The 144,179-nt window shown below is 42.7% G+C and overlaps 1 protein-coding gene across 3 annotated transcripts; it reads right to left on the bottom strand.

Annotated features, from left to right (window-relative positions):
* Positions 1-380: 380 nt before the first annotated feature.
* kdr (kinase insert domain receptor) lies at positions 381-86,188 on the bottom strand. 3 transcript variants are annotated; one of them, XM_033028888.1, is made up of 30 exons: positions 85,872-86,188; positions 76,364-76,445; positions 74,368-74,573; positions 72,765-72,886; positions 71,687-71,855; positions 67,157-67,296; positions 62,929-63,100; positions 62,294-62,411; positions 60,661-60,830; positions 59,558-59,714; positions 56,335-56,467; positions 52,612-52,720; positions 48,732-49,076; positions 48,276-48,422; positions 34,956-35,087; positions 29,994-30,100; positions 29,432-29,567; positions 27,958-28,062; positions 24,885-24,998; positions 23,574-23,662; positions 19,438-19,594; positions 19,071-19,168; positions 18,510-18,632; positions 16,682-16,793; positions 16,457-16,556; positions 14,931-15,036; positions 11,607-11,752; positions 10,183-10,276; positions 7,889-7,974; positions 381-2,894 (listed from the first exon to the last, which is right to left on the bottom strand). In XM_033028888.1, the coding sequence occupies exons 1-30, from the start codon at positions 85,930-85,932 to the stop codon at positions 2,696-2,698; spliced, it is 4,035 nt and encodes a 1,344-aa protein (XP_032884779.1). In that variant the 5' UTR covers positions 85,933-86,188; the 3' UTR covers positions 381-2,695. The 3 variants fall into 3 exon arrangements, with proteins under 3 accessions (XP_032884779.1, XP_032884792.1, XP_032884785.1); XM_033028901.1 differs by lacking the exon at positions 48,732-49,076; XM_033028894.1 differs by lacking the exon at positions 7,889-7,974 and having other exon boundaries at positions 2,734-2,894.
* Between the last annotated feature and the right edge of the window lie 57,991 nt (positions 86,189-144,179).

Here is a 144,179-nt window from a genome sequence, read left to right on the forward strand (position 1 = left end):
GAGTCCAGAATCAGGGGCCACAGTTTAAGAATAAGGGGTAAGCCATTTAGAACAGAGATGAGGAAAAACTTTTTCACACAGGGAGTTGTGAGTCTGTGGAATTCTCTGCCTCAGAGGGCAGTGGAGGCCAGTTCTCTGGGTGCTTTCAAGAGAGAGTTAGATAGAGCTCTTAAAGATAGTGGAGTCGGGGGATATGGGGAGAAGGCAGGAACGGGGTACTGATTGTGGATGATCAGCCATGATCACATTGAATGGCGGTGCTGGCACGAAGGGCCAAATGGCCTACTCCTGCACCTATTGTCTATTGTGTATCGTTGCTTATTTTTTTAATGGGAAACGCAAAAGCCAAAATCCATGAAGAAGACCATAACCACAGATAGCTCCATCAAAATTTTTTATTAAAAATGAAATCAACCTTTAATACATGGTCATTTCAAAGAACTCTAAAATGAATCAGATATAATATTTTTTTTACATTCAACATACATTCATTTTTTGGGATTTGAGCTGTATTCAATTTGAAAACATTAATCAGCCACAATAAGGTTATTTTTCCAGGATGAGTTCCAAATCATCATGGACAAGAAAAAGCAGGTAATAAATGTGGCAATTAAAATTGGCGAGAGCGGATCAGCTGCTCACTATGTACCTGCCAGAGATTGTTTTCCACTGAAGTCAACATGCACTGTCTAATATGGGGACATGAGACTCATTACTTCAGCTAAAAAAAACTGAAAACTTTATGTGTTATGTGAGTCATGGCATATGCAAGGAATGGAGTGATATGGACAGCACAGGGATTAAATTAATTGTCGAGCTTGGCACAGGCCCGCGAGCCTTTTTCTGCTTTGTCCTGTGCTTTGTTCTGTTATGTGTCCAATGATTTGATGTCTAAACGTTTAAGGAGATGTTCATTTGTGGGTTTATTCCATATGTCGTCGCAGCTTAGTGTTAAATTTAGTTCTTATTCTCAGGCAAAATTCTTCAAGGATGTGCAGCCTCTAAACTAAAGATGCTTCTTCAAATATGGTTGGCATAATCCAAATTTGTGGATTCATTCAAATCACATAGACATGCACAACAAACTAGGTTTGTTGTAGAAAAATGAACCTGTGAACAAATTTTGGTTAATAAATGATGTCTGCATATTCCACTTTAAAAGATGTATGCTTCGTTTTTGCATCTGTTTAACAATAGAACCATCATCCTACATCATTGTGCGAGGACATGCAAGAATTACAAATATGAATGTTAAATGATGGCAAGATTGTCAGTGCATTTATATCAATAACTGACTGATTAAAAATGGAGCAATTGTGTTCTTGCAAACAACTATATTGTCAACCTGAAAGTGTGCTGTCCAGTAGTCTGGCTGATAGGGCAGCACAGATGGCGATCTGAATAATTGGTCTTCTGAATTTAAAGGCCTGGCCAGCAAGCAAGTTTTCTTTAACAATGGCGACTTTCTCCATGACAAACTATCGATTTTCTATAAAATTATGTTTGACAAACTGATGAAAGTACCAAACATATATTTCTCATATATACAATGGGAGTTGCCTTGGGAAGATGTTACCATTTGAAACAATTCATTTTTGGAAGACAACAGACAGAGAATTAGAGCATTCTCTCAAAATAATGTAACTTTGCGATAAAATACTGTATTTTTCATTCTTGCAGTGGTACATTGATCATCTTGAGGTCTTTTCTATGTGATTGTATAAACCATAACAAAGGTCAATAGATTCACATTCAAAAATAGTAAATGAGATGCATTAGATCAATATATATTATGTACAGCACAATACAATCTTTATAAACTTCCAGTTAGATGCTTACATATGTTTATTTAAAAGTGTTTAATGAGAAGAGAGCATGCACCAGCTGATTAACCTTTCAATTCAACATTCCTCAAACTGTGGCAGTAAAATTTGTGCATTGTTTACAGGAATGCTCATTCAATGTAAATCTTTATATCTGTGTTCAATATATTACATTTATTTGTGAATCTGCAGCCATTCAACACTCAGGTGCTACAAATAGGTGCCTGCCTATACATTCTTCCTCACATTCTCTCTGCATACACTCAGATGCCCAACTAGAGAGATATCCATCAAATGGGGATGAAATGTGTTTTGCAATATGGGATATATACATGCAGATGATTTTGTCTTCTGTTTGGAAACCCAGTCTTAGTTGCCAAGTAATTTAATTTGCGCAGTATTTCATTCCGCATTTCCTCAGCGTAGAGGTGCTTGAAGTCGGCAACTTGATGGAATGTATTAATGTGAAGAAATGCTGGCTACCTACATTATAGCCATTTTCAGCCACTGTTCTTCCACACAGTAGTATTGACAACTTTGTTTCTTCCTTGTATGCCACATGATACAGCTTATGAGTATCAAGGCCACTGGAGGTGAACTCACACGAGTAGAGGGTCAGGAATCAGTTCATGCCTGGCAATTTGCTCCTCAGTAAATTGAAGAGGCAGATAAGGTATTGACTGAATTATTCCAGGACCATCATCAGCTATGTAAAGATACCCAATGTCGATATTAATAACAATTCTATGAGCTAGAACAATCAAAGTTCATATTTTGATGATATTTTAGAAATTATATGCGGTGACTTTATACAATAGTGGCATAGGTGAATTTGCTACAAGGTGGCATCTTCTGAGTTCTGTTTGAAAATCTTAGACAGGTGGTGCACTGTATCGACTCACATGGTTGTATTCAGCTGGTGAGGTGCAGAAATTTTCCTTTGGCAGTTTTTCTTCATTGGAGTAAGGAATTGTGTCAGTGTCATCGGAATGGTATCCTGACTGGTAGCCGCTTGTCTGGTTAGAAACTTCAGATGTCACAGACTCTTTACTCTTGCTCGGAATTAAAGCACTGTTGATAATAAGAACATAAATGCTTCATCACTTAGAAATATCGTGGGCAGGAAATTTCAATTAAGCTTAACAAAACAGTGTCACCTTTCACAGTATATATATGTACACACACGCACACACACATATATATACATATACATATATACATATATATATATACATATACAGTTTTTTTTGTCTAACTGTAATCTTGTAGGTCTGTGTCCAAGATGGCTGCCGTGAAGGGAGAGTGGACGCTGGCACGAATTGGTTGCCGCTGCTCTCTCTTCACACTGTGTTTTTGATTTTCTGTTTTTGGATTGAATTCTGTTTTTAATTTGTGTCTCTGTGATGTCTTTATTATTTGTTATATTCCGATTATATGTTATTCCGATTAAATGTCTATTATTGTTATGTCTGTATTCTTTCTTTATGTCCTGCACGGAGAGGACGCTGGCGCTGTTTGTTCGCCGCTTCTCCGTTTGCTATTGTCTGTTACTATTGTAAAGCGACTTTGAGTCTTAGAAAAGCGCTATAAAAATAAAATTTATTATTATTATTATTATATATATATATACATATATATACATATATATACATATACATATACATATACATATACATATACATATACATATATATATATATATACATATATATATATATATATATATATATACTTGGATGTGTGTGTGTGTGTTTATATATACTGCTGGTGCCTTTCAGCAAATATGTTGGGTGCACCCAAACTCCTATTGGCTTCAGGTTATATAAAGATACTTCCAATGTGAATTGTATTATTTATCAGATATATGTCAAACACTTACAGGTATGGAAGATCATCTCCTTTTATTCAAAGAGCCCTGATGGCCATAACAAAGGTAATGGTACCAAAATGACTCAGATACACATCTACCATCCTTGATAAAGCATAAAGTGCTGGAGGAACTCAGCACTTTCTGTCCATTCCCTCCACATGCCTGTCCCGTTGAGTTCATCCAACACTTTGTGTTTTCTCAAGATTCCACCATGCCCGATAGACTGAATTTGTGTTGCCTGGGGTGGAGGTGGCTGAATAGATGCAGTTTATGTTGATCCGTCTACAGTCCAGCAGCATCTACCTCTGGATTTCTTCACTGAACTTCTCACAAAGGCAAAGGAGTTCCCTTTCCAACTATGGGCTGTCTTAAATGATTACAAGGTGAAACTTAAACATAAACTATACAAAAAGCAGAGCAAGGAGGACTTTTGAGTGTAAAGTTTTTTTGTGTGAAATACGCACCACAACTGGTCAAGAGGAGGTGGCCTAGACTCTTGTTGCAGGCCCAACACTGGAATCTACCAATTCACCACGTTTGGCACTAGCATCCTTGCAAAAATCACCAAGAGCGCACAAACAGATGGTTCAGTAGAACAGATAAAATACATCACTTTTGCAAACACTGCAAATCAACGTCCATTTTTCTCTTCATTTTTATAGAAAAGCAGGGGCTCCACATATAGGGGGAACTGCTCTAATAACCATTGCAAGCTCTGATGGCACAGACAGAATTTGTCCTTTACACGTTAGTGATACAGCGTGGAAATAGGTCAGCCCACCGAGTCCACGTCGACCAGTGATCACCCCGTACACTAGCACCATCCTACACACTGAGGACAACTTACAATTTTTACCGAAGCTGATTAACCTACAAACCTGGATGTCTTGGAATGTGGGAGCAAATTGGAGCACCCAGAGAAAATCTATGCAGTCACAGTATGAACAAACTCTGTACAGACAGCACCCGTAGTCAGGATCTGCCCCGGGTGTCTGGCGCTATAAAGCAGCAGCTCTACCGCTGCACCACTTTGCTGCCCCAGTCCATTGACTGATTTAGGAGATAGTGGAAATAATTCGACCTCTCCAACCACTTGCTAAGATACATAATACAAGTTCAATGCAGAAAATCTTTCAAACAGCCTCTTCCTATCTAGGTTCTGGCAGCAACATGTTGGAATAGATACTGAATATTTTTCCCCAAATAGCTTTATAGCTTTCTTAGAGATTTTGGAATAAGGCTTTATTACCTTATGATGACATTGACATGTTAATTATGACATTAATAAGATTTTATGCCTATTCATGTAAGAAACTAGTAGAACACAAGAAGTGACATTTGTCTTTTGCAAAACCACAAAAAACAGCAGTCTATTTTACACTCCATGAAAAAGTAAACTGGACAGCTAAAAATCAATGATTTGTCTGCATTGTTGCTAAAGAGCAATTTCAGCTCATTTGATGTCAAACTGATTACTTCATTGTAATTGTACTTCATCTTCATTGTAAATTTTACCCAATTACTTGGGAAGAGTTTCTGAAATGGCAATCAAATGGAAATTTACAACATTTCTTAATTCTTTTATAAGTTATAACTAAGATTCAAGACAAATTTTAACTCCCTTTCCCGTTCCTATACTGATCTTTCTGTTCTGGGTCTCCTCCATGGCAGAAGCTATACTCCCAGCACCACCCGTTCTGCTTGGGTAACTTATAACCCAACAATATTTACATTCAATTATCCAATTTGATGCAATGATACAATGATACAATTTATTTGTTGAGGTTCATTGAGGCTCATTGAGGTTCAAACAAAATTTGGTTTCTGCAGTAAAGAAACAAGTAGAAGAACCAAGACACAACACAATTTACACAAACATCCATCACAGCGAATCTCCTCCTCACTGTGATGGAAGGCAACGTCTTATCTCTCCACTGCACTCCTCGTTCTCCTCCCGATGTCAGATTTCAAGTGGTGCTTCCCCTCCCACTCAAACAGGTGCACACACATTTCTCCCACCACCCCTAATACCCTGCTCCTTCCCCCTACTCCATACACTTATCTCCCATCCCCGAGTGGCATATTTCTCTCCCCCTCACCCTTATTCCTTTCAACCATATCTCTCCCTCCGGCTTTTCATTTTAATCCTCTGCTTTCTTCATCTGAGGCCCTTTTGTCCTCCTTTCACCGGCCTTGGTCACATATTCCACCCATCTTCCAATAACTCCCATCCCACCTGCATCCACCTATTAGCTGCCAAGCTTTGCCCTAATCCCACTTCCCTTTCCCAGCTTACTCCTTCCATCCTGTCTGAAGAAACGTCTTGACCTGAAACATTGTCTCCCCGTTCCCTCCCCAGATGTTGCCTAATCCATTAATTTCCTCCAGCACATTGCTGTCTGCGCAAACATCACTGACTCCAAACCCAGTCCTTTTTAAGTCCTTTGTAGGTATATTAGATACTAAAGATTGTTAACTACACATTTGACATTTTCCTGAATATATGAAACGAAAGCTACCAAAACAAATCCATATATTGCAGCTTTTGTGCAGCTTCTGAACTCCATTCTAATAGTTGTTTAAAAATAACATTATTAAATATCATCAAGAGCATACAGCAAATTCTGTTTGTTGCATAGATGATTGAAGGAAGATGCCTCAAGAATGAAATTACCAAATATATTCTTGTTAGGGTATAGGTGTCTCAAGAAGTTCTCAAGGATAGAGAAGGAAAATCTGTCAATCCCCCCTATCATCAATGACAGCCACTAATGCAATACAGCGGGAACTTAATGTCCAGCCTGTGAAAAATGTAGTGCTCTGCTGTACAAAATATGATGCATAATTATAGGTTTGACCCAACAAAACTGATCTAGGATAGAAAGATTTGGGTTTATAATCTATTCTCAAATTGCCAGGTCAACTTTGTTGTTATGATTGGCTCATCTGCGGGTAGTGGTTAGTAAGTGATATCAGATGGACATGCTGACGACATCTAGCATTTGATAAATACAAACTATCCCATTCTGCTTTGACCAAGTAAACTAAATCACAAGTTGTAACAAGAAGATACCAGGCAAATGCAAGCTCCACCCCAAGTTGGAAATATTACAACCCAAGAACGTGAGCATGATATAAGCAGAAGTCATTGAGGATCAATATTAAACAGTCTAGCGCGACCAAACGGTAGCGGAGTTCGCGATAAGTTCGCGGTAAGGTTCACTTGCACCTCCTCCAACCTCATCTACTGTAACTGCTGTCCCAGGTGTCAACTTCTGTTCACCGGCATGACCAAACGCAGGGTCGGCGATCTTTTTGCTGAACACTTCAGCTCAGGGTGTCTTATCCTATCTGATCTCCCGGTGGCCCAGCACTTCAACTCCCACTCCCATTCCAAATCTGACCTTTCTGTCCTGGGCCTCCTCCATTGTCAGAGTGAGGCCCAGCACAAATTGGAGGAACAGCACCTCATATTTCGCTTGGGTAGTTTACACCCCAGCGGTATGAACATTGACTTCTCTAACTTCAGATAGCCGTTGCTTTCTCTCTCCTTCCCCTTCCCAGTTCTCCCACTAGTCTAAAGGGGCTGTCCCACGGTACAAGCTAATTCAAGAGCTCTCCCGAGTTTAAAAAAAAATCAAACTCGTGGTAAGCACGTAAAATGTACGTAGCGGGTACGTCGGAGCTCGGGACGTCCCTTAGCGGCTCGTAATGCTAACGGTAGGTACTCAGGAAACGCGGTAAGCTCGTGAAGACTCGTGAAGATTTTTCAACATGTTGAAAAATGTTCACGAGAGCCCTGAGTACTTACGAGCAGCTATTACCGTAATTCTCCGAGTTCGAATCAGGGGAAACTCGGGAGAACTCTTGAATTAGCTCATACATTGGGACACGCCCTTTACTGTCTACATTCTATCTTTATCCCATCCTCTCCCCTGACATCAGTCTGAAGAAGGGTCTCGACCTGAAACGTCGCCCATTCCTCCTCTCCATAGATGCTGCCTCACCGCTGAGTTACTCCAGCATTTTGTATCTACCTTCTTCAGTCTATGCAGTCTCTATATAAACTATGTCTCCTTTCCAAATGTACAATTATAGCAGCAAATGTGAAGAATAGTTCTTCAAAGTATCCTCTCCCTTCCTGAAGAATATATTTTCTTATAATAGCAATTACATTCACTAATCTTGAACTTACCTAAATGCCAATGACTGACTCTGTCTGGAATCCAATGTCTTAAGTTCTTCTGATGCAAGTATCATGCCACTATCAGTCTGATTATCCTAGTTAAGGAAAAGATCTCAGTAAAAACAAGCAACACATTCTTCTGAAGTTTTTCTTAAAATAGATTAGAATGAGGAAGAACCAACCAACTTGCCAAACATGTTCTTATAATATCTGCAAACACCATAGTTGTCATGAACTCTACTTCACTCATTGCATAATTCCTAAGATAAATTTCTATTAACTGTGTTCTGATTTCGAGAGTTGATAAAAAATTGTACTGACATCTCCAGTACAAAATCCCAATCGGGTATCACCATAGACCAAAAAACATAGAACAGTACAGCACATGAATGCGCCCTTTGCCTCATAATGTTTGTGCTGATTTAAACTGATCACATCTGCCTGTAAAGGGCCTGTCCCACCAGCATGCAATTGCATGCGTCTAGCGCGACCAAACGGAAGCGGAGTTTGCGCTAAGTTCGCGGTAAGTACGCGCTAAGTATGCGGGAAGTACGCGCGTGATGTGATTTACGTCAAACTCTTCAATCAGCTGGGCAGGAGGCGGACCGACTGAATTTGAACTTCGCACGGCATCGGGCGGTGACGTGATCGCGCAACGGCACGCCGGGCGGTGAAGTCATCGCGCAACGTCACGCGCTAGGCGTATGCCATCAAGCTGCGTACGACGTCAAGACGCTGCGTACGACATCGAGACGCTGTGTACGCCCTCAATGCGCCTGCGGGCCGACAGGCCGTTGGCACGCGGAATTTTCGAACAGTGCAAGATTTTTGGAGCCCCGCGCAATGTCGGGACCAGCCCCGCACACCTCCATATGCCTCCGCCGATCGAAGTGGGACCAGCCCCGCAAGGCCGTACGCCTCAAGCGACCACGTTTGGTCGCGCTAGGCGCATGCTATCGCATGCTGGTGGGACAGGCCCTTTAATAATCCATATCCCTCTATTCCCTGCACTGCCATATGCCTATCTAAAGCTTAAACATCACTATCATATCCATCACCACCCCTGGCAATGCATACCAGGCCCACATTATATCTCCATTGAACTTTCCCCTTCTCACCTTATGCCATCTAGCATTGGGAATTTATACCCAGGGAAAAAGATTCTGTGTACTCTATCTATTGCTCTCATAATGTTATGTACTTCTATCGTCTCAACCTCTGATGTTCCAGAGAAAACAAGCTAAGTCTATACAACCTCTCCCTGTAGCTGAAACTCTCTAATCCAGGCATATCCTCTGCTCCCTCCAAAGCCTCCACATCTTTATCTCTACTTTATCTTAATATAATTAAAAAAACATCAATGATGACCTGAATTTTGTAGCCACACCATTCACAACATTATTATTATATCCATTGAAAATTGGATCTAATCAATCTATAGTGTTGTGTCCTTATAGCATCAACATAGGCATTCTTTTCCAACCCACTCTGCTGAATGTAAGTTGTTCAGGTAAGATGGTGCAGCTTATCCTTGAACTCCTGGAATCCTTGAGCTAACTGCACTTCCAGAAATGTGTTAAGATTGTTAGTTATTATACTTTAGTAATTTCAATGTTCAATATGTTTGTTTAGTGCTGCATTAACCTGGTTTTGCTTTAAAAATAATTTTAAAAAACATAAGCATTGACCTGAATTGTGTATCCACAGCATTCTGCTGTTCTGTGGATAAAATACAGACCCATTGTATCTAAATCCCAGGAGCAGCAGAAGTTTCTGTGAATACTGTAAGTGCTGTCACACTCGATGGGCCAAATCAAGCACCGTGCACAATGCAGCTGAAACCCAGGATAACCAACTTTGACAGCTAGAGAAGCTGTCAAAACCCTTCAAAGATTTCTAAATATTTCTGACAATCAAAAATATCCTAATCAAGCTATTGAAATTTTTACAAATAGAAGAAAATGTCTAAAACAATATCTTAACCATTTGAAATATTCAAAGTATCTCAGAAAGTGTGATCCTTAATCTCTCATAATCTATCTCATTCATGGAGGTCAATGTAATCAATTTGTCTGTGCCATCTGACCCAGCATAGGTTGTTTGAACAGTAGATAGAACATCTGCAAGATTGTGCTCTGATTCTGGCTTCCATCAGGAATGTTGGGCATCCAGGTTTGAACAATCATGCATGGATGTCCTGAACTTTTTGGCACATCCACAGAGAACTGTGCATGGCTACATGTAAGACTCAGTTACGTCTTACTCTTCATTCTACTTGGAAAAGTAACACCATCTATACTGACCTCTTGCACAATGATGGTTGCTTGTTTCACAGGTTCTTCTTCAAATGTCTTCACACTTGCAGGTCTGCTTTGTTTTTTGCTGCCATTAATATATCTTGAGGAATAAAAACAAAACAAGCATACCATGTTAGCATTAAACATCATTCTCCAAAAGGCTGGAAAGAATGTATTTAGAGATTGCAATTAGGAATTCTCGATATAGTACCAATATTCTTCCATAAATGTACTCATGTAAAGTGTGATTCTGGAATCCAGTACCACAATAAGATGTAGTTCTCAAAGGATTTTTAAAAATCTGGATACTACATGCAATTTACAAACTAATGGGCATCAAATTTCACACTGTTCTGTCACTATGAAATTTGATATCCAACAGAAACACTGATCCATCAAATTGCCAATATCATGTGAGATTCATACCAATATATTTGTATAATTGTGAATATTAGTATGTATTGGAATGCTCACAAGTGAAACCAAAGCAAAAAGATTTGTTACTCACAATGGCAACTTGCAAAACTTTTAATATTTAATATATGCTTCAGAAATCTTTGTTTATTTTTTTGGTCCTCTTTTAACAATGAGATTAACAAAAACAATATTTCTGCAGAATGTCCCTTTTTCATTACGGTTAATTTCTCATGCAATCCAAACTAAGTCTGTGAATTATCCTTTTTTTCCGATATTTTCTCCATATCAGTGACTGAAGTTTTTCTACACGATGTTCTTAGCTAACTGCATCAAATCAAATGTTCTGAAAAATTCATTATTCTGAAAGTATTCATTTTGAAAACTTTTGTAAACTTTTATTATCAAAGATTTTTTCAGTAGCTATAACACCTAATGATTTTCTTATCAATTTCCACAGTGACCAAGTTATCATCTGGTATGTAATTTTATCTTTCTAATACTGTTAATAGTTTGAAATGTATCCATTCTTGGATTTTTCTAATGACATGGTGGCGTAGCACTAGAGCTACTACCTTATGGGGGAAGAGACCCGGGTTAGTTCTTGACTACAGGTGCTTGTCTGCACGGGTTTTGTACATTCTTCCCGTGATCTGCGCTGGTTTCTCTGAGATCTTCGGTTTCCTCCACACTCCAATGACGAACAGGTTTGTCGGTTAATTGGCTTGGTATAAATATAAAAATTGTTCCCAGTATGTGTTAATGTGTGGGGACCGCTGGTCTGTGTGGACTCGGTAGGCCGAAGGGGCTTCCACGCTCTATCCCTAAACTAAACTAAAAAAAATTCAAATTCACTGTCGTACTCCTGCATGAAAATAGTCTGATACTCTGTTCTTGATCAATGGTCACATGTGATGATGGTTCACCAATATTTCTTCCTATTCCACCCTGTGCATTCAACTCTGGTTCCCCTCCGCTTCCTTGAGGAATGGTGGAATGTCCATTAAATTAATTACCGTATTCCGGCTGTGTTGTCATAATGGAATTTTGGATCGCATCCTTCCTCTTCCTCAGTACAGGAAGTAGGTGAAGTTGGCAGAGAAAGCCCAGAATCTTCTTCGATAGTCAATGACATGTTAAGTGGAATGTAATCCTTGCCATCCTAAAAAATGCAAAATATTTTCATGTTTATTAATCTGCTGCTTCCAGAGGGTTAAAAAAGCACAATTTGACATGGAATTGTTTATCTGGCACCTGGATCCAAACTTAGATGTTACATGTTGGGCTAAATATATCTTTGATTCTCATTTGATTTAGCACCTCCTTCACTTGTTTAAATCAAAATCCTGTGCAGTTGTGAACCACACAAAACTTAAATATGAAAATATGCTTAGCATTATGTTATTTAGAGTCGGGGATGGCTATTAGTCTAAGAAATCCACAGGCCTGAAAATGATTAGCGGCAAATATTCAGTTCCCATGTCAAGGAAATATAAATGCAGTTATGAAATTAGTTTAATTTGGATCACAAAATTAGCAACGTTTTTGATTCATAATAGTCCTCTAAAGTAGATGAACCAGCAATATTGTTCTAACAAGACCATCTGTACAAACCAAAAACCAAAAACCAAAGCGAAACTCACCAGCTAACATCAGATCTGAAAATGCAAAGGCATTTCCAGTCCACCTCATCAACATGTACACCTTTGTTTAAAGCTTGGTCTCAGTTGGGATTACAACACATGCAACCAGTGGGCTCAGATGATCAGGGCACATATAATTACATGACATATAATCACTACCTCACAACATATTCTCTTTGTCTTACCCAGTACTGATGCAGGGTCTCAGACCTGAAATATTAATTATGTTTCCCTTTTCCACAGATGCCCTGCTTACTGAGTATTAATATTGCCAGCATTTTCTGGTTATATTTTAGATTTCAAGCATCTCTAGTATCTTGAAATTTCATTTTTTTGTTTTTATGCAATTAAATAGATGTTTTAGAAGTTGCTACTTAGTCATCGTGTCATAGACTGATACAGCATGGAAACAGGCCCTTCGGCCCAATTTGCCCACACCGGCCAACAATGTCCCAACTACACTAGTCCCACTTGCCTGCGCTGGTCCATATCCCTCCAAACCTGTCCTATCCATGTACCTGTCTAACTGTTTCTTAAATGATGGGATAGTCCCAGCCTCAACTACCTCCTCTGGCAGCTTGTCCCATACACACACCACCCTTTGTGTGAAAAAGTTATCCCTCGGATTCCTATTAAATCTTTTCTGCCTCAACTTACCCTCTGGTCCTCGATTGGGCTACTCTGGGCAAGAGACTCTGTGCATCTGCCCTATCTATTCCTCTCATGATTTTGTACACCTCTATAAAATCATCCCTCCTCCATGGAATAGAGACCCGGCCTACTCAACCTCTCCCGAAAGCTCACACTCTAGTCCTGGTAACATCCTCATAAATCCTTTCTGAACCCTTTCAAGCTTGACATTATCTTTCCTATAACATGGTGCCCAGAACTTATCACAATATTCTAGATGCGGTCTCACCAACGTCTTATACAACTGCAACATGACCTCCCAACTTCTATACTCAATACGCTGACTGATGAAGGCCAAAGTGACAAAAGCCTTTTTGACCACCATATCTACCTGTGACTCAACCTTCAAGGAACCATGCACCTGTACTCTTAGGTCACTCTGCTCTACAACACTACCCAGAGGTCTACCATTCACTGTGTAGGTCCTGCCTTTGTTCGACATCCCAAAATGCAATACCTCACACTTCTCTGTATTAAATTCCATCAACCATTCCTCCACCCACCTGACCAATTGATCCAGATCCTGCTGCAATCTTTCACAACCATCTTCACTATCTGCAAAAGCCATTAACTTTTGTATCATCAGCAAACTTGCTAATCTTGCCCTTTGTGTTCTCATCCAAATCATTGATGTAGATGACACACAGTAATGGCTCCAGCACCAAACCCTGAGGCACACCACTAGTCCCAGTTCTCCAGTCCGTGAAGCAACCTTCCACCATCACCCTCTACTTCCTTCCATGAAGCCAATTTGCTACCCATTCAGCTATCTCGCCTTGGATCCCATACGATCTAACCTTCCAGAGCAGCCTACCTACTTCTCGAACATCTTACTGAAATCCATGTACACAACATCTACTGCTCTACCCTCATCGACCTTTTTGGTCACCTCTTCAAAAAATTCAATCAGATTTGTGAGACACGACCTCCCACGTACAAAACCATGCTGACTATTCCTAATCAGCCCTTGCCCATCCAAATGCCTGTATAACCTATCCCTCAGAATACTCTCTAGTAACTTTCCAACTACAGATGTTAAGCTCACTGGCCAATAGTTCCCAGCATTTTCCCTGCAGCCCTTCTTGAAAAGAGGCACAATATTTGCCACCCTCCAGTCTTCCGGCACCTCTCCTGCATTTAAGGACGACTCGTACATTTCAACCAGGGCTCTCACAATTTCCTCTCTAATTTCCCGCAATGTCCTCGGATATATCTGATCAGGATACTTCTGCTCATTTCCTGACCTATATGACATAACTCTGCAAAATCCAGGGAAATATTATAATAATGCAATTTCCCTGAAGTTTTCAGAAGTTTTCCAGCAATGTTATCACAAATGAACAAGGAAACCTTCATGGACGTTCCCTCTTTCACTGCCCAGTTCAAAACCATCAATACTCCTGATTTTGCTAATGTAGCCAGGGTTATCATCAGCAAATTCAAGGAGTATCTAGGGTTGAGAGACCATGACCATTTTTTCCCCAGTCCCATTGATGAATTGTGGACGCAACCCAGACCACCACATAAACCAACCTCCCTTCCATTGACTCCATCTGCACCTCCCATCAGGCAATACGTATTGAAGTGTGAAAACGCATACCTACATATTCAGGGACAGTTTCTTCCCAGCTGTTATCAGGCACCTGAACCATTCTATCAACAACTACAGAGAGGTCCTGAGTTATTATTTGCCTCATTGGAGACCCTCGGACTATCATTAATCAAACTTCACTGGACTTTATCTTGCACCAAACGATATTCCCTTTATTTGTATACAGTGAATGGCTCGATTGTAATCGTGTATTGACTTTCTGCTAACTGGTTAGTACATAACAAAAGCTTTTCATTGTACCTGGGTAAATGTGACAATACACTAAACTAAATTAAACTCCAATGTGGAATATCACAGAACTTTATGATTCAGGTACTCAGCTGCTCCATTGTAACACAAGAAAATTGACTGAAAGCACTTTGTTACATATTTACATTTTAATAAAGTTTGCTTACTTGTTGGACATTTGTCTGGAGCAAGTTCCCGAGATGTTCTACTAACTCAGTAAAGAATGGCCTCATTTTGTAGTCTCCACGCCAACAATCCAACATCGTATGATAGCTGACAAGATAGAACAATTGTCATATTCAAAGATTAAATAAATAAAATGCAAAGTAATTAATTTGAAGAGGATTGTTCACATCATATGTATTAAACACACTTATGCATATGTATGTATGTGTATGTAGAAAGAAGGCAATATACTAAAAACTAAAGCTATTTGAGATTTCAGACTGGTGTTCCTACTTTAATCAGAGCACATTGGCTCATGTAAGCAATGCTGATACCTGTGTGTACTACTGAATAAGTGCTGTCTTTTTGGATGAGGATCTAAATTTTGCATCAGGCTGGTTATGTTATGGTTCAGATTGAATCTTCAGATAGAGAATTTCAGGCATAGAATATGATACCACATCATTTGGTATCATAATCTACTAGCATTCAGAGTTTAACATCAAGTTTCAGATTAAGGACATTCTCAAATGCATTGATCAATAGACAATAGACAATAGGTGCAGGAGTAGGCCATTCGGCCCTTCGAGCCAGCACCACCATTCAATGTGATCATGGCTGATCATCCCCAATCAGTACCCCATTCCTGCCTTCTCCTCATATCCCATGACTCCGCTATCTTTAAGAGCCCTATCTAGCTCTCTCTTGAAAGTATCCAGATAACCCACCTCCACTGCCCTCTGAGGCTGAGAATTCCACAGACTCACAACTCTCTGTGAGAAAAAGTGTTTCCTTGTCTCCGTTCTAAATGGCTTACCCCTTATTCTTAAACTGTGGCCCCTGGTTCTGGACTCCCCCAACATCGGGAACATGTTTCCTGCCTCTAGCGTGTCCAAACCCTTAACAATCTTATATGTTTCAATAAGATATCCTCTCATCCTTCTAAACTCCAGAGTGTACAAGCTCAGCACCTCTATTCTCTCAGCATATGACAGTCCGCCATCCCGGGAATTAACCTTGTAAACCTACGCTGTTCTCCCTCATTAGCAAGAATGTCCTTCCTCAGATCAGTCCGAAGAAGGGTCTTGACCCGAAACGTCACCCATCTCTTCTCTCCAGAGATGCTGCCTGTCCCGCTGAGTTACTCCAGCATTTTATGTCCATTCTCAAACGTAAGTTAGTTTTCATAATTTCATGAGGAGGATCAAGGTGTTTAATGTGGTCTGATAAAAACATGGAAATTATCACCATGAAAAACAGCTTACTGGGGCAACAATGTGTTGTGTTGGAATTCATAAGTTGTTAACAAAGGAAGGATGTGCAAAGCTAGAATCAAAGAGCAGCCTCAAACAACATTAGCCAGAATGACTTCCTTCTGCATGAAAAAGAATAAACAGCCTTGAAGTATTCTCATGTAGGGAGAGTTATGAACTGTTTGCAAAGAACTTTTGACAATTATATTTGAAGAACACGATATTTCTCTCATTGAGATTCCAGAGAGAAAAACATGACATGGAAAGTGAATTACATTTCTGTCGTTGCATATTGAGGACATCGCATTCGAGTTCCTTCCTTCAGTTGCTGACAAAATTCTTCATCAATCTGAACGCCAGGATACGGAGAGGCACCTAGGAAGCGATCAGAAAGAATAAGAAGATATTTTAGCTATCTGGAAATGCACACCTCCTTTTATCAAATTTGCTGCAAACTATTTTCTGTCCAATTCATTACCAAGGTAACAGAAGACACTCACCAAGTGAGAATATTTCCCACATTAAAATTCCAAAAGACCAGACATCACTCTGTGTTGTATAAACCTTATCAAAGATGGTTTCTGGTGCCATCCATTTAAGAGGAAGCAGCACCTAGAAAAGAAAAAAATCTTTTAATTTTCCAATACATATTTTTAGCTAAATATTTCATTGGGTGGCTTAAAATATAGAGTCATAAAGTCACACAGCACGGAAACAAGCCCTTCGGCCCAACTTACACATGTCAACCAAGATACTGCATCCACACTGTCCCACCTGCCTGCGTTGGGCCCAAATCCTTCTAAACTATTCCTTTCCTTGTACCTGTCCAAATGTCTTTTGAATATTGTTACAGGACCTCCCTCAACTGCCTCCTCTGGCAGCTCGTTCCATATATGCACCACCCTTTGTGTAAAAAAATCGTCCCCCAGGTTTCTATTAAGTCTTTCCCCTCTCACCTTAAGCCTCTGTCCTCTGGTTCTTGATTCCCCTACTCTGGGTCAAAGACTGCGCATTCACCTTATCTATTCCCCTCATGATCTTCTATACCTCTTTTAGATCACCCCTCATCCTCCTGCATCCCAAGGAAAAAGGTCCTAGCCTGCCTGATCTCTCCCTATAGCACAGGCCCTCAAGTCCCGGCAACCTCCTTATAAATCTTCTCAGCACTATTTCAAGCTTAGCAACATTCTTCCGATAGAAGGATGACCAAAACTGAACACAATACTCCACATGTGACCTAACCATCACCTTGTACAACTATAACATAACATCCCAACTTCCAGACTCACTACCCAGACTAATGAAGGCCAATGTACCAAAAGCCTCCTTGACCACTCTAGCTACCTGTGGATAACCATCTTTGGTATCTACAATACCATAAACTTTATTGTCATCTGCAAACTTACTAATTATGCCTTCTACATTCCCATCCCAATTGTTGATATAATTCAGGAGGACAGGCATCATCTCTGAAGAGGACCCGAAACGTTACCCATGACTTCTCTCCAGAGATGCTGCCTGTCCAGCTGAGTTACTCCAGCGTTCTGTGTCTATCTTCGGTTTGAACCAGCATCTACAGTTCCTTCTTACACCAATCATTGATACAAACCACAAAAAACAATGGGCCCAGCATGGATCCCTGAGGCACACCACTAGACACAGGCCTCCATTCCAAAAAACCACTACTTCCTTCCATGGAACCAATTCTTTATCCAGTCAGCAAGCTCTTCCTGGATCTAATGCGATCTAACCTTCCAGAGCAGCCTACCATGGCAACCTTATCAAATGCCCTGTAGTCCATATAGACAATGTCTACCGCTTTGTTCTCATCAACCTTTTTGGTTACTTCTTCAAAAAACTCCATCAGATTCATTTCATGATCTCCTCATATAAAACCATGCTGACTATCCCTAATCCGATCCGGTCTATCCAAATAAATATATATCCCTCAGAAGACTCTACAGTAACCTGTCTACTATTGATTTTAGACTCACTAATCTATAATGCCCCGCCTTCTCTTCACTAATCTATAATGCCCTGCCTTCTCCATGCAGCTCTTCTTAAATAGAGGTGACCGTGTTGGTTACTGTCTTACTGTGTACAACAGGATGATTTGTAGTTCTCAGCACATATATGGTAATGGTGAGATCATTCACTCATTAAACATTTCTTCTATGGAATTTAAATCAGGCCAGCTCTTTAATGCATAGGTGACTATTTTCAACCCGATCTTTTTTTTAAATCTTAGATTCTGTATATGCAGTATTTTTCACTCACTGCAGATTACTGACCAGCAACATCAAAACAATTTCATTTGCATATACTCACATCTCCTTTCCTAACATAATCTGGGTTCTTATAAATGTCCCAAGCCAAACCAAAATCACATATCTTCACCACATTGTTTTCTGACAAGAGTACATTACGTGCAGCCAGATCCCTATGGATGCACTGAAAAGAGAAAATAGAAAGTGATTAGTATATTTTTTGCTTATATCTTTCTCTCCAGAGGCAGCACTCGGATCAACACCACTTTACATTCAATACACTGACAATACATTGTGATCTTGGGAAAATATCCATAGGATTTTCGTAGAAGTGACTTAGGAAGAATTACAACTCCTTTAATTGAAGCTAATGTACCTGACAATAGTCCGAATGGGATAATTGTTTTTGGACAGATTATAGTTAATCAGCAACGTGCCTTAATTTACTCTCACTCGCTGTCCAAGCCAAGATTTATTCCAGTTTACTTCAAAGAAGCCAGTGTTTGTGGTTCAAAAATAATATATTTTCAAAGAGACTGTGCACAATTCATCATGTTACATTATTGTAAACCTATGTATCTTTGGGAGAATTGAAAGATTAATGCAATTTATGGTTTCGTACCTTCCGTGAGGCCAGAAATTCCATTCCCCTGGCTGTTTGGAAGCTGTAGGAGATAAGGTCCTCCATTGTCAAATAGTTCTTGTGAAGGTCATCTGCGACTGTAGTGAAGTAGAGAGTATGAGATTGAGAGTTGAGCCAAAGGCAATGCCCCCATTTCAAACTACAAATACTTGCATCTTTTATTACCTATTATCTTACAATTTGTTTCCCCAGTGTTGGACGCCCTTTCTACAAATGATCTACCCAAAAGAAGCAATTATATGTGGAATAAAAACATTTTCATGCATTAGATTTCTCCATCAAAATTGGTGAGTTCCCCACCAATGATAACTGTTGAAGGTGAGAGTGAAGTGTATCAACATTTTACCTTCCTCCTCTTCTGCATCACTCAACGACTTGTCTTCTTCAAACCCAGAACTGGTTGAGCTCTCACTACTTGCAATGCTGTCCAAGCGCCTTTTAAACTCACTCTCCATCTCATCAGCTTCCTTCTCCTTGAGCTCTTTTAACCTCATTGCTTGACGCTATAATTAGGGAACAACAAAACTGCTTGTTATATTTACTTATTTGATCAATATAAGGACACTATGAACTGGAAACTTATATATAACATTAAAAGTGTGATCAACTTCAAGTCAAACACTCTTGACTTGATGTTGATCACACTTTTAATGTTATAAATGGAACGATAAAATTCTTACATGCAGTAGCACAACAAGTATGTAAACATAGTACTCAGTTAATACCATAATAAACAACAAAAAGTTCAATAAATTAAATATATATATGGTGTAAAAACAAAAATAAAGACCGAGGTCCCTAGTGCAATCACTGCAGTTCATAATCTGGAGTTTAGTTGGAGTTCATAGTCTCTCATAGCCTGATGGTTGTTAGGAAGCTGTCATTGTTTTAGGTGGGTTCCCAGCGGAATTATGAACTTTTCTCAGCCTTCTGTTCATTTAATAAAGTGTGTGTGTGTGTATGTGGGTGTGTGTATGTGTGTGCGCGCGTGTGCGCGCATGTGTGTATGTGTGCTTGGTGGGGGTTTAAAAGGGAGGTGGGGGATGAGAGTCATTGATGTGGAGGAATAACAGGACATGTTCCTGGGCATGAATATTTACGAAGATCTCTCCTGGTCCCAGAACACTGATGCAATCATAAAGAAAGCACATCAGCGCCTCTACTTCCTGAGAAGATTACGGAGAGTCGGTATGTCAAGGAGGACTCTCTTGAACTGCTACAGGTGCACTTTAGAGAGCATGCTGACCGGTTGAATCGTGGCTTGGTACGGCAACCTGAGCGTCCAGGAGCGGAAAAGGCTGCAAAAAGTTGTAAACACTGCCCAGTCCATCATCGGTGCTGATCTCCCTATCATCGAGGGGATCTATCACAGCCGCTGCCTCAAAAAGGCTGCCAGCATCATCAAGGACCCACACCATCCTGGCCACACGCTCATCTCTCTGCTGCCATCAGGTAGAAGGTACAGGAGCCTGAAATCTGCAACATCCAGGTTCAGGAATAGCTACTTCCCCACAGCCATCAGACTATTAAACACAACTTCAAACAAACTATGAATTATAACAGCCTATTGCACTTTATCAATGTATTTATGTGTGTATATATATATTCTATGGTATATGGCCACACTGATCTGATCTGATCTGTATTTATGCCTAAAATATTCTGTCGTGCTGCAGCAAGCAAGAATTTCATTGTCCTATTTGAGACACATGAAAATAAACTCTCTTGACTTGACTTATGGGGAATTTAAATGGATCCCGACCAAATCCAACTGTCCTGCCATCCGGAGAAATCTCACAAAGGGACGTTATTGATAGCAATTTCGGTAAATTTCAGCAGCTGGAATCAAGTTTTATGTGGTGTGAGAGGACTGTTTTCTGCCCATCGAATGACAATTTCAATTCCATTGTTTACTATGACTCAGCCACAAATAAATTATTTTTGCCAAGTTTTTCATTCCAAAGAAAAGAGGTTCAGAAAAGGGCACAAAACACAAACCTGTGTGGAAACATTTTCCAGCTGTACTCTGCTCCCATTGTTTTCAATGGGGCACTGCCAAATGGGTTGTTTTAATTCAAAATTAACAGTTTGTTCAGTTAGTAAAAATGATATATTTCTTCAAAATTTCCACAGCTTTGTCCTGTTTATCAGTAAATGATATATTGGCTTTTAATAGCCTGAATTTATATAGCACCTTATATAGCACCTGTAAAGCCAGGCCAAAGAGGCAGGAAAAGACACAATATACTAGAGTAACTCAATGGGTCTGAAAAAATGCCTCGCACAAACTGTTACCTATACGTATTCTCCAGAGACCCAATGAGGTACTCCAGCACTTTGTGTCTTTTTTTGTAAACCAGCACCTGCAGTTCACTGTGTCCCTGGCAGTTCACTGGCAGGAAGTTTGACAAAGAGACTTTGAACCTGAAAAATGAGCAAAGCCTCTCACTCTTCCCATGGATGTTGCCTGGTTGGTGGAATTTTTCCAGATATTTTGCTTTCTTTACAAAAAGATGTGTTATATCATCTTAACATGGGGAACAGAGGCGAAGAGAAGTAGTTTAGGTAAATGGACTTGGGGCCTGGGCACCTGACACAATAATATTAATTGTGAACACGCAAGTGTGCAAGAAATGGAAGTATGCAGAAATCTTGGAAGGGAGGGACACAGCATGGGAACACCAGAATAGGAATTTCAAATTCAATGTCCAGCTCAGAAGTTAAATCAAAGGTCAAATATAATTATAGATTTAGACTCAGGACTCAGAACAGCTTCATTCCCAGAGCTATAGCGGATCTGAACCGGCCCTGCTGAGTGCCCCCCACCCTACCGGACTGTCTCCCTCGGATGGTCACGTCGCACAGACACATCTGCACTTTAGTCTGTTTTGACTATTTTACTGTTCTTTTTACAATCCATGTTCTCGGGATATCTAAATCTAAATTTTATTAGTTATTTATGTTATGACATCGGATGGAAGCTGCATACCAAATCTCGTTGCGCTTATGTGCAATGACAATAAAATATATTATTATTATTATTATTATTAGAACATGGACCATGGAACAGTACAGTACATGAACAGGCTCTTCAGCCCACTAGCACGTACTGAATATGACTCCAAAACCATCTCTTATCTGCCTGCACGTAATCCATATCCCTGCCTTCCCTGCATCTCGAAATGCCTATCCAAAAGTCCCTTAAATGCCACCATTGTATTTGCCTCCAACACCACATCCCACAGCACATTCCAGGTACTCACCACCCTCTGTGTGAAAAACTGCCCTACACATCTCCTTTAAACTTTGCCTCTCTCACCCTAAATCTATGCCCTCTAGTATTTGTTGTGTCCCACCTAGTGTCTACTTAACATAATTATGAAATTATGCCTTTCATAATTTTATATACTTCTATCAGATTTCCCCTCAACAGGGCATTTCAGAGAAAACAATCCAAGCCTGTTCAAACTCTCTTTGTAGATAATACGCCCTTATCCAAACATCATGTTGGTAAACCACCTGCACCCTTTCCAAAGCCTCCATATCCTTCCTATAGTGGGGTGACCAGAACTGCACACAATATTCCAAATGCTATCTAACCAAAGTCCCATAAAGTTGAATAATGACTTGTTGAGTTTTAGGCTCCAAGTCCATCATCCTAAAGTAATTCTCTTCACCTCTATTTCCTACTGTAAGATAAAACATAAGATTTTACTCCTTGAAATGAAAGAGAAAATGGAAGTTCAGTCAATCAACCAACACTCATGGAGAGAGAAAAGAACAGCGGTGATATTTCAGGTACACAGTCCCTTTGTCAGACATTTATTATTTGTCAGACTTTATTATTTCTACTATTTTTATATTTATCTGACAGATGCTGCACCATTTTTTTTGTAAATCTTATTAACTCAGACCATAGTGGTGAATTAAAAATCATTTCTGCAGTTCAAATAGAAGATGCAAGTAACATTCCCATCTCTGAATCAGAGGAAGGTAGACAAAAATGCTGGAGAAACTCAGCGGGTGCAGCAGCATCTATGGAGCGAAGGAAATATGCAACGTTTCGGGCCAAAACCCTTCTTCAGACCTCTGAATCAGAGGAAGTGGGTTTACACCCTGCTCTAGAGACTTGAGTACTGAATCTAAGCTGACACATAATTCAGTGAAATGCTGTAAGGGTATAGCACTCTGTGCTGTCATTTAGGTGTCTAGGTGTAAAAGATTTCATGGCTACATCTCTAGACAACAAAATGGTCATTATCTCCTGTTGAAATGTTATACTTTGCTTCTTTACGTTACAGCACTGTAAATGTGATAGCAGGAGTGTGAGCCATTAAGGGCATTTCTGAGGCGGTGAAAGACAAAGCATATGTGTTTCATTCAATTACTATTGAACTGAGGAACTTTTGTGAGTAAGTGAGTTGATTTCCGCCAGGAAAGCTCATAGAGCAGCAAATGTAAGAGGGAGCAACATGGATCTACCTTGTAAGGAATATAATCACTTCTCTTGCTTCTCAAATAATTTGACAGGTTACCATGCTTGCAATATTCAACAATCACCATCAGTGGACCTGTTGATAAAACAGCGGGATTTATAGTATGAATTATAGGACAGTAATGCACAATTTTCAATGGACAATATTCTATGGCATCAATGCAATAAAACACAAATCTTGCTACACAGTAGTATTTCATACCAGTTTGAGGAATATTAAAGGCTACTTACAGCAACAAGAATTAATTTGAAACATTTAACTTATCCCTTATTGTCATAGATCGTAACATTTCAACTATTTCTCTCTATGTCGCTGCTACCTAATCCGCTGCACAGTTCTTCTGTTTTCTGTTTTGTATCACTTCTGATAATACCTTTTTCCAGCGTCTAAATGTGTCCATCTACATCGTTAATATCTGTAACAGTGCCGATTTAAAGCAGCAAAAAAAGTGCGCGCTGTTCAGTAGAGCACACATGCTGTAATACACAATACATACTGTAATACACAATACATACTGTAATACACAATACATACTGTAATACACAATACATACTGTAATACACAATACATACTGTAATACACAATACATACTGTAATACACAATACAGAGGCACATTTCTGTCAATGCATAATTTTGAAGAAAACTGTGCGTAGATAGGAAATGGTGTGCAGTGCATTAGTAGATGATGTCTGACTAGGTGAAGGAGCATTGAGGTTTTCAGATACAGGAATGGGTTTGGTGGAGGAGACAAATCCTGTACCAGGCTACCTAATGCTGTTTTGAAAGTAATAGTAATATGCATTGTTCTATGTTCAGCATTATTTTCCTAACCTTCCTGCAAGTGTTCCTGCAGCTGTTATCAGACAACTGAACCATCCGATCATCAACTAGAGAGCAGTCTTGAGCCACCATCAACCTCATTGCAGACCTTCAGGCTATCTTTAATCAGAGTTTATCTTCCATTAAATATTATAGCTTTTATCCAGTATCTGTACACTGTGGATGGCTTGATTGTAATTATGTATCGCTGACAAAAAAATTCTCACTGTATCTACCGAGGTACAGTGACAATAAACTAAACTAAACTAAGTGTAAAAATGAACAATTGTTCTATCACTACCTCAGATGTATAAGCATGATGATTTTTACCCACCAACATTACACAAGATATAAACATAGTCAAGGTCGATTGGATTCTGTTCTGAAGTACTTATTTTATTGATTTTACGACAGAAAGTGTAACAAGTAAGCTGCTTTTCTGAAGTGGTTTACTGGTGATGATAGTGACTGACTCACCTCCCACTTTTGTGCAGGCTCCCAGCAGGTTCACCACATTGAGGTGATGGCCAATGTGAATGAGGATCTTCAATTCAGACATCAATGCTCTATGATCACTGGACGTTGCCCCTTCTGAAAATAGCATAACGTCATAAGGTCATAAGTGATAGGATCAGAATTAGGTCAGTCAGCCCATCAAGTCTCCTCCACCATTCAATCATGGCTGATCTATCTCTCCTTCCTAACCCCATTGTCCTGCCTTCTCCCCATAACCCTTGACATCCGTACTTATCAAGAATCTATCTATCTCTGCCTTAAAAATATCCATTGACGGCCTCCACAGCCATCTGTGGCAAAGAATTCCACAGATTCACCGCCCTCTGACTAAAGAAATTCTTCCTCATTTCCTTCCTAAAGGAACGACCTATAATTCTGAGGCTGTGACCTCTAGTACTAGACTCTCCCACTAGTGGAAACTTCCTCTCCACATCCACTCTAGCCAAGCCTTTCACTATTCGGTAAGTTTCAATTAGGTCACCCCTCATCCTTCTAAATTCCGGCGAGTACAGGCCCAATGTCATCAAACGCTCATCATATGTTAACCCACTCATCCTTCCTCAGATATGGTGCCCAAAATTGCTCACAATACTCCAAATGCAGCCTGACCAGTGCCTCAACATTACATCCCTGTTTTTGTATTCTAGCCCTCTTGAAATAAATTGCATCTGCCTTCCTTACTACCGATTCGACTTGCAAATTAACTTTTTGGGAATCCTGCACCAGCACTCCCAAGTCCCTTTGCACCTCCAATTTCTGAATTCTCTCCCCATTAGGAAAATAGTCTACGCCTTTATTCCTACTACCAAAATGCATAACTCCACACTTTGCTACACTATATTTAATCTGCCACTTCTCTGCCCACTCTCCCAACCTGTCCAGGTCCTTCTGCAGATTCCCTGCTTTCTTTACACTACTTGTCCCGCCACCTATGTTTGTATCATCTGCAAACTTGGCCACAAAGCCTTCAATCCCCTCTTCTAAGTCATTAATATACAACATGAAGAGTAGCGGCCCCAGCATTGACCCATTCGGAACTACGCTAGTAACTGGCAGTCAACCAGAAAAATCACTCTTTATTGCCACTCTTTGCCTTAGCAGACAGATAAGTGAAAACACACCTCCCTGTTGCAGACAAGGCCATTGCAAAAGATATGCATCCATCAATAGTGGGAGGCACTGGCTTTTATATGTGATGATACATCAAGTGTATTTGAATAAGGAAGTGTGGCTATTTATGAATACCACCAAAATCAGTTCCTTTCTACTCTCAGTGTTTGGACCTGTCAGGCACCTCAGCCCTCTGTGTGAAAGAGTCTCTGGTTCCTACATCGGCTCTATTAGCTACCTGAGACCGACAAGTTGGATGTGGAAGCAAGACATTCTCAATCCTGAGAAACTCCCTAAGAAGAACATTTTCAGACTAACGCTATCTTGTGCCGAGATACAATGTTTGTTTTCTACATGGAATGCAGTGCATTATTGTACAATGCTGTACACCAATATATCAGATACCCACAAATACTTGCAATAATAACAGTATTATTTCAAGAAAAATCCTAATACAGATATTAATTTTAAATTAATAGCCTTCAAACATTTTTGATTATTCCAGCAAATATTCACAATTGAGCAAAAACGCAACTTTCTGGAGGAACTCAACGGGTCCAGCCGTCTGTGGAGGGAACGGACAGGCAATGTTGTGGGTTGGGACCCTTTTTTCAGACTGATAATAGTAGGAGGGTGAATGCTGGAACAGAAACGTTGGACAAAACCTGGAACATGGTAAGTGGATACAGGTGAAAGGAGTTTTGAATGGCAGATGGGTAGAGTAAGTGTCTACAGGATGTAGATTGAAGAGGATATTCCATTAATGGTTCTCTAATGGAAGGTCACCACCTTTCCATTACAAAGCCATTGTTTCCAAGTGGGAGCAGAAGAGGCTCAAAGGCAAAAGGAATATAAGGAAAAGGGCCATCGAAAGGTGGAAAACATGAAACACGGTCCTTCAAACCAACCAGGTTAGATTATGTGGTGAGCCATGAAAAATGACATTGAGCATATCTTGGACAATCATCATGAGCAGAGAGAGTTGTGAGATAAAGTAGGTCCAATCCCTCACAGCAAGACTTTGTGTAGCAAAAGGGGCTTCCATGGTGCACAGGGTTCAAAAGGAGGAGCCAAAGCAAGTCCACTCACACAATAAAATGATATATTATAATGTAATATAATGTAAAGGCCCTGTCCCACTTATGTGTCCATGGCACGCAAATTACATGACCTCATCGTTGCGTTGAGGCGCACGGGCATCGTGTGGCTGCGTGGGGCCGGTCCCACTGAGAAGCGCGGAGGGGTATGTAGTTGTGCGCGGTATCGCGCTTCGCTCCGGGATTTTGTACCAAACTAAATCTTCGCTCGCCACCGGCCTGTCGCGTAACTGACGGCCAAAGTGGGACAGGCCCAAGACTCTGGCGTGGTGCAGCGTCTCACCTCCAACAGCAGCTGAAGCAGGCAAACGATCGTCAAACTCAACCTGGGGCTCAAGGCCATTGCGGTCCGGATCCGCCCCCACGCCTACTCCCAGAGGGGGGCCAAGAAAATTGAAGATAGACACAAAATGCAAGAGTAACTCATCAGGACCAGCAGCATCTCTGGAGAGAAGGAATGGATGACGTTTCGGGTCAAGACCTTTCTTTCAGACTGAAGATGGGTCTCGACCCGAAACATCACCCATTGCTTCTCTCCAGAGATGCTGCCGGTCCCCCGAGTTACTCCTGCATTTTGTGTCCATCTTCAAATGACGTCACGTGCTCCAAACAGCTGTGCGGGCGCATGATGATGCGCGTGACTCTCGCGGGACTGTCGCGCCTCAACGCGACGACTAGGTCACGTGATTAGCATGCCAAGGACATGTAAGTGGGACAGGGGCTTAAGTACGTAAGCATTTTAAACGTGCTGTAAAAACCAACCATTAGAGGTAGAATGGCATTAAAATTCCATATTTCAGGAAGAATTCTTTCTCATTGTCAATTACCTTTCAACATTTTAACAGCAACAGTTTTGCATGTTGAGGATTTTTCGATATTAAACGCAGCTGCTTCAACCACTTTGCCAAAAGCTCCACGACCCAATGGTTTTCCTGATTAAAGAATGAAAATTATAATGTCATCATTAATTCAGTACTTTGAAATGGTCCTGAATGTAAATTGGTCTGACACCAGATTTCTAAACAAATTCCCTCTTCTGATCTCTGTCTGGGAGGATATTGCCAGTGGACAATGAATGTCCATTTGAGACTTTGAATGAAAATTATACAAGATATGTAATACAATGTTTTCAGATAATTCTGCTCACCAAATAAAGAGGATATACTGAAGACAAACCAAATGCAGTTTTTCTAATGGAGTTGCTGTACACTGAACTTACAGTTTTAGCACAACTGCAGCAACATATCATCAAATCTGAGCAAATCTGTATTTGCAGTGTTATCACTACCTTTGGTAAATAGGAAAACAATCATCGTGCAAACTGTCTTGTTCTATTCCAACCATGTACTTCACAGCTTTCTCAATTATAATTTGTAATGCCCACACAAGATAGCCTGAAATGTTATCCCTGCATCATGTTAACAATATAGTGTATTGCAGTGGTCATCTAAGTAACAATATGTGTATCTTTTGGACCTATCCCACTTAGGGGACACACACGCACGCGCGCGCACACACGCACGCACGCACACGCACACGCACACGCACACGCACACAAGGGGGGGCGGGCAGGGCAAGCGAGAGGGAGCACTGTCTGAAATTCACTGTGCAAAGCCAAGGTGATACAGTCACACAGCGCGATGAACAAGAGGGTTGGTGCTGTAATTAAGACGGCTAGCACAGTAAGTCCTTTAAAAGAGGGGAGGGAGAGGGGGGGGGGACAAGGGGGAAGAAGGGGGGAAGAAGGAGTACAGACAACTTTTAAGAAGCCAGACAACTTTTAATAAGCCAGAGATACACAGCTGTGAAGTTCGGCGGAAATTTAACATTACCGGTCGGTTATCCTTGGTTCTGAAAACTGGTGCTTACGTTTTTTTTCCCCAATGAGCCAATGAAAATGACCAGTTTGCAAAGGCGATTAACTAAAACCACCTACGACTACCTTGACTACCTCCAACTACATGGCGACCTCACTACCACTGCATCTACCACTACAGGAGTATCGATTATCTCCATGGCGACCAATATTTGGTCACAGAAACATTTTCAACATGTTGAAAAATTTGCGGCGACCATACTGAGGCTGCGACTAATTCCCAGAATGCGACCATGAAGGAGACTCACCAAAGACGACCAGCAAACATGTGGCTAGCATGTGGCGACTGCATAGTCTCCTGCACTCGCCTAAAATGTCGCCTAAGTGGGACAGGCCCATTAGTCTTTCAATGCATGAATTTGTATGCACAGTTTATTCCAAAGAGGGAATAAAAATTACATTAAAGTAGGAGTGGGGAATCTTACCCAATTTAAGTCTATCACTTGGAAACTCCCATTTGCTGGCATCATACGACAGCTGTTCATACTGTTTATCCGTGGATTCTTCATCGGGGTCTAAGATGATTGATAAGTAGCCTGTTTTCAGTTCCGCGACACTGCGCTGGAGAAGAACAACAACTCAAAGTTACTTTATCCGCTCGCCTAGTGTCAACAGAATGACACAGAGCAGTCAACGATCCAGAAATAAATGTTGCCAAACAAACAAAAGCGTACACACACGAGCCAAACTGAACATGCACGCCTCGCTTGCGATGACTTCAGCTTTCACTGTGATGCAGTTTGTCGGGCCTGTGAACATGCAGGATGGGCAATAAGGCTTTTTTCTTTTACATGAATGACAATTCCAATTAACAAACACATTAGTCATTCCTTCGTTAAGTCATGCAGCGGCATTATGGGGAGCAAGAAAAATTTGTGCACGTTGCTTTAAACAGAAAGAAAACGCCGACATGGGAGAGCAACAGTCAGTTTTCATTTGTCAGACAGTGCAAGCTCTCTCAGGACAATGGTGGGATTGTTTTATTACCCGCTTTATTTTTCGAATGATGATTATTAGAAGCAGCCAAAAGAACATGGCAATCACTCCGGTGCCAATCAAGATAATCAGCTCAACATTTGTCTTTTCGTCGACTCCTAGGAAAAAAAGGGAATAATCTGTTCAGATTTGTGCTGGTTCAGCAGGTTACAGATGGGTGGGAGTTTATTGAGAAACAGATTAATAGCACAGATATATCCTGCATTAGGAGTGAAACAGCAGGGAGGTCGATGGATTAAAGTGAGCTTGTTACATATAAATATTGTCAAGTAAAAACAAATCTAATTTAATCTACTGATACATTGGATAATACAAAATACCGTTTGCCATAATACAGTTTAGTATATGCCTGAATTAATAATGTAAGAAACAGCATGGAAACAGGTCACCAAATCAACGCTGACCATCGATCATTCGTTCACACTTGTTTATGTTATCCCACTTTCACATCCATTCCCTACACTGGGGACAATTTACAGAGGCCAATGAACCCACAAATCCGCACGTCTTTGGGATGTGGCAGGAAACTGCAGCACCTGGAGGAAGCCCACATGGTCACAGGGTGAACATGCAAACTCCACACAAACAGCAGTCGAGGTCGGGTTTGAAGCTGGTGTGTGGTCCTGTGAGGCACCTGCTCTACCAGCAGTGCAACTGTGTCATAGGACAAGTAATCCATGACAGAAATCCAGAATGTGAATCAAAATATTTTAAAAGCTTGTCTCCAATAAATATGAAGATAGAGTGCTGTGGATGCAGGGAAGGTGTGAGGGGTGCAGGATGGTGGAGGAACTATGATCTTGCGTAAGTGTTTGAAGGCAATAATAATAATAATAATAATAATGCATTTTATTTGCTGGCGCCTTTCTGGACACCCAAGGACACCTTACAGGACATAAAATCACAATACATTTATCAATATTAAAATCAAGTTGATTAAAAAACAAAAAAAACAAAAACAAAAAAAAAAATACACAAAACATTTTAAGTCATTAAAATCAGGGTGAACATGGTGGAAGTTATGTCGGGTATGCTAATCTAAACAGGTGTGTTTTGAGATGCGATTTGAATTGATCGATAGTGTCCAGGTGACGGATGGGAGGTGGGAGAGTGTCCCAGAGACGTGGGGCAGAGCAGCTGAAGGCTCTGGCACCCATGGTGCTGAGTCTAAATGTGGGGACAGTTATAATTGCAGCTGAGGAGGAACGAAGTGACCGGGAAGGAGTGTATGGTAGCAGCAGGTCAGAGAGGTATTGGGGAGCAATGTGGTGTAGGGCTTTGAAGGTCAGCAGTAAAATCTTGTAGTTAATCCGGTGGTGCACAGGGAGCCAGTGGAGCTGAGTGAGGATGGGTGTGATGTGGTCTGATGATCTGGTGCGGGTGATGATCCGGGCTGCAGAGTTCTGAATGCATTGGAGGCGATGAAGAAGTTTATTGTAGGTGCAAGTGAGGAGGGTGTTGCAGTAATCGATGCGGGATGTGACCAGAGCGTGGATGAGGACTTTTGTATTGTCTTTGGAGAGGGAGGGGCGGAGTCTGGAGATGTTGCGGAGATGAAAGTATGCAGAGCGTGTGATACTGCTGATGTGGGGGCCAATGGAAAGTGTACTGTCCAGAATGACGCCGAGACTTTTGACATGGGAGGAGGTGGGTGTGGGTGAGCCATCAACTGAAATGGTGAACGGGTGGGTTTTGGAGAGTGTGGACTTTGAGCCAATTAGCATGATTTCTGTTTTATTTCCATTGAGTTTTAGAAGGTCGAGTGACATCCAATTGCTGATAGCTTGAAGACAGGTGGTGAGGGCAGCTGGGGGAAGGGAGGTGTTTGGTTTTGTGGATAGGTAAAGTTGTGTATCATCGGCATAGCAGTGAAAATTGATTCCAAAATGACGGAGAATATTGCCAAGAGGTTGAATATAGATGATAAAAAGCAGTGGCCCCAGCACCGATCCCTGAGGAACACCATGGGTGACTGTGGCAGTTGTGGATGTGACTTTATTTCCCTGGATGAACTGTTTTCTGTCGTGCAGATAGGACCTGAACCAAAGTAGTGCATTGTTGTTGATGGCGGTGGCAGATAGACGTTCCAGAAGAATTGGGTGGGAGATGGTGTCAAAGGCTGCTGTGAGGTCGAGGAGGATAAGGATGAATAAGTGGCCGGTGTCAGCTGCGAGAAGGAGATCATTTGTAATTTTTACCAAGGCTGTTTCAGTGCTGTGATTGTGGCGAAAACCAGGCTGAAATGGTTCATAGAGGTTATTGTTTTGAAGGTGGACTTGAAGTTGTGTCGCTACTGTCCTTTCCAGAAGTTTAGTGATGAATGGGAGGTTGGAGATGGGGCGGTAGTTATTTGGATTGTTTGGATCAGAACCTGTTTTTTTTAGAATCGGGGTGATGTTTTGAGAGATGTAGGGACAGTAGCAGTTGATAGGGAGGAGTTAATTATGGACGTTATGATGGGTGAGATAGAGGGCAGACAGGATTTAACCAGGACAGTAGGGATGGGATCAAGCAAGCAGGAGGAGTTCTTGGACTTGGTGATGAGTTTAGTTATTTCTTCAACTGTTGGAAGCTGGAAAGTAGATAGGGTGGAGAGTGGGGAGTCCAGTGTGGAAGTCCAGGGTGGGCTGTTGTGAGCAGAAGCTGAGAAAGAGTTCAATTGGTGATGAATGCTGGTGATTTTGGTACTGAAGAAGTCCAAAAACGTATTACACTGAGCAGTGGAGGTGAGGTGATTCGAGGTTTCAGGAGGCTTAAGTAGTTTGTTGACAGTGGAGAATAAAGTCCGAGTGTTATTTTCACTGTTGTTGATGATGTTGGCGTAGTAGGAGGATTTAGCAGCAGTCAGGGCATCTTTATATGAGAGAAGATGATCTGTATGCATTTGGTGGTGAATAGTTAGTCCACTTTTCTTTGTAAGTCTCACCAGACGCCGGCCCACCATTTTCATATGGCGGAGTTCAGGAGTGTACCACGGAGATGACCTGCTAAAAGAGACTGTACGGGTTTTCAGAGGAGCCAAGGAGTTTAATGAGTGGGATAAACAGTCATTGTAGTGATCAACCAGGTTAGCAATGCAGAGTGGGGGGGAAGTAAATGACAATAAATTTGTATATTGTATAGTAGGATGAAGATGAGTTACTGATTAGTCTGTTGAGTTCCACTTGATTAATGTTTTTCACATTACGGAAGGATATGGTGCACTTCAGATTGCGTTTAGGGAGTGGCAGATTAATATCAAAAAGGACAGTTTTATGGTCTGAAATGGGAAGCTCTGTAGATTTAAGATTGTATGGTGTCACTCCAGAGCAACAGACTAAATCTAAAATATGGCCTTTATTATGGGTTGGGAAATCGATGTACTGAGTGAGGCCAAAACTATCCAGAACAGAAATAAAATCTTTAGTAAATGTGTCAGTATGTTTATCTAAATGAATATTGAAATCACCCATTAAAATGACATTGGGAGACATGGCACATAGGTCAGATAAAATAGCAGTGAGTTCGCTAATAAAAACTGTAGAAGGCTTTGGAGGACGATAGATAGGCACTATGAGGGTGGGTATACACCCATGTAGTTGAGCAGTCAGGATTTCGAACGAGGATGGCTCTGTGACTGAGACTGACGAGATCTTGAGATTCTCGCGATAGAGCAGTGCAAGACCCCCTCCTCTCCCGGAAGCGCGGGGTTTGCAGATGTAAACAAACTCAGGAGGTATGGCTTGGTTGAGGTGGAGGTAATCATCAGGCTGTTGCCAAGTCTCAGTAAGACACAGAAAGTCAAGTTTTGAATCCGAGCACAACAGGATTGATGGTTAATAGATGAGTGTCTGTGTTAGATGATTACAGAATCCTTTGATTAATATTTGAATCATTTGGTGCAAGCCTTGGAATCTAGAATGGGTTTTTAATAATAATAATAATAATAATAATAATAATAATAATAATAATAATAATAATAATAATAATAATAATACATTATACTTATGGGCGCCTTTCAAGACCCCTCAAGGACACCTTACAAAATTTAGTAAACAGATTACAAAACATGTAAGCGGAATGAAACAAAACAAAAAAAATAAAAATAAAAATAGTGAAGACATCAACAATACACAATTCAAAGAGAGAGCAGCGGCAGCTAACCGCGCCAGCGTTCACTCTCCCTTTCCGCAGCCATCTTGGAAACGGAACAATACGAATCTTTAACATAAAACATCCCGCCACAATGGTTACCATTATGAGGGAAGGCACAATGTCCAGTCCTCAACCACAGTTCACCCATAGTCGGGCCTATTGAGGCCTCCACAGTTGCCTCTATGGAGGCCCGATGTTCCAGGCCGTTCTCGCCGGGTGCTGTTGCTCCGGCGTCGGGAGAGTCCTCACAGCGGCTTGGGACACCTGGAACGGCCGCTTCCTTACCGGAGACCGCGGCTTCCGAAGCCGACAAGGCTGCGACGGTTGGAGCTCCACCACTGGCGATCTCATCGAGAGATCCCAGGCTCCAGATGTTAAAGACAGCGCCGCCACCCGCAGCTGCCCGCTCCACAGACCCGCAGCTCCGCGATGTTATTCTCGGCAGTCTCAGCTCACCATGAAAGGTTATATTGTACTGACATGGTGCTTTGTGTGTATAACATGTCACATTACTATAATACCACTGGCCTTGGAGCAAAAAGCCAATAATAAAAATAATAATTGTAAAACAAACTACATTCAGTAATTAATTCACTTTAATGAATGAAATTAGAGATCAAATCATTAATTCACCACACCAATGTAATATTGTGAGAAATTCACAATTATTATATTTGAACTACTCGCCAGATGGATAGCTTGGTGCAACCATTGCTTTCTACTTAAAATAACATTTAGTAACATTTAATGCTGCATGCTAGATGGTACGTAAATATGAGCCATATGGCATGTGGATGCAAGGAGATTTGTTCTTCTAACCTTCTACAGCAATTGCAGCATAGGTCTCAGCACAGCCCTGCAGATTGCAAGCCTCACACTTGTACACCCCTTCATCTTCTTTCTTCGGTCTCTGGATGGTCAAAGTCCTGTTCAGCTCGCCGAGAACAATGCCTGATAATGAAGAGGCACAAGGGGTTGGGTCAATAAAACTCAATTTCCTGCACAACTCACAATGTCGCAATTCACAGTGGTGACAAATGACAGAATTTGCTAAATAACAAGGCACCAAAAAAAAATAATAGTCACGTTGCCAAGTCCTGCTTTTTTCTACTACTTCTTATTGTACATTATTTCTAAAGTTTACACATTTATCTTGACTTTCTATAGAAATCGCGAATATGTACTTGCTGTCATTGTAAATCAAAGAAAAATCGCAGATGCTGTACATCTCAAATAAAAGTAGAAAATGCTGGAAACACTCAGCAGTCAAGTATTTATTCTGAAGCATTAAGAATGATATCTGTGCTACTTCCTGCGCTCATTAAAATGTGAAAATTTCATAATTTGTGCTGCCAATTTCCCTGATTTCATTTTAACTTGTTCAGTCTCTTAGAAACAGAAAAATAGGTGCAGGAGTAGGCCATTCGCCCCTTCGAGCCAGCACCGCCATTCAATATGATCATGGCTGATCATCAAAAATCAGTACCCCGTTCCTGCTTTTCCCCCATATCACTTAATTCCCTTAACTCTCTCTTAAATACTCCAGCGAATCTGCCTCCACTGCCTTCTGTGGCAGAGAATTCCACAGAATTCACAACTCTCTGGGTGAAGTTTTTTTCCATCTCAGTCCTAAATGACCTACCCCTCTCATCCTTCTAAATTCCAGTGAATACAAGCCTAGTCGGCCCATTCTTTCATCATATGTCAGTCCTGCCATCCCAGGAATTAACATGATGAACCTACGCTGCACTTCCTCAATAGTAATAATGTCCTTCCTTAAATTAGGAGACCAAAATTGCACACAATACTTCAAGTGCGGTCTCACCAGGGCCCTGTACAACTGCAGTAGGACTTTGTTGCTCCTAAACCCAGATCCTCTCGTAATGAAAGCCAACATGCCATTAGCTTTCTTCACTGCCTGCTCTACCTGCATGCTTACTTTCAGTGACTGATGTACAGTCTCTTTGCACTTCCCCTTTTCCTAAACTGACACCATCCAGGTAATAATCTGCCTTTCTGTTCTTGCCAACAAAGTGGATAACCTCACATTTATCCACATTATACTGCATCTGCCATGCATCAGCCCACTCACCCAACCTGTCCAAGTCATGCTGTAGCCTCATAGCATCCTCCGCGCAGCTCACACTGCCACCCAACATTGTGTCATCCGCAAACTTGGAGATGTCATTTAATTCCCTCATCTAAATCATTAATATATATTGTAAATAAATGGGGTCCCAGCACCGAGCCTTGAGGCACCCCACTAATCACTGTCTGCCATTCTGCAAAAAAGACCCGTTAATTCCTACTCTTTGCTTCATGTCTGCCAACCAGTTCTCTATCCATGTCAATACCCTACCCCCAATACCATGTCCTCTAATTTTTCACACTAATCTCTTGTGTGGGACCTTGTCAAAGGCTTTTTGAAAGTCCAAATACACCTTTTTCCGTCTCTTTCCACATCTCAGGGGATAGGTTAGTAACTACATCCATCACAAGCCCACAGATTCCCATAACTATTCTGACTATAATTCCTCCTCCTCTGCCATTCCATTCATCAATTCCTCTGTCTCCATTGCATTTGTTCTCACAACAAGACTCTCAGTTCAGGTTTCTTCAAGATGTTTTCCTTTTTCCCTGCTACTACAGTTAGATATCTTCTAGACAGCACCACTGGAGAACATGGAATGGTGACGTTTTGGGACGAGACCCTTCTTCAAACTGTTGGGGCCTGACCTGAAACGTCACTTATTCATGTTCTCCAGGCATGCTGAGTTACTCCAGCACTTTGTGTCTTTCCTTGGTAAACCAGCATCTGAGGTTCCTTGTTTCAAAATCTTGGTTCTGCCCTTCAAGTTGATTGTCACTATAACTCTCCATCACACTCCCTTTTGCCTTGTATCTATGTGCCCTCGTATAAGCTGCCCTAATTCACCTATCAAACACATGATTTCACAAGCAGCTTGTCAGTAGTGCAACCCTGGCATCATCTATCTATCTATCTATTATTATATAAAACTCTCGCCCCAGATTCCGAAACGGAACTCCGTCCGGCTGCCTGCCTGCCTTTCGATTCGTTCCCGCCGTGCGATGTCACAATGCCCGATGCTCGCAGACGTCCAATCGCGATGCCCGAGGCTCGCAGACGTCCAATCGGAATGGATCCATTTACATGTACGGCTTCCGGCCTGGCTTCCGGCCACATTTCTTCCATTGATTCCCTGCAACTCCGAAACCAGACGCAGAATCGCCGACATCTTTTCCATTTCGGTAGAGATTTCACTTTTCTTTCTAAGTATCCGCTCCTCATTACATTCCGTCGTGTTTAAGTACACGTTTTTAATCAAATCCCTCCCCCCCCCCCCCCCAAATATTTCATAACTAAACTGGCTTCTCACTCATAGATTCAGCTTCAGCACCAGCCCCTGCTGAACGTTCCATCGTGTGATGTCACAATGCCCAATGCTCACAGATGTCCAATCGGAATGGATTCATTTACATATGCCTATGCAGGAGCCCAAGCCCATGGTGAACGTTCCATCGTGTGATGTCACAATGCCCAATGCTCAAATACATCGTTGCCATAGAGAGGGAGTACAGAGAAGGTTCACCAGACTGATTCCTGGAATGTCAGAACTTTCAAATGAAGAAAGACTGGATAGACTCGCCTTGTACTCACTAGATTTTAGAAGATTGAGGGGGTATCTTATAGAAACGCTTAAAATTCTTAAGGGGTTGGACAGGCTAGATGCAGGAAGATTGTTCCGGATGTTGGGGAAGACCAGAACAAGGGGTCAAAGTTTAAGGATAAGGGGGAACGCTGAATCGCCGACATCTTTTCCATTTTGGTAGAGATTTCACTTTTCTTTCTAAGTATCCGTTCCTCATTACATTTCGACGTGTTTAAGTGTACGTTTTAATCAAATCCTTACCCCCCCCCCCGCCCACCCCCCAAAATTTCAAAACTAAACTGGCTTCACACCCACAGTGGCTTCACCAGCCCCAGCCCCTGGTGAACGTTCCATCGTGTGATGTCACAATGCCCAATGCTCAATGACATCGTTGCCATAGAGAGGGATTACAGAGAAGGTTCACCAGACTGATTCCTGTTATGTCAGAACTTTCACCACTTAAAAGTGTAATGCCCCAACGCAAAAGTGTAATGCCTCCTCCCCCCCCCCCACCCCCCCCAGTTTTTGAAATAAAAACTGGCTTCTCACCCATACAAGCAGCCATTTCGGTAGACATTTCACTTTCCCTTCCAGCTATCCACTCCTCATTACATTTCGTTATGTTTATGTCCATTTTTTTCATTAAAACCTTCTCCTCCCCCCCCCCCCCCCCCTCACTCATTTTGTCGCCTCCTGCTGGCCAGCGACCATAACGGCTGCTGGCGCCCGCAGCAAACCCTCACGCAACGCCATTTAAAAACGGCCTTTCGGGAACGGCTCTACTTCGAGGACCACGTCTCCCGTGGGGGCTGCGGGTAGGCAACGGCTGCGTTGGGGCATTACACTTTTAAGGCTCTGTGTGTGGGGATGCTTCGTGTGTGTGATGCCGCCCCGCCGCCCTCCCCCCCCCCCCCCCCCCCCCCGCGTTGCCGAGATGGACCCGACTTCGACGACTTCAAGATACGCTATTTTAAGACGGCCGGAACCTGACTTCGACGACCACGTCTCTGCTGGGGGCTACAGGTAGGGAACGGTCTTTATACACTTTTCCAACTCTGTGTGTGGGGGTGGTTAGTGTGTGTGATGCCGCCCCCCACCCCCCCCCCCCAGTGGGGGCTACGGGTAGGGAACGGCTGCGTTGGCTAAAGGGATCAGGGGTTATGGAGAGAAGGCAGGTACATCACTCCCCCTACCGCTCCCTCCCTCCCCACTCTTCCACTTCTCTCCCCCTTCCTCTCCACTCTCCCTCCCCACTCTTTCCCCTCTCTCCCCCACCCCTCTCCCTCCTCCCCATCTTCCCCATCTCCCTCCCCGAAATCTCTCTCCCCATCTCTCACCCCCTACCCCGCTCTCCTTTCCCTCCCAAATCTATCCCGTTTCCTCCTCCTCCTCTCCCCTCCCTCCCCTCTTCTCAACCCCCCACCCCCCCGCAAACGCCGTTGGGGAAACAGACCCAACGGGTCTGCACTTGGTCTAGTTATTATATAAAACTCTCGCCCCAGATTCCGAAACGGAACTCCGTCCGGCCGTCCGTCCGGCAGCCTGGCCCACTCCCTTTGCTGGCGCGCTCCCTTTGATTCTCCGCAACTCCAAAACCGGACGCAGGACCGCCCGCGTCTTTTCAACTTCGGCAGAGATTTCGCTTTTCTTTCTAAGTATGCGCTTCTCATTCCATTCCGTCGTGTTTAAGCGCACGTTTTAAATCAAAACCTTACCCACCCCCCCCCCCCCCCCCCCCAAAAATCTCACAACTAAACTGGCTTCTCACCCACACAAGCCTCACCAGCACCAGCCCCTGCTGAACATTCCATCGTGTGATGTCACAATGCCCAATGCTCACAGATGACCAATCGGAATGGATCCATTTACATATGCCATCACCAGCCCCAGCCATTGGAGAAGATTCCATCGTGTGATGTCACAATGCCCGATGCTCACAGATGCCCAATCGGAATGGACCCATTTACATATGCCTATGCAGGAGCCCCAGCCAATGGTGAACGTTCCATCGTGTGATGTCACAATGCCCAGTGCTCATAGACATCGTTGCCATAGTGACAGTACAGAGAGTCAGATGTGGGCCGAGGAGCCTTCAAGACAACATGAGATGTTCCCATATTGTGTGAAAATATTTACGTCATTCACCCCTGAACCTCGATAAGAACACCACCTGCACATCTTAATTAAATTAGAGAAAAACGGAAAAGAGGTCGGGCATTTACACTTTTAAGGCTCTGTGTGTGTCGAAGCTTCGTGTGTGTGATGCCGCACCGCGAAACCCCCCCACCACCCCCCCCACGCGTTGCCGAGACGGACCCGACTTCGACGACTTCAAGATACGCTATTTTAAGACGGCAGGGACCCGACTTCGACGACCAAATCTCCCCTGGGGGCTACAGGTAGGGAACGGTCTTTATGCACTTTTCCAACTCTGTGTGTGGGGGTGGTTAGTGTGTGTGAGGCCCCCCCCCCCCCCCTTGGGGGCTATTGGGGGCCGCAGGACCGCCCACGTCTTTTCCCCTTCGTCAGAGATTTCGCTTTTCTTTCTAAGTATGCGCTTCTCATTTCATTCCGTCGTGTTTAAGCGCACGTTTTTAATGGATAACATACCCCCCCCCCCCCAATACTTCAAAACTAAACTGGCTTATCACCCACACAAGCCCCGATGCTCAAAGACATCGTTGCCATAGTTACCGTACAGAGAATAGCCTGTGAGCCGAGGAGCTTTCAAAACAACATGAGATGTTCACATATTGTGTAAAAATATTAACGTGTTTCAAACCCCTGAAACTCGATATGAACAACACATGCACAACTTAATTAAATTAGAGAAGAACGAACAATATGTCGAGATTTTAATATTCCAATCAATGCACGTTTGACATTGAGTTGTCTGCCAGTTGGCCAATCACGCGCTTTGTTTCAGGCCAGCACACAAAATGGCTGAGAGGGCTTCACAGATGCCTGTTTTACTGGAGATTCAAATGTGTTGTTCTGTGGAATAAATGTCATGGAAACTTGCAGCAGCTTCATTGTATTTAGTGCAAAAAACATAAAAAAAGACAGAAGAAAGTGCTGCGAAGTTATTCTATAAAACTCTCGCCCCATCCGTCCGGCTGCCTGCCTGCCTTTCGATTCGTTCCCGCCGTGCGATGTCACAATGCCCGATGCTCGCGGACGTCCAATCGCCATGCCCGACGCTCGCGGACGTCCAATCGGAACGGATCCATTTACATGTACGGCTTCCGGCCGCATTTCTTCCAATTCTTCCATCGCATATCCCTGCAACTCCGAAACCGGACGCAGATTCGCCGACGTCTTTTCCATTTCGGTAGAGATTTCACTTTTCTTTCTAAGTATCTGCTCCTCATTACATTCCGTCGTGTTTAAGTACATGTTTTTAATCAAATCCTTCCCCCCCCCCACCCCCCCAATATTTCAAAACTAAACTGGCTTCTCACTCATAGATTCAGCTTCAGCCCAAGCCCATGGTGAACGTTCCATCGTGTGATATCACAATGCCCAATGCTCACAGATGTCCAATCGGAATGGATTCATTTACATATGCCTATGTCAGAACTTTCATATGAAGAAAGACTGGATAGACTCGCTTAATCAAATCCTAACCCCCCCCCCCCCCCAATATTTCAAAACTAAACTGGCTTCACACCCACAGAAGCTTCACCAGCCCCAGCCCCTGCTGAACGTTCCAACGTGTGATGTCACAATGCCCAATGCTCACATACGCAAAAGTGTAATGCCTTCTCCCCCCCCCCCCAGTTTTTCAAATACAAACTGGCTTCTCCCCCATACAAGCAGCCATTTCGGTAGACATTTCACTTTCCCTTCCAGCTATCCACTCCTCATTACATTTCGTTATGTTTATGTCCATTTTTTTCATTAAAACCATCTCCTCCCCCCCCCCCCCCCTCACTCATTTTGTCGCCTCCTGCTGGCCAGCGACCATAACGGCTGCTGGCGCCCGCAGCACAACTTCAAGCGACGCCATTTAAAAACGGCCTTTCGGTGACGGCACTACTTCGAGGACCACGTCTCCCGTGGGGGATACGGGTAGGCAACGGCTGTGTTGGGGCATTACACTTTTAAGGCTCTGTGTGTGGGGATGCTTCGTGTGTGTGATGCCGCCCCGCCACACCCCCCCCCCCCCGCGTTGCCGAGACGGACCCGACTTCGACGACTTCAAGATACGCTATTTTAAGACGGCCGGAACCCGACTTCGACGACCACGTCTCCCCTGGGGGCTACAGGTAGGGAACGGTCTTTATACACTTTTCCAACTCTGTGTGTGGGGGTGGTTAGTGTGTGTGATGCCGCCCCCCACCCCCCCCAGTGGGGGCTACGGGTAGGGAACGGCTGCGTTGGGGGATCAGACCCAACGGGTTTGCCATTGGTCGTCGTGTTTAAGTGCACGTTTTTAATCAAATCCTAACCCCCCCCCCCAATATTTCAAAAATAAACTGGCTTCTCACCCATAGAAGCAGCACCAGCCCCAGCCCCTGGTGAACGTTCCATCGTGTGATGTCACAATGCCCAATGCTCAAATACATTGTTGCCATAGAGGGAGTACAGAGAAGGTTCACCAGGCTGATTCCTGGGATGTCAGGACTTTCATATGACGAAAGACTGGATAGACTCGGTTTGTACTCGCTAGAATTTAGAAGATTGAGGCGGTATCTTATAGAAACTTACAAAATTCTTAAGGGGTTGGACAGGCTAGATGCAGGAAGATTGTTCCAGATGTTGGGGAAGTCCAGAACAAGGGGTCACAGTTTAAGGATAAGGGGTAAATCTTTTAGGACCGAGATGAGAAAAACATTTTTCACACAGAGAGTGGTGAATCTCTGGAATTCACTGGCACAGAAGGTAGTTGAGGCCTGTTCATTGGCTGTATTTAAGAGGGAGTTAGATGTGGTCCTTGTGGCTAAAGGGATCAGGGGGTATGGAGAGAAGGCAGGTACAGGATACTGAGTTGGATGATCAGCCACGATCATATTGAATGGTGGTGCAGGCTCGAAGGGCCGAATGGCCTACTCCTGCACTTAATTTCAATGGTTCTATGTTTCCCTCTCCGCACCCCTCTCCCACCCATCCCTCTCTCCCCCACCCCCCTTCCCTCTCTACGCCAGCCCCTTCCTCCTACCCCTCTGTCCCTCTTCCATCACTCCCCCTACCCCTCTCCACCTCCCTCCCCACTCTTTCCCCTCTCTCCCCCACCCCTCTCCCCCTCCCTCCCTCCTTCCCTACCTCCCCATCCTCCCCCTCCACCACATCTCTCTCCCCATCCCCCTCTCTCACCCCCTACCCCGCTCTCCTTTCCCTCCCAAATCTGTCCCATTTCCTCCACCTCCTCTCCCCTCCCTCCCCTCTTCACATCCCCCCTCCCTCCCCCCACCTGTGTGTTTGGGGGTTGGTTAATATGAGTTTGATGCCGCAGCCCCCCCTCCCCCCCCCCCCCCCGCAAAACGCCGTTGGGGAAACAGACCCAACGGGTCTGCACTTGGTCTAGTTATTATATAAAACTCTCGCCCCAGATTCCGAAACGGAACTCAACCGGCCGTCCGTCCGGCAGCCTGGCCCACTCCCTTTGCTGGCGCGCTCCCTTTGATTCTCCGCAACTCCAAAACCGGACGCAGGACCGCCCGCGTCTTTTCAACTTCGGCAGAGATTTCGCTTTTCTTTCTAAGTATGCGCTTCTCATTCCATTCCGTCGTGTTTAAGCGCACGTTTTAAATCAAAACCTTACCCACCCCCCCCCCCCCCCCCCCCAAAAATCTCACAACTAAACTGGCTTCTCACCCACACAAGCCTCACCAGCACCAGCCCCTGCTGAACATTCCATCGTGTGATGTCACAATGCCCAATGCTCACAGATGACCAATCGGAATGGATCCATTTACATATGCCATCACCAGCCCCAGCCATTGGAGAACATTCCATCGTGTGATGTCACAATGCCCGATGCTCACAGATGCCCAATCAGAATGGACCCATTTACATATGCCTATGCAGGAGCCCCAGCCAATGGTGAACGTTCCATCGTGTGATGTCACAATGCCCAGTGCTCATAGACATCGTTATTCTATAAAACTCTCGCCCCATCCGTCCGACATCCGTCCGGCTGCCTGCCTGCCTTTCGATTCGTTCCCGCCGTGCGATGTCACAATGCCCGATGCTCGCAGACGTCCAATCGCCATGCCCGACGCTCGCAGACGTTCCAATCGGAATGGATCCATTTACATGTACGGCTTCCGGCCACATTTCTTCCATTGATTCCCTGCAACTCTGAAACCGGACGCAGAATCGCCGACGTCTTTTCCATTTCGGTAGAGATTTCACTTTTCTTTCTAAGTATCCGCTCCTCATTACATTCCGTCGTGTTTCAGTACACGTTTTTAATCAAATCCTTCCCCCCCCCCCCCCCAAATATTTCAAAACTAAACTGGCTTCTCACTCATAGATTCAGCTTCAGCACCAGCCCCTGCTGAACGTTCCATCGTGTGATGTCACAATGCCCAATGCTCACAGATGTCCAATCGGAATGGATTCATTTACATATGCCTATGCAGGAGCCCAAGCCCATGGTGAACGTTCTATCGTGTGATGTCACAATGCCCAATGCTCAAATACATTGTTGCCATAGAGAGGGATTACAGAGAAGGTTCACCAGACTGATTCCTGGAATGTCAGAACTTTCATATGAAGAAAGACTGGATAGACTCGCCTTGTACTCGCTAGATTTTAGAAGATTGAGGGGGATCCTATAGAAACGTTTAAAATTCTTAAGAGGTTGGACAGGCTAGATGCAGGAAGATTGTTCCGGATGTTGGGGAAGACCAGAACAAGGGGTCAAAGTTTAAGGATAAGGGGGAACGATGAATCGCCGACATCTTTTCCATTTTGGTAGATATTTCACTTTTCTTTCTAAGTATCCGTTCCTCATTACATTTCGACGTGTTTAAGTGTACGTTTTTAATCAAATCCTAACCCCCCCCCCCCCCCAATATTTCAAACCTAAACTGGCTTCACACCCACAGAACCTTCACCAGCCCCAGCCCCTGCTGAACGTTCCATTGTGTGATGTCACAATGCCCAATCTTCACATATGTCCAATCGGAATGGATCCATTTACATATGCCTATGCAGGAGCCCCAGCCAATGGTGAAGGTTCCATCGTGTGATGTCACAATGCCCAATGCTCAAAGACATCGTTGCCATAGAGAGGGATTACAGAGAAGGTTCACCAGGCTGAGTCCTGTTATGTCAGAACTTTCACCACTTAAAAGTGTAATGCCCCAACGCAAAAGTGTAATGCCTCCCCCCCCCCCCCCCCCAGTTTTTCAAATAAAAACTGGCTACTCACCCATACAAGCAGCCATTTCGGTAGACATTTCACTTTCCCTTCCAGCTATCCACTTCTCATTACATTTCGTTATGTTTATGTCCATTTTTTTCTTTAAAACATTCTCCTCCCCCCCCCCCCCGCTCACTCATTTTGTCGCCTCCTGCTGGCCAGCGACCATAACGGCTGCTGGTGCCCGCAGCACAACCTCACGCGACGCCATTTAAAAACGGCCTTTCGGGAACGGCTCTACTTCGAGGACCACGTCTCCCGTGGGGGCTGCGGGTAGGCAACGGCTGCGTTGGGGCATTACACTTTTAAGACTCTGTGTGTGGGGATGCTTCGTGTGTGTGATGCCGCCCCCCGCCCCCCCCTCCCCCCCCCGTTGCCGAGACGGACCCGACTTCAACGACTTCAATATACGCTATTTTAAGACGGCCAGAACCCGACTTCGACGACCACGTCTCCGCTGGGGGCTACAGGTAGGGAACGGTCTTTATACACTTTTCCAACTCTGTGTGTGGGGGTGGTTAGTGGGGGTGATGCCGCCCCCCCCCCCCAGTGGGGGCTACGGGTAGGGTACGGCTGCGTTGGGGGATCAGACCCAACGGGTTTGCAATTGGTCGTCGTGTTTAAGTGCACGTTTTTAATCAAATCCTTCACCCCCCCCCCAATATTTCAAAAATAAACTGGCTTCTCACCCATAGAAGCATCACCAGCCCCAGCCCCTGGTGAACGTTCCATCGTGTGATGTCACAATGCCCTATGCTCACAGATGTCCAATCGGAATGGACCCATTTACATATGCCTTTGCAGGAGCACAAGCACTTGGTGAACGTTCCATTGTGTGATGTCACAATGCCCAATGTTCAAATACATTGTTGCCATAGAGGGAGTACAGAGAAGGTTCACCAGACTAATTCCTGGGTTGTCAGGACTTTCATATGACGAAAGACTGGATAGACTCGGCTTGTACATGCTAGAATTTAGAAGATTGAGGGGGTATCTTATAGAAACTTACAAAATTCTTAAGGGGTTGGACAGGCTAGATGCAGGAAGATTGTTCCAGATGTTGGGGAAGTCCAGAACAAGGGGTCACAGTTTAAGGATAAGAGGTAAATCTTTTAGGACTGAGATGAGAAAAACATTTTTCACACAGAGAGTGGTGAATCTCTGGAATTCACTGGCACAGAAGGTAGTTGAGGCCTGTTCATTGGCTGTATTTAAGAGGGAGTTAGATGTGGTCCTTGTGGCTAAAGGGATCAGGGGGTATGGAGAGAAGGCAGGTACAGGATACTGAGTTGGATGATCAGCCACGATCATATTGAATGGTGGTGCAGGCTCGAAGGGCCGAATGGCCTACTCCTGCACTTAATTTCAATGGTTCTATTTTTCCCTCTCCGCACCCCTCTCCCACCCATCCCTCTCTCCCCCACCCCCCTTCCCTCTCTACGCCACCCCCTTCCTCCTACCCCTCTGTCCCTCTTCCATCACTCCCCCTACCCCTCTCCACCTCCCTCCCCACTCTTCCACCTCTCCCCCTTCCCCCTCCACTCTCCCTCCCCACTCTTTCCCCTCTCTCCCCCACCCCTCTCCCCCTCCCTCCCTCCTCCCCTACCTCCCCATCCTCCCCCTCCCCCACATCTCTCTCCCCATCCCCCTCTCTCACCCCCTACCCCGCTCTCCTTTCCCTCCCAAATCTGTCCCATTTCCTCCACCTCCTCTCCCCTCCCTCCCCTCTTCACATCCCCCCCCCCTCCCCCCACCTGTGTGTTTGGGGGTTGGTTAATATGAGTTTGATGCCGCAGCCCCCCCTCCCCCCCCCTGCAAAACGCCGTTGGGGAAACAGACCCAACGGGTCTGCACTTGGTCTAGTATTTTCTAAAACTTTCCCTTTATGACATTCATTTCTCCCTCATCATTGCTGCAATTAAAATTAACCTGTTTTCTCACTTTTATAGCTTTGACGAAGAATCTTCACTCTGAGGCATTAACTCTGTTTCTCTTTAGACTTTAGACATACAGCACGGAAACAGTCCCTTCAGCCCACCACGTCCGCACCGCATAAGCAATCACCCAGTACTATCCTACACATTAGGGGCAATAGGGACAACTAGGGACAATGGGGTGTCAGGGGTTATGGGGAAAAGGCAGGAGAATGGGGTTAAGGGGGAGAGATTGATCAGCCATGATTGAATGGCAGAGTAGACTTGATAGGCCGAATGGCCTAATTCTTCTCCTATCAACATGATATGGCAAGTTACAATTTTTACAGAAGCCAAGTTACTTACAAACCTGCACATCTTTGGAGTGTGGGAGGAAACCGGAGCACCCAGAGAAAACGCACACAGTCACAGGGGGAACATGCAAATCCTGTACAGACAGCACCCATAGTCAGGATCGAACCTAGGTCTCTGGCACAGCAACTCTACCACAGCGCCACTGTGCCACCTTTTTGCAAATGCTATCTGATCTGCTGAGTGCTTCCAGCATTTTTCCATTTTATTTGCTGTGAAGACTCAGTCTCAATCTTTCAATGTTTAATTGTTTCTCGAACATTGAAATATTCTTCCCATCCATCTCTTCTTCAATTAACATGGAGTGAATATCCATGAGGACATCCGCCAGTGTGAGATGGTGACCCAGTATCATTTGGTTGCACGAATAGCTGAAGAAGCAGGTACTATCCTTAGCCAATGTTGCACACATTTTACTTGCAGTTGATAAGCAGTGATCAAAAACAGAGTGGAGGCTTTTTCAGTTAAGAGGAGTGTGAATACATTGTGTTATGTACTTAGTCAAAACAAAGGACAACAGATGCTGGATTACAAAAAAAGACACAAAGTGCTAGAGTAACTTAGCAGGTCAGGCATTATATCTGGAGAGGTGACGTTTCAGGTCGGGAGATGTGTTCCAACCCAAAATGTCACCTTTCCATGTTCTCCAGAGATGCTGCCTGACTCACTCTGATACTCCAGCACTTGTGTCTTGTTTTTGTTACTTCCATATGTGTTGTCTTGAGAAAACTGTCACAAAACAATGAGAGTCATTTTGATTGAATATAACATAGTAGAGAACAATAATATGGAACAACTATAAGCATCTTACCTGATGCTGGGATAATCTGCTGCTCGTTCTTATACCACATAATATGTGGCCGTGGTGCCCCAACCACATCACATTTCATCTCAATAGAAGATGTCATGTTCACAGTTTGGTTGGTCATGTTATGAAGCACAAAAGGAGCCTGTTGAGCTGCAGTCAATATCAGAAGAAACTTCAGTCAATTAATACTTTGACAGTTGTCACAAATAAATGTTGAAAATGTTAAGTGATGGGATATGATAACTCCGTTTGTTAAACAGAGAAGCAAGTTATACTGATACATCCCATACAAATGATGTATCTGAGCAAGGCAATTATTATTATCACATTATAAGATGTTAACAATGCATGCCCAATTTCTTTAATGCACCTTTGACCTTTGCAAACATTCCTCAACTTGATTGATAAAAAGGGGTAGAGTCCCAATGCTTTCTTCCAATACAACAATATATTTCTCACCTTCTACAGAGAGAGTCTTCCTCACACACTGCTTTGCACCTGTCTTTTTATACTGGGCTTCACACAGATAATCTCCTTGATCTTGAAGAGATATATTGTAGAACCTCATTTCGATGGTGATATTATCAGTCTTGTGGCCAACTCTCAAACCCACCTCCTGTGCATCGCGTTTGAGATGCTCACAAGAAAAGTTAGCAGGAGTACGACGGAGGCTTTCAAGAGTTGCTGGATTGAGTTTATAACACTTTAAACTCTCATATGAAAATCGGTCAGCTCTGCACTGAAGTGTTACATTGTCCTTTTCAATTGGATGATCAACAGGGTGCAAACTCATTTCAAGGCCTCCTGAAAAAACAAAGATTCAGTCAATTGTCTTTATTCTATACATTTGTTATGAACCATTGATTTAAGTAACATTTAATGTTCAGCATAATCTCTTGGATAATCTCTTGTACATCAGTGGAGCTTGTACATCAGTGGAGCTGCACACTAAATCTCGTTGCACTGACGTGCAATGACAATAAAAGATATATTATTATATTATTATTATTATAAATCAGTAATTGTGGACCTATACATAAATGTTTGCTGTTTACTGATAAATACATGAATAGATATTTTTTCTTTTGAAGTACACATTATTTAATGCTGAATGTCAAAAAAAAAATCTGATGCATTCTGGATTGAAATTATGTTAAATATAAATTTATTTACCCCTTAGTTAGATTCAGTCATTTTTTTAAATGAAATGCATAAATTTAGGCAGCTTTAATTCAAAGTGGTTAAACTTCAAAAACTACTTGTGGGTCAAAGATTATATTCAACTACGTTGTAAATCTGCAGAACCCCATTCGGAAAGCTGTCAGAGCGTCTTGCATTATCTGTCCCATACTCACATATAATTTTCCTAAAAAATTGATGAAACTTCATTAGACAAATTATTAATAAAACAGAATTGGCCTCACCAAGACTGGTTCCCAAACCTAATGAGGTCACGTAATTATTTCCAAGCAGGATATAAATACTTTCCAAACTGCTCACACTTTTGACAGAAGAACTAACTCAAATTGACTGTGACAAGGAAAATATTTCATTTATTAGTCTGATTCATTTCATGAGAAAGGAATTACACTCATGAAATGCTGGAAATTCAGTGAGTCATAAAACTATTTGTGTGACTCTATTACTAAGTTACTTATATTTGTATCTATTGTCTTAAAGGAATTATTGGACCAAACCTTGCTAGCCAAATTCCTCCATCTAGAATCTATAGATGTTGATCCTTGATGTTAAACTGGTCCAGAATCAGAGGGTCACATTCACAGCCCTTAGATATTTGCAATTCCAGGCAACATACCCTGAAAGCTGGGAAAGCAACAAATCCAACTACTCTCCCATTAAGTGCTGTGAATTATTTATTTCAGTGTTTAAATGACACTTGGTGATATTTTTTATTTATTAACATTGAAGCAAAAATAGTAGAGTCAGGGGATATGTGGAGAAGGCAGGAACGGGGTACTGATTGGGGATGATCAGCCATGATCACATTGAATGGTGGTGCTGGCTCGAAGGGCTGAATAGCCTATTCCTGCACCTATTGTCTATTGTCAAACTGTTTATTGTTAAAAATGTATCTAAACAATGCTAATAAATAAATCAGTGTCAAACTGCCATGAAATACGTTTAAATAAATTATTTATCTTCTTTGTTTCCAAATCCACAACCCTCCAATCCCTTTTAAAATCAATGGAGTTTTGCATTCACTGCTCGCCCTAATCTATTGTACGATCCAAGAGGCAATCCCCAGCATTTTACTTGCAATCTATCCTGCTGCCTCTTTCCGTGTAGGTCAGTGAGTCTGACGATTCTGTCTTTGGCAGTGTATACCTGGCTTCTGGATTTTAGATGTTTAAGTGCCTTATTTCTGCTAGGAACAATTGGCATGGTCCACTGGTACCCTGCCTAAATTGTACAATCAAGCAAGTCAAAAGCACCACGGTAATAACGTAGAATGTGAATCTTTACTCAGCTAAATGAGTGGCTCACTGCTCACTAACAACCTATTCAATGTTTTCCTCACTGTAATCGAGACAGCAACAGTAATTGCCTCAATCACTATTCAATGTTCCTCATTACCTATTAATAAGAAAAATATAATAATTCAACTTAGAATAAGCACAAGGAATTGAGAATCTTTTTCAGTTGTCTCTATCAGATCCAATATAGAGAATTCACAAATTTTTAAATAAAAATATATTTTAATCAATATTCATTTAATTCTTTCCATCACATTTTTTTTTAAAGATGGGGTTGATGCCGTCTCAATCATACCCCAATCTGCTGAAGATTTCACTTAACATTTATAACTTGGGAGATTCAGGTCCCTGGGTTTCCCAGCTTTTCCCAAGTTAGGAAAGGGGGAAGTACAACGGGATCTGGGGATCCTTGTTCATCAGTCAATTAAAGTAAGCATGCAAGTACAGCAGGCAGTGAAGAAAGCAAATGGCATGTTGGCCTTCATAACAAGAGTTGAGTAGAGGAGCAAAGAGGTCCTTCTGCAGTTGTACAGGGCTCTGGTGAGACCACACCTGGAGTGTGCAATTGTGTGCAGTTTTGGTCTCCCAATTTGAGGAAGGACATTCTTGCTATTGAGGGAGTACAGCATTGGTACACCAGGTCAATTCCCGGGATGGCGGGACTGTCATATGTTGATAGAATGGAGCGGCTGGGCTTGTATACTCTGGAATTTAGAAGGATGAGAGGGTTTCATATTGCATATATAACATTATTGCAAAATATAAGATTATTAAGGGTTTGGACACGCTAGAGGCAGGAAAAATGTTCCCGATGTTGGGGGAGACCAGAACCAAGGGCCACATTTTAAGAATCCATTTAGGACGGAGATGAGGAAAAACTTTTTCACACAGAGAGTTGTGAGACTCTCTATGTGTGAAATTCTCTGCCTCAGAAGGCGGTGGAGGCTGGTTCTCTGGATGCTTTCAAGAGAGAGCTAGACAGAGCTCTTAAAGATAGCGGAGTCAAGGGATGTGGGGAGAAGGCAAGAACGGGGTACTGATAGTGAATTATCGGCCATGATCACGTTGAATGGCAGTGCTGGCTTAAGGGGCCGATTGGCCTACTCCTGCACCTATTGTCTATGACCTTTCACCCAGGTCTGATCTCCTGTGGCAGAGGTTCACATGACAACAGGGCTAATGCTGCACCCTTCGTTTTTTTGACTGCAGAGAAAATGTCACGTTGTTTGCAAACTATAAACAGCTCTTCATAAAATTATCTTGGCTGAAGTATTTGCTTATCATAATATTGATTCAGAAAAAAACCCAGCTTCTTCAAGAGGTTGGACAGTATTTTGGTTAAGTAGGTAAGTAAGTAAGTTTATTGGCCAAGTATTCACATACAAGGAATTTGCCTTGGTGCTCCGCCCACAAGTAACAACATGACCTACAGTGACAGTTACGAATAACTCGGAAAACACTAAACATTAATAATAATAAAACATTAATGATAAAACACCATTGATCAAGTAAGTGAACCAACAAAATACCAGATCAAAGGGAGGCTACATATTTTTGGCTGTTGAGTAGAGCAACTACTCGTGGATAAAAACTGTGTTTATGTCTGGCTGTGGCAGCTTTAACAATCCGGATTCGCCTTCCAGAGGGAAGTGATTCAAAGAGTTTGTGGCCTGGGTGAGAGAGGTCAGAGATGATCTTACCCGCTCGCTTCCTGGCCCTTGCAGTGTACAATTCATTGGGCAAGTTCACTGCTTATACAGATATCAAATCACAAAATTCAACTCTCAGCAGACCCTACAGATGGGGCTCTCAAAGAGAACCTGCAGCAGATATGACATACTTACTGGTTACAGAAAAGAAGATAATCCTCTGATCCTCTCCCACTTTGTTAATAGCTCGGCATCTGTACTTGGCACAGACTTTGGCTGCTTGAATCACTAGAGTGCTGACCATCTACAAGATCAGAAAAGTGGTAATATTTATGTAACAGGTAACATAGAAACATAGTAAATAGGTGCAAAGTAGGCCATTCAGCCCTTCGAGCCAGCACCCTCATTCGAATGAATAAATGAATGAATTAATGAATACGTTCATTGAGTAGGTATGTACACATACATACAAGGAATTTGCCTTGGTGCTCCGCTCGCAAGTAACAACACGACATATAGTAACAAGTAAGAATGGCACATAAAACATTAAACATAAATAAATAAACATCACTGTTTAAACATGTGAATGAAGTAAAATACCAGAGCAAAAGGAGGCTACAGACTTTTGGTTATTGAGTAGAGCTACTACTCGAGGAAAAAAGCTGTTATTATGTCTGGCTGTGGTGGCTTTGACAGTCCGGAGTCACCTTCCAGAGGGAAGTGCTTCAAAGAGTTTGGGGCAGGGTGAGAGGGGACAGAGATGATCTTACCCGCTCGCTTCCTGGCCCTTGCAGTGTACAGTAATTTCAATGGGGGGAAGGTTGCAGCTAACAACCTTCTCAGCTGATCACTGCAGCCTCTGGATGTTGTGCTTGGTGGCTTAGCCAAAGCAGACCATGATGGAGAAGGTGAGGACAGACTCTACGATGGCAGTATAGAATTGGACCATCATTGCCTGTGGCAGATTGTGTTTCCTCAGCTGCCGCAGGAAGTACATCCTCTGTGGGCCTTTTTGACTGTGGAGTCGATGGTGGCCCCCCATTTCCGGGCCTTGGAGATGATGGTTCCGAGGAACTTAAAAGACTCCACCGGTGTGACTGTGGTGTTGTTGATGGTGAGTGGGGGGAGGGGAGGGGGAGCTCTCCTAAAGTCTGCTATGTGATCATGGCTGATCATCCACAATCAGTACCCCGTTCCTGCCATCCCCCCATATCCCTTGATTCCGTTAGCCCTAGAGCTTTATCTAACTTTTTTTTTTAATGCATCCAGTGAATCGGCTTCCCTGCCTTCTGAGGCAGGGAATTCCACAAATTCACAACTCTCTGGGTGGAAAGGTTTTTCCTCCTATGTTCTAAATGGCCTATTCTTTATTCTTAAACTGTGACGCCTGGTTCTGGACTCCCCTAACATCGGGAACATGTTTCCTGCATCTAGCTTGTCCAATCCCTTAATAATTTTACATGTTTATATAAGATCCCCTCCCATCCTCCCAGTGTTTACAAGCCCAGTTGTTCCATTCTTTCATCATATAACAGTCTCGCCATCCCGGGAATTAACCTTTATGAACCTACGCTGCACTCCCTCAATAGCAAGAATGTCCTTCCCCAAATTTGGAGACTAAAACTGCACACAATACTCCAGGTGTGGTCTCACCAGAGCCCTGTACAACTGCAGAAGGACCTCTTTTGCTCCTGTACTCAAATCCTCTCGTTATGAAGGACAACATGCCATTAGCTTTCTTCACTGCCTGCTGTACCTGCATGCTTACTTTCAATGACTGATGTACAAGGACACCCAGGTCTCTTTACACTTCTGCTTTCCCGAATCTGACACCATTCAGATAATAATCTGCCTTCTTATTCTTGCCACCAAAGTGGATGACCTCACATTTATCCACAATATACTGCATCTGCCATGCATCAGCCCACTCACCCAATCTATCCAAGTCACCATGCATCCTCATAGCATCCTCTTCACAGTTGACACTGCCACCCAGCTTTGAGTCACCTGCAAATTTGCTAATGTTACTTTTAATTCCTTCATCTAAATCATTAATATACATTATGAATAGCTGCGGTCTCAGCACCGAGCCTTGTGGCACTCCACTAGTCACTGCCTGCCATTCTGAAAGGGACCAGTTAATTTCTACTCTTTGTTTCCTGTCTGCCAACCAATTTTCCATCCATGTTAATACCCTACCCCCAATACCATGTGCTCTAATTTTGCCCACTAATCTTCTGTGTGGGACCTTATCAAGACTTTCTGAAAGTCCAGATACACTACATCCACTGGTTCTCCCTTGTCCATTTTACTTGTTACAGGTACACTGAGATCAACTCAAAAATCAGTATCACCTCTGACAAAAGGAGTCCAGATAGTAAAGCAACATTTGTAATCAATGAAATTTAAGTATAACATTAAAGATATGTGCAATCACATTCCCAATTAATGTTATCAAAACACAACTACGCCATTAAGATCAGTGTGGTAAAATACAATACAATACAATACAAATTTATTGTAATTTGAACCTCAAAAGAAGTTCAAACTAAATTTGGTTTCTGCAGTCATATAACAAGAAAAGAACCAAGATACACAAACAACACAATTTACACAAATATCCATCACAGATGTTCTCATCGTGATGTAAGGCAAAGTCTTGTCTCTCCCCTGTGTTCCATTCTTCCCCCGATGTTAAAGCCCCCGGCGGGCGATGGTAAGTCCCGTGGCCATTATGGCCGCGCCGGGCGATGCAAGGCCCCACTCCGGGTCTCAATGTTGTAGCCCCCGGCGGGCGATGGCAAGCCCCACGGCCGTTAAAGCCACACCGGGTGATGCAAGGCCCCGCTCTGGGAGATGCAAGGCCGTTAAGGCCGCGCCAGGAGATGCAAGGCCCCGCTCCGGGTCTCAATGTTGGAGCCCCCAGCGGGCGATGGCAAGTCCCGCAGCAGGTGATGCAAGGCCCCGCTCCGGGTCTCAATGTTGGAGCCCCCGGCGGGCGATGGCAAGTCCCGCAGCAGGTGATGCAAGGCCCCGCTCCGGGTCTCAATGTTGGAGCCCCCGGCGGGCGATGGCAAGTCCCGCAGCAGGTGATGCAAGGCCCCGCTCTGGGTCTCTATGTTGGAGCCCCCGGCGGGCGATGGCAAGTCCCGCGGCCGTTAAAGCCACGCCAGGTGATGCAAGGCCCCGCTCCGGGTCACCCTCAACCACGCAACTCAGGCGGGAGAAGTTGCCGTTGCAGGAGTTCCGAAAAGTGGTCTCCCACCAGGGACCCGGGACTTCCCGACGTCACCGTCCACCGGACCTGCGGCTGGAGCCTCCGAGCACCGGAGTCGGGTCAGCAGCTCTCCACCACAGCTCTCCACGCTCCGAAGCCGGCCAGTGCCATGATGGTGAGTAGTCCGCAGGCTCCGCAACTGGAGCCCCCAGGTCGTTCCGGCTGGAGGCCGCTCCACGGTGCTAGGCCCCAACGACAACAGAGGCCCGACAGGGAAAAGGCCGGGTCACCCGTACAGGAAAGAGATTTTAAAGTTTCCACCAACCCCCCCCCCCCCCCCCACCCACAGCTAAAAACAATATAAAACCACAACAAACTATACATTCAATGGGACAAAGATTTAAAAAAGACTGCAGAGGCCGCTGCGACGTCGGTCGCGCCACCTTCACAATCATCATTCAAATTAATTTATATAATTATTAGTCTAAAGAAGGGTCTCAACCCGCCACGTCACCTATCCATGACCTCCACAGATTGTCTGACCAGTTGTTGAATTCTAGCACTTTGTGTTCTACGTAAAATTCTAGCACTTGCAGTTCCTCGAGTCCCCATCTCTCTTATATAATTATAGATTTGTTGCAATGATAGACTTCAACATTTTTTGTGTTTGTTTAACCAAACATTTTCTACAGTTAATTCACCTTGTGTTTTCCTTTAATGACTTTATTTTGAGGCTCTGAGATTTCTATCTTATTGCGGCCTTCATTGTCTGTGATGTTCCTCCAGTTTTCATCTCCATCCGACTTATAGGGAGCTTGCGATTCTTCTCTATAACTGTTAGAAAGAAATTGAGATAATCATCTTCAAATCACTCCTCCAAGTTAAATATGACATGAGTTTCCAGTAAATCATAATTGTATTCACCCAGTTACTCAATGGGAAAATGTTCAGTTTACTGAAACACTTTGTGATGCCAGCATATCTCCTAAAGGTTAGGAAAGCTAATTTTACGACCAGTCTGGAGAATCAAATAGATAGAATTATTCTCCTAATAGACATGCAGAAATTACAATTGAAAATGATTAGACTGAGCTGAAGCAACTTCTTGGCTTCCTCAACTACACAGCTTGTTGACACTCATCATCAGACCAAAAAAAAGAAATTCATCCTGTCTCTTTCTGAAGCTGAGTTACATTGCCACATTTGCAATCAACAACAAACCAATAATACTTGTGTCTGACCTCAAGGGAAAGGCACCATAATGTAGGAGTAGCACAGCGGGTCAGGCAGCATCTCTGAAGACAACTTGTACTTAGAACATCTCCCTCCCATTGAGGTAATCAGAATGGAAGGTTGACTTTAATGAGGTACTTTTGAAAGGCAACATCTTGGTTTAGTTTAGTTTATTATTATTGTCATGTGTACTAAGGTACAGTGAAAAACATTTGTTTGCATGCTATCCAGTTAAAGAAAAGACTATACATGATTACAATCATGCTGTCCACAGTACACAGATGAAAGGTAGAACATTTAGTGGAAACTAACATCCGATTTTTTAATGAAACTAGTGGGCATTGATGTGCTGATGTCATTTGAGCCAGCATGCATAACTGAATCAATTGCAATAAAGGTGAACTTAGTTTTTTGTTCTTAAATGAAAAATGAAAAAAATAAATATTTTTTTTCATTTATATAAAGTATATATATATATATATATATATATATATATATATATATATATATATATATATATATATATATATAAAAAGTATATATGATATATGATATATGATGGACAAACAGTCAATATATATATATATATATATTGGTTTAAACCAGACAGACACCAAAAGCTGGAGTATCGCAGTGGGTCAGACAACATCTCTGGAAGGAATGAGTGTTATATTGTGCATTTTGTGTGTAGCCTTAACAAATGCAGAAAAATATTCAAAATTCAAAATATTATTCAAACTCCTGAAGTGATTTCAATTAGGATACACTGAAGGTTGTAACTATGTTTGGAAGCAAGGCTTTGATAAATTAGTTTTGCTGCCAGAGATAATTCAAGTTCTAAGGAAGATGAGGAGACAGAGAAACCACTGCAGTCCTCAATAAGATTCTTGCTTCCGTGATTGGAAAGGGAAAACAATAGGGGTGGTGGAGGAAGGACCTAGTGGATATGAGTGGCCAAACAAACAACAGGAAAGCAGATTGCCCAGGATTGTCATGCAGGAAGTCCACCGGACCTTCTGCGAGGCCAAGATAAGAAAAGCCTCTTGGGCTACTGTGGGAGGCTGTCACTCATTCTCAACATCAATCAATTCACTTCCTCTGGAATAAATACATCTTGCACAGACAAACAGTCAGCTTTTTGCCTGCATTATTCCTTTGCATCTTAACACAGTTACTGTTTTATTGGTTGGTATGCATCTAAATGCTTGCCATATGCCTAATGGGATATTGATAGTTCTCTGAACCCACTAGAGGTTTTATTACATTGATAGTCAACTTATTGAACTATGTTGCTTGCTGTTAAATAAAATATATATCCCATCCACAAAAATGACAAGACGTAACATCAAGATTTGTCATTCTGTTTCATGGTAAAGAAAGACAACGGGTGCAGAATGTAAGAATTAGGATCAGGAGTAGACCATCCAGCTCTTGGTCCCTTTCTGCTTGATCCTCACCGACCTTTTATTTCAGTGCCACTTTCCTGGACTAATCTCATATCCTGACCCTTAATATCAAAAAATGTATTGATCGCTGTCAAAAATGTTCTGATTGACTGAGCACGATGAGGAAAAACATTTTCACCCAGAGAGTTGTGAATCTGTGGAATTCTCTGCCATAGAGGCCAATTCACTGAATGTATTCAAGAGAGAGTCGGATATGGCTCTTAGGGCTAATGGAATCAAGGGATATAGGGCAAAAGCAGGAACGGGGTACTGATTTTGGATGATCAGCCATGATCATATTGAATGGCAGTGCTGGCTAGAAGTGCAGAAGGGCCTGCTCCTGCACCCATTTTCTATGTTTCCATGTTTCTTGGTGGAGAAACCAAAGATTCGTGGGGAATTTCTTCTGATATCTGCTCTGAATGGCCGACCCATACTTTGCGACTGACCCCTGGTTCTGGAATCCAGTGCTTGGGGAAACGTCAGCTTTTTGTTTCTATCTTCAGCGTAAACCAGCATCTGCTGGTTCCTTCCTATTCCTTCCTACACATTAATTTCGCATCTGCCTCATAAAGCCCCATGAGGGCTTTATATATTTCAAATCACCTCTTATCCTAAATGCAGAAGAATATATGCTCAGTCTGCTTATTCTCTTTCCACAACAAACCTGCCATCCCTGGAATCATTGTGTAGGAACCCTTCTTCAGACTGAGAGTCTGAGAGTCAGATTGTGTCTATCCTTGGAATCAATCTTGGTAACACTCTCTGCTTTCCCATGATCAGACATCTATCGTTAAGATTAGCAGGTAAGATCTGTATCCACTATTCCAAATGTAGTCTCACATTGACCCTAAATGATTGGTGCCAGACATCACTAACCTGAACTCAAATTCTCTTGTAGTAAAGGCCAACAAACTATTTGCTTTCCTAAATGCTTGCATGCCAACTTTCAGTGATTCGTGTGCAAGGATTGTAATCATATATAATCTTTCCGTTGACTGGTTAGCGTGCAACAAAAAGCTTTTCACTGTACCTCAGTACACGTGACAATAAACTAAACTAAACTTGGGATACTCCAAAACCCAACAAATTGTATGCAATCTCTCACTATAGTAAAATACTCTGTCCTCCAAAAGTACAGTTCAATCCCAAGTTCAATTCATGCACAATTTCAGAACAAGTGAAAAATAAACCACCTCCGTCAGAACCACAATGAAGTACCAAAATAAGGAATCAAATATCTTACTTGTAGGAGAAGCTGCAGTTCTCCATGGGCTGCCAGTCCCAGATGATGCTGCTGGGAGTAGGGATGCCATACGCAGTGCAAGTCAATGTTTGCCTGCTTCCATAGTTGTGAAAGTCAGTATTTGTCGCCACTTCTTTCTCATGAATCTCTGGGGGAACTGTTAAATAATGAATCACACTTTCAGAAATCAGATGCCTGTGAACAACTATCCAGGTGTCAGGGGTTATGAGGAGAATGGGGTTGAGAGGGAAGGATAGATCAGCCATGATTGAACGGCAAAGTAGACTTGAATGGCCGAATGGCCTAATTCTGCTCCTATTTCATGAACTAATGAAGTGTTCGGTTTGCTAAACAGGGTAAACTATTGAGATGCAGAAAGGCATGAATAACCCAGAGGTTCCAAGTGCAAGTCCTTTCTAGCATCAAAGGTAAATGCATTTGAAAAAAACCAATTGTGGTTTATTTTAAATCATGGACAAAATAGTTAGAGCCTTTTGTAATGCAGTGAGAAATGCCATCAAAATAATTTTTGGTTAGAGCGGACTTAACAATAGGTGGCAGTGGATCACCCGCATTGCCCACTGCCCAATTGCTGATCCCACTGGTATTTCAATTCAGATACTTTATAGGGGAAAATCACAAAGTGCTGGATTAACTCAGTGGATCAGGCAGCATTTCTGGAGGAAATTGATAGGTGATGTTTTGTGCTGGGAGCCTTCTTCAGATTGATTGTAGAGGAGGGGAGAAAGCTATAAAAGAAAGGCGGCGTGAAGGAAAGATTTACCCAGGTTTCTCCCCCCACTACGACAATCAGTCTGAAGAAGTACAGGAAATGGAGATGCAGGTGAGAGCTCCATCAATCACTCTGGGCGAGAAGCCCCATTTCCTGAAGAAGGGGAACTTCTCTGATGTTCTGAATTGGAAAGCTGCATCTCGTAAACAGATGAGGCAGAAATGGAGAGACGAGAGAAAGGCAGCAGATTGGGAGGAGGTGTAGTCTAGGTTGCTGTGGGAGTCAGAGGGTATGTCTTGCAATGATGACTTTTAACATTCACTTGAGATTCTTCAATTACAAAACTGCCCAGAACTACAGAATTTCTTACCGTTTACTTTGAGTTGAACTGTGTGATGCCGCACCTCTTTTGACATTGGATTTCTCAGTATAATTGTGTAATTCCCAACATCATTTTCTGTAACATCACTGATCAGCAGTGCATATCTAACCTGCTTTATTCGGTAGTCATCCCTACTAATTGGTCTTCCATTCTTGGTCCTATAAAAATAAGTCATTTGGAATTATTCTGAAGTAATTACGGGATTTTCTTAAATTGTGCTTACATACTGTGGATATAAAATAATGTTGATCCCTTTGATTATCCTTTTATGGTGCGACCCTAAGAAAACGCCTAAAATTATGAGTAGAGCAACGTATTAGTAATAAACATTGGAGAATATTTGGTACAGAACAAGGATCTATTGATTGCATGAAATGGTATTAGAAAAGTCTGATGACTTTGTAGTTTCTTTTGCAACAATGATCAATTTTAAAGTATTGCATTTAAAACACAATTTACGTTTCAGCTGACCAAGTCATTTGATTGATCGATTGAAAGTTATAGCCCGGAAACAGGACATTTGACCTATCATGCCCACACCAACCATCGATTTTAAGGATAAGGAGGAAATCCTTTAGGACCGAGATGAGAAAAACATTTTTCCCCACAGAGAGTGGTGAATCTGTGGAATTCTCTGCCACCGAAGCTAGTTGAGGCCAGTTCACTGGCTATATTTAAGAGGGAGTTAGATGTGGCCCTTGTGGCTAAAGGGATCAGGGTGTATGGAGAGAAGGCAGGTACAGGATACTGAGGTGGATGATCAGCCATGATCATATTGAATGGCGGTGCAGGATCGAAGGGCCGAATGGCCTACTCCTGCACCTATTTTCTATGTTTCTATGTTTCTATGATTACCCATTCACATTGGTATCTATGTTATCCTATTTAAGCATCCACTCCCTACACAATGGTGGTAATTTACAGAGATGAATTAGCCAGTGTCTTTGGGATGTGGGAGGATACTGGAGCATCTGGAGGAAGCCCATGCTGTCATAGAGAGAATATGCAAACTCCATACAAACATCACCCAAAGTCAGAAACAAAGCCAGAAGTCTAGCGCTGTGAGGCAGCAGCTCTACCAGCTACACCACCTTGTCATCCGCTAATTGATTCATTCAAACTACCTAACAAATAAAAACTCCACATGTTTACATTTGATTCAGAAAATATAAATGTAATATTTCATCTTAAACCTCTGAAATTCTGGCAAAATATGTTTTTGATTGTTCTATTCAATTTTGTGCATTATAACAAAAATATTTAAAGTATTAGAAACAAGATATTTAACTCAATGTACTGAAGTTCAACTCATTCCAATCATCCAAGGTCATTTAACATTTCATGGAAACACGTCAAAATGAATAATAAAACTGACAATTGCATTTGGTAAGGTAACTACATATTTAATGTTCTGGTATTCGTCTCTGTAAATGGGGTGGAAGATTGCAACCTTCACGTGGTCCACCCTGTTTCGACTAATGCAATCAACTCGACGTGCACAAACGGAAGATCAAATAGAACAAGTTGTCCAACAACTTTAGGCTGTGCACGCCTCACGAAAGAAGAAGATCTCTGTAAATTAACTGTCACTTATTATTTATATCATTTGTTTAGCAATTACCATTTCACTTCTGGCTGGGGATAGCCTGTGAACATCACTGAAATGTTGACATCCCTTTCATTCAGTACTGTCTCAATTATTGACCTGGCTTTGAGATCTATGAAGATGAAGGGTTTTTCTGAAAGCACAAAATAAAAGCAAAGTCAGATCCTAAAGCTAATGGTCTTTTTGAAAACCTTTGGCATGCAAACTTCTGAGTGCCAGAAGAACTGATGCTGTTTGTGTAAGAACGCGTAGCTCATTATATTTGCGTGAACAAGTTAGGAAAACAAATTGTTAACATTCAACAAAAATGTGTGGAGGTTTGGCCTCTGGCACTGTAAAAATGATGTCAATTTGTTCAGTCATCAAGAAAAGGCACTTTCTTTTTGCAGCAGGGATGTTATTCTCCAAACAAGTACAAATGGTTTACTTGATGCCCCAAAAGCACATTTATGAACTAACATAATAGCTGTGCAAAGCTCTTTTGTGTCATTCGCCCATCAAGGTTATGGTGTTTGCAAAAACTCTTGATTCAGTCTAACATTTGCCAGTGGTAGTTATATTTGGTAATAATGTTATGCCCTTAAAATACCTTAAAACTATTTATATCTAGTCAATGTATTTCACAGCATATCATACAGAATATATCTTACCATAGACAATAACATCAGCGCTGGCCTCCTTTGTCAGCCTGCCATTGAAAGCTTTGCATAAATATCTGCCTTCATCTCTCTTTGTCACATTATCTATAATCAGAAAGCTTGAGTATTCCAGGCTATTTGTTAAACGTCGCCTCTGGGTTTTGAAGAATAAGTGAGGATTGTGCTGTAATTAACAGAAATACAATACAATCAATACAATCAGTTTTATTCGTCACATTGCCCATAAAGTGCAAGTGAAATGAATTTGCCAGCAGCGGTACAATGAGAAAGAACACACAAAAACACAATAAAATTTGAACACAAACATCCACCACAGCATTCATCACTGTGGTGGAAGGCACAAAATTTGGCCAGTCCTCCTCCATTTCCCCCCGTGGTCAGGACCCCAACCCTCCGCAGTCGCCGCTGCGGGCGTCCAGATGATAAAAGTCAAGGTAAGTGTTTAGTCAAATAGTGTTTATTTGGAGATCCAATACTACATAGTTCAAATTTACTGAATGGATTCTGCTACGGCCTCGATAACACACCAGTGCTCTACTTACTCAGAGGACTAAGGAAATTCAACATGTCTCCAATGATTCTTACCAACTTCTGCAGATCTACCATAGAAATCATTGAATGGATCGCAGCTTGGGTTGACAGCTGCTCTGCCCACGATCACGACATGGTCACAGTCCAGCTCATCACACAAAGCAGCCTCCTCCATCTCATTTCCCCCCAATAGACAATAGGTGCAGGAGTAGGCCATTCGGAACTTCTTTACTCAGAGAGTGGTAGCGGTGTGGAATGAGCTTCCAGGGGAAGTGGTGGCGGCAGGTTCGTTGGTATCATTTAAGAATAAATTGGATAGGCATATGGATGAGAAGGGAATGGAGGGTTATGGTATGAGTGCAGGCAGGTGGGACTAAGGGAAAAAAATTGTTCGGCGCGGACTTGTAGGGCCGAGATGGCATGTTTCCGTGCTGTAATTGTTATATGGTTATATGGTTATATGGCCCTTCGAGCCAGCACCGCCATTCAATGTGATCATGGCTGATCATCCCCAATCAGTACCCCGTTCCTGCCTTCTCCCCATATCCCCTGACTGCTGTCTTTAAGAGCCCTATCTAGCTCTCTCTTGAAAGCATCCAGAGAACCCGCCTCCACTGCCCTCTGAGTCAGAGAATTCCACAGACTCACAACTCCCCGTGAGAAAAAATATTTGCTCGTCTCCGTTCTAAATGGCTTACCCATTATTCTACAACTGTGGCCCCTGGTTCTGGACTCCCCCAAGTAACATCGGGAACATGTTTCCTGCCTCTAGCATGTCTAAACCCTTAATAAGCTTATATGTTTCAATAAGATCCCCTCTCATCCTTCTAATCTCCAGAGTATACACGCCCAGCCGCTCCATTCTCTCAGCGTATGACAGTTCCGCCATCCCAGGAATTAACCTTGTAAACCTACGCTACACTCCCTCAATAGCAAGAATGTCCTTCCTCAAATTAGGGAGCTAAAACTGCACACAATACTCCAGGTGTGGTCTCACTAGGGCCCTATACAACTGCAGAGGACCTCTTCACTCCTACACTCAACTCCTCTTGTTATAAAGGCCAACATGCTATTCGCTTTCTTCACTGCCTGCTGTACCTGCATGCTTACTTTCATTGACTGATGAACAAGGACCCCCAGATCCCGTTGTACTTCCCCTTTTCCCAACTTGACACCATTTAGATAGTAATCTGTCTTTATCTAAATCATTGGTGTATATTGTAAATAGCTGCTGTCCCAGCACCGAGCCATGCGGTACCCCCCCCCCCATCTCATTCTCCCCACTTTCCCCATCGACTCCATCCACTCATCACGCTGCCTTGGGAAAGCAGCCAACGTAATCATGTATCATTCACACACCGTTCATTCCCTCTTCTCCCATCTCCCTCCCAGCAGAAGATGCAAAAGCTTTGAATCATGCACTGCCAGATTAAGAACTGCTTCTGTTGTCAGCCTCTTGAATGGATTATCGTAACCTAACAATGTATTCCTCATCTCTCAATCTACCCAGTTACTTCTGATATCTATTCTTTCTCTATAGTTGTAACTATATTATGCTATCTGTTTTTCTCTTTTTGCAACACGGTATGTAAACATGTATGGTTTGATCTTCTCATATTTGGTACAATTTGGATGGATTGCACGCAACACAAAATTCACAGTATCTCGTTTTCATGTTTTCATCAGTTTTCATAATACAATATGACAATATAAACCTATATCAGTTTATGTGGACCTAGATCATCCCATTGATTAACATTAGTATCTGTGATGCACCAGGTTGGCTCACTAGGTAGTATTCTTACACCTGAACATGGACGGAAATCCCGGGGAGGGGGAGGGGACGGGGGGGGGCAAACCCCCCCCCCCCCCCCCCCCCCCATGTTTTTAGAGGCGGTGCATAATCCCCCCCCCCCCCCATGTTTTCTATCCGGATTTTAAAATCCGGTGGGAAAAAAACTATTAAAATCTCCGCTTTCCGCAAGACAGTGGGGGTGGGACATGATCGAGGGCGCCGATTGGATGAGAGAGACGTCGGTCAGCAGGTTGTGGGAGGGGGAACCATGATGATTCAGAGCAATGATTGGAGGAGGGAGGTGTCTGTCAGAGGCGGAAGTAGGAGATTGGGACTGAGGACAGAGCCCGTGATTGGAGGAGGGAGACGTCCTGGTGGAGCAAAGATCATAGAGTGGAGCTTGAATCAGTCCGTTTGTAGGGCTTTTCATCGCCCGGCCCGGCGCAGCTTAAAATTGGCCACGGGATCTTCCACCACCCTGCGGTCAAATTGCTGCCTCGAGGCGATCGAGGCTACCGATGTTGATGCTCTCGTCGGACGATGAAAGGCCCTGCGAACGGGCCGATTCAAGCCGCACGATTCGGGGCAGACGAAGCTGCTGTTGCTGGAGTTCGGAGCCAGTCACCAACCAGGTCAGCTTCCGATGTTACCGTCCACACGGCCCACGGCTGAAGCCTCGCGTGTGTGAGCATGTGCGCGCGTGGCTGTCAAAAAATTGTGTCCCCCCCATGTTTTGATAGTAATTTCCGTGCCTGCACCTGAAAGTGAAAATTTCAGTGCCACTCTGAACTTAAACTGCATAACTAATATGTCTTTGTTATGCTGCTGAGAAAGTGCTGCATTATCTGATATATTGCTTTGTTTGTGGGAAATTAAATTGAGAGTCTGTCTATGTATTAAATTGAATATAAAAGATTCCTTGTCAAAAAAATAACTGGTCCCTTTACGAATATTTCCTTACTATTTTCTTATAAACAAAAATATTCCAGCCATTTATCTCAAGATAGGCCTTTCATTGTTTTACTTTTTATCTTTCTTGGTGTTTGTGGAACTTTGTAGAAATTTAAGTTGCTTTACTTTAACAATAATGGCTGCAATTCCAAAGGAATTGATCGTAGATGTTCTTAACATTCAATCTGACTACATTTCACAATTTCTACAAAAGGGTAAACTCTTTACATACTGAGAACAATAATAATTTATAAGGTCTGATATTTTGTCATTTTAACTATGATTGTTTGTAATGGCAATTCATAAGGTATTTCTCCTGCTCCAAACATTACCAGCATATTTCCATGAATATAATGAATATAGAAGAATACTGCCAGGAACAAGCCCTTCCGCCCACAATGACTGTGCCTATCATGATGGCAGGTTTTATTTCACAATATTATTCTTTCAATAAGTTCAAGACACTAAAATCTCAGGACTATTTCTGGCCTGTTACTCCCTTTAGCCAAGACTACCATCACCTGCATTTCATTTTTAAATTTGTCCCTGCAATGTAGATTTACAGTGTTTCCTTTGTACCATTTGTCCTAGTAATGTGACCTGAAGATCTTTTGGTGTTTTATAACCTTTTTGTGATTGTACTGCTAAAAGAAATTATTAACAACCTTACTTCTTTCAACAGTTGTATTCAGTTTGCAATTAGCACTTTACCTGTTCGATATACAGAAAATAAGTACTCCCAGGTAAACATGTAAAATATGTGTGTTTAAGACTGCCATAAAATAATAGTTACAAAACAATCTACTTCTCCCCTTTCCTACGGTAAACCCAGACTTGAAGTAACAAAGTGAACATCCTATCCTGCTTCATTGGGTTTATTCAGAAAGATACCTTTTTACCTTTTCAAATCAATAAAAGCAGTAATATTTGTATATGTTATACCTTCTTATCTGGATATTCCCATTGAAAATGCAGCTGTACATTCAGTTCTGTTCTGGCAGTGCAGTTGAGTATCAAGCGCTCCATCACTGACAATTCCACTGGGGTTGGTGTGTTCAGTGTGAGGTTATGAATCAAGTATCCTACAGAAGGGATTATAAATAGAGACTTATGATGTTGTAGCTTGGATGATATTCAGTTTCAGTTTAGTTTTTGTCACGTGAAACGGTACAGAGAAAAGCTTTTTTGCTTGCTAACCAGTCAGCAGAAAGACAATGTACAGTCACAATGGATCCATTTACAGTCTAGAGATACATGATATGGGAATAACATTTAATGCAAGCCAGCAAAGTCCGATCAAGGATAGTCCAAGGGACATCAAAGAGGTCGATGGTAGTTCAGCGCTGTTCTCCGATTGTGGTAGGCTGATTCAGTTGCCCGATAACAGCTGGGAAGAAACTGTCCCTGAATCTGGTGGTGTGTGTTTTCACACTCCTATACCTTTTGCCTGATGCGAGAGGGGAGAAGAGGGAATGGCCAGGATGCAACTTGTCCTTGATTATGCTGCTGGCCTTGCTGAGGCAGTGTGAGATATGAATTGAGTCAATAGAAGGGAGTTTGGTTTGTGTGATGGTCTGGGCTGCATCCACAATTTGCTGCAATGTCTTGCGATCTTGGGTGGAGCTGTTCCCAAACCAACCTGTGATGCATCCTGATAAAATGTTTTCTATGGTGCATCTGTAGAAGTTGGTGAGAGCTGTAGGGGAGTGGTGTACGAACTCAAAAGAAACTGCAGGTGCTGGAATCTTGAGCAAAACACATGCTGGATGAACACAACAGGTTAGACAGCATCTGAGGAGGGAATGGACAGATGACATTTTGGGTTGGGACCCTTCTTCAAGTGATTAGTGGAACCAGGTGAGAAAGGATTGATTAGCAAATGAGTCAGGTGGGGGTGAAAAGTGTGGAGATTGCAACTAAAACTGGAGGTGACAAGTAAATGCATTTCACTTGCACTTAATGTGCAATGTGACGAATAAAACTGATTGATTGGAGAAGACTAGATGATGGAATCTGATAGGGAAGGAGGGAAGGAGGGAAGGAGGGAAGGAGGGAAGGAGGGAAGGAGGGAAGGAGGGAAGGAGGGAAGGAGGGAAGGAGGGAAGGAGGGAAGGAGGGAAGGAGGGAAGGAGGGAAGTCAAATGTAGAACTAGAAAAGAGAATAGGTAGAAAGGAATTGTAGTGCTGTTTTGCCTTGTTGCTTAATGTACTAAGAACACATTTGCCATTATAAATAAAATAAAATAATTTGCAACAGCAGGTCAGACAAAATGTATGTACAGAGAAACAGTGTCAATATTTTAGGAAAATAACCTTCCTTCAGAACTTTTTTAGAATTTTCAACCTGCTGTATTTTATTTGTAATTTTCAAGTCATGCGGAGGAAATCTCCTAATATTATCAGGTATCATCACAATTTCTTACTGTCATAGTGTTGAACATTGACCTAGATCTGTGTGGACCATAATGTTTAATGTGCATTAACAGATGCCTTTGATGGCCATACTTTGCAGTGCAGTGACTGTTTCAGTCCTCGATGTGCTCCTGCCAATTGCAGTTAAAGGCCATGATGAAGATATGCTACCCAGAGTAAGTGGGCAAAGATTGTGGATGGGGTTCATATGACCAGTTTACTGGAGCAAAATAGGTCATTTGGCCCATCGAGTCTGCTCCAATATTCCATCATTGCAATATATTTTTCCCTCTCAACCCCATTCTACTGCCTTCTCCCATTAACCTTTGATGCCCTTACCAGTCAAGAACCTATCCATCTCCGTTTTAAAAATACCCAATGACTTCATCTCCACAGTAGTCTGTGGCAATGAATTCTACAAATTCACCATCCTGTGACTAAAGAAATTCCTCCCCATCTCCGTTATAGAGTCATAGAGTGATACAGTGTGGAAACAGGCCCTTCGGCCCAACTCGCGCACACCGGCCAACAATGTCCCTGCTACACTAGCCCCACTTGCCTGCACTTGGTCCATTTCTCTCCAAACCTGTCCTATCCCATATACCTGTCTAACTGTTTCTTAAACAATGGAATAGTCCCAGGCTCAATTACCTCCTCTGGCAGCTTGTTCCATACACCCACCACCCTTTGTGTGAAAAAGTTACGCAGAAAAGTTCTGAAGGAACTTCCTTTTATTCTGAGGCTGTGCCCTCTGGTCCTACACTCTCCCACTACTGGAAATATCCTCTCCACATCCACCCTGTCCAGGCCTTTTATTATTTATTTGCTCGGAGAAATTAGAAATTAGCAAGCAGAACTGAGGCCGGGACAATTTGATGCAATTATGTGGCCAGGGTGGCATTGGAGTTCAGGTCCTCTATCATGGACCTTGTCAACCAGTGGGTAATGGGTTGGGAAGGTGTCTGATGAGAGAGATTAAAATAGTCATCACTGAGTTCCAATCTGGAAAGATTGCTACATTTTTGTAGCATTAAAAGGAACAACATTGTGTGCCTTATTATCTGAACTATATTTTTCTTAACGTATGTTCAGACTTCATATCCTTTCTAACTTTTGTTCTTGGTGTTCTAAATATTGTCATAGCTGCCATTTGCAAAATTCCTTTATCCCCTTTCATTTAATTATTAATCTAACATCTTTAAATGTAAACTTGGGGTCCATCTGTATCAGTCAAAAACATTAGGATGCATCATTTTTTGAATAAAGGGGCTTTATGTATTCCCACTGATTTAAATTACAATTAAGTCTCTGTGGTTTCGGTAAAGTTGTTCTGGTATACTTTTGAAGATCATCTCTGTAGTTTGTGATTAGTGTGTAAAAAAAAAACCAATGTCGCAGATCATCACATACTGAAGGTTCTGAAGGAGGCAATCATTGTAATTACTCAGTTGGTAAATGTCCCTTGTCTAACATGTCATCATCGATAGAGGCAGGACAAAGAGCAAATGAAGTGAAACAAAGAGAGAGCTGAGTTCATGCTCTTCCTAGCAAGGAATTGTCACAAACATTCCAATATAGGCAATCTGGACATGGTGAAACCAAATGAAATACTTCAGAAAAACACCGCAGACGCATTTAAGTACAGATTCTACGAAATAAAATATCCGTCTCAAGTTGAATGCAGTTGGTGTGGACTAAATTCTACAATTAATTGATTATATAAAGGCAATTAAATTATTTATTGGGGAAGAGCTGGGTTTCCTGTCAAGAGAAACAGAAACGCAATAATGTAAACATTACCAACTCAAACCTCATTTCAGCAGGCAAAAAGCATGAAGTCACATTCTACTATCTGCAATTGCACTCGCCTTTATCAATCAGAAGTGTAGCCTCGCTGTGACAAATAGTATAAACTGGGCAATTCTGATTAGCTAGTATCTCAGGACACACTTTATACTGTGGTTCTTATAAGTTGAGATACATATGAACCACGTGACAGACAGTTCATGTAACAGGCTGATAGGCATCCAGTTATTTTCCACAAAAGTCCAAGCATTGGAATGCCTAACACCACTCAATGAAGGGCATTTTCCATTGTAATCATATCCTCCACAGTGGATAAATAAGCAATGATTTTTGTGTCAAATCATGGGGGTTGCAGGACAAAAGGATGTGTTCTGGCTGTCTAGCTACAGAAAGGAATTCATTAAGTTGGAAATGGTGTAGGAGAAAATTCACAGAATGTTACCTGGGCTTACAGCTTGAGTTATTAGGAGAGATAGGATAGGCTGAGAAATGTGTTCTTTGGAGACTGAATGGTAACCTTATTGAGTTGTACAGGAGGGGCATAGATTATGTTTACAGTCTTTTTCCTAGTGTAGAAGATTATCTCTAATTTTAAGGCTATTTCTAAGGGTGAAGTTTCCTCAGCAAGAAGGAGAATCAAATGATTACTTATTTCCTCTTTAATTATGGACTTAAAAGGTGTCCTATAAATCCATGACTTGTGACTTACTGCATTTTTGAACAAGGGAGTCAAACTGGCTATTTTGTAACCTTTTGGTACCCGTGAAATTTAACAAGTTTTGAAAAATCTCTTCCAGTGCGTTCACTATATCTGCAGCCACTTCTTTTAAAACCCTTGTGTGCAAGACATTGGGTCCTATCAATTTGACTTCCTTTAGCCGCAAGAGATTAGACTGAGATACATATAAACCATGTGACAGGCATTACAATTGCAGCATAATTTCTCTGTGTGCTCAGTAAGTGTTTCTTCATTCTTAACATTTTTAGTCATTCCTCTTAAGGTGCTGCTGTTACTGATTAAAAGCCAAACACCCCACCACCAAGCTAAATGTAGGACAACACAATACCATAAAGTACATGACATCTGACCAAAAGATGGCACAAGCCTCATGATAGTAACTTCATACAGATACAGCATAAAGCACCATTTAATGGATAGTCACAGAATTCTGTGTAAACTTTTTTTAAATCAAATATTATTTCCATATGTTTAAGATTCAGTCATTTCAATATAAATACACAAAATGTCCTTACCTACAATCACCAACACGTAAGTATTAGACTGATAGCTTTTTCCGTTCACTGTTGTCTCACAGTTGGCCAGTCCTGCAGCTGTGGTCCTCTCTCTCATAATAATGAAACCTTTCTTATTGTCCCACAAGGTTGTTATTCCATCAGGAACAATGTAATTATCTGGATATTTCTGTTCACATAACGAAGAAAATTATTATTTTTTAAGTGAAAGTTGTAACTTTTGGTGAGGTTATATGCAACAACTAGTGAACAAACACACTGGTAAATTATGTTTATAATGTTGTACAGGTTCCCCCCAACACCATCCACCCGTCCCCCGTCCCCTTCCCCCCCCCCCTTACAATCTTAAACATATGGGTCATGGAAACTCGCCCTTACAGAATTCATAAATTGCTACTCAAAAAAATAGCTGCAAGTAAATAATATTCACTTTCATGGAATCTGTGGGAAAATAAGCAAGTAAATCAATGCAAAAATTGAATTTCTTTCAATTCTCATTTTTTTTTTCACTACTTCAAATTTACAGAAAATCGTTAGATGGCCCATTTTCTGGGAATGCAACTTCCCATAATGTGGAGTCCCTGCACCATTCCACGTTATACTTAAGTGATAGAATGGTATTAAATGGTATTAAAAAAAGAACGGAGTGCTGGAGTAACTCAGCAGGTCATGCAGCATCTCTGGAGAACATGGAAAGGTGACGTATCAGGTAGAGATACTTCTTCAGATTAGTTTTGAGTCTAAAGAAGGGTCTTAACCAGAAACATTACCTATCTATGTTCTACCTGCTGAGTTACTCCAGCACTTTGTGCCCTTTTGTTTATTAACCAGCATCTGCAGTTCCTTGTTTCTAACATAGTATTAAGATACCCCCAATTTTAAAGCTGTGTACAAAACTACAAAATGTTTACAGGCACACAGCAAGTTACTGTGCACATATTCAAATATAAAAATTCTATTTAAAATTTCAATGTTTATGTACATTTACAACTTTAGTAGTATGCCTACTAGGATGTGAACTAAATGCTAATTAAACAATGTATATATTGCAGCAACTGGGAAGATCAATTATATTTACCAGATGTAAGGTCACATTAAGATCCGGAATAGAGACCTTGCATGGAATGACAAGCTTCTTAGCATCGGTTATGATCAGAGCTTCTAGACTCTCAGAATGATGCACAAATGGCATTTGTTCATCTAAAGTGCAACAAGATATCAATTTGTGAGTTGCTACAGCTTCAAATTCTAATAAAACATATCTTGACATATCAACAGTAGCTGGTGAGTTGGATCACATCATTGCAACATATGCTTGAAAAGTCCATTAATCATGGATTATTCTTGGGTGGGGAGCACTCAGAAATCCCTCAAACATGTGACATTGTCTCCTCAGTATTTTTGGCATCTCATCAGCTGCATTAGGGTAAGTGGTCATATAAAAGTATAAGCTAAAAGCACATCAATTTAAGCTGTAAAGCATTGGTAAAGTATTCTTTCGTACTCTCTATATTGAATGAAAAGAGATTGCACTAAAGTTTTCATTGATATTTTATTCCCTGTTTCATTTTAAAATAAATGAACTTGCAAAAAAGTAACTGCGGTAACAGTTGCATCAGGAATGAATATGATCTTCTGGGTAGCTAACTGTCAATGAAGCAGATGCAAAAAGCTGGAGTAACTCAGCAGGACAGGCAGCATCTCTGGGGAGAAGGAATGTGTGGCGCTTCAGGGCGAGACCAAGCGCTTGGCCATTTTCTTGATACATTTCTGATTAACTTCTCATGGACGTGTAAACTTTTAAATTATACATTCTGGGAGACTCATAATCATTCATTATGAAAGATAAGCTTTCAGGTTGATTTGCAATAACCCACATTTTAATTGCGCAAAAGAAATTAGATGGTTGGAGTCATGAATGCAAATCAGGAAATTGGCTTGTTGTCGTATTATAATCCCTTCTGATCAGTAAGACAGAAGGAAGTGCTGCAGGCTATCTGCATTTAACCACATTGCTTTGGAAGTCAGTAAACAGGAACCGTATGGAGGTAATCCCAGCATGTGGCAGATTTTAATATGGGCACACTGCTGCTGTCAAAGCAAAAGGTGATCATTTGCATGGCCTCTGATAAGAATCTGAATCTACGACCACAAAAGAGGCAGTGCTGTTACATCAAAGAGTAAAGAGAATGAATACAAATGCTGCAGGAAATACAGGCTTAAACTGAAATGCTGCTCTCACTTGGAAAATTATCTAATTAATATTAAGAGTCTGAGTGTGTTTATTTGAATATGATAGGATTCAAATAAATAACATGTATTTAATATATTTAACACTACACTCATTCCACTCTTTTACTTATGCAGCATTGTGCTGATGTATAGTTATATTTTATTGAACTGTAGGCAAAACAATTGTGGCTTGATACACATGATAATAAAGTAACTTTTGAACTATTGAAATAATGTTTACATTTTTTTTAACGTTTTTCCTCATTCTTTTTATCTTTTTTATATTGTTACTTGGAATATTGACATCGTATTCAACAGACAGAGGAATTAGCCACAAGTGGAGTATTAACTGTCACTGCTGCATTGAATTTATTGGCCACTGTTCTGACTATACACAAACAATTTCTTCCTGAGGACCAGATGTTAAACAATTGTAAAAGTTTTCTTACCCTGAACAAAGACATAGATACTTGCAGCTACATGGATCGGAGACAACTTATGGAAACACCGGTATGTTCCAGTATCATTTGCAATGGTCTTTGTCAGAATGAGAGTTGTGCAAGACCAATTCTCACTATCGCACTTAGTCAGGGATATCCTGTGTTCCATGCTACTGTGATTTCTGGGCCATGACCATTCCAGTGGTCCATGTCCACTGCAGCAAACATGCAGAAGAAGCAACATATTCTCAATAAAAATGCACAGCCAGTTAAAACAATGTTAAGAATTTCAATTTTTATGATGTTTAAACCACAAATAATCATAAAATCTTCATCAATACAAAGAGGAGCATACATTTTGAATAACTATGCTGCAAGTGTTATCCATACATTTCATAAAAGCAATTACAATGAAAATGGCATTATTTGATCAGATTTATTTTATATTTATTGATTATATTTCTCAGCAGAAAAAAAGTTAGAATGTACTTCAATCTCCAAGTGCTCAGTGTAATGATTCCATGTGGAAAATGCATGATTTGTGATAAACATATCCAACCATATTTCGATTAGTTTTTTAAATGTGGATTCTAATGAAAATAGCTCCTAAGTATAACATTTTAGAACAAATAGCTCCTAAGTATAACATTTTGACCATGAAATAACAGTGAAGTTGATGTCTAATCCCAGTGAGAATACACTAACAACTTTTACGCTTCTTCTAACATGATCTTTCACAAAAGTGACCATTCAAAGTATGGCACCATTGCATAAGGTAGATTTAAAGGTGGAGGGAAGCAGGAATTAAAGGAAATAATTGCAAATCTTGGGGTCTTGATAGCGAGAGCAGAGTAGCTAACAGTCATGAGGCCAAAATTGAAAGCTTTCAGGGATCTCACAGAGTTGTATAACTGAAGGGGATGCAAATGGCAGTGAAATGAATGAAACTGAGAGTTCTCAGGGAAAGGGTGAGAATATTAAAATACAGGCATTGCTCAGTGAGAACAAATAAAGGAGAATCAGAGTTAATGTTGGTCACACATGCACAGCAGTGTGTCGGATGACCTCAAGTCACCATGGGGTGGAGCAAAGTCCACTGGAATATCCAAGGAAGACTTGAAGTAGCAGTGTCATAGATAAACATTGGGGCAACAGATAACTTGAGGCACGAACAGAGTCAGATCATATTATGATGGTGGAAATAGGTGCTTGCAGTAAGAGTGTAAATAGCCAGCTCCTACATCCCTCAACTTCATCAGCTTCAAGGAAAACAAACCAAGCCTGTACAATTGACACCTCATAAATGAAATATTCACTTCATCCTACATCCTTGGAAGTTTCCTCTGTACCCTCTCCAGTGTAATCACACCCTTCCGAAAGTGTGGCAACCAGAACAGCACACAGTATTCCAGCTGTGGCCTAACCAATGTTTTATTAAGATGAAGATGGACACAAAATGCTGGAGTAACTCAGTGGGACAGGCAGCATCTCTGGAGAGAAGGAATGGTTGACGTTTCAGGTCGAGGCCCTTCTTCAATGTTTTATTAAGTTGTATTAAGACCTCTCTGCTCTTGTACTCTGTTCCCCAGCTAATGAAGGCAAGACTTCTTCAATACTCTATCTACCTATGCTGCCACCTTCAAGGATCTTTGGATTTGTACACCAAGTTCCTTTTGTTCCACTATACACCCCAGGAGCGGGCCCTCATTTGTCCCACTAAAATGCATCATCTCTTGTGAGGATTATATTCCAGTTTATGTTCATGTTTAATATTTTGAACTTCAACAACAAAATGCACTGCAATACAGTTACATGGTCATTGATAATTCTGTCTGAATTTTTTTGGCTAATGTTCCTTTAGATAATACTAATATAAAATGTTTAATAAAACAGAGACACATTGAAATATAAAATTTAAATGCAGGTATTATCAATATTGAAAGCAGTATGATATTTAAGGCATTTAAATATAATAATTCATGAAAAAAGTAGAAACTGCTCTTACCGGCAAGTAATTATTAAATTCTCATTAGCATTAATTACATGTTCTTTACTCTGGATGTTAAGGTGTGGCACAGAATAGAAACCTGTAAATTAAAATATTAGTTGAATTTTAAGGAGAAATCATTGATACGTGCTAAATAAAATCAATATATAAGTGTATAATAGTTTAATAATTAACACATTGACAATGAGCCCAGAAAGATTCTAAATCACTGATACGAGAATAGGTTTTTGACAAAATAGTGTCTTTAATTTGTAATCCACATTTGCCACTCTTTGATTTCTAAATCTTGTTCGGTTGAAATACCTGTACATATTAATCTCCATGACTTTATGTTTAATAGACATGGGTGTAGCCAGGTCTAGAAAAAGTATGAACAACCATTTTACGGAGATAGGAAGGAAAGTCTGCTTGGGTGGGTCCAAGGACTGTTTCCTCTGAGGAACTTTGTCATATTATACTTTAAAATATACATTTTCCTTTATTTTGTCTACTGCAATATTTTAAACTCTTAATTTTAGGCCCAATAAATAAATAAATAAAATCTGATTCTACATGGTTTCATTGCGATATAATCTAAGATAAAGCAAATTTCCAATTTTATTCAAGAAATATAATGTGCAAACAACTTTAGCTGAGAAATATATCCCAAATATATCCCAGGAAGCGAGCGGGTAAGATCATCTCTGACCCCTCTCACCCTGGCCACAAACTCTTTGAATCACTCCCTCTGGAAGGCGACTCTGGACTGTCAAAGCTGCCACAGCCAGACATAAAAACAGTTTTTATCCACGAGTAGTTGCTCTACTCAACAACCAAAAATCTGTAGCCTCCCTTTGATCTGGTATTTTGTTGGTTCACATGCTTGGTCAATGGTGTTTTATCATTAATGTCTTATTATTATTAATGTTTCATGTTTTCTGAGTCATTCGTAACTGTCACTGTATGTCATGTTGTTACTTGTGGGCGGAGCACCAAGGCAAATTCCTTGTATGTGAATACTTGGCCAATAAACTTACATATATACAAATGTTCTAGCAACAGAATTATTGAACGACCAACATATGTCAACTGGTGGTATGGTGCATGTAGAATATTTTTAAAGAATGCTCCTTCTGATTTCACAAGAGATCAGGCCAGCTCAATATTTCCATATTCACATTAATTAGCTACTTAATTCATATATTGATAAGATGTTGTATTTGAGGGTTCTTCATTAACATAATTGCTAATAGCACTGCATCAATGGAAGTAGTATTTGTATAATCTTACCAGTCTGATCCTAAACAATAGCCCATCAAGCAAAGGGTCAGAATAAATGCACAAAATAATTTGAAAGGTTGATGAATATCTTAGAACTATGCAGCTCCTATGGGTTGTGTGGTTAAATCAAGCCTGAAATCTGAATAATACATATTGAGAATGGACTTTAGAACATTGAAGAAAACATAGAACAGTACCACAGGAACAAGCCGTTCGGCCCATAATGTCCGTGCTAAACACGATGCCAAGTTAAACTAATCTCCTCTGCCAGTACGTGATTTATATCCCTCATTCCCTGTTTTTGTGAAGACTATTGTGAATCCTTATGCTGATGTACTGGGATGAAAGGCAATCCTTTTCAGAGAACAGTGCAGATTCTCTGGAAAAATGCGCGGGAATGACACCATGGAAGTAGCACAAAGTACGGAAGTTCTTTCAACTGAGCGACAAAATGGATGCTAAGAACATAGAAACATGGAAAATAGGTGCAGGAGTAGGCCTTTCGGCCCTTCGAGCCAGCACCACCATTCAATATGATCATGGCAGATCATCCAAAATCAGTACCCTGTTCTAGTTTTTCCTCATATCCCTTGATTCCGTTAGCCCTAACAGCTAAGTGTGACTCTCTCTTAAAAACATCCAGTGAATTGGCCTCCACTGCCTTCTGTGGCAGAGAATTCCACAGATTCACAACTGAATAAATGAAGAAGCAACTTGTTGCCCCCTAAAAGAGTGCCAGTGTAATCATGCTTATCATGTGCACATTATCACAGCTTTGCCAAGTCATATCATTGTTACACTGGTGCCACATAGAAGGGGTAAGCAGAGCACAATTCCTATTACACAGGCATGTATGTTTTTAACAGCATATTGTTTTGATATGTTTACTCTGGAGACAGTGAAAACGTCAAGGAACAAACACTCAGGACAAATAGTGACATCTGCAATTGATTGAGAAGTGGTTTCTTCTGCAACAAATAACAACAACTTCCACTTATAGGGTTCCTTGAACAGAACAAACAATCCAAAGGTACTCTACAGGAGCATTATCACAGTGTTGCCAACTAGACAGATAATGAATGATTAGGGCAAGGACCAAATGCTTGGTTAAAAAAAGGTAATCCACATCTAAGAGGAGGAAAGATATGAAAAGAGTGTAGGAAGGAACTGCATATGTTGGTTTACCGAAGATAGACCCAAAATGCTGGAGTAACTCAGGCAGCATCTCTGGAGAGAAGGAATGGGTGACATTTTAGGTCGAGACCCTTCAGACCCTTCCTTCAGTCTGAAGGATGATCTCAACCTGAAAAGTCATCCACTCCTCTCCAGAGATGCTGCCTGTCTCACTGAGTTACTCCAACATTTTGTGTCTATTTAAGAGATGTAAAGATGCAGAGAAGATTGGGGAGAAAATACCAGAGGTTGTCATTTCATTGGTTGCTGGCACAACCACCCATGGCAGAGTGAAAACATTTGGGTGCCATAAAGAGTTTGGAATTTGAGAAGCCCAGTATCTCAAGGTGTTTAGGTGAATGATAAAATCATAGCGATGTCAATGGGAATATAGGGAGAATAAAATGCAATAAGTGCAGAATGTGAGTAAATTGGTGCTTGACGGACAACATGGACAGTGAGCTGAAAAGTCTGATTCCTCATTGTCATACCCCATCATGCTGCGACTCAGAGGAGATTACCAAGGTATGGGAAGGTTTAAAGACATTCGGACAGGTACATGGGTAGAAAAGGTTTTAAGGAATATAATAATAATAATAATAATAAATGTTATTTATGGGCGCCTTTCAAGAGTCTCAAGGACACCTTACAAAAATTTAGCAGGTAGAGGAAAAACATGTAAGGAGAATGAAATAAATAGTAGAGACATGACTAGTACACAAAGTAAAGACAGAATTCAATACAAAACACAATATGAGGCAATTAATGCACAGATGAAAAGGGAGGGGGACGTGGGGCTAAGGATAGGCAGAGGTGAAGAGATGGGTCTTGAGGCGGGACTGGAAGATGGTGAGGGACACGGAATTGCGGATCAGTTGGGGGAGGGATTTCCAGAGCCTGGGAGCTGCCCTGGAGAAGGCTCTGTCCCCAAAACTGCGGAGGTTGGACTTGTGGATGGAGAGGAGACCGGCTGATGTGGATCTGAGGGACCGTGAGGGTTGGTAGGGGGAGAGGAGGTCAGTGAGATATGGGGGGGGGGGGGGCAGATGGTGGAGGGCTTTGTAGGTGCGGATCAGGATTTTGTAGGTGATCCGGTGGGAGATGGGAAGCCAGTGAAGTTGTTTGAGGACTGGAGTGATGTGATGCCAGGATTTGGTGTGGGTGATGAGTCGGGCAATGGGACTAGTTCAGATGGATGTTTTGGGCAGAATTGATACATTGGGAAGAGAGGCCCGTTTCCATGTTGTATAACTTCTTTGACTCTCTGATTCATGGACAGATGACACAATTACAATTCCCTGGGTTTTCTGAGGTCTAGTTTTAAGGAACAGCAACAATGAAACTCTATTAAAAAATATATAATAACTAGGCTGGTTCCAAATGTTTCTGCTACTCAGTAAACACCATTCAAGAACTGCTGTAATTTAATTTTAGAATACTGAGCTCCAGCATTCTAGCTTTGACCATAGTTTTGAGGCTTCAATTACTGTTGTGCAGGACAAGTACAACAGCACATTGTGTCATTGCTGGTTCCCCATTATATTATCCATTCACATACTTGAATGGGATTCCCAACAAGTGATCAGCATGGTTCACCTCCACTACATGCACATGGGCAATGGTTACTTGGTGTTACATTATTGACCCTAGAAGTAAATCTGTTGCTACTCCAATCTAACTTCAAAATATAACTTTAATATTTAAAATTCATGATCTCTATGTCGGGCCTATGCTATGTTTCTATGTCTAACCCAATATTTAAATTAGAATTTTATTCAAAGACCAAAAGAACCTAAACCGATGTATTCAATTCTCTGTAATGTGCATATCTATAATTTAACAAATTATGGCCATACAGATATATAGATATGCATTGCAATAAATATTCCACACATAGATACATATATTCATTCATAAACACATTCTAATCAGACATAGGATCTGGTAGATTTTTCTGCTCTAGTTACTTCAAATGCTATATATGGTCAAAATAAAATGTACACAATTCTCCAGTTCTATACTCAATTATCTCAAGAATGAAAGCTGTGGACTTCATCCGATCCCCTGAAACACTGAACAACAGGAGGACTACTTCACCAAGGGTTGACAAGTACAGACTGAACATTCAGAATTCATAGAAACATAGAAAATAGGTGCAGGAGGCCATTCGGCCCTTCGAGCCAGCACCGCCATTCATTTCGCTCATGGCTGATCGTCCCCAATCAATAACCCTTGCCTGCCTTCTCCCCATATCCCTTGATTCCACTAGCCCCTAGGGCTCTATCTAACTCTCTCTTAAATCTCTAAAAAGGATGTGCGGGAGTGGGCGCCGTCTGTGTATGGCAGCCTGCCCGCAGTCCGTCTCTACTCCTTTTTTATTTTATTTTATTTTAAGTCCTGTTAAAAAATGTTAGTGGAGGTCTTCTATGTGGGGGGGGGGGTGGGGGTGGGGAAGGGGGAAACTTTATTTCTTAGTCCCCTACCTGGTCGGAGAGGCAGCATCGCTCCAAGCTGCTTCTTCACCCCGTCCTCGCGGCCTACCATCGAGAATGGAGCGGCGTTTCCTGTCGGGACCGGCCTGGACTACAGCTTCGGCGGCGGTGGTGCAGCGCTGGGATACCAACAGGGAGCGGGCGATGCCTTACCGGGTCGCCGTGCGGTAAGCTCCGGAACGCTGTGGCTGTCGATCCCAACATCGCGGAGCTGGGGCTGCGGGCGTCCGGCCGCGGGCGGCGCTGGATTTGGAGCGCCGCAGAGCCAGGGTTCGAGTTCGCCGGGGTCGGAGCTACAAACGGCGCGGCCTGAGGACTACGAGTGCCCCGGTACCCAGGGAGGAGGCAGCCGCTCCAGACTTCTCCAAGCCGCTGAGGAATGTTTCACCCGACGCCGAAGTTCCATCTTCACGGCAAGAGGGCTCTGAAAATCATCGGACTGGCTGCAAGGCCACAAATGGGCCCCGACCTCGGGTGTCTCACAGAGGAAGAGGACTTAACTTTCTGGTGCCTTTCCCCACAGTGGAAAGTTTTGATTCTGCTGTGGGGGGACGTTTGTGTTGAACTCTAAAATGTGTTGTGTCCATTTTATTCATTTTTTTTTTTTAACCTTTTTCTATGGTTTGTAATGGAACTTATTATTTAATTTATGTAAAGCACTTTGCTGTTATGTTGTCTGTTTATGATGTCTTGTTTATTCTTCTGTACAGCACTTTGGTCAACATTGGTTGTTTTAAAGGTACACAAAATTGCTGGAGGAACTCAGCGGGTGCAGCAGCATCTATGGAGCGAAGGAAATAGGCGACGTTTCGGGCCGAAACCCTTCTTCAGATTGGCAGAATTGAGTCTGAAGAAGGGTTTCGGCCCGAAACGTCGCCTATTTCCTTCGCTCCATAGATGCTGCTGCACCCGCTGAGTTCCTCCAGCAATTTTGTGTACCTTCGATATTCCAGCATCTGCAGTTCCCTTTTGAACAATTGGTTGTTTTAAAGTGCTTAACAAATAAAGTTGGATTGGATTGGATTAAATCCATCCAGTGATTTGGCCTCCACTGCCCTCTGTGGCAGGGAATTGCGCAAATTCACAACTCTCTGGGTGAAAACGTTTCTTTATTGCAATCTTGCTCCTGAAACAATCGCCAAAAGACTGAATGCTGCCTTTTCAAATGGCAGCAGTATATTGTGCAGCCTCTGTCATAACAGGATGAGGGTCAGGTGGCTCAGTAAGAGATAGCTGATTGAGACCTCACAGACTCTGGTCAACAATTCAATTGTCTCATTTTGCACAACTTCGTGAATTTACTCAAGGTGTTCAATGTCATGGCAATCGACAAATCAATTCGTTCTATGGGTAAATTCGCATTTAATCTACATTTCTTTCAATATCAGAGATGTAAGGTATCAATAATAATTGAACAACGAATTCCATTAGAAAGTGATAAGGGGGATGATAACCTTTGTTCGATTGGTTATATTTTGGATTGCAACCCCATAATTTAGCCCGTTTGAAAAGTTGTCATAAATATTCTGCCAATCTTGTACAGTATTAGCTACTCGCATCGTCTACCCGTTTTAGGAGGGATACGCCCGGGCTAATCCTGAACACAATTCAGATGCATCGGCTGAGTTCAGCCATGTGTGCAGATTCACCTCATTAGAATGACCGCTGTCTATTTTATGGCCACTACCACTAATTGTGCAACAGGTTTCCTCTGATCAACAACAAGTCCCACGCCTCCTGCCCGTCTGTCAGGAGCTACTTCAGCGAGACAATCCGCGTTGACAGCAGACTTCAGCAGCTCAATTGCCCCCCAACGATTATCCGCTTGCCATTATTCAGCTACTGGATAACCGTAGTGCATTAGAGCGAACGACTGCGCAGACAGTTCCAAAGCCTTATTTTTGGCACAGGGCATTTTTTGGTTCACTTTTCATTTTCGAGTAGAACTGTAGTTTAAATAAATGTATTTTGTTCTGTTCTATTTCCCTCCAGTAATGATGGTATCGTTGTTTCTACCGTAAGAGTCCAAAACCAGGCAGAAATCAAATCACGCCGTGTAATATTCAGGAAACATTTGCGCCGTTTTTTTATAACCAAAATTGGGAGAATCTCAGTCCATTGGCAAAAAGTACACTGCAGCCTGATGTCATTTGCTTTTGAAAGTAATGTGGCTCCTGTAACATCGATAAACTGGCTCCTCTATCGTAGACACAAAACGCTCGACAGGCAACATCTCTGGAGAGAAGGAATGGGTGACGTTTCGGGTTGAGACCACTCTTCAGACCTGTCAGTGATTGCTTTAGCTAGAAACATTAGACTTGATTCCTAGAAAGCTGCCTTTAGAGATATTGGCGTAAAGTACAATGACTAAATGAGAAAATGCTCCGAACGGCACCATCTCTTCAGGTCCTGAAGAATATTCGCAATTTGCAATGCACTGCTTGGGAAGAAATGTAGAGTGCTGATGCAGGTGCGAACAAAAGATGGGACAAAGGAAAAACGTCCCTTTTATATACCCCCCTTCCCCCTCTTTCCTGTCGGTCCTGTCCATGTCCACCTATATCCCTCCTTCTGGTTTCCATTTCACTCCTCTCCTTATCTGACACCCTTTTCCTTTTCACCTTTAATCTTTGTTACTACAGCCATCTGTAATCGCCCCCTCACCTGTATTCACCTATCACGTGTCAGCTTTTGTCCCACCCCATCTGTCTTTTCTAGATTCAGATTCAGATTCAAACTTTATTTCTCCTCCCTACTACATCAGACGAATCCAAACCCTAAAAGTTACCTGACAATTCCCACTACTGATGCTGGCTGACCCGCTGAATTACTCCAGCGCGTTCCGTTTCACCTACCATTCCATCATCTGCAGTTCCTTGTATCTCCAACTGTTCTTCAGTTCCACTTCCGACTGCAGTGACCTGGACTCGCCACCACCCTGTCCCCGGTCAGACCCGCCACCTTCCCACCGGGAGCATGTTATTTACACAACAGTAACCCCGAGCTGCTCAAGTCGGGCTTCGCACTCCGCGGTTCTTTTGAGTGAAGACATTGTGTCTTTGAATGTTTCAGAAGAAACTGCAGATGCTGGAAAATCGAAGGTACGCAAAAATGCTGGAGAAACTCAGCGGGTGCAGCAGCATCTTTTAAGAAGGAACTGCAGATGCTGGAAAATCGAATTTAAGAAGTCTGAAGATGGGTTTCCGCCCGAAACGTTGCATATTTCCTTCGCTCCATAGATGCTGCTGCACCCGCTGAGTTTCTCCAGCATTTTTGTGTACCTTGTGTCTTTGAATGTTCTCCTAAATGATATCGATCATTTCAGGAGAAAATCCACAGTTTCACACATAATGAACAGAGCACAACGTCTGCTTCCTGCTCGACTTTCCACAGTAGGTGATTTCTTTTTAATGCAGATGCTGGAATTCTAAAATGAAACAAAGTGACGGAAAAACTCGGCGTGCGGCAAATGCTATCTGATTTGCTGTACTTGGTTACACTTTCTAAAACCTACTATCCCACTGATACAGAGCGGACAACGGGACACCGACGAAGACAGGCAACGTTTTTACTCCTCAATTGACTGAAATGCACAGTTTGGAAACAGCTCTTCGCCCTCTACCCAGTTCTCACACTAGTTCCATGTTCCCCCCCCCCCCCTTTTTTTCCGTCCACACAACACATTAGGAGCTTTTTTACGGAGGCCAATTAACCTTCAAAAACTCACGTATTTGGGATGTAGGAGGAAGCTGGGGCACTCTGAGAAAGCCTCCGCGGTCAAAGGGAGAACATGCAAACTCCACACGCACAGCAGCCGAAGTCAGGTTCGAGCCCGAGTCTCCGGCGCTGTATAAGCGCTACCATCACAGCAGCTCTAACAGCAGCACCACTGTTGACTCCATTGTAAAAATCAATTCTCCACAAGCTATATACTAATATTAGAATTTCCCTGTGAATGTAACCCTAATTGTATAGTTTCCACCACAATTGATAAAAAAACTTCAATTTCTTGCTATGACTACGATTTAACGGTAATACCTGTTTACGGGTGAGTTCAAAGAACTCGTTAGCGCTGCATTGCCAATGAGCTAATGAGGTCGTTACAAATCATTTTAAGCAGCGAGCACAGGTCGACTTGTCAGACTTCCCCAGCTAGCCAGAAGGTGGACTACTATGCTGCGAAGGATGTCTGCGGGAGCAGGGCATTGTTCCATACGGGTTGAAAGAGGTCGGATTTTCCCCTCCTGCACGACACGAGATGTTTTTCTACATTCATTTTTAGATCAACTCAAAGATCCGCGTTAGCTCTCTGTTTAATTTAGAAAGCCGGTACTAAAATCGCGCCACCCAATGAAGGTGAATACGAGATGGGATTTATATTATAATGTACCCCCACCCTCAAAAAAAAGAATTGTACATCATGTTCGCTCACTTACAACATTAACTTAAATTTGCATTACGGAACAATTTCTAAACGAATTGGGCATTTTGAATTGTCCGCACAATCGCTATAGAGTGAGGTTGCCTTAATTAGTACATAACAACAAAATTTCATGCGTTTTCTTGCAAATATCCCTCACCAGCTGAATCAGACATCCCCAGCCACAGCCACAGCAGCGCGGAAACCAATTTCCCCGACATGTCACCACGGGTAGCCCAGAAACCAGGACAACGTGACTTCTGGTCCAGCAGAGTCGTTTTCTCAATAAACGTTGAATGATTCCCAGCCACACAGTCACGTTCTCTGATCCCCGATACGATCGTGTAACATTTTAAAGTCACCCTTGAAGCAGAGATTGAATGAAGTCTGCAAAAAAATCCAGGAGTTAGAATCCTGTATCTATTATTCTAGATGGACCTGCAGAGGAAGATCAGGTTCGGTTGGATGAGGGTCAATCTTCGGTCTGAAGGGACATAGCAATTTGCCGGTTATATGCTGGAGGAGGTCCCAAGCTACGAAAATTGATCTTCACATCACGTGTCACGAGGATGCAGCTCATTCCACAAACATCGGAAAACAACTACGAAATAAAAATAATCTTGTCGTGCTCTGATCTGCAAAAAAATAGGACAAATTTAAAAAAACGAACGATGCCCAAGATATATTGCATTGAAACCACTTATTGAAAAAATGTATAGAAAGAGCAGTAGATCACATAAAAGATCGAAAAATATAGGCAGCCAATATATAACGCGAAAGTCCAGAGTTGTAAATGTGCAGCAAGTCATCTGTTTAATGCAACTACTTTGACGAGACTTGGCTCTCTTCGAGCAATACTGGATGTTTTCAATCTTACGGCTAACGGAATCAAGGGATATGGGGGAGAAGGCACGAACGGGGTACTGATTTTAGATGATCAGCCGATCATATTGATTGGCGGTGCTGGCTCGAAGGGCCGAATGGCCTACTCCCGCACTTATTTTCTATGTAATACCAAATATATTGTAAAACAAATTAAGTATCGAACGGGTTATTTTGCTTTTTTGATCTGAAAGTGTCGTTATCTAGAATTATTTTGCATTCTATTTGCCATAAATTAGTCAACGTAATGTTAAAAGAGAATCGCCTAGGATTTGGATTGCACACGCACGTTTTGTTTTCAATAGCAGACTGGTATCAGATCCCAGATGTTGTATTCCCAGTGACTTGCAACCCAACGTACTCTTTAAAAAAAGACAGAAATACTACCGGAGGAACTCTACGGGTCAGGCAGCATCTAAGGAGAACATGGATAAGTGACGTTTTGGATCGAGATCCTCCTTCAGACTGATTGTAGTGGGTGGGGGAGTTGAAAGAGAGGAGGAACAGGATAAAGCGTGGCAGGTAATAGGTGGACACAGGGAGGGTGAGTACGGGGTTGACAGGCGGATGGCTGGATATAGCTCAGAGATGAAAAGATAGAATGCCGGAGACTAAATGATTGAAGAGTTGCGAATTGTGAAGCTAGAGGAAGGAATGTAGATGGAGGGGAAGGGAAGAAAGGGGTGTGAGTCCAGGTGGGACACCGGGGAGGGGAGGGGGAAAGAAAGGCGGGAGGAGGTGAGTGGGTGTTTGAGGTTACGTGAAATTTGAGACTTCGATGTTCATATAGAGAGGTTGTCAGCTATCCAAGCGGAATATGAGGTGTTGTTCCTCCAATTTGCGTGTAGTCTCAATCTAGCAATGGAAGGGGACCAGGACAGAATGATCAATATTCAGTCTGAAGACGGGTTTCGGCCTGAAACGTTACCTATTTCCTTCGCTCCATAGATGCTGCTGCACCCGCTGAGTTTCTCCAGCATTTTTGTGTACCTAATATTTCTCTTCTGGCTGGTTTCAAATGACCCAGTTGGACAAGCCCTGCCAGTCCGCAGCCTGTTTCCCAGGTGAATGTGATTCAACAACAAAACAACTATATATTGGCGCTATGGCAAGGCTCTCAAAGGCCACTCAATGGCTGGAGAAGAAAGTGGCATCGTTGTTGCTGCAGCTGGACGATGGAGCCTCGCTTCTCCTGTGTTAGCTCAGATATGGTTCCCATGTGTATTCGTTAAACAGTGGAGTTATCCCTGACGACCTATCCAATAATGCTTCCGCAAACGACATTGCAAACATAAATTCACCGGCTCTTGTCGATTTGCGAACATTGGGAGCTTGCTGTACACAATTTGGCCGCAGTGTTTGCTACATTACCTTTCAAATGTGAAGTGGATAGGTGCAAGATAAGGCTGCAAAAGTTTCTGTACAAATCTAAGTTCTTCAATCATTGTCAGAAGCAATTTCAGAATGTATTCGTAAAGGAGCTGCCAATCATAGAGGTAAATTAATCTATAGATATCAGGCTGAATAAGTCCCTATCCTGTCCATTCCTACCTAGATGCTACCTGACCCGCTGAGTTCCTCCAACACTTTGTGTTTTGCCTAAGATTCCAACATTTACAGTTTCTTGCGTTTCCATTAAAACCATCGAATTTCATAAAATACCATAACGATAAAAGTCAAATATTAGCACTCCAGTGTCTTAAATTCGGAAATACGGGCCCATTAACGCCCCTATTTTTCATATTTCACAATTTTTCCCCATGTTGATAACTTATTTCATTCTAACTTTCCTATGTGAATAAGGTTGAATTCAATTGAATGCAGTGTCCATTCAAGCAAGATTTGAAGCTAAAAGTCTACTTTAGACTTGCCCTTCATTCCTATTTGGACTAGAGAGGTGAACCAACCGCTTGGTTGCACAACATTCCTTGGTCGGTGGACCAACCAATGAATGTTGTTGGTGTGGGAAGGAACAGAAGCCGGTTTAAACCGAAGATAGGCACAAAATGCTGGAGTATCTCAGCGGGACAGGTAGCATACCTGGATAGAATGAATGGGTGAAGTTTGCGGTCGAGACCCTTCTTCAGACAAGAACGTCGAGCATTCATCGGTGCTCTGATTCATTCCATCCAGTGGGAACATTTAGATACACAACTTAGTGTGGGAAGGTAAGACTGAATAAGTAACTGGGTTGTTTACATGACCTGCGGATATTAATGCTGATACCCGCTGCCTAGATCCATTCTGTACTTGATCCATTCGATGCCAGCACATCAGCGCCCCACCCAGCGAAAATATACCTCTATGGCAATATTAGAAAGACAAGACCTAAATTATACTTAAGATTCCCACCAAAATGGGCTTGAGATTTCAGTTACTCAGCTGTGATTTTCTTTTGGTTAACTTTGTTAAGCGTTGTGAAATGTAACATTTGTTTTGGGCATTAGTTGTGTCAGCTGCGCCTCAGTGGATAACATTTATCGGCCAGAAGGTTCCAGTCTCAACTCATCCACACTCAGTTGTTTTGCAACCGTTAAATAAATTAACCGTACAGATTTCGTTCTGCTGTCGAAACAACCCGGTCTGTTTGCAGACAGTACTTTCATAGTCAGGTTTAGAAATTTGCTCAAAGTGCCCTACACGTCCCCGTTTCAAGCACAGCATTTGAGAACAACATTTCGTATCGCTATGATACTGAATGTGTAATAGCGTAAAGTGTTAAGGCAAACGTTGGCTGATCATATAGGAAAGGCAGATGGGAGAAAATAAATCACCATAATGGAAAAAGGTGGACTATGGAGGAAAGGTGTTGATTCCCCCATAGTCCACTTTTTGTCCATTAATATGTTCCAGATCCGCTGTCTGAAAAAAGCTCTGAGAATAGCTAAGGACAAACTGCACCCCCTCCACACACACCTGGATCTCCTGCCTTCAGGCAAGAGATACCGCATCAAAGCCCGGACTACCAGACTGCTAAACAGCTTCCTGCCACAGGCTGTGAGGCTGCTAAACAGTCACACTCTACCTGATTCTGCGGTTTTGCACTGACATTTTAATAACTCTGGCACTGACCACTCAAATCAGCTGCCCTGGACATTTTAATGACTGTTTTTACTGTATTTTAATGTTGCTGTTTCACCTGCTTTTAACTATTTATACTGTTTCATCAGGGACTGGATTGTTTTTACTGTTATTATGTGTGAAATGTTTAACTTTCATGTGCGATGCTCCGGTATTCCCTTGGAAACGTCTTCTCATTTTGCACTGTTGCTTTGCCCTTCGAGCCAGCACTGCCATTCAATGTAATCATGGCTGATCATCCACAATCAGTATATCGTTCCTGCCTTCTCCCCACATCCCTAGATTCTGCTAGCCCAAAGACCTCTATCTTACTCTCTTTTGAATGCATGCAGTGAATCAGCCTCCACTGCCTTCTGAGGCAGAGAATTCCACAAATTCACAAATCTCTGGAGGAAAAAGTTTTTCCTCATCTCAGTTCTAAATGGCCTACCCCTTACTCTGGACTCCCCCAACATCGGGAACATGTTTTCTGCATCTAGCATGTCCAGTCACTTAATAATTTTATATGTTTCTATGAGATACCCTATCATCCTTCTAAATTCCAGTGAATAGGAGTCACTCCATTCTTTCATCATATGACAGTCCCGTCATCCCAGGAATTAAACACGTGAACCTACGCTGCACTCCCTCAGTAGCAAGAATGTCCTTCCTCAAATTAGGAGACCAAAACTGCACACAATACTCCAGATGTGGTCTCACCAGGTCCCTGTCCATCTGCAGAAGGACCCCATTGCTGCTATACTCAACTCCTCTCATTATGAAGGCCATTAGCTTTCTTCACTGCCTGCTGTACCTGCATGCTTACTTTCAGTGACTGATGTACAAGGACACCCAGGTATCGTTGTACTTTCCATGTTCCTAACCTGACACCATACAGATAACACTCTGTCTTCCTGTTCTGGCCACCAAAGTGGATAACCTCACATTTATCCGCATTATACTGCATCTGCCATGCATTTGCCCACTCGCCCAACCTGCCCAAGTCACTCTGCATCCTCATAGCATCTTCACAGTTCACATTGCCACCTAGCTTTGTGTCACCTGAAAAATTGCTAATGTTACTTTTAATTCCTTCATCTAAATCATTAATGTATACTGAGCCTTGTAGCATCCGAGTGGTCACTGCCTGCCATTCTGAAAGTGACCCGTTAATCCCTACTCTTTGTTTCCTGTCTGCCAACCAATTTTCTATCCATGTCAATACCCCACCCCCAATACCATGTGCTCTAATTTTGTCCACTAATCTCCTGTGTGGGGATCTTATCAAAGACTTTCTGAAAGTCCAGTTACACCACATTCACTGGCTATTCCATGTCTGTTTTACTTATTACATCCTCAAAATATTCCAGATTAGTCATGATTAGTCAGGCCTCTTATTATATCCATGCTGACTTGGACCAATCCTGTTACTGCTAATCAAATACGCCGCTATTACATCTTTAATAATTGATTCCAGCATCTTCCCCACTACTGATGTCAGGCTAACTGGTCTATAAATCCCTGCCTTCTCTCTCCCTCCTTTCTTAAAAAGTGGGATAACATTAGCAACCCTCCAATCCACAGGAACTGATGCAGAGTCTATTGAACATTGGAAAATGATCACCAATGCGTCCATGATTTCTAGAGCCTCCTCCTTGAGTACCCTGGGATGCAGACCATCAGGCCCTGGGGATTTATCAGCCTTCAATCCCATCAGTCCACGCACACCATTTCGTGATTAATGTGAATTTCCTTCAGTTCCTCCATCACCCTACTCTGTCCCCTATTATATCTGGGAGATTGTTTGCGTCTTCCTTAGTGAAGACAGAACCAACATACTGTTCAAATCATCTGCCATTTCCTTGTTCCACATAATAAATTCATTTGTTTCTGTCTTCTAGGGACCCACATTTGTCTTAACTAATTTTTCCTCTTCACATACCTATAGAAGCTTTTACTATCCTCCTTTATATTCTTGGCTAGCTTACCTTCGTACTTCATCTTTTCTCCCCATATTGCCTTTTAGTTACCTTCTGTTGATCTTTAAAAGTTGCCCAATCCTCTGGCTTCCTGCTCATCTTTACTATGTTATATGTCTTCTCTTTTATTTTTATACTGTCCTTGACTTCCCTTGTCAGCCATGGTCGCCTCTTACTCTCCTGAGAATCCTTTTTCCTCTTTGGAATGAAATGATCCTGCAACTTCTGGATTATTCCCATAAACACCTGTCATTGCTGTTCCACCGTCATCCCTGAGAGGGTCCTGTTCGTCAACTTTGGCGAGCTCCTCCATCATGCCTCCATAGTCCCCTTTGTTCAACTGCAATACTAACACCACAGATTTCACCTTCTCCCTCTCAAATTGCAGATTAAAATTTATCATATTATGGTCACTACCTCCTAATTATTCCTTTACCTTGAGTTCCCTTATCAAATCTGGTTCATTACACAACACTAAATCCAGAATTGCCTTTTCCCTGGTAGGCTGCTGTACAAACTGCTCTAAGATTCCATCTCGGAGGCACTCCACAAACTCCCCTTCTTGGGGTCCATCACCAACCTCATTTTCCCAGTCTACCTGCACATTGAAATCTCCCATATCAACAATAGCATTACCTTTGTTACATGCCAATTTTTACTCCTGATGCAACTTGCACCCTATATCCAGGTTACTCTTTGGTGGCCTGTAGATAACTCCCATTGAGTCCTTTTTGTCCTTACAATTTCTCAGTTCTATCCACAATGACTCTACATCTTCTGATTCTATGTCACCCCTGCAAGGGACTGAATTTCATTCCTTACCAACAGAGCTACCCCATGCCCTCTACCCACATGTCTGTCTTTTCGATAGGACGTATACCCCCTGAATATTCAGTTCCCAGCTCTGATCCTTTTGCAGCCATGTCTCTGTAATTGCTGATGTAGAACGGAATAGGGAAAAGTATAAAATTAACACTAGAGTTTGAAAAGGAAAGGCATATGGTAAGGTTTATCTCGTTGAGTAAGGTCATTTTTTCCTTCCTGGATAATTATAAAAGATTGATCGTGTTCAATTAATCATCAATATCTTGGTCAAAGTTGTCCAATGTTGTCCAGTTCAAAGAGACTGAACTTTTAGGACTTCATCTGCCGTATGATTGCTAACCATGGGGTTGAGCACGGTGGAGTCACCACGAGGGAAGGTACCTCGTGGGGCAGCTCGCACCTTGATGCGACCAAAAAATACTGAAGGTACACAAAAATGCTGGAGAAACTCAGCGGGTGCAGCAGCATCTATGGAGCGAAGGAAATAGGCAACGTTTCGGGCCGAAACCCTTCTCCAGACTCCTGAAGTCTGAAGAAGGGTTTCTGCTTCAGAAGAAAATACTGAACCTTTTTTACACGTTATCTATTGAATCAGTAAGTAGTGGGGTGAGGAATAGTTGTGCGGCCCTTATCTATACAAACGCCAGTATTGTCTACCAACAATTAATGCAGCGAAGTCGTTCCTAGTTGATGTGGACAGATTATTCCAATAAAAAATGTGATGTGTGTGTACTTTAGCGAGTATTGATATCAGTAAATATAAAGCAAACTACCGCAGACTGGACTAAAATCAGTGGATATCCACCAGGGCAAGTTAGGTTACATGATATACCCTGTCATGATTTACACCAGGTGAAGCCAACATTGATTCGGGATAAGACACACAGCTCTGCAGTAACTCGGCGGTTCGGGCTCTGCTCTAAGATCTTTGGTTCTGGCAGCATCTCTGGAGAACATGGATAAGCGGCGTTTCAGGACGGGACACTTCGTCAGATTGGCCCGACCCGAAACGTCGCCTATCTCCGCCTAACCAGCCGAGTTGCTCCAGCATTTGGTATCTCCGTTTGTAAACCAACATCTGCTGTTTATTGTGTCTCCATTGATTCAGGAAGTTGCTCCAATTTGGTCGCCCATTATAAAGTACCATACAAAACATTATAAAGTATCATACAAGGTATTAGTCTTCAGTTTCCCTTTGGCAAGTCACACGTTACGGGTTTGCGAACTGGATAATTACTTAAATTTAACAACAGGACCATTTTTGAGAACTATAGTAAAAAAAGGGAGATCTATATGTAACCGCGAAGGGCAAATGCTCCGCTGTGATTTACACCGGACAAGCTTCATGTCATTCGAGGGACCAGCTGCCGCAGTATATCGGAAAAATTGCCTTCGCTTTAAGTGCTTTCTTTCCACGATGGGAGACAATTTCCTGTTGGATGGAATGTTTTGTTTTCCTTACAGACGATGTCCCGCAGTCACGCCCGGTGAGCCTCTGTCACGATTTCCAGTTTAGAAGCAAAGTTGTTGTGCTTCTGGTTTTCGATGAGATAAGCGTGAAGGGTGCTGTGCATCGTCTGTGCACCTTTCGCGCTCTTATCAACGTAAGAAAATAAACTTTTAGTTCACTTGAAGGCCAAGGTGGCAGCATTGCAGCATTGCAGCATTGCAACATTGCAACATTGCCCCATAGTGAAGGCAAGTGCCTGCGCAAACTATCAAAAGGGGGCAATATCTGCCTTTGACGGCGACTGAGGTGGATACCAGCGGCATTTATGAGAGTTCTATATAGGCACACATGGATATGTGGGGTAATGGAGGAATATGGATCATGTGCTGGCAGATGAAATTCTTTTCACTTGGCATAATGGGTACAAATGTTGTAGGCTGAAGGGCCTGTTCCTGTCCTGTACTGTTCTATGTTCTATGGGTGGCCTTGTTAGGTGGAAGTTCTCATTAGAAATGTGAACAACATATTTTCAGCTACCTTTTCACTGCTAATATCAGTCCAGAGAAGAACACAACCTGAAACATTGCCTGTTGCCAAGACCACAAGATGTTGCAGAGCATTGCAGATATGGACAGGCTAGATGCAGGAAGATTGTTCCCCATGTTGGGGAAGTCCAGAACAAGGGGTCACAGTTTAAGGATAAAGGGGAAATCTTTTAGGACTGAGGTGAGAAAAATATTTTTTACACAGAGAGTGGTGAATCTCTAGAATTCTCTGCCACAGAATGTAGATGAGGCCAGTTCATTGGCTATATTTAAGGTGGAGTTAGATGTGGCCCTTGTGGCTAAAGGGATCAGGGGGTATGGAGTGAAAGCAGGTACATGATACTGAGTTGGATGATCAGCCATGATCATATTGAATGGCGGTGCAGGCTCGAAGGGCCGAATGGCCTACTCCTGCACCTATTTTCTATGTTTCTATGTTTCTATGCACTTCGCTAATGCTGAGAATTATATTCTGTACTCTGTAAGTCACCCCTTCACTCTATTCACAGTATTTGACTAAGTGGGAGCATCACACGGGAGGGCTGGTCCCCCAACGCAATATTCCACCTTTCCACCAATTCCAATATTGGTGGCCGGTGGGGGGGGTGGCTTTCTGGAGCGCTAGTATGGGTGTTGTGGGCTGAAGGGAATGGTTTCCAGAGGGCTAGTATGGACATTGTGGGCCAAATGGATTCTTGGGCTGGCGGCTCAGTCACTCAAGCCTGTTGTGCTGGCAGCTCACTCAATCACGGCTGGTGGGCTGGCAGTTGACTCACTATTCCTTGAAATTCCATTTCAAGCAGGGTGCAAGGCCACGAAATTCAAGTGCAGTTTCATTCCACTTCAAGCAGGGTGCAACACCACCAAATTCAGGTGCAGTTTCCTACCACTTCAAGCAGGGTGCGTCCACCAAATTCAAGTGCAGTTTCATACCACTTCAAGCAGGGTGCAGGGCCACCAAACTCATGTGCAGTTTCCGACCACTTCAAGCAGGGTGCAAGGCCACCAAACTCAAGTGTAGTTTCATGCCACTTCAAGCAGGGTGCAAGGCCACCAAATGTAAGTGCAGTTTTGTGCCACTTCAAGCAGGGTGCAAGGCCACCAAATGCAAGTGCCGTTTCAAGCCATTTCAAGCAGGGTGCAAGGCCACCAAATTCAAGTGCAATTTCATACCACTTCAAGCAGTGTGCAAGGCCACCAAATTCAAGTGCAGTTTCATACCATTTCAAGCAGGGTGCAAGGCCACCAAATTGAAATGCAGTTTCATACCATTTCATGCAGGGTGCAAGGCCACCCCATTCAAATGCAGTTTCATACCATTTCAAACAGGGTGAAACCACCATAAAACCACGCAAAACACCACATAAACCAAAAAAACACCACACTCACAGCTCAGTGTGTTCAGTTGATTCACGGCTCAGACAGTCGTTACCTCAAACCTCAACCACCGCCAACCATTTGCTGTGCATTAGTTCAAACCAACCACATTTTCATTATTAAACCACATTAAGGGCACTCAAGGTCAGTAAAACCACACTCAGTTTAGTGAACATGTGTTCAGTGTTATTCACAGCTCAGACTGAGAGACGTGACCTTCTCGCTTCCGCCATCTTGCAGAGATTGACTGATGCACTTAACACTTCCGGGTTTTATAGTCCCTCTGGAAGGGGCAAGGCCTTCAGGAGAGAGAATCTCAACATTTTTTAAACACTACCAACTAAAAATCCTCTTGTCCTGACAGCGGAGGGGGGCTCTGAGTAAGATGGCCAAAAATTACAGCCGTATGTGGCAGCGTTTTTCCTAAAATCAATATACAGAACAACAGGAAGTGGTCAAGATCAGACTTTTAGTAATATAGGTTATCTTATCTGATTGGATAAAAACAAAGCTTTTCACTTTACTTTGGTACTTGTGACAATAATAAATCTAACCCTAAACCATTCCCTCCACACATGCTGGAAATGAGGAATTGCAGATGCTAGTTTACAAAAAAAGACACAAAGTACTGGAGTAATTCAGTAGGTCAGGCAGCATCCTTGGAGAATATGGATGGACGATGTTTTTGGTGATGATTCCAGCATCTGCAGTTCCTTGCCTCTCCATCCTTCATTCACAGTCTCCACTAGTTTTGATGGGCTGGTTCGGCTCGCTTCACAATGTAGCATGAAGCAGCAGCAATGATGCAGTAAGGTCATGGGAGGAACTGCAGGGAGATTCTGCAGCCAAAGCGGGCTCTATGCTGAACTGGGTTGGATTGTGGGATATTATGATTAACTCTTTGCCTTCACTTGCCACAAAGTTAACATGCAGGAGAGCAGAACTGGTAAATTAACCCTTTCAGAAATTTGCGTTCATCTTGAATTGATCTGGCATGACCTGATCACAATAGATCCAATGATTCAGGTGTGCTATTAGTTATTTATCCCGCTACACCATTACTGCCCCTTTGTCACTGCAGATTTTTAAGAGATACTCGCTGGCAGTTTTGGATCAACATGGAAGCATGGAATTTCAATACTACATCTGCCTAGCATTCTCAGTCAGGAGACATTGATAAAAAAAATACATATATTGATGCTCCTGAACACATCATCAGTGATGTAACCTGGGGTCATTGGGTGTTTCGGGTCTTTCAACATCAGACACCCTCACCCAGGCAATCCAGCCGTGGTTGATCAGACCACGACTTGTGTTCAGGTGGCATTTGCTCCTTCTCACGGACCTCCTCTCCTGATCCAGAGCCATCTCGAGGCCTTCTCTACAGCCTCTGTGGTGTTCTTGATGACTCTTCTCCTCTCCATTCTGTTGATGCCCAGTGCACTCAAGGCTTTGTAGAGTGATTGCCCTGCAAAACCTCTGCAGCCAACCTCGATGGGCATACACCTTGCCTTCCAGCCCTGCTTACGGCAGTCTATGACCAGGTCTTCATACTTGGTCATCTTCCTCTTGTGGGCCTCCTCCAGACAGTCCTCCCACAGCACTGTCAGTTCCAACAAGACGATGTTTTTGGTCGCCTCTGAGACCAGGAGGAATTTTTGTCTGAGACCAAACAAATTTATGTAAACTCTCTTTATTCAAATATGAAAGCAAAACAAAATCACCTTTAAGCAAATGCTTGTTTCAAAGAGGAAATGTGTTGCACAAAATGTTGAGTTTACACATTATGCTTCAAGCATTCCCAATTTTTAATATTTAGAATGAGCAAGAAAAAATCCACGTTAATTCGCCGAATAATGAAAGGCCGAGATAGAGTGGATGTGGAGAGGATGTTTCCAGTGGTGGGAGCATCTATGACCAGAAGCCGCAACCTCAGAATTAATAGCTGTACCTTTAGATTGGAGATGAGGAGGAATTACTTTAGCCAGAGGGTGGTGAATGTGTGGAATTCATTGCCACACTAGGTGGTGAAGACCATTGAGTATTTTTAAAGGAGAGAATTATAGCTTCTTGAGGGTGTTAAAGGTTACAGGGAGAAGGCAGGAGAATGTGGTTGAGAGTGAAAAATAGATCAGCCATGATCAAATGGCAGAGGAAAATTGATGGGCCGAATTACCTAATTCTGCTCCTATGTCATATGGCCTCATGGTTTTATTTAACCAAAATGGATATAAAATATGCTGAATGTTACTGAAAGGTCTGGATTCCCAATGAATAAAAAAAAACGTGAAAAATAATAGGTGCATTTATGATTATGAACAAAAAAGTACGGATTCAATGATTCAATGATACTTTATTGTCACATGTACCCAGGTAGAGTGAAATGCTTTGTTTTGCATACAACCCGGTCAGATCATGTAGTAGATCTCACCTAGGCAGTATTCAGGTGTCACCACGTTTTGGTGCTGACAAAATTTCCGATCGTTCACCAAACTGATGTGGCACAAGGAACAGGGTCATCTCATCCTCTCTATTTTCACTCTCTACTTCCTGCAAACTCTGAGAAACCATTTTTATTGTTAACTTTTTGTAGTGAACAGAATGTGGGTCACTCAACGCTCCCAAATTCAACAAACAGGATTTTGGCTCTTTCCTCCACGATGACAATCAATAATATTTCAGCGTTTGCAAGGATTTGTAATGTGGTACACAACAGCTCCCCATTATCCAGATCCCTTTCACATTCAATCCTTACTGTCCTTCCCATCTATGCCATGATATCTTACCATTATTCTCCTAGCATCTCTCCATCCCCTTCTTTCCATTGCCCTTTTCTTCCTGTAGGAGCAATTGAGCTTAAGTCAGTATATTATAGCCATGTCTAACATTTTTAATATTTTAATTCGTATCTGTATGTATGCTTGTAGGTGGGATTTAATACGTAGAGGGGTGTGTCTATATCTGACGATGAACTGAGGCATGAAAAGTCGGAGCAAATAGAACAGAAGGAGAAGCCAGCTACTATTGATGCTGTTACCTCACCTCAGATAAGTGCACATATTGGGACTGGAGTAGAAACCTGCATTTTCTCCATCTTACCAGTAAAGGTAAGGAGTGGCAAGGGGAACATGGTGTTGCAAACATATGCAGTTATGGATCATGGAAGTTCGACTACCTTTTCCACAGAAAGCTTGATGAGAAGGCTGGACATTACAGGAGAAAGGACTAAGATTTTCTTACATACCATGAATGAGGAGAAATGTTGTAATAGTCATCATATTACAGGTATGGAAATATCTAGTCTGGATGAAGACAATTTTATACAAATATCTGATGTGTTTGCAGATGAGACCATACCTGTTTCTCATCTAAATATACCCAAGCAAGAAGACTTGAAACAATGGTCTTACTTGAAGAATGTCAAGATACCTAAAATAAATTCTGGTATCGACCTACTTATCAGAACGAATGCTTTGAAGGCATTGGAACCTATTGGGCCTGTCCCACAGGCGATTTTTCAGAGGACTGCCGGCGACTGTCAAGTTGCCGGCAGTCGCCTGAAAAAGTGGCAACTGGAACGGCGACTGGCAAGAAAACAAAATTTCATGATGAATATACATCTTTCCTAAAGGACATGATTGACAATGATTATGTTGAAATGGTACCAACAGACCAGCTGAATCGAAGTGACGGAGATCTTTGGTACATTCCGCACCACAGGGTGTTTCACTCGAAGAAAAGGACCATGAGGGTGTTCTTTGACTGTGCGGCAGTCACTTAACTGTCATCTACTAACTCACTCATTGGAGTTCTACTTAAATTCAGACAAGAACCGGTAGCTTTGATGGCTGATATTAAAGCGATGTTTCATCGTCAAAGTATCAGAAAAGCATATTGACTATTTGCGATTCCTATGGTGGCTTGATGGTGATGTACAACAAGATCTCGTTGAATATCGGATGAAGGTACATTTCTTTGGAGCGGTGTCATCACCAAGTTGTGCAAACTTTACACCAAGAGCAATAAAGCTCACTTTACAGAACAAGTGACAAACACAGTAAAGAATAATTTCTATGTGGATAATTGTTTAACATCGATGTCTACGGATGAGGAAGCAATTCAAATGGTGAAATATCTGACCTCTTTGTAATAAGGGAGGATTCATGCTATCCAAGTCGATCAGCAGCAGATGTTTTGTATTGGAGAGCATTGCACTAGATGACAGAGCCAAGGAGGCCAGGGAGTTGAATTTGGACAAAGACAATCTGCCAATAGAAAGGGCACTGGGCCCGCACTGGTGTGTCGAAACAGATGTGTTCAAGTTCATAATCTCGATTCAAGAGCGGCCATGTACTAGAAGGGGTATCCTATCCGACATTGGTTCTGTTTATGACCTTTTGGGATATCTCGCACCATTTACACTGCCAGCCAAGTTGATTTTGCAGGATCTTTGTAAGGAAAAACTTGGATGGTATGAGAGCATAACGCAAACTTCCTCTCAGCGATGGACAGAATGGTTAGCAGATCTCAACAAGATCTCAGAATTCAAAGTGGACCAGTGCATGAAGCCTACAAACTTTGGTCAAATCAGATAAGCACAGCTGCATCACTTTTCAGACGCAAGTGAAAGTGGCTAAGGTACTGTTTCATATCTAATATTGGAAAATGATTACAATGAAGTACATGTTGCATTCTTAATGGGAAAGTCCAGAGTGGCACCATTGAAGTGAATGGCGATTACCAGAATGGAACTTACTACCGCAGACTTAAGGGCCTGTCCCATTGTACGAGGTAATTCAAGAGCTCTCCCGAGTTTGTAAAAAATCAAACTCGTGGTAAGCACGTAGAATGTACGTTGTGGGTATGTCGGAGCTCAGGGACGTCTCTGAGTGGCTCGAAACGCTAACGGCAGGTACTCGGGAAATGCGGTAAGCTCGTGAAGACTCGTGAAGATTTTTCAACATGTTGAAAAAAGAAGATTTTTCAACATGTTGAAAAATGTCCATGAGAGCCCCGAGTACCTACGAGCGGCTATTACCGTAATTCTCCGAGTTCGAATCAGGGGAAACTCGGGAGAACTCTTGAATTAGCTCGTACAGAGGGACAGCCCATCAGCTGTTAAAGTTGACATAATGCTGTAAAAGGAACTGCAGCTTCAGCTGGAGAAATCTATCTTCTGGACTGATAGTACTACAGTGCTTAAATACTTTAACAATGAGAACAAGTGTTTTCTAACATTTGTAGTGAACAGAATCTCTTATGTAAGGAGAGCCAGTGGAAATATGTTAATACAAAGGAAGATCCTGCGGAGGAAGCTTCTAGAGGACTAACAGCAGACCGCTTCTTAAGCAATAAGAGATGGATCAATGGACCAGAGTTTCTCTGAAAGCCATACAGAGAATGGACAAAGCTTGAACTGGGATTTGAAATCTCTGCTAATGATCCAGGAATCAAGCAAAACATCACAGTGAACGCTATTGTTAAAGATTCGTCAAACCCAACAACCGATTTAATTACCCATTTCGCTTTCTTTTAAAATCTCTTTATTGTTTTTTTTCCAAAAAAAGCAAAAATAAAACATAAAAAAACAGAACAAAAAGAATAATGATAAACATAACAATGGTATTGATACATAGGGATCAGGATTACATTAATAACAGGTATAACCTAATATGAGACCAGTGTCAAAATACACAATGAATATAGACCTCCCGGTCTCTATGTAAATATAGTTAAATCTTTAAAAGGAAACTTATAAATGTTAAAAAAAAACACAAAGATAAAAAGACAAAAAGAAAAAGAAAAAAGGAAAAAAACAAAAAAAAACACAAAACCCCCCTAAACTAAAGAAAGAAAAAAAAAAGAAAAATTGATAATAATTAAATACGAATAAAAATAAAATAGATAAAAAAACAAAGCAAAGCAAAACCGAATCTGAACTGAGAATTTCCCATTTCTCATCATGGAATAAGCTGATGACTGTGGTGGCTTGGTTTCTTAAAGCCAAAACAAGGTTATTTCTGTTTGCTCAAAATAAGAAAGAGATTGCTGAAGGTATCTTTGAAAAGTATCCTGATAAACTAAAGGAAAAGGTTGAAAGTAAGAAGAAATGTTATTCTAGATGATGTTTTTGATGTTGATTCTACTGCACCACGAGGTTCATGGTTGGTGGGAAGGATACTGGAAATTAAATGCCGGAAGTTAAAGGTTTGGTGCGTACGTTACGACTTCAGACTAAGAGCAACATCTTGGTAAGACCAGTCCGCTTCTGGAAGGCGAAGGATCGCTAAAGAAGCCTGAATGCCTAAGTCTGAATGACTATATCATTGTTTTGTATTACTTCAATAAAAACCAATGAATCAATTAATCCTCCGTCATTTTCGCCACATCCAACGTGACCCCACCATTCGCCACATCTTCCCATCTCCCCCCATGTCTGCCTTCCGCAAAGACCGCTCCCTCCGCAACTCCCTTGTCAATTCTTCCCTTCCCTCCCGTACCACCCCCTCCCCGGGCACTTTCCGTTGCAACCGCAAGAAATGCAACACCTGTCCCATTACCTCCCCCCTCGACTCCATTCAAGGATCCAAGCAGTTGTTCCAGGTGCGACAGAGGTTCACCTGTATCTCCTCCAACCTCATCTACTGCATCCGCTGCTCTAGATGTCAGCTGATCTACATCGGTGAGACTAAGCGGAGGTTGGGCGATCGTTTCGCCGAACACCTCCGCTCGGTCCGCAAGAACCTACCTGACCTCCCGGTGGCTCAGCACTTCAACTCCCCCTCCCACTCCGAATTCGACCTCTCTGTCCTGGGTCTCCTCCATGGCCAGAGCGAGCAACACCGGAAATTGGAGGAACAGCACCTTATATTCCGCTTGCGGGCTTGAACATTGAATTCTCCCAATTTTGTTAGCCCTTGCTGTCTCCTCCCCTTCCTCAGCCCTCGGGCTGTCTCCTCCCATCCCCCAGCCCTCGGGCTCCTCCTCCTCCTATTTCCTTCCTTCTCCCCGCCACCCCCTATCAGTCTGAAGAAGGGTTTCGGCCCGAAACGTTGCCTATTTCCTTCGCTCCATAGATGCTGCTGCACCCGCTGAGTTTCTCCAGCTTTTTTGTGTACCAATCAAGATTCAACAACTGGAAGACATTCTTACTATCTCCGGAGCTCTGTGAGTGCGTGAACTATATCTCCACTACATCCTACGAGAAGTTATGGCTGTCAAGGTTGGACCTTGAGAACATTACAAAACCTGCCATTATACTTCCCTCTGTGTAACTTTTCCCTTCCTTGCTCCTACTATTTATGAAAGAAAGCATGGAAATTCAGTTTAGCACAACTGCTATTATTACAATCTGCTTTAGTTTATTTAATCCTGCACAGTAAGTTACAGGTGCTAATATTGTACTTGCTTTTAAATATGAACATCTGGAAAGACTAATAAACATAAATGAACAGTCAAAAAATCCTACCAAATTGCAATGAATTGTTCTACAGCTAAAATTATTGATGTGTTGTTGTTTTACCAGGAATTCATTTGCTGACAGGTCACTTCACGCACAGTAACAGTAGTGCAGTTGATAGAGGTGCTACCTCACAGCTCCAGAGATCAGGGTTCAATCCTGACCTTGGTTTCTGTCTGTGACTATACATGGTGACAATCGAGCCATTTACAGTGTATAGATACATGATAAGGGAATAACATTTAGGGCAAAGTTGGAACAACGATAGTCCGAGGGTCACCAAGGAGGTAGATAGTAGTTCAGGACTGCTCTCTGGTTGTGGTAGGATGGTTCAGTTGCTTGATAACAGCTGGGAAGAAGCTGTCCCTGAAACTGGAGGTGTGCGTTTTCACACTTCTATACCTTTTGCCTGATGGGAGAGGGAAGAAAACGGAGTGGCCAGGGTGCGAATCGTCCTTGATTATGCTGCTGGCCTTGCAAAGGCAGCGTGAGGTATAAACAGGGTCAATAGAAGGGAGGTACACAAAATTGCTGGGGAAACTCAGCGGGTGCAGCAGCATCTATGGAGCGAAGGAAATAGGCGACGTTTCGGGCCGTAAACCCTTCTTCAGACTGATGGGGGTCCTATCAGTCTGAAGAAGGGTTTCGGCCCGAAACGTCGCCTATTTCCTTCGCTCCATAGATGCTGCTGCACCCGCTGAGTTTCCCCAGCAATTTTGTGTACCTTCGATATTCCAGCATCTGCAGTTCCCTTTTGAACTCAATAGAAGGGAGGTTGGTTTGTGTGATGGCCTGGGCTGTGTCCACAATTTGCTGCAATTTCTTGCAGTCTTGGATGGAACTGATCCCAAACCAAGCTGTGATGCAAAAGATGCTTTCTATGGTGCATCAGTGGAAGTTAGTGAGAGTTGTTGGGGACATGCCAAACCTCCTAAGCCTTCTAAGGTGTGTTTTCTTGGTCATTGTTTTAATATGGGTGGTCCAGGAGACCAACTGTCTTTGATATTGACTCCTAGGAACTTGAAGTTTTCAACCAGTTTGCATGTTCCCCCAGTGGAGGTTTCCTCCAGGTGTTCCGGTTTCCTCCCTCATCCCAAAGATCTGAGGGCTTGTGGGCTAATTGGCCTTTGGATTGAGAATGACTTGCTTCTCTGCCATTTTTGTTGGCTCCGTGATGGCTGATCAGAACTGTCTTGTAGTCACAAACCTACCAAGGAGGTGCCTGATGAGTCAGGAATGGAATAGTTTTTCAGTTGGTGAGCTCCTTCCACCAGTTATGCAGGGTTTCTATGCCAATGCATGGACATGAGGTTCTTAATACCATTCCAAATGCTCCTTCTTCACTTTGAGAGGTTATGGTCCAGAGGTTCCCAGAAGCCAGTGGGATATTGCAAAGAGATTCTTAAACCAGTTCAGTTACAAATTAATTAGTCGTCTATGTGTCCAATCACATCACTGCTACTGGGAATCATGTATTTACATTGGTTACAGGGATAAAGCGGGCTTCACATGCGCTGAGGTTTCCTTCCACTAATGTCCCCTGCATGCCAGACAGGCATACTTGAAATCAGAAAATGGTGTCCAAAATTGCGATGTTATGTCGCTGGACATTATGGACAATCCACATATCCTACTATCTCCATGTGATGACCAGGAAGGAAAAATCACAACTTGTCAATTACTAGCACCTTTTCCTTTCATCATTGTTCTTTTCATCAATTAAACTCTCCTGCCTTCCATTTTGAATGAATCAATCAATCAATCAATCAATCAATCAATCAATCAATGAAGGAATGAATAAGTTATTGGCCAAGTATTCACATACAAGGAATTTGCCTTGGTGCTCCGCAAATGTGACAACATGACATACAGTGACAGTTAGGAATGACACATAAAACATTAAACATTAATAATAAAACATTATTGATTAAATATGTGAATTAAGTAAAATACCAGAGCAAAAGGAGGCTACAGATTTTTGGTTATGGAGTAGAAAAAAGCTGTTTTTATGTCTGGCTGTGGCAGCTTTGACAATCCGGAGTCGCCTTCCAGAGGGAAGTGATTCAAAGAGATTGTGGCCAGGGTGAGAGGGGTTAACGATGACCTTGCTCGCTCGCTTCCTGGCCCTTGCAGTGTACAGTTCGTCAATGGAGGGAAGGATGCAGCCAATAACCTTCTGAGCTGATCGGACGATTCGCTGCAGCCTCCAGGTGTCGTGCTTGGTGGCTGAGCCAAACCAGATCATGATGGAGAAGGTGAGGACAGACTCTACGATGGCCGTATAGAATTGGACCATCAATGCCTGTGGCAGATTGTGTTTCCTCAGCTGCTGCAGGAAGTACATCCTCTGTTGCGCCTTTTTGACTGTGGGGTTGATGGTGGCCCCCCATTTAAGGATCTTGGAGATGACGGTTCCCAGGAACTTAAAGGACTCCACAGATGTGACTGCGGTATTGTTGATGGTGAGTGGGGTGAGGTGAGGGGGAACTATCCTAAAGTCTACAATTAATTCCACTGCTATGGCACCAGGATGCCAGCTGTGTCACTTCCTGTTTGCCGGCAGATTCCTCCCCATCCTGGATCAGTCCAATCAGGGTTGTGTCATCCGCAAACTTGAGAAGCTTGACAGAGGAGTCAGTGGAGGTGCAGTCATCGGTGTAGAGTGAGTAGAGGAGAGGGGAGTGTACGCAGCCTTGCGGTGCTCCTAGGTTGAGGGTTTGCGGGTCCGAGATGTGCTTTACCAGCCTCACATGCTGTGTCCTGTCTGTCAGGAAGCTGGTGATCCACCGACAGAGGGGTTCAGGCATAGTCAACTCGGAAAGTTTGGAGTGTAGTAGGCACAATGGTGTTGAATGCAGAGCTAAAATCAACAAACAGGATCCTCGCATAGGTCCCCTGGGTGCTGGAGGATGAAGTGCAGGCCCAGGTTGACTGCGTCATCCACAGATCTATTGCCCCGATAAGCAAACTACAGAGGGTCCAGTAGGGGGTTCGTGATATCTTCATGACTGCAGAGGTTAGTGCGACAGGCCTGTAGTCATTAAGACCAGTAATGCTTGCCTTTTTGGGTACAAGGACAATTGTGGAGACTTTGAAATAGGCAGGGACAGTACAGGTTTGCAGGGAAAATGTCTGTGCCAGTTGTTCGGCACAGAGCTTGAGAGTAGAGGGGGAAACATTGTCCGGTCCTGGAGTTTTCCGGCTTTTCTGTCTTCTGAACAGTCTCTCCACTTCCTCTATTTGTATTGTTGATGATGGAAAAGCGATGTTGTGCAGCACGGAGGGGGTGGATAGTGGACATGCCGCAATCTTTTGGGTGTTAAGTGGTGATTGGAGACAGGTGGGTGTGAAAGGGTCCGGTCTTTTCAGACTGGAGTCTTGCTTTAAGTAGGTGTGAAGTGGTGATTGGGGAGGAGTCCAGGAGTAGAAGGGTCCAGTCTTTGCAAACTGGGGTCAGGCTGTGAGTGAGTGTGAAGTGTTGCTTGGGGTGGGAAAAGGCCAGTCTTTTCAGACTGAAGTCTTGCTTTAAGTACGTGTGAAGTGGTGATTGGGGAGGAGTGGGTGTAGAAGGGTCCAATCTTTGCAGACTGTGTTTGTTGGGGAGGGGGTACCAGGGTTATGTTTCTGCTTGTCAAACCTGCAGTAGAACTCATTCAGGTTGTTGGTCAGCTGACGATGGTCCAAAGAGCGGGGGGCTTTCCTCTTGTAGCTGGTGATTTCTTGCAAGCCCTTCTAAACTGGAGAAGAGTCACTATCTGAGAACTTGCTCCTCAACTACTCAGCATATCTTTCTTTGGCAGCTCTAATTCCTCTTCTCAGCTTGTGCTTTGCCTACCTGTAGAGGTCTGCATCCCCACTGCTGTAGGCTTCCTCTTTAGACTGTCGGAGCTGTCTGAGTTCTGCAGTGGACCAGGGCTTCTCATTGTTGAACCATGTCCGGGTCTTAGTTGGAATGGAACTGTCCTCATAAAAGCTGACATATGATGATACAGTGTCTGTATACTCATCGAGGCTTGTGGTTGCTTCCCTGAACACATTCCAATCTGTGCAGTCAAAGCAGAATTGTAGGTTTTCAATGCCCTCGCATGTCCACCTTTTCGTTGTTCTGACCGCATGCTTAGCAGATTTTAGTTTCTGCCTGTAGGTCGGAATAAGGTGAACTGGACAATGATCAGAGAGACCCAGACCCGCCCGGGGAACAGAGCGATATGCGTTCCTGTGGTCAAGTGTTCTCTCTCCTCTGGTGGGGCAGGTAACATGAAGTCTGTACTTTGGAAGGTCACAGCTGAGATTAGCTTTGTTAAAGTCCCCCAAAACAATGACCATGGACCATGAACACAGACCTTCCTATTCAATCTCCATTTATAATTTGCAGAAACAAGGAACTGCAGATGCTTGTTTTAGTACCAAAGATAGACACTAAGTGCTGGGTAGCTCAGTGGGTCAGGCAGTGGGTCTGGAGGGATCGGATTATTTGCACGTAACTACAATGTTCACAGATATGCTCAGGACAATCCTGTGAAGTCTACACTCTGCCAGTCTATTTGTGAATTAGATTACAGTTTTTGAAAATTGGTGGTTTTATCCTACACACATAGCAAGGAAAGTGTAAACAGATTTAATCTGTCTGGTTATCACTTTAACCTTTTGTTAACTCATTCCAAATTTCTGTTTTGGTACAGAGAGTTTCTCATCCACCTGGCATTTGTAGATAACTGACAACAAACCAATTTTATGCACATGTTGCCAAAGTTCCTGGAATTTTCCATCTTCGGGAATGAAGTCGAACCGCTGAATTGCTGAACCGAAATCCTAAAATGGGGATAAATGTTCGCGGTTCAGCACATGTACACCCCAGCGAGTCTGGCTCATTAAATCTGCATTTGTTAGCCCCATGTCCTCTTTACTTAGTGTCGAGATAAAGAACTGCAGATTTTGATTAATATACAAAATTACATAAAGTGGTGGAGTAACTCAGCGGGTCAGGCAGCATCCATGGAGGACATGGATTTTGGGTGACGACAGGGATTCTGAAGAAGGGTCCACCCAAAGCATCACCTGTCCATGTTCTCCAGGGATGCTGCCTGACCCGTTGAGTTACCCTATGACTTTGTGTCTATCTTTGGTATAAACCAGCATCTGCAGTTCTGTCCGACAGCATTAGGAGATCATTGGGTAAATAATTAAAAAATACTTAACTGGTAATAAAAAATACTAATTGGTATTACTAACTGATGTGCCCGATACTAATACGAGGAGTAAAACATAAACTTAAATGTTAAGTAAATGGAAAAAAGAAAACCTAGTTTAAACTTGGCCATAAATGTGGAGAATCTTTGAGTAATATTATTCATGAAGATCAAATACTTACTGGCAGAAATTGTTCAAGAAAATATTGCAGAACAGGAATAAGATACATCTTTTTGCAGCTTTGACCTGGTTTACTGCTTTTGCAATATCCTCTTCTAACATCCCCAAAAGAAGTTGGTGTAACAAGTAAGAACAAGGAATTGACGGTGCTGGTTATAGATAGACACAAAGTGCTGGAGTAACTCAGTGGGTCAGGCAGCATCTCTGGAGACAATGGATAGGTGACGTTTTGGGTCATGACACTTCTTCAGACTTTGTGTAACAAGGATGGGGCAGTGGATGTTGGCTACATTGATTTTTGTGAAGCATTTGTAGGCTGATTCAGAAATTTACGATACATTAAGATTAACAGAGGATTAACAGCGACTTGGTTGTTTGTGTTCAGAACAGGCTTATTGATAGAAGACAGAAGGTTGTTATGGAAGGGCAATACTGTGGCAGTTCTGTGACCAGTGGAGTTCCACAGCGATCTGTGTTAAGGCTTTTGCTATTTATGATATAGGTTAGGTTAGTTAGTAAGTTTGCAGATGACACCAACATTTCTGGGGTGTGAGGACTGTGAGGACTGTAAGGACTGTCATGGACTAGGGCGGCACGGTGGCGCAGCGGTAGAGTTGCTGCTTTACACCCGACTACGGATGCTGTCTGATCGGAGTTCGTACGTTAGAGTAAATAAGTCATATGGTAGAGTGGTAAAGAAGGCTTTCCATGGTATGCTTGCCTTCATTGGTCAAATACTAGAGAGCATAGATTTACGTTGAAAAGAGCAAAGTTTTAAAGAAATATGCGGGGCAGGTGTTTTTTTTACACAGAGGGTGGTGAATGCCTTGAATGTGCTGCTGCTGGTGGAGGCAGATACAATAATGGTATTTAAGAGATTCTAGGATAGGCACATGGATATTCACACAATTAAGGGATATGGGTAGGAAAGAACTGCAGATGCTGGTTTACGCCAAAGATAGACACAAAATGCTGGAATAACTCAGCAGGAGAGGCAGCATCTCTGTAGAGAAGAAATGATATGGGTTACAAACAGGCAGGTAAGAGTTGGTCTTGTCATCATGTTTGGCATTGAAATAGTTGGGCAATGGTCGTGTTCCAGTGCTGTACTGTTCGATGTTCCAATGGACGTGCACCTGTGCTGTACTGTTCGATGGTCTATGTTTTGTGAAAGTGGAGGAGATTTAGCACCTCGTTGCAATTCCACCATTTGCTGTCATGGCTGACCTGTGACCTACATCCATATCATAAAAATCACAATCACAATCACAATAAAACTTTATTAGCCAAGTATGTTTTGCAACATACGAGGAATTTCATTTGCCAAGTCAGTCATACAAATAAAAAGCAACGGGACACACAAAACACATTTTAACAGAAACATCCATCATAGTGACTCCTCCACATTCCTCACTGTGATGGAAGGCGAAAAAAAGTTAAATCTCTTCCCTTTGCTCTCCCGCGGTCGGGGGCCTCGAACCCTCCGTTGACGGGATGAGCTTGACTCCCGTAGCCAACGGCGTTTGGCCCCTCCTTCTTGGGGCGATCAACTCCTGCATTGGGGGGGTGTCAGTTCCCCCGTGCCAGACGATAGAACCCCGGGTCGGGGCTGGTCGAACCTTCCATGAAGTTGGAGCTCCCGACATCCTCGGCCTCTCCCGAGACTGCGAGCTCCCGATGGTAAAGTCCGCAGGCCGCTGTTGGAGTGATCCCAGGCAAGGGATCAACTCCGATGTTAAGTCCACGCCTCCGCGGTGTAGCCCAAGATCAGTCTGAGGAGGCCTCCAGCTCCATCGATGGTAGGCCGCAGAGCGACCGGTAAATGTGAATCCGAAAATTAATCTCCAGTAAGGTAATAACGTTTCCCCCTCCCCCTCCCCCTCCCCCTCCCCCTCCCCCTCCCCCTCCCCCTCCCCCTCCCCCTCCCCCCACATAAAACAAACCGGAGAACATTTACACAGACTTTTAACACACACTAAAAAATGTTTAAAAGACAAAAAAACAAACAAACTGTTGGCGGGGCTGCCAATCGTGCGGCGCCCCTGGTGGAATAGGGGGCACCGTCCAGTTGGGCATGGCTGCCCAGCCTGCAGCTGTCTGTCTTTTCACTTCTTTATTTTATTTTTAGTGTTTTAAAAAATGTTTTGTTTGGAGGACTATTCTTTTTTATGTGGGGTGTGGGGGGGGGGGGGAACTGCTCTTCCTGGTCCCTACCCGGTCGGAGAGGCGGCTGCACCGTCGACCTGACCTCGCGGCCTACCAACGGGCCTGGAGCGGCATTTCCTGAGGGGACCGGTCAGAACCACGGCTTCGGCGGCGGCACAGCGCTGGAGCGCTATCGCAGTGCGGAGCGGGCGATGCCTTGCCCGGGTCGCCGCACTGGAGCTCCGGTGTACTGAGACCGCAGGTGAACATCACGGAGCTGCGGGACTGTGGAGCGGCCAGCCGCGGGTGGCGGCGCTGACTTTAACATCGGGAGCCTGGGATCTCTCACCAAGATCGCCAATGGTGGAGCCCCATCCAGCGCGGCCTGTTGGCTTAGGAAGCCGCGGTCTCCAGTAAGGAAGCGGCCGTTCCAGGTGTCCCAAGCCGCTGAGAGGATTCTCCTGTCGCCGGAGCACCATCACCCGGCGAAGAAGGGCCTGGAACATCGGGCCCATATAGCGGCGACTACGGAGGCCTCAATAGGCCCGACTATGGGTGGACCAGGGGATGGGGACTGGACTTTGTGCCTTCCCTCACAGTGGGAACCATTGTGGGGGTATGTTTTTATGTTTATTGGTAAATTCTTTAATGTTGAGTCTTATCTTTATTTTAGTACTGCATGGCAAGTCAAATTTCACTACACCAATTTGTGTATGTGACAATAAATGTCCTTTGTACCTTTTGTACCTTGGTCTTGTGTAGATCTTGGTAAATCTGTAATATATTCAATATGTGATATTTGCTTAGGGTAAAGACAACCTGACATTCATTGTCAAACTGTATTTGAAGGCAAGAAATGTTCATGGTTTTTTCTTTGTAATGTATCTAATCTCACCACAATAAAAGCAAACTTTGTAAGAATGTATATGTTATTAGATTGAGTAGGATAATTATTTTTATCTTACCTCTATTGGATTTGTTTCATTAAAGACTGTTCCCATTTAATATTTCTCCAGTTAGCTCTTTTTTAATCTCCCCAAGCTGTGCACTGAACTCACACCCTATTATTATAGCTTTTATCCCTGCAGAATGCAGATAAGAAAGTACAGGCTTGATCAAAACTACGTGGGAGTAAGTTTAGACAGAGTTTGATTTTCCTTTGCCTGTTCCTAATTTCAGGAAGAATTGCATGATCACAATTCCCCTCTCCACATGTTTCCTGACCTTGGCATCCTCTTGCGAGCAGCATTGCCACCTGCAAGTTGGTCCCATTAACATTATGATATCCTGTTGGTGACCACAGCAGACTGTTTTACAACAAATGATCATTTGAAAGGCATAGCTCCTCATTAAGCATGAAAGTAATAACATCCTATGTCTCAAGGGATGTAGTAATTACAAAACTGCCTAATTAGTAATGACTGAAAACAGGTTTTGAGAAGTGTAGGATTATCAGGACATAGTAAACATTGGTCTGAGCCACAGTATATTATTGGCTAGGCTTTACTGTGGTGTGGTGCCTTACAACATGCCGTATTGGTTAATTTCGATCTTCTATGTTCAGTTTAATAATTTCTCTCCTTCAAGTTTATGGAAGTGGAAGTGAAAGCTGACACTAGCATCAGAAGAACTCGAGTGAGGGAAAAAAATCAGCTCCTTAATGAAATGAATAATTGAGAAGGAGAGTAAATAGAAGAAGATACATTAAATGTCAATTTAGGTACAGAACAAAAGGGAAAAAAATTAGAGGGAGAGAAATAAGATTTTGAAAAAACGAATTCTAGAGTCAAAGATAATTGGTGAAACCAAAGCCCTGACGTGAAGGGAAAATCTCTCTGGTAGCCAGAATCACGCAGAAACAAAAGCAAAATGCAAAGTGCTGGAAGAACTCAATGGATCAGGCAGCAACTGAGGAGGGAAATGGACAGATGACTTTTCAGGTTTGGACTCTTATTCAGACTGACCAAGGGTCCATCCGAAATGTCATCCATTCATTTCCCTCAACAGATTCTGCCTGACTCATTGAGTTTCCCCAGTACTTAAGAAGATGGGGTTGTTTTGAGGCGGATTATCTCAATCCCAGATAAGACTACTTCTGAGAGCAGATTACTAGCTTCAGTTATGTTTAGTTAATTCAGGAACTCACTAGTGGAGTGGTTTGCTGATGATTGCACCTTGTCAATTTCCATTGTTCATTTCCATTCACTGTTTCTCTGATAAAGAAAGTGTCCGTGATCAGCACAAAACTAAATCTGCACAACATCTAGATTTGGGCTAGATAACTACAAGTACAACTCATGATATGCAAGTGATAGGCAACAACCTTCTCCAACAAGAATGCATTTAGCCAACTCCATTTGCCTTCATCCCAGACCAAATACTAGAGGGTATAACTTTAAGGTGAGAGGTAGAAAATATAGAGATGTATGCAGACTTTTTTAACACCGAGAGTGTTGGGTGCCAGGAATCTGCTACTAGGGGAGGTGGTGGAAGCAGACATGATAGTCACATTTAAGAACCATTTCAATAGTCATACGAACATGCGGGTGATATGGATCATGTGCAGTAGCAGATATTAATTTAACTTTGCATTATAATTGGAACAGACATTGTGGGTCAAAAGGCCTATTCATGTGCTGTATATGTTCTATATTCATCATTACCAGGTCACAGTGTTGGACCTCATCATCTAACAGCACTACAGAAAGCATCTTTACTATATGGACTGCAGTGCAACAATAAGGCACAATACTAATGTCTCAAGCACTATTTAGGACCACAGATAAATACAGGTTTACCAATGATGCCTACAACATTAGAATATATTTAATAGAAGGATGAATGGCCTTCGTTTGCCCTTGTGTAATTCCAAAACTGATCGAATACTTCTTGATCAGTAAAGGTGTCAAAGGTTATGGGGAGAAGGTAGGAGAATGGGGTTGAGAAGGAAAGATAGATCAGCCACGATTGAATGGCGGAGTAGACTTGATGGACCGAGTTGCCTAATTCTGCTCCTATGGCTTATGAATTTATGAACTCTTTACAGTTGATAATGTGCCATTGGATAGTCCTTTGATGTTCATCAACAAATATGATATGTCACATTTCATAACATCTTTTTTCTATAATGCAACCAAACTCAACAAGAGGGCTGGATAATTGGAGACACAAGAGACTGCAGGTGCTGATTCTTGAGTAAAACACAAACTGATGAAGAATCTCAGCAGATCATGCAGCATCTGTGAAGGAAAATAGACAATGTTTCAGATCAGGGCCCATCTTCAGACCCAAAACATCATATGTCCATTTCCGTCCACAGATGCTGTCTGACCCACTGAGTTAATCCGGCACTTTGGTTCTTGCTCAAGGGAGGACTAAATAGTTCTGCAGATTTAGCAGAATACAAGACACACCTTTTTTCAGGTGCACAGTTGACTTTGACTGTCTCAGGATCTCTAGTTTTAGAACTTTCTAATACACCGATGGTACATTTTTGTTGTGTACTTTTGTAATAATGAATATTGCTAAATGATGTAGGAAGGAACTGCAGATGCTGGTTTATATCAAAGATAGACACAAAATGCTGAAGTAACTCAACGGGTCAGGCAACATCTCTGGAGGAAAGGAATAGGTGATGTTTCAGGTCGGCTTGGGTTGTTAAATTATCATGTTTGCTTATTTTGGCACACTTTCACCAAATGAAAATTCAAATGCTGTTGGCATTACATTCAAAATCCTGATAATTTTCAATGTATTATCTACAAGTGAAAATCACTTGAGATGAGGAATTACTGAAAGATCTCACCATAAAGGTACTCACCAAGTCTTAGTAAGAAGACCTTCCTCACCCTTAGCAGACCTTAGCATATCCAATCTTCTCCCACAGTTTCAAACAGAAGTTGTTGGTATTCTGGACACATCTGGATGTGGTAAGTGGAGTGATTTTGTATGTTTATTTTGCTTCTCAGCTTCTGCTGCAGTATTTTGATTACTGTTGGATTACTGTCTGTGAACAGTATAAGCACAGGAGGCGAGACTAGTCAGCTTCCTAATCCTTATTCAACATTCAATATGATCACAGCTGACTTACATCTTATCTGAATTTCCCCACCTTTTGCTGAATTCCTTAACTGGGCAGATACCTACAAATCTCAGTTGACTTAGCTTTAACATATGATGGAGGAGAGAACTCCAGATTCCCACCACCTTCTTTCATATTACCTGATATTACCTTTGAAAATCCTAGCACGACTTTTAATTGTTTTCAAATTCATCACACATTGCCTCAACAGAGAAAATGATCATGCCTTATTCATTCTACCAGGTTATTTAACTACTTTAAATGCCACATTTATTTCAACTCTAATCATCTTCACTAAAGGGAATACAATTCCCCCAACGCAGCCCGTTCCCCCAATGCAATATTCCACCACTCACGCATAGCCCCCAACTGCGCAGGCGCAGCTCAATTCCCCTCATCCCCCAGCACTCCCTCCCCCTCCTCTTCACCCTCCCTCTCTCCTTCACCCTCCCTCTCTCCTCCTCACCTCCCCCTACCCTCCCCCCCCACTATCCCTCCTGACCTCCCCCACTGCCCTACTCTCCCTCTATTCCCCACTCCCTACCTCCCTTACTCCTCTCCCTCTATTCCCCCTTCCTCCCCCACTCACCCTCCTCACCAGCCCCACTTTCCCCCCTCTCCCTCCCTACCCCCTCCCCTCCCTCAATCCCCCCACTATCCCTCCTCACCTCCCCAGGATCTTTCCCCTCTCCTCCTCCCGTCTCCCACTCCCTCCCACACCTCTCCCTCCCTCTCCTTTCCCCTACCCTCAGACACTCCCTCCCTCCCTCCCTCCATAAAAAGCAGCTCATTCCTCTACAGGTCATTGATTGTTAGCTGTGGTTTAGATCCCGTTGACTTGACAATTGAACCAGTTTGCATCATGTGTGTGTGTGAGTTCCTCAAACTCCACGCAAACTGCTCGGCCACCCTGCAACCTGACTCTTCCTCCCTCCCTCTGCCCACTCTGGCTAAGCCGCCACTTGGCCCATCCCCATCCTGCCCGATCGCCCGCTGCTGCCGCTCGGTCGAGCCGGGCTGTGGTGGGGGGGAATGGAGTTGGTGTTCATCATGGTGGGCACCATGAATTTCGAGGAGCTGGAGGTGAAGATCTCCTCCAAGAGAGCCGCGAGGGTGAGTTACCACAGCGGCGGTGGCGGTGGTGGTGGAGGAGATGGACGGTCGCACCCATTCACCCGGGGACGGGTAGACGGGACAGCCATTGCCACAGAAGGCGGGCAGGGGAGAGGGGTGAGTGAGGGGAAGAGAGATATGACCAGGGCATCCACAGAAACCCCCCAATCCGTGGCCGCCGCCGGTGGGGGGGGGGGGGGGGTGGGGGAGGGGAGATGGTAACAAGTTACTGTGAGGAGGGGAGAGAGGAGTTTGTGAGTGAGGCAGGAGAGGCAGCAGTGCTGGAAGGGATGTCGCTGTCCCAGCCGCGGTGTTGACAGACAGGAGAGGAGACCAATCTGCGTGGCGCTGACTGACAGGAGAAGAGACCAATCTGTGCATGCGCAGTTTTTATGATTTTTAAACGTTAATAACTTTTAAAATATACCATAGATCAGATCAAAACTTGTTGCACTTGCAGCACAGGAGAATGGTGGTTAAGGTGGCAAAAAGTCATAGCGCTATCGTGTACCAATTTTGTGCAAATAGAAAAAACACACTAACCGGAAGTGCACAAGATCAGAGTTTTGGTGATGTATCGATAGAAGATTGATAGGTTGATAGATGATAGATGATAGATGATAGATGATAGATGATAGATGATAGATGATAGATGATAGATGATAGATAGATAGATAGATAGATAGATAGATAGATAGATCTATGATAAAAAGGGGTGCTGATTCTGTGTTCATACTCACTGATGGCTGTGGACGCCAAATCAATGAGTAATTTTAAGGCAGAGATTGATACATTCTTGATTAGTATGGGTGTCGGGTTTAATAGACAATAGACAATAGACAATAGGTGCAGGAGCAGGCCATTCGGCCCTTCGAGCCAGCACCGCCATTCAATGTGATCATGGCTGATCATCCCCAATCAGTACCCCATTCCTAACCTTCTCCCCATATCCGCTGACTCCACTATTTTTAAGAGCCCTATCTAGCTCTCTCTTGAAAGCATCCAGAGAACCTACCTCCACCGCCCTCAGAGGCAGAGAATTCCACAGATTCACCACTCTGAGAAAAAGTGTTTCCTCGGCTCCATTCTAAATGGCTTACTCCTTATTCTTAAACAGTAGCCCCTGGTTCTGGACCTCCCCAACATCGGGAACATGTTTCCTGCCTCTAGCATGCCCAAACCCTTAACAATCTTATATGTTTCAATGAGATAGCCTCTCATCCTTCTAAACTCCAGAGTGTACAAGCCCAACTGCTCCATTCTCTCAGCATATGACAGTCCCGCCATCCCGGGAATTAACCTTGTAAACCTACGCTGCACTCCCTCAATGGCAAGAATGTCCTTCCTCAAATTAGGGGACCGAAACTGCACACAATACTCCAGGTGTGGTCTCACTAGCGCTCTGTACAACTGCAGAAGGACCTTTTTGCTCCTATATTCGATTCCTCTTGTTATAAAGGCCAACATGCCATTCGCTTTCTTCACTACCTGCTGTACCTGCATGCTTACTTTCATAGACTAATGTAGAAGGACCCCCAGATCCCATTTTCCCAACTTGACGCCATTTAGATAATAATCTGCCTTCCTGTTTTAGCTACCAAAGTGGATAACCTCACATTTATCCGCCTTAAACTTCATTTGCCATGCATCTGCCCACTCCGCCAACCTGTCCAAGTCACCCTGCATTCTCATAGCATCCTCCTCACAGTTCACACTGCCACCCAGCTTTGTGTCATCATCAAATTTGCCAATGTTACTTTGAATCCCTTCATCCAAATCATTGATGTATATTGTAAATAGCTGTGGTCCCAGCGCCGAGCCTTGCGGTACCCCATTGGTCACTACCTGCCATTCTGAAAGGGACCCGTTAATCCCTACTCTTTGTTTCCTGTCTGCCAACCACTTCTCTATCCATGTCAGCACTCTACCCCCAATACCATGTGCCCTAATTTTGCCCACTAATCTCCTATGTGGGATCTTATCAAATGCTTTTTGAAAGTCCAGGTACACTACATCCACAGGCTCTCCCTTGTTCATTTTCCTAGTTACATCTTCAAAACATTCCAGAAGATTAGTTAAGCATGATTTCCCCATGGTAATCCATGCTGAATCGGACCGATCCTGTTACTGCTATCCAAATGTTCGGCTATCTCATCTTTTATAATTGACTCCAGCATCTTCCCCACCACCGATGTCAGGCTAACTGGTCTATAATTCCCTGTTTTCTCTCCCCCACCTTTCTTAAAAAGTGTGATAACATTAGCTACCCTCCAATCCACAGGAACTGACCCTGAGTCTATAGCACATTGGAAAATTATCACCAATGCTTCCACGATATCTAGAGCCACTTCCTTAAGTACCCTGGTTGTGGGGAGAAGGCAGGAGAATGGGTTTTGAGGGAAAGATAGAGCAGCCATGATTGAATGGCTGAGTAGACTTGATTGGCCGAATGGCCTAATTCTGCTCCTATTACATATACTTATGAAAAGCTGCAAAATTAAGATCCAGTGGGGCACCAACAGTCACAACTTTCCAAATAGAATACAAAACCATCATTCCAATTTTTGTTATCTACCGAACATACTGGGCTGCTTGGGAGAGAATTTGCAGGTCGTGGCGTCGAAACTATGTCTGCTGCCTCTGTCCATCTAAGTAGCAGCAAAAAAATTATGAAAAACAGCGTTCACTGGAAGAAGTTTGTAGACACAGAACAAAAAGAACCAGGGAATGGATAGAGAGAAATTTACTTTTCAGTGACTTCTTTGATTAGGAATGCTTGAAAGGTGGCGAAGCCGATTCAGTGTTAATTTTATAAAGGGTACTCTATATATATAATGGACTAGTATGGACAAGATGGAGAAGTGGATAGTTCATTCAGCAAGCCAAAACAGACACTGTGGACTGAACCACTTCCTTTTGCACTGAATGAACCTATAATTCTACGTAATTTGAATTATCACCTAGGTATCTCTGTTCATAGTTCACAAGTTCATGTTATAAAATCAGAATTAGGTCATTTGGTCCATCAAGTCTATTCCACAATTCAATTGTGGTGGATCCATCTTTCCCTCTCAACCCCATTCTCATGCATTCTCTGGTGCGATAAATATGAAAAAAATCATTTATCTTAACTTTATTTTATAATATCCCTGTTTTACTTAAAATTATGCATCTCATCTCACAAATTTCTTTTGTTTTGTACTTTTAACATTGAGTATTACTATCTCCATATTATCTATGATAATGATTAATTTGTACTCTGCCGCATATTGAGATGAAGTATGCTCTAATTTGAGATGAAGTATCCTCTAATTTGGCATTCATTTTTTGTTTATGTACAATGTTTTAGGATTAAAAACACATTAGCTAGAAGGTCTTGATAAGGAGAAGGCTAGTGGAACCAACAGGAAAACAATCATGGGAAATGAAATACATTTACGGTACGTCCTGTCTGAAAGAAATTGGAGAGACATCAGCAATTTTTTGCTATTAAGTAAAACTCTCCTTGGAAAAAAACACCACCTGTGGGTTGGCATGAAAGGTTTGTTGAAACTGTGTTGGCCTCTTTTCAGCATGGCTTATCAATGGCTCAGCTTTACAATGAAATGCATTTCCACCTTTCTCAAGTCTAGACCATAATAGAGATGAAATGTTGTGACCGCATTCAGCAGACGGCAAAGGAGACTTCTCTTACAGAATGTAATACTGTAGACCTATGCCTGGAAATAGGATTGCATCTTCTCTTTGGTTTGCTAAAACACTGTTGCATTTACAGAATTAAACATTTTGGAATGGCTACAGCACAAAAATAGGCCGTACAACCCATGGTGTCCACACCAGCTCACCACCAGAGCAACTTTACTCCCACCCATCAGCCCCCTCTCTGCAACCTGCCCTGCCACTTTCAATGATTTGTACACACATACCCTCAGGTCTATTTACTGCTTCTCTCCTTATAGAAAACTGTCCTTTATTTTATATTAGCAATCCTCATTCTCCCCGGCAAAATACACCACCTCACATATCTCCACATTAAACCATCTGCAATTCATATTCCCATTCCACTAGCCTATTTACATTCTGCAGCAATTTACCACTCTCATGGCACCAAAGGGTTATTCAGCATAAAAACAGGCCATTCAACCTAATTTGCCCATGTCGACCAAGTTCACAGTTCAAATTACTGCTAAGATCTGTGTTCTCCACAAATTTAGCAATTACTAGACTAAGTGAGACCCGTTGGGACCCATGTTCACATGGGAGAGCTGGTCCACCGACGCAATATTCCACCTCTCCACCAATTCCAATATTGGTGGCCAGTGGTGGGGGGGGGGGGGGGGGGGGGGCTTTCTGGAGCACTAGTATGGGTGTTGTTGGCTGCAGGGACTACTGGTCTCCAGAAGGCTAATATGGACATTGTGGGCCAAATGGATTCTTGGGGTGGCAGCTCAGTTCCTCAAGCCTGAGTTCATTCACGGCTGGTGGGCTGGTAGTTGACTCACGGCTATTCCTTGAAATTCCATTTCAAGCAGAGTGCAAGTCCACCAAATTCAAATCCATTTTCCTACCATTTCAAGCAGGGTGCAAGGCCACCAAATTCAAGTGCAGTTTCTTACCTCTTCGAGCAGAGTGCAAGGACACAAAATTCAGGTTCAGTTTCCTACCACTTCAAGCAGGGTGCAAGGCCACCGAATTCAAGTGCAGTTTCCAACCACTTCAAGCAGGGTGCAAGGCCACAAAATTCAAGTGCAGTTTCATACCACTTCAAGCAGGGTGCAAGGCCACCAAATTCAAATGCAGTTTCATACCATTTCATGCAGGGTGCAACGGCACCACATTCAAATGCAGTTTCATACCATTTCGTGCAAGGCCACCACATTCAAATGCAGTTTCATACTATTTCAAGCAGGGTGAAACCACCATAAAAACCACCATAAAACCACACAAAACACCACACTCACAGTTCAGTAGACATTCAGTGTGTTCAGTTGATTCACAGCTCAGACAGAGTCGTGACCTCTCCCTCCCCCATCATGCAGAGACTGCATGCACACCCACACTTCCGGGTTTTATAATCCCTCCCCCTCCCACCGGAAAAGGTGTGGCCTTCATGGCGTGATTGACAGGAGAGAGATTCTCAACATTTTTTAAACACTAATAACACTTTTGTTTTTCATTGATGGGAAGAATCCTCTGCACCTGATGAGCGGAAGGGGGCTGAGTAAGATGGCTAAAAAGCACAGCCGTAAGTGGTAGTGTTTTATCTAAAATCAATATAGTGCAAACAGGAAGTTGTCAAGTTTAGACAAACAACCCTTTGCAGTGACTTTTCACTTCAACCCAAACTCCCCAAACAACCATTTGCATGCCGTGCCTTTTTACTTCAACCTAAACCCCCAAACAACCATTTGCATGCAGTGCCTTTTTACTTCAACCCAAAACCCCCAAACAACCATTTGCAGTGCCTTTTTACTTCAAACCAACCATATTTTCATTTTCAAACCACATTAAGGGCACTCACAGTTGAGTAGACATGTGTTCAGTGTTATTCAGAGCTCAGAGAGACGTGACCCTCTGGCTTCCTCCATCTTGCAGAGACTGAGTGAGGCACACCACTTCCGGGTTTTATAGTCCCTCCACCCTCCCACCAGCAGGGGCAGCAGAGAGAATGGCAATTTAAAAAAAAACATTAATATATCTCTGATTTTCCATCGTTTGGAAAAATCCTCCGGTCCAGGCAGGCGGAGGGGGGCTCTGAGCGTGGTGACCAAAAATGACGGCCGTAGGTGGCTGCGTTCTCTCCGAAATCAAAGCACAGCGAGCCAAAAGCAGTCAAGATCTTACTTTTAGTAATATAGATGGCTTGCATCCCCTAGTCTAGGTCATTAATATAGATCACAAAAAGCAATGAACCCCTAACATCAGATGTCAGAGGTTATGAGAAGAAGGCAGGAGAATGGGGTTAGGAGGGAGAGATAGATCAGCCGTAATTGAATGGCAGAGTAGATGACGGGCAGAATGGACTAATTCTAATCCCATCACATGATCTTATGATCTTGTGATCAGTCCAGATGAATACCTCTATTCATTTGCTTTCAGTCTGAGAAACAACTAATCACCATGTCCCTCTACAGTGTAATACCTGGCTGCCTTCATATCTTTGCGGTCAATGTCATTTTCAACGTCCCCGCCCAGCATAACCTGCTTGCATCTCATGCCCTAAATCCACAAGAAGGATTGCCCTGGCAGACCACTGCTTCATCCTGCTCCAGCCCTTTTGAACATACTTCGTCCTTCCTTGACTCCTCTGGTCCAGTCCCTTCCCACTCCCATTTTATTCTGCCTTGCACGGCACCAAACTGGGGCACCGTCAAATAATTACAAAATTAGTCATAAGCAAGTATGTAGTTTACTCTGAGAGTGAAATAATCCGGATTATGAATCAATATGTATTCCAGATCCAGACAGCAGCAACATACGTATATTGTGGCTGCAGAAAAAAACGATACTGTAGACCACCATACATTAAAGAGAGGCAGAAAGAAGTGTGTAACAGTGCGATACACTCCTAAATAGAAGTTAGGCACATTAGATGGATCCAGGGCCATAAGAAGAGCAATCTGTCTCAAGGTGGCTTGAAGTGAGAATGTCCTGCTGAACAGAACACTCTCATAAGATGAGTTATAGTTCTCTTAAAAGCACTGCGAAAGCATGCATACACACATACTCACACACACGCGCACACGCATGCACATACACGGCACACACATGCATGCACACGCACACAAACATACTCATGCGCCCAGTTAACCACGACAACTGTCACTCTAGGGAATTGTATATTGGTATGAGGTGTAGAACGTGATATGAATGTGGGTCAGAGGTTAGCCTTCCATACTGCCCCACAGAGAACTCAGCTGATGACCATGATTAGGATACTTTGATGATAAAGCTAACACACACACACTCATGCAGCTTGATGAAACAAAGTTATGAGTTTCATATTTTCACTGAGCCAGAAATCTTCATGATTTCATGAAATCTTTCAGCAAGCCTCATTAAAGCCAGCACTTGATTATGCATTTTGTTTTAGACAATAGACAATAGGCAATAGACAATAGGTGCAGGAATAGGCCATTTGGCCCTTCGAGCCAGCACCGCCATTCAATGTGATCATGGCTGATCATCCCCAATCAGTACCCCGTTCCTGCCTTCTCCCCATATCCCCTGACTCCGCTAGTTTTAAGAGCCCTATCTAGCTCTCTCTTGAAAGCATCCAGAGAACCTGCCTCCACCGCCCTCTGAACAGAACACTCTCATAAGATGAGTTATAGTTCTCTTAAATGCACTGCGAAAGCATGCATGCACACATCTGCTTTCTCATGATATCCCAAGTGCTTCACATTTATTGAATGACTGTTGAAGAGTGAATACTGAGGTAAGAAATGGAACATGTAATTTGCATATAATGAGGTTGGGAAATGGAACATCTAATCTGCTTCTCTTATGCTGATTAAGAGAATTCCCTTGTTCTTCTTTGCAAGAATGCCAGAAGACCTTTCACCTCAATGTACAATACTAGACCAAGGTGATGATTCATCTGAAAGGCAGCACCTCAGACCATTTAGTATTTTCTCGATGCTTCACTAAAACATCAGCCTAGATTTTTGTGCTACATTCCCATGGTGGAGAGTGGGTGAAAACACAATCCTCTGATTCAGGTGCGCTAGATACCATATACTACAAGTAAGATCGGCATGAGGGGGAGGGGGGGAGGGGGGGGGGACAATGTGAAATGCTCCTGGAGGAAACAAGAAGCTGTGCCACAAAAGATGCTGTTGATGAGGGAAATTCAGTGAAAGACTGTGGGATGCAACAAAGTGGCAAAAAATAGTTTAAATCAAGATGGGCAGTGATACAAACTTCCAGGTAAATCAGAAAGCACTTTTTCTGAAGCACATGGAAAGCATATGGGTGATGATAAAATGGAATAGGAATTCCCAAATATCAGTTGAAAAATAACAATTATAACCAGTTAAATTATGAAAGACTGTCATTTTAGAATCTCCATCCCATTGATCTAAAATATTCAAGCTGGATTTTGTTTTTAGTTTTAGTTTTAGAGATATAGTGTGGAAACAAGCCCTTCGGCCTACCAAGCCAACCATCGATTACCCGTATATTCATTCTAGCGTACATACTAGGGACAATTTACAGAAACCAATTAACCTACAAACCTGCTCAGCCTTGGAATGTGGGAGGAAACCAGAACACCCGGAGAAAACCTGTCCAGTCACAGTGAGGACGTACAAACTACGTACAGACAACACCCACAGCCAGATGCTATTTTGGACTTAGATATCAATAGCATTTGTAGTTTTGCATTGAAGTCCAGGAAAGTTGCCATTATTACTCCTGAACAAGTGACATGGACTGAATGCTCCTCTTACAATACAATACAATTTATTGACATTTGAGCCTCAGTGAGGCTCAAACGAAATTCTGTTTCCACAGCCATACAAACAAAGACAATTTCCTAGACATACACACAATTTAATTCACACAAACATCCATCACAGTGGACCCACTGTGATGGAAGGCAAAGTCTTTTCTCTCCCCTGTTCTCCATGTCTCTCCCGATATCCAAGCCCCAGGCGGGCGATGATAAGTCCCACGGCCATTTTAGGCCGTGCCGGGCGATTTATTAAGTGGGATACTCAGGAAAAACACCTGTCTCTCATCTCAGGTAGACAACAATGCTGGAGAAACTCAGCGGGTGAGTCAGCATCTATGGAGCGAAGGAAATAGGCGACGTTTCGGGTAGAGACCCGTCTTCAGACTGATGTGGGGGTGGGGGGAGCGGGAAGAAGAAAGGAAGAAGCAGAGACAATGGGCTGTGGGAGAGCTGGGAAGGGGAGGGGAAAGAAGGAGAAAGCAGGGAGTACCTAAAATTGGAGAAGTCAATGTTCATACCGCTGGGGTGTAAACTACCCAAGCAAAATATTAGGTGTTGCTCCTCCAATTTATGGTGGGCCTCACTCTGGCCATGGAGGAGGCCCAGGACAGAAAGGTCGGATTCGGTCTCACATCTCAAGTGCTAGCAACCTAGAAACATCTTCAATAGCTTGCATTCTTGGTTCTTAATATACCATTCTCAATGCAAATTATATTAGAAGAACTTTAAAATATAGTCAAATCTATCTCAATTGGCACTTAACTAAAATACTAATCTTAGAATCAGGAAACATCTAGCGAATAGGATGTAAATCCCAATGAAATGTCCCAAAGGACAGGAAACTCTTTTGATTGAGCAGCAGGTTTTTATTGGAACAATTACATTGTGTTTTTTTCAACTTAATAAACGATTAACACAACAACAGCTAGTAAGTTCAATCATCATCAGTTGAATGTTGATTGAAAAGTCCATGGGGAAAATGTATCATTCAGTTTTGTAATTTCAGTAATTTCTTCATCTGCACGCGTCCTGTGCAGATGTATCAGGTAGAGTGTTGTAATGTATGAGGTAGATCTGTGATTTCCAATGCCGTCCCTAGTGGCTATAATATCATTTGAGGCCAAAGAAAGTCAAAATGATTGAAAGCTGTAGTTTGCTGAGAGAGGGGTAAAAATAAGGTTCTCTAGTGGTGCAATGAAAATTGGAATCTTTCAATTATACTGAGCAATAAAATGTAATAAATGTGGCAGAGCGTCATGTATAACCCAGATTGTGGAATTAGCTAGAAATAGGAAATTCAACCACCTGGAGAACCAACTTATTCATGCATGCATATCCTTCATTGGAAATTATTATAAAAAGCTTCCTCGCTAACTACTGATCATTTAGTCCCTTACCCAGCAAAGATACATAAGCTGGAAAGTGCACACCACTAAACTCAGGAACAGGTTCTTCCCCTCTATTATCTGACTTCTGAACAGTCCTCCTATAAGCTAGAATTCAGTCCCAATTCTATCTCATTGTGGACAAGTTTACTTTTTTTCTGGAACTTACAATTCAATGCTGATAAACTATAGCCTGCACTCTGATATAATTGGATAAGATGCAAAACAAAAACTTTTCACTGTACTTCAGTGCTTGTGACAACAATAAATCTAAACCGAAACCAACCCCCAACTGATGTCTGACAATCTTCGGGTCTAATCTCTCTATTCAAGGAAATCTAGGGATATAGGGTTAGTGAACAAAAGTTGATAATAGATGAGTTAATAGATCAGATGTGATCATTTGAATGGTGAGCAGCACAAAGCCCAAATGCCCTACTCCTGATCCTATTTCTTTTTTTTCTAATAAACCCCAAATCCCCAAACTCCTGCAGAGCCCCATATAATTCCAGACTATTCCTGAATGCTACACTTTTTACAAATTCTCCGACCCTCCCTGCTCAACGCTTCAATCACAGCAGCCTCCATTGTTCCCCAGACACCCATTTATTTGTTTACTTAACACACTCGACAAAGCAATGGAATGCTTTGGTTTATTCAACGCCTCTTCAATAACAATATGATGCCTCATCCACCAATGCACTTTTGCAGATGAGAATGTTAAAAATGAACTCGGTCCGAGTGCAGAAACCACTATCAATACGGCCATTGATGCACCATAGGATAACTTTGGGAAAGGGGCTTAAGTTCCGTTTAAAACTAGGACTGTTCCATACAACCCATAAAAAGGTGGGCACAACCTGGGTCCATGCAGAGGTCCATTACTGCATGATGATCTGAGGAATGTGAATGGAGTTGAAATAGCAGTGGATGGTGGGTTCTGTTCAAGAAGCAGTGATCCCTCAGACCATCCATGTACGAGGAGAAGTCCAGGCCTTGCATGTCCATGGTAAAGATGAACCACTGTGTAAGAAAGAACTGCAGGTGCAGGTTTAAATTGAAGGTAGACACAAAATGCTGGAGTAACTCAGTGGGTGAGGCAGCATCTCAGGGGAGAAAGAATGGGTGTAAGAAAGAACTGCACTGCAGGTTTAAATTGAAGGTAGACACAAAATGCTGGAGTAACTCAGCGGGTGAGGCAGCTTTAAGAAAGAACTGCAGATTAAAAGATGAACCATTTGGAATGAGAAAACTAGAAACTGTGCCAAAATTGAAGAGGGCACCAGAGACATCATGGATTTAAGTGGGAAGGTATTATGGGAGGAAGGATGGAATCAGGTTTGAATGAATAGTTTTGGTGACTGAGAGCAGTCTGAAACAATGAGTCTGAGTTCTACTTGTGTGATTTGGCTAGGGTAAAAAGCAGGCTATGCAGAACTGGGGACTGAGGGTGTAGAGAAAAGACCTCCTGAGGAAAGAAGGTCCTTTACTATATGGGAGACATCAGCCTGATATCCATTGCTGGGGTCAAGGTCCAGAGGGAGACATGAGAAGTGTCTGAGAGCTGACATATGCCCTCTTGTCCAAGGGTAAGATTAGTTTGCCATACCACAATAGCATCACCTTTCTTGGTGGGCTTGACGATGAATATGAGACTGGTTCTTTCTAAGCAGAGAGCAGCATATTTGGGGGGAGGGATTGCTAGGTTAGGATGAGTAAAGAGAAAGGAAAAAGTGAGGCAACCAATGCCGCATCAGATGGAGGGGTCCTGGTGATTGGGAGTTCTGGAGACAGAAAAAGGGTCCTTGGTGAAAACCTCTGAATAAATAAATGGGTACAAAGCAGGAAGTGTTGAAAGAAGGTTTCAACATCATTCCAGGCTGGGAATTCATTGAGGCATGGCTGAAGAGGGATAAGGGATGCTTCTAAGGACTGATCATTCTGTATCAGAGTGCAGATGAACAAAATGATTGTGAAAACAGTGGGTGCAACAAGGAAGATGGGGTCAGTGGAATGTGAAGGGGGAGAAAGTCTGGTTGGAATGCAAACGCAGTTAAATTTTGTGAGCTTTGACATTTCCAAGAACTTTGCAGGACTGAAACCTCAAATAAAATATAATTGTCCGGCCAGTTATTTAAAGTTATTGATCATAACTTTGCAACTTTCACGTGGTCCGCCCTGTTTCGCCTAATGCATTCAACCTGACGTGCACAATCAAATAAGATCCAATAGAGCAAGTTGTCCTACAACTTGAGGAGGGAGGAGGGAGGAGGGAGGAGGGAGGAGGGAGGAGGGAGGAGGGAGGGAAGAGGGAGGGAAGAGAGGGGGGGGAGGGAGGGGGGGAGAGGGGGGAGAGAGGGGGGAGGAGGGAGGGGAGGGGAGGGAGGGGGGAGGGGGGCAGAGGGGGGAGGGGGGAGGGGGGAGGGGGGAGGGGGGAGGGGGGGGGGGGGGAGGGGGAGGAGGGAGGGGGGGAGGGCAAGGAGGGAGGAGGGCAGAGAGAGGAGGAAGGAGGGAGGAGGGAGGAGGGTAGAGGGAGGAGGAAGGAGGGAGGAGGGAGGAGGGAGGAGGGAGGAGGGAGGAGGGAGGAGGGAGGGGAGGGTGGGGGGGAGGGGGAGGAGGAGGAGGAGGAGGAGGAGGAGGAGGAGGAGGAGGAGGAGGAGGAGGAGGCGGAGCAGGAGGAGGAGGAGGAGGAGGTGGAGGAGGAGGAGGAGGAGGAGGAGGAGGAGGAGGAGGAGGAGGAGGAGGAGGAGGAGGAGGAGGAGGAGAAGAAGAAGAAGAAGAAGAAGAAGAAGAAGAAGAAGAAGAAGAACAACTACTACTACTACTACTGTAGAAACAAAGAACTGCAGATGCTGGTTTGTACCAAAGATAGACACAAAGTGCTGGAGCAACTCTGTAGGTCAGGCAGCATTTCTGGAAAAAATGGATGGATGATGTTTTATGTCAGGACTCTCTTCAGACACTCTCAGACCTCCTTCAGACTCACTGACCATAGTCTGAAGAAGGATCCTGACCCTAAATGTCACCCATCCTTTTTCTCCAGAGATGCTGCCTGACCCCCTAAGTTATTCCAACACTTTGTGTCTATCGAGGGGAAAGGTTCCCAACCTGGGGTAAATTTACCCCCAGAGGGTAAACTTTGCCTACCCAGGGGGTAAATTTGTGGATTCTGAATTTGTACATATTTTTTCTCATTGACTGACTGTGTTTGGTTCTGGTATACTGGTATATGTTCATCATTAGCTGTTCATAAATAAGTGAAATAACATTGTTATGTGCTATTAAAGTTGCCAGGGGTAAATGGGACAAAAAAGGTTGTGAGCCCTTGATCTAGGGAATAGAACTAGCCATGTATTTAAATTAATTTTACATCTCCATGTTATTTAATTACCAGAAAAACACGAGTAAACCTGAAAGTATTTAACAATGTGATCCTAAGTTGGAGCTCTTAGTGAGAGCAAAGTATTTTGCGGAAAGTTTTTGGATAGAAATCAAAGCTCACTGACTATAGTCTGCAGAAGGGTCTCGACCAGAAGGGTCACCTGTCCATGTGTTCCAGGGATGCTGCCTGACCCATTGAGTCACTCCAGCACTTTGTGTCCTCACTAGATTTCCTATCCATACAAGGTACTGGTTGCAGTAACTGAGATTTGGGCCTTTGATCTGGGCACAGACTATGATTCCTGCAGGTACTGACACTTCTTAGTAACAATCAATAAGGAAGTTAGAGCCCTCAACAAAGCTTGACAATTATGAGGGATTCTGAAGAAAAAATAAGTTATGCATATGGACTAGGGGAAATTGCATAGTTGATCACTGAAGTTAAACACATTGATATATAAAAAAGGTCAGATATTCATGGGACTAAACTTGTTTTCCTTAAACTTACAGTTAGGAAGAATTAACTTCATGTAACAGCCATTTATGTTATATCCATTAACTCCAAAAACAAGTTGGATAAATAATAATTTAACACAAGGAACTACAGGTGCTAGTTGAAAAAAAAACATACAATGTGCTGGAGTGACTCATCAGGTTAAGCAGCATCTCTGGAGAACATAGGTAGGTGATGTTTCTAGTCGGCACCCTTCTTCAGATCAGTCTGAAGAAGGGCCCCAAACGGAAACTTCACCTATGTTTTCCAGAGATGCTGCCTGACTCACTGAGTAACTCCAGCACATTGAGTTCTTTTTTGGGTAAATAATAGTTACTCTTAATGACATTCTATTATTACATGTTATCAGTTTAACCTTATAACATCAATCTGACATATTTAATTCAAATAGAATGCCCTGAAACTCAAGACTAAAGAAGCTGGAACTTAATCTGAAGGGAAAACAACTGATCCTGGTGATTTCTTCATTCCTGGTTTGCCACCTCCATGATCAACTTGCTTCCCGACTTCAGATGGTATAAAGGAAACATTTGTAATCTTGGTGAACCAGGTCAGACCTCCGGTCAATTGGGAAGAGACAGTAGGGGGGTTATTTATTTCCTGTCTTCCCCTTGTTTTCCTTTATAAACCTGTTTTCTTATTGTTCCCCATTTCTTAGGTCAACCAGACAGTTGGGTGGTGTAATTTGTAAATAAAGTACTATGGAGCTGTCACAATGACTAAAAGCTTGATTGTGCACTGTTTTTCAGATTTAGCAACAAAAAAAAATCAAAGGTTACAGGTGCAAGTGACAAAATTAATATTTTGGATCTCGCTCTGAAAGATACAAGATCAGAATAGTACTTTAGAATAGAATCAGAATAGTACTTTATTTGGCAAGTATGTTTTGCAACATACGAGGAATTTCATTGGCCAGGTCAGTCATACAAATAAAAAGCAACAGATCACCCAAAACACATTTTAACATGAACATCCACCACAGTGACTCCTACACATTCCTCACTGTGATAATAATCTGAATTGCATGGTACAAATGGTGTAAACATGTCCATAGGGAGTGTGACAGTTACCCACCGGGAAGGCATTCAACAAAATCATTAGAAAGAAGGGTTTTCCCCAAACAAGCCCTTCCCTTAGCCTGATAAAATAATCCTGCTATCAATATGAAAATGTAGATTTAGACAAGGCAGCCTGAGTGTAGAATGTAAGATTGGGAGAATGTGGTACAACTGACATGGATAGAAAATTGTTTGGCAGACAGGAAACAAAAAGTAGGGATTAACGGGTCCCTTTCAGAATGGCAGGCAGTGACTAGTGGGGTACCGCAGGCTCGGTGCTGGGACCGCAGCTATTTACAATATACATTAATGATTTAGACGAAGGGATTCAAAGTAACAAAAGCAAGTTTTCAGATGACACAAAGCTGGGTGGCACTGTGAACTGTGAGGAGGATGCTATGAGTATGCAGGGGGACATGGACAGGTTGGGTGAGTGGGCAGATGCATGGCAGATGCAGTTTAATGTGGATAAATGTGAGGTTATTCATTTTGGTAGCAAAAACAGGAAGGTAGATTATTATCTAAATGGTGTCAAGTTGGGAAAAGGTGAAGTACAATGGGATCTGGGGGTCCTTGTTCATCAGTCAATGAAAGTAAGCATGCAGGTACAGCAGGCAGTAAAGAAAGTGAATGGCACGTTGGCCTTCATAACAAGAGGAGTTAAGTATAGGAGCAAAGAGGTCCTTCTGCAGTTGTACAGGGCCCTAATGAAACCACACCTGGAGTATTGTGTGCAGATTTGGACTCAAATTTGAGGAAGGACATTCTTGTTATTGAGGGAGTGCAGCGTAGGTTCACAAGGTTAATTCCCGAGATGGCGGGACTGTCATATGCTGAGAGAATGGAGCGGCTGGGCTTGCATACTCTGGAATTTAGAAGGATGAGAGGGGATCTTATAGAGACATATAAGATTATTAAGGGTTTGGACACGCTATAGGCAGGAAACATGTTCCTAATGTTGGGGGAGTCCAGAACCAGAGGCCACAGTTTATGAATAAGGGGTAAGCCATTTAGAACGGAGACGAGGAAATACTTTTTCTCACAGAGAGTGATGAGTCTGTGGAATTCCCTGCCTCAGAGGGCAGTGGAGGCAGGTTCTCTGGATGCTTTCAAGAGAGAGCTAGATAGGGCTCTTAAAAATAGCGGAGTCAGGGGATATGGGGAGAAGGCAGGAACGGGGTACTGATTGGGGATGATCAACCATGATCACATTAAATGGCGGCTGGATCGAAGGGCCGAATGGCCTACTCCTGCACCTATTGTCTATTGTTTCCAAAGAGAATTCAAAATAATGTAAGATTTCATCAATAAAAAGGAATGGTGTTTTCCCAAGGTTTACTCAATCAGATAAATGGGATTGACAATTGAATGTACATATCTATTTAAAGAAAAGGGTTTGCGACAAAATTACAAAATAATTAGCACAGTACATCTGTGGCGAAAGCACCAACAATGATGTCTATTATTCAAATGACTACCTCATTATTTAGGTCTTTATGCAAGATGATGCCTTTTATATGAAACAAATAATCTCCGACATTTGCCAAATGCAGAGTGTGTCAACAAGATCATGATGGACAGCACAATGTTCAAAAATGAGGGCATAAAATGGTAGCAGGTTCATAGCATAACAAAGTTGAGATTAATGTCAAGTCTGATTTTACAATGATTTGTGTGTGCCATATCAAGTAACATAAAAATTTCAACTTTTTTTCCCTGTTATTGTTTACATAAGGTCAAACTGCAAGAGGACATGATTCCACAAGGAATGGGATGTATCCATGGTAGGATGATCCATCAATTTGCTGCTGGATGTCAGCAGATAGGTCATGAGAGCAGGAAACAGAGTATGAATCAACACTGACATTGGCTGCACTATGATCCTCATCACTGGACAAGACCAAGGTGATTATATCCATTAAATGGTTTATCCTATTCCTATCATTCATGAACAGCAACAGACACCTCCATGAAAATATGAACTGGTGACATTTTCATCATATCCTGCCCCCAAATGATAGACCAAATTGTCCAAAGCTATTAAAAATTCACTAAATATTCTATCTTATCCAGGAGCAAACCCTTGCCTAACATTGATCTGCATGATTCTGTGTTTTTTTTACCCGAAAGAGCAGACTGATATTGTGGTTGGATATGAATAATTGTCTTTGCATTATGTTGAATTAGTCATTATGTATAATTCTTGCAACAAATGAGCAGCCATGTTTAAGACAGCATTGTCGAGCCAAGGAAGTTCAAACTGAAAATGGAAGTGTTGTAGTCTTCTTCTTCTTGCGTATGGCGTGCACAGCCTAAAGTTGTAGGACAACTTGTTCTATTTGATCTTATTTGTTTGGCACGCCAGGTTGATTGCATTCGTTGAAACAGGGCGGACCACGTGAAGGTTGCAATCTCCCACCCCAGTGTTGTGGTTAATTGGCTGAACTGGTAATGCACAGGGCTTAACTAATAATAGAGGGAAGTAAGTTCAATCTCACCATGTCAATTGGGAAATTTAACCAAACTAAATCTGGAACTTTTAACAACAAAATTGCAAGTTGGCATTAAAAATGCATTTAATTAACACACTAACTTTTGAAATGGAAAACTGTCCAGCAGTTAAATACTTGTCTTATACAGTATCTACATTGATCGAGTAAATCGCGAAGTAGACAAATTGCCACCAGCTTCTCTATGACTGTTTTGCATGGAGAATTAGTGCATAAAAAGTACCAAAACGCAGATATCACAAGGAATGCTTTCTTATGTGTGACGGTCACTGTACTGTATAAATTAAAGATAGAATGCAAACTGATCCATTTCAGTGTGAAATAAATTATTTGCACCTAACCACCATCTGCCCCTTGTTATTTGAGTATATTGTCTGTCTTGTTGTTTGTGAAGACCAAAAATTTCAGTGGATACATGTTTTAATTTGTAATTAATGTATCTCTCTACAGGGTGCTATGAATGTAAATAGATTTATAATATTCAGTATGTTTCAGCATTTGGTGTAGACATTTCCTAAAGGATTTCAGAATTATACATTTATTGAATTAGAGGAAAATGTTCTGTATTTCTACCAGATCCAGTTTCTTACTCGCATTAAATGTATCTGCCTTGTGAAAATTTGGCAAACATCTTAATGCTGGCTTAATGAGAAGTTAATTCTTGTAAATTTGTTTATTTTTGTGATACAGCATGGAAACAGGCCCTTTGGCCTACCGAGTCCACACTGACCAGCGATCACCTGGACATTATTTTTGTACACTAGGGACAACTTACAGAAGCCAATTAATCCACATCTATGGAATGTGGGAGGAAACCGGATTACCCTGAGAAAACCCACACGGTCACAGAGGAGAATGTACAAACAGACAGCATCGGTGATCAGGATCAAACCCGGGCCTCTGTCGCTATAAGGCAGCAGCTCTACCGCTGCGCCACTGTGCTGCCCTAAATATGATGGCAGTAAAATGAGTGCATTACAGCTTTGTAAATTTGTCATCTTTTCTAGTCAGCATCTTAACAAATGAAATAGTTTTGAATGTTTCAGTCCACAATTGTGAAAGCTCAATTCAAATCAATTCTACCTTCTTCCTCCACAGTAAGTTTTAATGTTGATCATGCGGCTTTCCTTATCTATTAGAAACATAGAAGAAACATAGAAAATAGGTGCAGGAGTAGGCCATTCGGCCCTTCGAGCCTGCACCGCCATTCAATATGATCATGGCTGATCATCCAACTCAGTATCCTGTACCTGCCTTCTCTCCATACCCCCTGATCCCTTTAGCCACAAGAGCCACATCTAACTCCCTCTTAAATATAGCCAATGAACTGGCTTCAACTACCTTCTGTGGCAGAGAATTCCAGAGATTCACCACTCTCTGTGTGAAAAATGTTTTTCTCATCTCGGTCCTAAAAGATTTCCCCCTTATCCTTAAACTGTGACCCCTTGTTCTGGACTTCCCCAACATCGGGAACAATCTTCCTGCATCTAGCCTGTCCAACCGCTTAAGAATTTTGTAAGTTTCTATAAGATACCCCCTCAATCTTCTAAATTCTAGCGAGTACATGCCAAGTCTATCCAGTCTTTCTTCATATGAAAGTCCTGACACCCCTGGAATCAGTCTGGTGAACCTTCTCTGTACTCCCTCTATGGCAATAATGTCTTTTCTCAGATTAGGAGACCAAAACTGTACGCAATACTCCAGGTGTGGTCTCACCAAGACCCAGTACAACGACAGATGGCACAATGGGCTAAGTGTTCGGCTGGCAACCGGAAGGTAGCTGGTTCGAATCCCGCTTGGAGTGCATATTGTCGTTGTGTCCTTGGGCAAGACACTTCACCCACCTTTGCCTGTGTGTGTCCTTGGGCAAGACACTTCACCCACCTGTGTGTGTGGATGTAATTATGTGAAGCACTTTGGGGTCAATGCAAGTTGACTAAAAATGTGCTATATAAATAAATAAATGTAATTTAATTTTTAATTTAACTGCAGTAGAATCTCCCTGCTCCTATACTCAAATCCTTTTGCTATGAATGCTAACATACCATTTGCTTTCTTCACTGCCTGCTGCACCTGCATGCTTACTTTCATTGACTGGTGTACCATGACACCCAGGCCTCGTTGCATCTCCCCTTTTCCTAATGTGTGAGGTGCTACATCTTGGCAGGACAAATCAAAATAGGACGTACATGGTAAATGGGAGGGAATTGAAGAATGCAGGTGAACAGAGGGATCTGGGAATAACTGTGCACAGTTCCCTGAAAGTGGAATCTCATGTAGATAGGGTGGTAAAGAAAGCTTTTGGTGTGCTGGCCTTTATAAATCAGAGCATTGAGTATAGAAGTTGGGATGTAATGTTAAAATTGTACAAGGCATTGGTGAGGCCAATTCTGGAGTATGGGGTACAATTTTGGTTGCCTAATTATAGGAAGGATGTCAACAAAATAGAGAGAGTACAGAGGAGATTTACTAGAATGTTGCCTGGGTTTCAGCAACTAAGTTACAGAGAAAGGTTGAACAAGTTAGGGCTTTATTCTTTGGAGCGCAGAAGGTTAAGGGGGGACTTGATAGAGGTCTTTAAAATGATGAGAGGGATAGACAGAGTTGACGTGGATAAGCTTTTCCCACTGAGAGTAGGGAAGATTCAAACAAGGGGACATGACTTGAGAATTAAGGGACAGAAGTTTAGGGGTAACATGAGGGGGAACTTCTTTACTCAGAGAGTGGTGGCTGTGTGGAATGAGCTTCCAGGGAAGGTGGTGGAGGCAGGTTCGTTTTTATCATTTAAAAATAAATTAGATAGTTATATGGACGGGAAAGGAATGGAGGGTTATGGTCTGAGCGCAGGTATATAGGACTAGGGGAGAATACGTGTTCGGCACGGACTAGAAGGGTCGAGATGGCCTGTTTCCGTGCTGTAATTGTTATATGGTTATATGGTTAATGTGCTTGAAATAGTGAAGTGATTTCCTCTCTGTTCCTTATCTAATTACAGATGTTTTATAGGTTTTTGTTGAGTGTTTTTTTAAAGTATGAAAAAACGGGTAGAAAGCTGGAGGATTTATCCTAAAAGATAGTACTGGAGTATTGACTTGCTGTATATAGTGACAAAGCAGCTTTGCTCTGTAGCATCAGGAGTCAAACAATGCAATAGACTGCAGTAATTGGAGAGGTCAAAATATTTCACCAGAAGTGAGCTTGTATATTGTTATTAGAACATAGAAGAATGTTTGAACCATTGCTGCCCATAGTACATCCGTGCAAAGAATATCAATGTTTATACAAATAACAAGGCAAAACATGGGAATGAATCACCACAGGGGTAATCATTTCTTGGATGATGAAGAGTCTTCTATTCTGGTAAAAAATATTCTGGTAAACATTCCATTCCATTGTTAAAACAATGGTACACAGTATGTACATTGCATGGGGACTCTTTTAATGTGTATTAATTTGCAATTTTCATTAAATGTGGACTTCGATATTTGCAAAGTAAGTGCAGCACATACATATGTACAGGAGAACATATTGGTGTTCTTGCTTTTGAAAATAAACTACAATTTAAATTTCAAACAATAAGCCAAAAAATTGTTACAAATTTCAAAGCCATTTCAAACATCATTGATATGCAATTGACAAATGTTATATTTGTTATTGAGATATATAAATGAATTTGAAAGCGCATATTAATCCGCAGATTGAAACAGATGAAGCTAAATCCATGAATGAAGACAGGATGCTTTGTGTAACTCTCCTGTATCCTGTCAAAGGAAGCTTGACCTTATTTCCTCTAATGAAAACAGCCCAACACCAACATTGAGCTGTATCCAATTCACTTTGGGGATACTTATTTTGATGCCCTATTGTCGACCACTGCTATAATGTTAAAGAATTGGAACCAAACCTGTTTTGCTTGGCATCTGAGTTCCCCTCCACCCTAATCTTTGTCCTGGGTCAAGAAGAAGGTGCGGTGTATTTGTCAGGTGATTAAAGTTCAGCTTGCAGAAAAGTCACGGATTTTATCATCTAAAAACATGTGTGGTATAAGGACAAATAACATAAATGTGGTACACAAAGTAAAATGAGGGTCTACCCTGAAAATAAATCTGTATAATAGGTTAGTTGAAACTTTGAATGCTCAACTCACTGCACTAGGGATTGTTTAAAGCTCCTGTTTATTTAATTTGTAAATTTCCATCCAATAAATGTTTTTTCCTTTGTCCTTCCTCTTCTTGAGATGGTGATTCACACTGGGCTTTGATGTATTTTGAGCTGGGAACCTCCACTACCTCGTTCACAATGCTTGTATGAATGCCACACAGCCAGAATCTTAGATAATACCAACCTCCCATTAGCAAAGCCAACATAAAAGCATTCAAAATCGCGATGCCCATGCTGGGAAATGTCAGCGTACATTTGTACCTCAACCACAAATCCATTACCCAGATGGAACGAACTGCAAGAAGCCAGGGAATAAATGCCTCATCATCAACAATGGAGCAGATAAAACAGATGCAATTTAGCATGAAGACAGTGGGCAGAATCCACACAGGCTAGCTGGGAGCCAATTACAAATTCATAGAAATACTTCAGGACAAAAACAGACCGTTGGAAGAATTCAGCAGGTCAAGCAGCATCTGTGGAGGCAATGGTGTAAATTGATATTTCAATTCAAGACAGCATCATGATCACCAGAAGTGATGGATGGTTAGATCTCAATGGAACATTAGTTGAGTGGCCTGATATATATTTAATCTGCAATCTCATTTTCCTGTTGGCATTGACCATTAAAATACAGACTAATCGTGTCCCAGGGCGGCACAGTGGAGCAGCATGGCAGCACTGGGGTGTAGTAGTAGAGTTATTGTATTACTGGCCCAGAGACCTGTGTTCAATCCTGACCACCAGTGCTGTATGTACAGAGTAAATATATTTTCCCAGAGCCCGCATGAGTTTTCTCCAGCTGCTCCGGTTTCTTCCCACGTTCCAAAGACGTACAAGTTTATAGATTAATCGCCTTCTGTAAATTGCCAATAGTGTGTAGGATGCAGAACCTGTATAACGTTCAAAACTAGTGCAGGGGTGGCCATTTGTCGGCGCGGACTTGGTGGGCTGAAGGGCCCGTTTCCACACTGTATCCCTAAAAAAACCCTAAGCTTTATCAGTTTGGGGAGATTTTGGTAAATCTTATTGCAAACCCCAGGCTTTGTATTTTGAAATTATCAACAGTAATCACCAGTGACATTTTTCATAGAAACATAGAAAATAGGTGCAGGAGGAGGCCATTTGGCTCTTCGAGCCAGCACCGCCATTCATAGTGATCATGGCTGATCGTCCCCTATCAATAACCCGTGCCTGCCTTCTCCCCACTCCACTAGCCCCTTGAGCTCTATCTAACTCTCTCTTAAATCCATCCAGTGACTTGGCCTCCACTGCCCTCTGTGGCAGGGAATTCCAAAAATTTACAACACTCTGGGTGAAAAAGTTTTTTCTCACCTCAGTCTTAAATGACCTCCCAATTATTCTAAGACTGTGGCCCCTGGTTCTGGACTCGCCCAACATTGGGAACATTTTTCCTGCATCTAGCTTGTCCAGTCCTTTTATAATTGTATATGTTTCTATAAGATCCTCCCTCATCCTTCTAAACTCCAGTGAATACAAGCCTTGTCTTTTCAATCTTTCCTCGTATGACAGTCCCGCCATCCCAGGGATCAATCTTGTGAACCTACGCTGCACTGCTTCAATCACAAGGATGTCCTTCCTCAAATTAGGAGACCAAAACTGTACACAATACTCCAGATGTGGTCTCACCAGAGCCCTATACAACTGCAGAAGAACCTCGTTACTCCTATACTGAAATCCTCTTGTTATGAAGGCCAACATTCCGTTAGCTTTCTTCACTGCCTGCTGTACTTGTAAGCCAACTTTCAGTGACCGGTGTACAAGGACACCCAGGTCTCGCTGCACCTCCCCCTTACCTAACCTAACCCCATTGAGATAATAATCTGCCCCCTTGTTTTTGCCACCAAAGTGGATAACCTCACATTTATCTATATTATCCTAACATCCTCTTCACAGTTCACACTGCCACCCAGCTTTGTGTCATCCGCAAACTTGCTAGTGTTGCTCCAAATTCCCTCTTCCAAATCATTAATATACTGTATATGGTAAACAGTTGCGCTCCCAACACCGAGCCTTGTGGCACTGCCTGCCATTCCTACTATTTGCTTCCGGTCTGCCAACTAATTTTCTATCCATGTCAACACCCTACCCCCAATACCATATGCTCTAATTTTAGTCACCAGTCTCCCGTGCGGGACCTTATCAAAGGCTTTCTGAAAGTCTAGATACACTACGTCCACTGGCACCCCTTCATCCATTTTACATGTCACATCCTCAAAAAATTCCAGAAGATTAGTCAAGCATGATTTCCCTTTCATAAATCCATGTTGACTTGGACTAATCCTTTTACTGCTATCCAAATGCCCCATTATTACCTCTTTAATAATTGACTCCAGCATCTTTCCCACCACCGAAGTCAGGCTAACTGGTCTGTAATTCCCCTTTTCTCTCTCTCGCTCCTTTCTTGAAAAGTGGGATAACATTAGCTATCCTCCAATCCACAGGAACTGATCCTGAATCTATTGAACGTTGGAAAATGATCACCAATGCGTCCACTATTTCTAGAGCCACCTCCCTGAGGACACTGGGATGCAGACCATCAGGCCCAGGGCATTTATCATCCTTCAGTCCCATTAGCCTACCCAATACTATTTCTCGCCTAATGAAAATTTATTTCAGTTTCTCTACCCCCTTAGATCCTCTGTCCTCCAGTACATCTGGGAGATTGTTTGTGTCTTCCTTAGTGGAGACAGATCCGAAGTATCTATTCAACTCTTCTGCCATTCCCTTGTTGCCCATTATAATTTCACCTGTGTCTGCTTTCAAGGGACCCACATTTGACTTTGCTACTCTTTTTCCCTTAACATATCTAAAGAAGCTTTTACTGTCCTTCTTAATATTCCTGGCCCGCTTCCCTTCATACTTCATCTTTTCAGCCCGTATTGCCCGTTTTGTTTCCTTCTGTTGTCCTATGAAAGTTTCCCAATCCTCTGGCTTCCGGCTACTCTTTGCTGTGTTATACATCTTTTCTTTTAGTTTTATTCTATCCCTAACTTCTCTTGTCAGCCACGGTTGCCTCCTACTCCCCTTAGAATCTTACTTCCTTTTTGGAATGAAATGATCCTGCGTTTTCCGGATTATGCCCAGAAATTCCTGCCATTGCTGTTCCACCGTCTAGGATCCCTGCTAGGATCCCTTTCCAGTCTACCTTGGCCAGCTCCCCTCTCATGCCTTCATAGTCCCCTTTGTTCAACTGCATCACTGACACTTCCGATTTAACATTCTCCTTCTCAAATTGCAGATTAAAACTAATCATATTATGATCACTACCTCCAAGCGGTTCCTTTACCTCGAGTTCTCTTATCATATCTGGTTCATTGGACAACACTAAATCCAGAATTGCCTTTTCTCTGGTCGGCTCCATTACAAGCTGCTCTAAGAATCCATCTCGGAGGCATTCTACAAACTCTCTTTCTTGGGGTTCTGAGCCAACCTGATTTTCCCAGTCTACCTGCATATTGAAATCCCCCATCACCACAGTGGCATTACCTTTGTTACATGCCAGTTTTAACTCCTGCTGCAACTTACACCATACATCTGGGCTACTATTTGGGGGTCTGTAGATAACACCAATTAGTGTCTTCTTGCCTTTACAATTCCTCAACTCAATCCACAGTGACTCTACCTCGTCAGTCCCTATGTCTTCCCTCGCAAGGAACTGAATTCCATCCCTCACCAGCAGAGCTACCCCCCCCTCCTCTGCCCACCTGCCTGCCCTTTCTATAGGATGTATAACCCTGAATATTAAGTTCCTAGGCCCGATCCTCCTGCAGCCACATCTCGGTAACCCCCACAATGTCATATCTACCATCCTCTAACTGAGCCTCAAGCTAATCTACTTTACTTCTTATACTTCGCGCATTCATATACAATACTTTTAATTCCTTACGCATCTCACCTTTCACTTGGCCATACTCTCCTATCCCTTTGTGAGCTGCCTTTCCCGTTAATTCTGGGGTCATTAACCATCCCTTTACTCTCTTTCCCTTTAACTCCGTCCTCGACTATCCTATTTGACACCCCACCCCCCTTATTCAGTTTAAAACCACCCGTGTAGCAGTGGCAAACCTGCCTGCCAGAATGATGGTCTCCCACCTGTTAAGATGCAATCCGTCCCTTTTGTACAGTTCCTTCTTACTCCAAAACAGATCCCAGTGATCTAAGAATCTAAATCCCTGCCCCCTGCACCAGTTCCTCAGCCACGCATTCAGGTCCCATATCTCCCTGTTCCTGCTCTCGCCAGCACGAGGAACTGGAACAACCCTGGAGGTCCTGCTTTTCAGCATTTTTCCGAGCTCTCTAAAGTCACGCTGCAGAATTTTCATACCCTTCTTTCCGACATCGTTTGTGCTGACATGCACTACCACTTCCGGCTGTTCACCTTCGCCCTTGAGGATTTTCTGCACTCTGTCCGTGACATCCTGGATCCTGGCACCAGGAAGGCAGCACACCATCCTCGAATCCCGTCTGTTGCCGCAGAAACCCATGTCCGTACCTCTCACAGTGGAGTCTCCAACTACAATAGCGTTGCCTGACGTTGGCCTCTTTGGTTTTGGCTCAACAGCACTTTTTGCTTCGCAAGCCAGTCCGCCGCTCAGTGTGATAACGTCTTCTGTCCCGACAGCTTCTAAGTGGGTGAACCTGTTCACAAGGGGTACAACACCCGGGGACGTTTGCATTCCATGTTTTCCTCCCTTTCTCACCGTCACCCACCTTCTCTCGTCCAGTACCTTAGGTGCAACAATCGTACTGTAGGACTTGTCGAGGAACGACTCCGTTTCTCGGACGAACCTGAGGTCATCCATTTGCTTCTCCAGTTCCCCAACATGGTCCTTCAGGAGCTGTACCTGGATGCACTTCTCACATTTGTAGCAGCCAGAGGTACCAGCAGTGTCCTTGACCTCCCACAGGTTTCCTTACAGGTTGATCTGATGTAGCATTGTGATTTCAATGGAAGTCTCAAGAGTTTATGTTGCAGTTATTGGAGTCAATAATGTAACTAGAAAACCCATAGAAAATTGTCACTTTGCTAACTAGCATCAAAATGTTGTCCACCTGTTCCAACTGCGTTAGCTCCTGTGTTCTAATGCTAGACTCTATTTTGATTTAAGGCAATGCTTTCCATTGCACCAATGCTACGAGCTATGAACTAATAATATACACATTTTAATATACTGGTGTAAAAAAGACACCTGTATTTTGCGACCGGAAACTGAAGATCCTTGCATATAATGGGTCTGATCCCTGCTATTTATAGATATTGCGTAGTGTCAGGCCTCTTGAAATCCTTATATGAGCAAAATACAGGATAAGACAATAAAAAGTAAAACAAGCAGTGACAAGATGGAATCAGGAATTCTTCCTGAATCCTTGCACATTAAAAAACAAAATTCTGAGACTTTCCATTACTCCATGAATCCAAGAATCCATCATCTATTCCAATCAATGCTACATCTGGAGATATCTTTTAAAATGTATATTTATGGTAAACTATTTTGAGTGCTAAAGGAATTTATTCCAGGAAATATTTATTGCTTCACATAACAATGCTGAGCTTATTTGGTTGTATATTTGAACACCTGCATATCTCTGAATACATATTTAATGGAGGGTGAATTCTGACCTTGATTTTGCTTTTCCTATTATTTTTGTTATTTCTCACTATTATTACAGCCATCAAATCCCCCAAAATATTGCAATATTCAATGATATCTTATAATATACCAGATCAACAGCAAACAATATAGCTATTAAAAATTCTCAAATGTTCTGAATTTTGAAAAAAGGCAATCATAGAAACATAGAAAAATAGGTACAGGAGGAAGCCATTCGGCCCTTCGAGCCAGCACCGCCATTCAATATGATCGTGGCTGATCATCCAAAATAGTAAGATTAAACGAGAACTTACCAGTTTGAAGTTTGATCTGTATTTTATGAGGAGTTACGATGAGGGATTACGTGAAGAACCCGCTCAGTGCGCAGGCGCGGCATACTTCCAAGCAGCGGTGTGGAATCACAGATAGACACAGTTATTTTGAAGTAAACATAGTAAAGATAAGGAGACATCAATTTATTAGTTTGATCCATATAATGAGGGTGGGTGCGGAGGGCACGTAATCCCTCATCGTAACTCCTCATAAAATACAGATCAAACTTTAAACTGGTAAGTTCTCGTTTAATCTTACTATTTTACTTCGGAGTCACGTGAGTGACTACGTGAAGATTTCAAAGCTCTGTGATTTCAAACCGTGTAACAGTTTCATTTCACTCACTGCCGAAGTTCTTGAGGGAGGAAGTGTTATCGTAATGAACCAATGAGTCTATTTGTAGAAAAACACAATGGTATTTTTTAAACAATAACAACAAAGAATTAAGTTGCTCCCCTGGGCTTAAATTAAATATTTGCAGTTCGTAAATCTTTACTGCAAATAAACCAGGTTTTGCCAACGGCTTATTATAAAATTTCTGAACGGTCTTTTCCCTTCCCACCATCCTGCTGTAGCCAGGATGTGGTGTATAGGCATGTCCATTCTTTAGCCGTCGACATGGATGCTGCCCTGGTGGAATAAAATTTGTACATGTTAGTGTTTATCCCAGCAGTTTCTAGCACCTGCTTGAGCCATCTCGCAATGGTTTGGCTCGTACCCCACCATAAGGTTTTTGTGACTGACCCACAAGGCTTTTCATCTCCCTCGAA

The sequence above is a fragment of the Amblyraja radiata genome, chromosome 1, assembly GCF_010909765.2.
Source record: "Amblyraja radiata isolate CabotCenter1 chromosome 1, sAmbRad1.1.pri, whole genome shotgun sequence".
In the NCBI taxonomy this organism is placed as follows: Eukaryota; Metazoa; Chordata; class Chondrichthyes; order Rajiformes; family Rajidae; genus Amblyraja; species Amblyraja radiata.

Excerpts from the sequence above, each read along its gene's own strand:
- kdr (XM_033028888.1), bottom strand. The coding sequence starts at position 85,932 with ATGTCGGGGAAATTGGTTTCCGCGCTGCTGTGGCTGTGGCTGGGGATG. Across the intron at positions 16,794-18,509 it reads ATTATGTTAGGAAAGGAGAT|GTGCTGCTTCCTCTTAAATG; the intron begins GTGAGTATATGC and ends TTTCTTTTCTAG. Across the intron at positions 7,975-10,182 it reads CAACCATCATTGTGCAAGAG|GATAATCAGACTGATAGTGG; the intron begins GTCAGTATAGAT and ends TTCCTTAACTAG.